This window comes from Mustela erminea, chromosome 3, assembly GCF_009829155.1.
Source record: "Mustela erminea isolate mMusErm1 chromosome 3, mMusErm1.Pri, whole genome shotgun sequence".
Classification (NCBI taxonomy): domain Eukaryota; kingdom Metazoa; phylum Chordata; class Mammalia; order Carnivora; family Mustelidae; genus Mustela; species Mustela erminea.
In genome coordinates this window covers 45225225-45369403 of record NC_045616.1, presented here as the reverse complement: position 1 = coordinate 45369403, position 144179 = coordinate 45225225, and the positions used below count along the sequence as shown (strand labels likewise).

The following is a 144179-nucleotide window of genomic DNA, read 5'->3' as shown; positions in this document are numbered from 1 at the left end:
ATATAGTGGTATCTCATTGTCTTTCAAGTTTTAATAGTTAAGTTTACAAGATCATTTATGAAAGACATGCCAAATGGTTGAAGGCATGTAAGATATCAGAAAGACTGTTTCTGTTGCTCTGTTAGGTTTGGACATTGGCTCTTCGCCATGTTCTCCTACTGATGCTAAATCACTGGGCTATCACTGATCATAAATTATGACTATTCAGTACTCAATCATACATAGATCTAGCAGGCACAATCTTTGCTTCCCAGCCAGACTGAAATCTTGCTGACACAGGATTTGTAATAGAATCACGAAAAGCTTTTTGGTCCTTTTCTTCACACAATATGGCAGGGTAATACCTACCTGAGAAATGTTTCTACTCATCATCTCTAGAATTGAAAAGTAACCAATTACTTTCTGAAACCCTCCAAACCAGCCTTACATGGAAAATTGCCTTTTGCCACAGTGAAATGGGAATAAAATTTGTTAGAGCCACAGCAGCAATTTACTTTTATCTTTACAAAAGTTAGGCATCTCTCCTTTTACCTTTGTTATTTGCTGGGCCCTGTGATCACTTGCTTTTATTACTCTTCTCTTGCTGTCACTGAGTTTTGACTTGGACTGAGACCATCCTCATCTCTCCTGTGTAGTAGTAGTGTAAGTGAGACTGAGTGAGTGGGACCTTTCTTCCTCTTCTGAGTTTTGACTAGACCAGTACCTTCTCTGCCTCACAAGCATGGCACCTGCTTCATGACTGGTGTTTTGTTTTGTTTTTTAATTCCTGCTGGGAATCCCTTTGCTCTCCTTCTCTGCCTGGAAGTTCTTACCGGTCCTTCAGGAGCAGATCAAATGTAACCTCCTCTAAGATCCCAACTCCTTGGGTCCTGTTCATCACACCCACTGAACCGTGCTTTTGTTTTGTTTGAAGACCTATCACTTGGCCTTGTGATGATCGGTTGGTATCTCTGTATGTTTCCTCGATTCTGAACTCTTGCCAGGCACGAACCATATGTTAATCGTAGTTAACACCTAGTACACACTCAGTAAACATTTTTGACTGACTGTACATTTGCTATGTAACTATATTTAAATGTAACATTTTCTTCAGCTTAGAAAAGGAATGATTAAAGCATCTGCTAGACAGAAATTTTTGTTTAATAAAAGCTGTTCATACATAGTTTGGCAAAGTGGTGGTTGTAAGCTTTGTTTGATCTCAGATAGAATTGGATTCCTCTCAGCCTCACTCTCCCAATGAGATTATAAATCTCTTGTAATGGAAAAGAAAATCAAAGAATTAAAAGAATTCTGTGACTTTTGTCTTCACTATTGCACTTTGATATGTATATAAGTAATAGATTTAACCATGGCACCAAAATATAAAGGCTGTGAGACCACACAAACAGCTGTTTGGTATGAGTATATCCCATGAAATGTTTGAGAAATACTTATACTAAAAAAAGTTTAAGTTCAAATTTAACTGGGTGTCCTCTATTTTGTCTGGCAACCCTAGTAGCTAAAGCAAAACCTCTTCATCTTGTATACTAGAATGACTGATAGGGAATAGTCAATGTTCTTGGAAGTCATTTCAGAAACATATAATGGACAATGTGGGGCTATTATTCTCTCAGACTGTCCAGTATGGGTCAGTTCAGCTGGATGATCATCTTAGTCAGTCTAGGGTTCAAAATCAGGAAAAGAACTGACACCAGAAAGGGAAGGAGAAGCAGTAAAGTCACTGATGCTTGTGGCCATTTGGGTCATGTAGAAGTGTGTAGCTATGCTAGATTAAAGAAGGCTTCATATCGTATACTACTCCTCTCATGACAGATCTATTTTTTCCTTTGAATGTGGGAAGATTCTGTCACTGCTCTAACCAAAAAAATAATAGTAGAAGTACTACTGTGCCAATTTCTGAGCCAAGACCCTGAGAGTCTCTCAGTTTCTACTTCCTGTCCCTTGGTACACTCTTTTTGGAAACCGTGAGTCTTCATACAAGAGTTCCAAGTTCCCTGACACTGGCATATGGGAACTTGTGTTGGCAGATCCCGCTAAGCCCACCTTTCTGCCATTCACATCAAGCCATAAGACAGTGAATTTGTTGTGTACATCCCCTGCCCCCAGGACCCACCTAAGAGTTGAATATCACCAGGTGATATCCCCTCAATACCACAGGGAACAAAAGAAACCCCCTGCTAAGCCCAGCCTGAATTTCTGACCCATAACATCTAGATATACAATAAAATGGTTGTCTCTGTAAGCTGCCAAGTTACAAATGGTTTTATAAAACAGCAACGGATTAAGAGGACAATTAATACAAACAAGTTCCCTGACTCTGTGGCGACTTTGTCAAGAAAAGGTTGTCTCAATCACGGAGTAGTCAAACTTCTCCATTTGTTTGTTTGATTGTTTGTTTTTAATTTTTATTAACATATAATGTATTATTAGCCCCAGGGGTACAGGCCTGTGAATCGCCAGGTTTACATACTTCACAACACTCACCATAGCACATACCCTCCCCGATGTCCATAACCCCACCCCCCTCTCCACATCCCCCTCCCCCCAGCAACCCTCAATTTGTTTTGTGAGATTAAGAGTCTCTTATGGTTTGTCTCCCTCCAGATCTCATCTTGTTTGTTTTCTTGCAAGGAGATCTTGTTTGGAATGAAATCGTGACAGAACACTGCAAGTAAGAGAACTCAAACCTGAACTGCTTTAGCTGAAGCATAGATAGGAATCCAGAGTGATAGCTTCTCTGCCCATCTCTTGTCCCCAAGTCCCCAGAAGCCAGGTAAGCTGAGAAAAATTGTGAGATATAGCTGAGACCTAAGCTAGGAGGCAGGTTAACAATGAGAAAATGTGCAGATCTGGGACTAGCTGCAGAGAGGAGCACCACAGGGGAGCAACATGATCAGTATGAGATAAAGCCATGTACAAATGTGCAGGCAGTGGCAAGAAATCTGGGCTGAAATTACCCACAGAAGCATTTGCTGTAATAAGGAAACTTCCTGCAGGTAGAGGGGAAGGCTGAGAGAATGCAGACAGAATCTGAGAAGTCCCAGAGGGGAATGTCACTGGGAATCCCAGAGGTGGATGATGCAAGAAAGGGACTGACACTCCAACCCAAGCCACCCAGGGCTGAAGACTTCACTAATTTCTCTGTGAGGAAAGATTAAATAAGACCACACCTGGGTTACATATGCTGTAAGTGATATTTATCTAACTTAATTGTCAAGTAAATCTGTTTCCAGTTTTACTTTGGTTCTTCTCAATTGAGGCTGTTTTCTGAAATATTACCCATCAGATCTCTTTTTAGATATTGCTGGGTGAAAGGTGCCCAAACGTGGGTGGTCTCAAAAGACTTTCTAGTTATCTTCGTGGTGCCTAAGGAGGGACCAGATACGAATCAACAAGGCCTCTGAATAACAGATGCTAGTAAGAGATCAGATATCCAAGGAGAGACTCACCCAGCTTGGACACTGCCAAAAAAAAACCCTTTCACACACATTTAACTGATTAGAAAATCACTGGTTTATTTAAAGTGAGGCACACCCGCATTAGAAAGGTGTTGTCCAATTTCAGAATCAAAGTCTAGTATATTTTATTCTGTATACACTCGAAAAATAATTTGATTTAATGAATATGTATGATGAGTATAATAATTTAGTCACATTACATGAACCCTTCTTCGAAGGAAGTGGAAAGCTTTTAAATAAGCCACTTCTAAAAACCATCACATCCTACAGCATGAAGCAACAATCAGAGAAGCCCTGACTTTGCACGTTACTGTATTAACTTAATAAGCTGAGTGAATTCCGAGGTTAGCTGAGACAGGCCCCTTGGAGGACCTTACACGAGTTTTATTAGGAAACAAAGACACCTTTAAAGGTTTGGTAATATTTGTACCCTGGTATTACTAATAATATACATTCATAGTCTACAAAGCTAACGCTTCCTTCAGAGCCAATAATGCTGCGTGCTGGAAAGCAGATCAGCAGTGGCTCAAATTTACTCAGAATCTGTGATGCTGACTGCATGACAGCAGAAAAAACAGTCATGAAATGCTATCATGGAGTGGTCAGTTATTATAATAATAACTCAGTGGCTTGACATTTTCAAGCCGTAAAATATCTAGGCATCTGAACTTTAAAAAAAAAAAAAAATCAAAGCAGTTTTTAGTCATGGCAGCAGAAACATTTGTAACCATGAGACAATTCATTTTCTTGCCTGTTAACCTTCCTGTTGGAGCAATTGCTCCTCTGGCTGGCTCGTTTGATGATGAAGTGATCAATTTCTGGACACCTAGCAAACTCTCCAGGGCAGAGTGGGCGATTATTTGGACTTGAAGCACGACTTAGTATGTTTGGCTAAATGCAAAGAACTCCCTGTGCTTTGCTAATGTGTCAAAACACACCTTTCAGGTGGCTCAGTGGGTTAAGCCTCTGCCTTCCGTTCAGGTCATGATGTCAGGGTCCTGGGATCGAGCCCCACATCGGGCTCCCTGCTCAGCAGGGAGCTTGCTTCCCGCCCCCCCCCACCCCCGCACCGCCTGCCTCTCTGCCTACTTGTGATTTCTCTCTGTCAAATAAGTAAATAAAATCTTAAAAAAAAAAAAAACCTGTCAAAAATAATTTGGTGGCACTAGCTCAGTGAATTTTTAGGAACGTGTTTTTAGACAGATGGACTCTATTCTGCCTCCTACTGGTCTTGGCTCCAGAGGGCCATAATCTTCTCAAAGAGACATTCATGATTCTGGTCAAAGTCGGGACTGACTGCTGTGTTGTGGACCCCTCTTTACCTTTGTCACTTGTTCACTCATGCCTGTTAAGGGCCACAGAGTGAGGTGGCAAGACACGAGATCTGGAGTCAAGAGACCCAGATTTGAAATCAGTTCCCCCCTTGCATGATGGATGGCTGACATATCCCTCAGCGCTTGGTCTGTTGGTTTGTAGCAAGAGTAAAATCATCACAAGCCTGCACCCTTTAAGGAGACTGTCTGGGTTCTCTGTGTTTAGTTTCTGTTAGGTCCGTGATCAAAGGAGCGAGACTGATACAAAGCGAAGGTCAAGCAAAGTTTCATTTCACGCCAGCACCGAGAATCAAACCGACCGGTCGGGGCTGCCTCTTACAGAGAGGGCGACCCCTCCCAGCCTTACAGACTAACTTTTAAAGGGCAAAGGCCATGTGGTTGGGCCTGGCCACACACAGGTGACCAATGAGATTGTAACACACAGAGAAAGTTGCATAGTCATGCTAGGTCTCACACAGGTGGCCAATTGAATTACAATTTACCCTATTTGAACTAGCCTATCACCTTGGTCAGAATTGGTGCCCCCACCCAAAAGGCAGGGCCCACATTCTTTAGGGAGATAGTGATTAGATGTCTCCACCTGGCCTGACCCACCCTTGTATTTGGGCTCTGTTACCTGAGACTGGTGGACCATATTTCACTGGTTTCCCAGACTTGCTTTTAAATAAGTCCCCGGCGGGGGTGGGGGGTGGGGGATGGGGGGGTGCAGGGTCCGTTTAAGTTTTACTGCATAAACAATAAAATGGCTGCTCAACCGAGATGGAGCTGCTCTGGCTAAATAGGCCCTTACAGTTTCCCTACCTGGAAAATGACGGTATTGATGGCTACCTCTATAGTGCTTACTTTGTGCCAGGCCATTTCCCAAGTGCTTTCCATATGTATTAACTCATTTAATTCTACTTTTAGAATTTACATCACCACTCAAAGCATAGGTGCTTTCCCTGCTTGGGAAAGAAGGATGCAAGGGGGACCTCAGGCCTGGAAATTATGCTTCTTCTGTACTATCTTAGGAGGTCCCTGATTGGCCCTGAGGGTGTTACAGAGGCTGGTGGGCTATGCAGTTAAGTCAAGGGGGAGGAGGTATTCTTGCCAGACGGGACTTGAAGCTGCTGTGATCACTTGCAGAGGTACCAACAAAGCAGCCTTCCCTCCTCACAGCTTGTCTTTCACCCCTCTCAGCCCCAAACAGAGCCCTTCTCTACTTACACATGCTAAACAAGCTGCCTATTGCCAAGGAACTCCTTATTCCTTTTGAAAACTCACCTTGATCGTCATTCTTGCCCAGTTCCACTGGTGCCTGGATGCTTTTGGGGGAAAGCAAACAAGACATCAGAGGCCCCTTGGAAGAGTTCAGGACTGAGACATTTCAGGTCTTCTTATCTACCCAAATGTGCAACAACAGCTTTTGGTCCAGAGACAGTGAGGGCTGGAGCCATGCTTTTGGTTTGCAGTAGGCAGCAACCTTGAAGAAGTGTCTGCAGTTTGACTCCCTTACTTGTTTGTCTCAGTAGCTTGTTCCTATGCTGGTACCTCTGATTTCTTTATATGCTTTTACCTCATGTTACCTCAAAATGCCAAAAATCACCAAATTGGGAAGATTGTATAGCTTTCCCCAGCTCTGCAACTAAAGAGATGACATCAGACCCCAGAGTTGACTCCTTTCAACTGCTAATGATGGGTTTACAAGGAGAAAGAGGCCATCAGTTTACTTCTGCTATTTTTTTCGTATATCATTTTGTGTGAGGGCTTTAATCCCCTCCGAGCCTGACACCCTCCTCCATGGAAGTCTCGCTTCCTGGTTTGAGGAAAACTGACTTTTATAGTTGGTCTCCTCTCCCAGTCCCTCCATTGACCCTTCAGTGCAAGATGAGGGGCAAACTTCAGTCTAGAAACGTCCACGGATTTTCAGTTTGGAACATTTTGGAGAATTGGGAAGTAAACTGAGGTCGGGACAGGCAGCTGTTTGTTTTCTCACTCGCCTCTGCATACATAAGACACTTGATGCCTATCTTTAAAGAAATGTTCACCAATCACAGAGTGTTGGGTTAGCAAAGACACTTTCTAGTTGAATTCCCGTAATTTTTAAGCTTTGGCTCCCCGAGTACATTGTCACTGAGAGGATTGAACTTTAAGGTCAATGCTTCCTGTGGTTTATTATACCAAGTGGTATTTTGTTGATAATTGTAGGTTATAACAGTAAATTATCAGAACACCTGGGTGGCTCAATGGGTTAAGCATCTGCCTTCTGCTCAGTTCATGATCCCTTGTCCTGGAATCAAGCCTTGCATTAGGTCCCCAGCTCAGTGGGGAGTCAGCTTCTTCCTCTCCCTTTGCCCCTCCCTTGCTCATGCTTGCTCTCTCTCTCTCTCTCTCAAATAAATAAATAAAATCTTTTTTTAAAACCCAGTAAATTATCTGGTCACAAGCACCAGGAGCTCCAAAGAGAAATAAACCATAGTCTCACACTTCATTTTTCATTTTTGTTTTTCAGATAGATGTAGGACTGGAGAGAATGGGATGATTTCTTTTATATTTTTCTTTATAATTTTTTTTCTTTAAAATCTGGGCCTTCATTGCCTGTTGGTACCTATTCAACACTAATAGCCAACAATTTCCACTCTTTTTTTTTGGCCCATGGAGTTATTGTTTTAGCTTTTTTTTTTTGGTTGTCATTAAGGAACCGTGTTTATAATTCAAATTTTAGAGTTGCGAGGAACCGTAGAGGTCATAGAGTTCAATCATCCCATTTGACTAATGAAGAAATTGAAGTTCAGCAGTGAAGTGCTTCCTTCTAGTTTATACAGCTCATCTCTCTCTCTTTTTAAGATTTTATTTATTTGAGAGGGAAAGAGAGAAGGAAGAGGGGAAGGGGCACAGGGAGAGAGAGAAGCTGGCACCCCAGTGATCAGGAAACCTGAGGTGGGGCTTGATCCTAGGATCCTGAGATCATGACCTGAGCCAAAGGCAGATGCTTAACCAGCTGAGGCACCCAGGCACCCTATAGAATTCATCTCTTGCAAAGATGAGAACAGAACCAGGATCCTCGCTCCAGACTAGGTGCTCTTTTCTGTGCATGATGTTTCTCCCCTTTCCCTTGTTCCTGCCTATTGATAGCCCCTTTCTCTAGGCCCTTAAGAGCATGAGTTTATAGGATATATAATTCCAAGAAACTCCATTTAAGTTTTATTTGTTAGCAGATGGTCTTTGTATACTAACCTTTGGTTGCCTTAAAGAATAACCCATATCTTATTGATAGGAATTCTTCAAGCTGATCTTTATTTAATTCACTGTTTCCCAGGATCCTCATCCTTTCCAGCTGGCTACTATTAATTATCAGGCAATATCCTCTTGAGCTGTCTCTATTTCTTAATTACATTATTAATTGTATTCACATAAATTGATCTCTCTGACATTCTAAGTCTGACTCACTGAGGAAATAAGTCTAATATTCACAAGAGACTTCAACAGTCTCACTACCTTAACTTATTATTTCCATTAAACATACTGATATCACTAGAAGCCAGATGTGACTGCTTAGCTGAATGGGCCTCTATCCTAATCATAATTACAATGTCCTTTAACAATGCTCTCTTGCTCACTTTTCTTGCTTACTCAGACACCCTTGATAGTTATCAGTTCATTTCTACCTTACCTGCACTCTTTAATCTTTAACATAGAAGGAATTTCCTCCCTCATATTATCTTGGGGTAACCTTCTATCTGCAATTCAAGGCAATTATGGTGAGAAAACATGAATGTATTTTAGTTCTAGAGTTTTTACTGGAACCTGCACCCTAAGGGCCTGATGCCCAATTAAACATGTCAGGTTTTTACATACAAAGATAGTTTCTTAATGTGTGCTATTTAAGAACTCTCTTTACCCCTTCATGACAAGGTATGCTTCTGTTAACCCCATCTTTTCAGCCAGGTTCCCTTTAAGTTTTATGAAGTGACAAGAGTAAACAGGTTCTTACATATAAGTTGTCCACTATTCCATACAATCCTTTCTATATTTGCATTAGAAATGGTTGACCAGTAGGAAATGAGAGCTGAAGACTAGAATCTCTGTGAAAAAAAAAAAAAAATCTTAAAAAGAGAATTTCTGTGCATTTTTTTTGTGGTTGACAGCAAGTCAGCTCCCATCTCTTAGGGGGAAAAAAAAAAAAAAGAATAAGAGAAATTAAAAATACCAGTGTTTTTCATCATGTGAAAAAATGATCACCCAGATGCCACCAATGGGCAGATTTTGTTTTTGCTGTGGGTACAAGCACCCAATTTGATGATGGACATGACTGAGTCTCTTCATGCTATCTCCACACCTATGGAATATTCACCAGGGTTCTGTAGATACCACCATCCCGGTCTACTCACAACTAAACTCATGTTTTCACTGCCTTGTGGTGAAAACCCATGCATTTCAACAACCTGGATGTCATCTTCTAGACTCTTTCTCTCTCCCTCTCACCTGCCAAGATGCTTTGTCTAACCAGGAAAGTTCACTTCCACTGATTTGGCCTTCTTATTCTCTTCAACACATTTCTTGTGGTGCTGCTGCTTCAGCTCCACACCTCAGCCTTTCTTTCTCAATCTATTGCGTCTGACTGAGAAGACATCCCCTCTTCCACTGAATGACTCAAGGCCCTTCCTGAACAGCCTCACTAGTCTTCCACCTATATTGCCCTTCCTCTCATTCTGCACTTTTATCCACAGGTCCCAAACCTCCCGTATGATTTTGTATCCCATCCCTCTACAGGTTCTTTTTTTTTTTTTTTGTGGAGTGTTATTCCCACCTAATTTTATGTCAAACTCTAAGATTCAGCTCAAGCATCTTTTCCTGAAAAGCTATGATGGTATCCCAAAAGAGCTGAGCATTCTCTTCTTTGTGCATCTTTTTAATTTGTTTTAATTTGTACAGACCACACCATTATATACTTATTAACTGTACTTCAGTCATTTGTGTGCCTATATTTCCTTTTAGAATGTAGCTTTCTCAAAGGCAAGAAGTATGGTTTCTAATTTTTTTTTATTTTCGGTATCTGGCTCATTAGGTCACACAGTATACATTCCCAGTGAGTATTATTCAAATGAATGAAGGAATCTATGATCTGTTGAAATTCCTTCAAGTTACATTCTTGTAAAAGTTATGATTTTATACTTATGTTTGGTTTGATCCAAATGTCAAGGGCCAATTTGTTGCCCAGCCAGTGTTTTTGTCAACCTGCCTACAAGCCTGCTCTTTCTCTGTAATGCCTAAGGAGAAGGTAGAGAAGATGCAGTCACCCCGTGCAATAATAATATGCCACCCACCGAGGTTAAGTGTCATGGAGAAGGGAATAGCTTTGGAGTGAAACTGACCTCAGTTTAAATTTCATTTTGCCCATTATGCCATGTGTGACTTTGAGCAAGTTTCACTGACTTTCCTGAGTCTCAAAGCTGTCCTCTATAAATGGCAATACTAATAACAGCTGCCTTCCAAAGTCACGGTGAAGATTAAATCGGTTAAAATGTGTAAAGCATTTAACCACAGTCCTTGTTGTGTAGTAAATTCTCAGTAAATGACAGTTGTTATCATTATCAGCACCTTTATTATATAATCTTCTGTAGAGGTTAGGCAGGGAGAAGTGTGGTAGTTTCTTGTCATCAAGGGACTCCTTTTTCAAAGATAAGTGTGCTACCAGGGTGCTTATCCAAACCATAGAACACAGGAAATTATTTCACTAACTGTTTTCACAATTGTCCAAGGACGGGAGCTAACTGGTGCCATTCTTTGCCTAGGAGAGATATTAATTCATTATACAAAGTATGCCTTAGGGCATTAATTCTCTCCCGTTGAGAATGGCACAGCGACCCCCACATTCTGGCCTAAACTCAGTAGGCTAGGGGGATGGAAATGTATTTTTAGAATCAGTAATGAAGTTTATAAGACACTTAGGAACATATAAAATAGAAGTTTTCTTTATATAGACCCTTTTACCTGTTTCGTATCTGTAAGGGACAGGGGAAAATGTTGTGGTCAAAAGACTGAGGGGCTAGAAGTTAGAAGACTGATTCAACAGCTTACTCCAGGAACAACTGGGTGGTTGTTGTTAAGGGTGGTTTAACCTTTAACCTAAGGGTGGTTACCCACATCGGTGCTGAGAGCTTCTAACATCTCTGTAATGAGGGTAAGACCCATTCTGTTGACAGTATTAATTTTTGAGTGTTTTAATTCACATCATATATTTGAAAGCGTTACACAATTTTTAAAGTACTGTAGGGTTCTGAGTTATTATGAAGATGATTATTCTGCTTTACTGCCATCCTGCTTCCTTTACCAGATAACACTAATCACCCCAGATGTCTAAGAGCAACTTGACTCTTTCAGAAATGAGGAAATGAGTGGCTTTAGTTAAAACTGCCCAACTTTTATCTGTTCATTTGCTGTCTTTCCCTCTTGTACTGCTGGGCTTCCCTTGGCCTTTTCATTGACTATGAAAGATGTATTCATGTGATACCAGTTGCTATTTCGCGCTGCTTTTCTGAAATTGTTAAAAATTCAAAGCATCTGTCCTTTCTGTGAGGTCACTTAACCAAGCTCTCGGAATACAGGGAATAGCCCAGAGAGCCCAAATGAGTCTTTAATGTGCTGAATGGAGTTATCTTTTGATTCATCTTTGCAGGTTGGAAGCATGAGTGAATTTAGCTATTATTACCTTTCTTTGGATGTCAGCCAGCTACTTCAAAAAATTGAGTCTGTATTTTCTACCAGATTTCCCTTCTAGACAGTTGTGTACTTTCTCTATTCAGAATATCAGACACCAAGGTAGATTCCAGGCCAGCTATCTTTTTTTTTTTTCTTTCTTTCTTTTAAATTTCTTTTCAGCATAATAGTATTCATTGTTTTTGCACCACACCCAGTGCTCCATGCAATCCGTGCCCTAATACCCACCACCTGGTTCCCCCAACCTCCCAACCCCGCCCCTTCAAACCCCTCAGATTGTTTTTCAGAGTCCATAGTCTCTCATGGTTCACCTCCCCTTCCAATTTCCCTCAACTCCCTTCTCCTCTCCATCTCCCCTTGTCCTCCATGCTATTTGTTATGCTCCACAAATAAGTGAAACCATATGATAGTTGACTCTCTCTGCTTGACTTAGTTCACTCAGCATAATCTCTTCCAGTCCCGTCCATGTTGCTACAAAAGTTGGGTATTCATCCTTTCTGATGGAGGCATAATACTCCATAGTGTATATGGACCACATCTTCCTTGGTTCTTTCTACAGTTTGGCAATGAAGAAGCCATGCCAGCTATCTTAATGGAGAGCAAGTTAACAAATCATCAATCTTTCTCACTAACCCACTGCTGGGGGAAAAGTTACATTACCTCCAATAGCATTTCAAACCCTCTGACTTAAGACTAGAGTTAGATGTTACCTACATCCAGAAGTAATCTGGTTCTTTATTTCCAGCCAAACTATTCTATACTCACTAATTGTCAAACATGCCATGTTCTGCCCCTTCATTTTTGGTCAACTTGACTCTCCTCTTGGTGCCCTCTACCTTTTCTCTCTCACTGTGCTAAGATGCAACAAAATAGAAATCATCAATTAAAACTCTGCCTCCTTAATGCTTCCTTGTCCTCTCCTGACCCCATTTGAGATCCTTTTTCTCTTTCCCCTGATGCTATTTAACATGTTACACATTTTAGGAATCATTGCTGAAAGTCTATCTGTATTTTATTTAGCCACTTTTAAAATAGCTTCATGAGTTCTTTTTCTCCAACCCAAATTGCAAGGACAACATCTTAAATATTCTTTATTGGTACAGAATTTTACCTGGATTCATAATTATTATACAAGTTTATTATTATTACCATTTACTATGTATTATTAATATTATGATTAATAATACCTGTGGATTCACTGGTAATAACTGAGGGTCCAGTGGAAATTGTGGGTTGTCCCTGAACCCAGTTATATGAGAGGGTGCAACTGGCCTTACTCTTACACTTAATGAAGAAATGCTCAGAAAACCATGTGATAGCATGGGTGTGTTTAAATGTGTGAAAGCTGTGAATTTTAAAATTGTATGCATGTCAGCATATTATGTCTTCATATTTTTACTCACCCACAAAGGCTTCTCTGAGTAGGGACTTCGGCTTATGAAACTGAAGCAGTCCCTTACTGGCTCCCTCAGGAAAAAGCTGAACAAACAGATGGGCCTTCTTTGGAATGTCAACCAACAAGAGCCCTGCTTCTGCTGATAGAGGTTGTAAATTTTACTGGTGACCCCACTTAGAACATAGGCTCCACTGCCCAGTTCCCCTGGGGAGCTGCAGCTAAAAATAACAAAGGCAGAGCCTATCTTTATTACACTGTTGTCTTTCTTTAAGAGGCCCAATAACCAGCAAGGCTAACACTATAAGTAGAGGTCTATTCTTCATGCCCCTAAAACTTTTTGCTCCCAACACAGCTGCAATGGTTACTGTCAAGATTTAATCATTTCAACTACATCAAACTAAAAAGCCTCTGCATAGCAAAGGAAGCTATCACAAAATGAAAAGTCAACCTCTAGAATGGGAGAAAATGTTTGCAAATCATGTATCTGAGAAGGGACTCACATCCCTAATATAGAAATATATCAAGAACTCATAGAACTTATACAACTCAATAGCAAAAAAACAAAACAACAACAAAACAATTAAAAATGGGCAGAAGAACTGAATAGACATTCTCTCAAAGAAGACATATAAGTGACCAAGAGGTGTTATGATAAGGTCCTCACTGTCATTAATCAAATGCAAATGCAAATCAAAACCGAAATGAAATATCTCCTTATACCTGTTAGAGGGGCTATCATCAGAAAGACAAGAGACAACTGCTGGGAAGGATGCGGAGCAAAGCAAACTCTTGTGCACTATTGCTGGGCATATACATTGATGCAGCCACTATAGAAAACGGTATGGAGTTTCCTCAAAAAATTAAAAATAGAACTACTATAAGATCCAGCAATCCCACTTCTGGGTATTTATCCAAAGGAAATAAAATCACTGTCTCAAGAAGATACATGTATCCAATGTTTGCTGCAGCATTATTTATAATAGCCAAGACATGGAAACAACCTAAATGCCCATCAACAGATAAATGTACAAATAAGATTTATATGGGGCGCCTGGGTGGCTCAGAGGGTTAAAGCTTCTGCCTTCGGCTCAAGTCATGATCCCAGCGTCCTGGGATCGAGCCCCGCATCGGGCTCTCTCCCGAGAGGGAGCTTGCTTCCTCCTCTCTCTCTCTCTGCCTGCCTCTCTGCCTACTTGTGATCTCTGTCGAATAAATAAATAAAATCATTTTAAAAAAAGATTTATATGTCTACATATACATACATACACACACAAATATATAGTGGTATGTTATTTGATATATATATATATATATGTAAAATTGTATATTATTCAGTCGTTAAAAAAAGCAAATCCTGCCATTTGCAAAAATAAAAACAAGGATGGATCTTGAGAGCATTATGCTAAGTGAACTAAGTCAGGAAAAGACATTTATATCTCATTTATATGTGGGGTCTAAAAAAACCCAAAACTCATAGATAGAAAAGGTTGGTTGTTGGCAGAAGTAGCTGGGGGTGGGGGAAGAATGGGTAGAGGAGGTCCAAAGGTACAAACTTATAAAGTAAATAAGCCCTGGGATGTAATATACAGCATGCTGACCAGAGTTAAGCATGGGGCACTGGGTGTGGTGCATAAACAATGAATCTTGGAACACTGGGGAAAAAAATAGAATATTGTATTGTGTGTTTGCAAGTTGCTAAGAGGGTAAATCTTAAAAGTTTTTATCACAAGAGAAAAACATCAAAGCTACATGAGGTGATGGATATTAACTGAACTTACAGTGGTAGTCATTTTATAGTATATACATATATCAGATCATTGGACTAGTACAATGTTCTGTGTTAGTTATAGCTGCATGAAACTGGGGCAGGGGAATCTACCCAATACTTTAAATTTCGCTATTTGAAAAATGATCTTTTTAACTGATAAATTCTCTAAGGAAAACCTAGGAATTTTGAGCTGCAAAATAATTTTTTTTAAAAAAATATGATTTACAGACCTGTACTTCTGAAACAAATAATACATTATGTGTTAATTTAAAAAAATAAAAATAAGCTTGAATAAAAAGTTTATAAAGCAAGTGATTCAGATTTTCCCTTGGGTTTGTAGGAGATAAAGACCTTCTCGAGTCTCACCTCTTAGATGATACTTATTAGAGAGGAACCAATAAACCCCATGCTCGGGAGAGGATGAGCAGCCTGGCCAAATGCTTCTTTCATTCGTTCCTAAACTTACAGGAAATTAAAATAACTTTTAAACTTGAATAAGTGTCAGACCTCCTTTGCATAGAATAATCTTATGCCATACCCTACTGTTTTTAGTACTGAATATTATTTATAGAAAAATGGATAATATAAAAGGATTAGAAATAACCTACATACCCCAAAATTGGGGAAATTGGGAATTAGTTATGGTATATCCAGACTGAAAAGAAAAAAAAAATCTAACAATATCAGAGATGATGCTGATGAATCCAGAAACCTTTCTTTGTTAACAAAGGATTCCGGAGGTATTAGCTATTCCTTATGTATTGTTTCTCTTTTCCTTTAAAATGAATCCGAAGAAACCCTGCAAATGTCCCTACAGCAGCAACCTCTGCTTTGCACAAGAGATTTGGACTCTGGACAGTGGTTTGTTAAAATGAATTCTGTAAAAAGCATTACTCTAATTCCTGAGTTGGTTTAAGAGATATCTTGGAATTTAAACATTTCTTTCTTTTTAAAAGATGATTATAATCATTAAGAATAAGCCAACTTGATTTCATAGTGAATTATCCATCTCCTGTCTTGTCTTTTTCTCCAGAGTCTTAATCATTTCTGTAAAAGAGGAATGAGCCAGGAACACCTTGTTAATGCCAAAATGGTTAGAATGTCCTGGCTTTGGGGGTATTCTGTATACTAGGATGCATCATATGACATTGCCCATATTTGACCATTTTTTTAATTTTCAAAGATGGTAGTTTTATATGGTTCACACTATGACATCTTTTCTCCCCATGTCCGGTGAGCATTATCTGGGCTTTCAGATATCAACAGAAGAGCAGCTCTTCCTCTGGCTTCTCCCCATTACTGTGCCAACAAGGAAGTCTAGAGGGTTAGTACTGGTTTGTCTCTCTCACTTAGCTTAGTGAATACAGAGTAAATATGGTAGTGTCTCCAGGGGGCTTTAGTTTATGGGAAATGTGCCAATTTAGGATTTTTTAATTGTCATATCTTTTCACTAGTTCATCATTTTGTTATTCTTTCTTCTCACCCCTGCCCTTGCCAGTTAGTTCCCTTTCAGTTTATTGGCCTCTGTACTTTGAAAAGGCAATCAAAACCATGCTTTTAGAAGACTCTAACAATCAGCATGTGGCTTCAGTCATTCCCAAGTTTCACTTGATAGAGTAGTGAAGGATTTTCCTGTCAGACAAAGCTAATGGAAATAAGATGTGGCAGGAGTTGTGCCAATCTAGTTTGTGAATGTCCAAAAATTCTTTTATTATTTAGTAACAAATGTGGTACACCTTGAATTCTGCACATCGGGTTCACTTCTCCTGGGGAAGTAGCCTATTATTTATGGGTGTGTAGACCCTGGAGGGATTTGGGGAGTAAGTGAAAATACCCAGAGGTTCTCAGCATTGGTGGAAGACTAGGGACAGTAATAACCTCCATGTCTGTCTTCTGTCACTCTGATCCATGCCTGTTCATTGCTTCCTGTGATTCTCTGCCTCTTGCAATAATAAAATACGAGATCAGGAAGTGTCCTTAAAAGTCACCTAAGAGGGGCGCCTGGGTGGCTCAGTGGATTAAGCCGCTGCCTTCGGCTCAGGTCATGATCTCAGTGTCCTGGGATCGAGCCCCGCATCGGGCTCTTTGCTCAGCGGGAGCCTGCTTCTCTCTCTCTCTCTGCCTGACTCTCCGCCTACTTGTGATTTCTCTCTCTGTCAAATAAATAAATAAAATCTTTAAAAAAAAAAAAATAAAAATAAATAAATAAAAAAAAAAAAAGTCACCTAAGACCACAGTTGTTTACACTTGCAAATCACATGAAAATAATGTGATTTTGGATTCTCTATAATAATGTGATATTGATTCTCTAAATAATGGGATAATGGATTCTCTATCCAGGAAACTGAAATTATATAACCACTACATTTTGAGCTCTATCTTAGAAGTTTTAGGCAGCTCTTCTAGAACCTGGGGAGTCTGGTGAAGTTTCCATGACTTGGGAGTCCTACCATCGTTTTTACATATAGGGAAACTGAGGACCAAGATGACATAGTTAGTGACTTGCCCCAGAATATAAAACTTTCAGTCACAAATTGGAGAGTGACTAAAACTATGTTCTAGTATTTCCATTTCTAGTTCTCTTCTCTTTCTTTGAGATTATTTGCCTCATTGCCATTTGCTTTCCTACACGTGGAACCCCCTAAAACCAGATTGTAGATGGGGGTAGGAGAATTTGACAGAGGGGAGTTTTGTAGGATCCCCACTTCTAAACCATGCAACCAGGAAAGGCAGGAAGAGACTATACCAAAGGCATTAATAAAATTGGTCAGTTTGTTGAAAAAAATACTCCAATTTTTTTAGACAAAATACCAAATCATTCATGTTTTTACTTTTTGGTTGGATCAGTTCATGCCCTACTATAGTTTATTCTCTTTATTTCTGCATGTTCACCAGCCCTGAAATAGGTCTAATTCTTCCTGCCTTATTTTCTTCTGAAAGAAACGACCTAAAAGAAAGGCTGTGCTTTAAGGAAATTATTGCATTGACAATGTCATTTTCTGAATGTCAGCTTTATCCCAGCACTGAACTAAGTTACCAGATCTGCCTGGTTGGGTTTATAGACAGAAATGTCACAGATTTGGAATGCTTTTTCAATGCATAGATCACTATGCATTAAATCCTCCTCTAACTGGTTTTGCTTTTCTGGTAATAAATGCTAAAGAAATGAAGAGGAAAGATCCAGGTATAACCATTTTTGGGCCAAAGTTTATCTTTTATAACATGCAAATTATTGTGGCCTTCCTATTTGGCCTTCAACATGTCATTGGAAGAAGGTAAAAACGGTCACTTCTTATACTTTGCCATTATTTTGTAGGAGGCCTTTGTTAGGAACCAGAAGCCTTTCATGGCTCTCCTAATTTTACAGTCACTTAGACTGCAAAATGGGGGGGGGGGGTGTACTCCTGTCTGCAGAGTTTGAACAGAGATCACCAAAGAGCCCCCTAAAGACAAACAAAACAAAAGAAAAACAAACCTCCAGGATATCCACACGGGGTAGGAGGATTCACACTGTTGATTATAACATGATGCTTCAAACCTTGTGTTTTTGCTTCATGCTTACAGTGAGAAGCAGCTGACCACCACTGACATTACTCCTTGCTTGGGAAGCCCCTGGGCAGCATTTCCCAGATTTCAGGCTGTTATATATCACCTTCATTGTTTTTGTCAGAATAATTTTCTCTAAATTGACTCGGAATTTCCTTTTTTTAACTGGAGTAAATTTTTTTTTTTTTTTTTTTGGTCATAAAGGGAAAATTAGGGGTGCCTGGGTGGCTCACTCAGTTAAGCGTGTGCCTTTGCCTTTGGTTCAGGTCATGATTTCAGGGTCCTGGGATCAGCCCAGTCCAGTCAGGCCCTCTGCTCAGGGGCAGTCTGCTTCTCCCTCTGCCTCTTTCCCCTTCCACCACTCCGCCCTCATCCTCATTCTCCCTCAATCTCTCTCTCTCTCTCAAATAAATAAGTAAATAAAATCTTTAAAATAAATAAGGAAAAGAAAAAAAATTAAAGAGGGAAACTCTTAAGTGATTAAAAAAAATATACACGTAACTATGAAAATAAAAATTATCGTGTGCCTTTAAAAATCGTTTTGCATTCAGAATATGTTTACCCTCCTTGGAGATGCCCCAGTCTTGGCGATTTTAGAAACTGAATTCCAGCTTACAGGTCCTGGCTTGGGGTTGGAGTAAGGACACCAAACTCTAAGAATTTGCAAAGCAATGGAGTGGTTTTATTTCCAGATGCAAATCAGGGACAGGATGACCAACAAATTTAGCCGCTCACACAGCGAACTGATGCGGGCCTTGGCTGGCTCCACCCAGCATGTTCTCTCCTTCCCCACCTCTCCTGGTGTCCTGGCTAGGACCCCATCTGTGCCTTCGGCTTCAGCTGCGTGGTTTCCTTTTGGCCACCAGCACTCACAGTGTGGATTTCTGCTTTGGTCCCTGTTGTTTGCCCTTATTCGCCGAAGGACCTGGGGCTTGGGCTGCCAATTTTATAGGGGAAGCCCTCCTCTTTTTATAGCTTCTCGCCTTGCAGGGCCTTGATTCCATTAAAGTCCCAGGGGCTAAGTGCTGAGTGTTGCTTTCCCTCCTCCTTCCTCAGCAGGAAGTGGGCGTGGCCTGGTCACTGGCCACAGGAACGCAGGGTTCCTTTACCTCTGTCACCAGTGCCAGGATTCAGTGTGGGCCCGAGTTAGACTGACCTGCACAGGGGATTCTGATACCAAGAGGCGTTTGCTGTTTCCTGCACAGTCAGATTCGAGGAGCTGTATATGTTTGGAAGAGGAGCTTGGAAAAACAAAACCCAGAATGATCAGACTTTTCCTATGGATTTAGACTCCCCAGGTCTGTGAGCACGACTCTGGGCTTCTCATAAGCCTCAGTTCCCCTCCTGGAAGGGAACTGGGGGAGAAGAATGGAAACCGCAAGGCCTTGCTCTCCGATTCTTCAGTCCCCCCCTTCCCCTCTGCCCAGTGCGCTGCTGAGACCTGCATCTGCCTGGTTCTGGCAAGGGAGACCTCCTGGTGTCAGGTTGGGCCTGGGACAGGTCCAAAGCCTTTGTCCTGCTGCCTGAGGTCCTCTCTGAGAAGGAAGCTGGACTGACCGAGAGCTGGTCTTACCTCTTGTGGTGAGACCTGAAGTCAGGGCAGCCTCTGGCGTGCAAGGCCTGGGTAAGAGGGTGTGTACAGCTCAGGGGTCACCCTACATGCCTGCTGAAAAGGGTGACTCCTTTAACTGAGGAGAGAATGAAGGGAAACAGGCTGAAGTTCTGCTATGCTGTGTGGCCTTAGATACAACCCTTAGTGTCTCTGAGCTTTCTCAGCTATAAAATCTATGTGCGGAAGAGACACAGCAAAGTCTAGACTAGGGAGTTCAGTAGGTCTCTTCCAGTATCAACATTCTTTGCTTCTAAAGAGCAAAGAATCTGAGTCTAAAGACTACGCATGTAAAAAATGATTTTATGTGTCACAAACCCTCAATTCAACACTCATTCCATAGTCTCCCTACTATTAGCAAAGTCTCTGTTTTATCGAGAAAATAGATATGTGTTGGAATGAAGTTTCTCCATGATATTCTGATGCAAGAAATGTCATACTGCGTGTATTTTTATTTTTTTATTTTATTTTAGAGAAAATTAAATTCAGAATTCTCTCTCAAGAGTGGCAGTGCTTAGTAGCATTCATTACTGGAGCCCATTCTCTCCAGGGGGCTGTCAGGCATCCCAGGAGGACTGCTAAGTCCAAAAAAATTTGAGGAGAGACATTCTTTCTCCAGTCTATCATGGTCATGGCCTAGTTGTTTATTATCTGGGCCAGAATGGTCCATTCTATGGCGGGAGTCTCTAATCCCCAAACTCACCCACCCCAATTCACCCCTGGCCCAACTCAGCTCCAGTGGCGCAGGTCTCATGACTGAGGAGCTCAGGAGACCTTACAACCAAATGTTACCTCTTCAGAGACACTGCCGTGCTTCAGGGAAGGGCCTGAACTTCAGCCACTTGCACAACTTGCTGCCCCCCAGCCCCTTCCTCTATTCCAAAAAAGTCACCTCCACGGTCTTGTCACTCACCCTCTTCAACCTCAGGGCCACCTCTACTTCCACTCCCTTCAGTATGAACATAGTCACATGGAAGTTTAATGACCATTTGTAGAATCCCAATTAAATAACGACTTCAAAGGAAAGCCTGTGAAGGAGCTGCCATCCTGGTATCCCAGAAACTTGCTTTCTGCCCCAGAAGCACAATTCATTCTGGCCCTTCCAGGCAAGACCAGGAAAACACAACACAAAGGCTGACTTGTTCATTCATTGGAGACTACTAGAGTAATAGGAGTAATGTAAAAAAAATTCTCGATAAGTTATACTGCTGCAGGGGCAACTGAGCATAAGCTCCTTTGATTCCTTGCTTTCTCCATACCTACAAATTGAACTGCACCCGCACCCCTCATTATTCTTCTCCAGTCTGAGAAGATGTGGTACCCCTCTTTGGCTCTGGGTCCACCCATCCTCCTTGCCAAAATCAGGCTGCACAATCATCTTTCCTCTTGAAACTTCATTCTTTCCTCTTGCAAGAGTGTGCTCCTTTCAGAATATAAGCTTATTTGGCTCCCTCCTATTCATTGGAAAAGAACTCTACCTTTGGCCTCCTGTCCCCTGGCAAATGCCCCATATCCTCTTTCCTGTTATCTAAACTTCTTAAAGGAGTAACGTGTTCATAACATGACCACTTTATGGGCCCACACGTTCCCTCTGCACCTCCTGCTGCTTCTCCTGTTAAGGCTGCCAATATTTTTGTAACCACAAAATCCAATGGCCAATTTTTTTTCTTTGTGTTTCTTTACCTTTGGGGGGCATTTGGCAATGTTGATTATAGGCACCATTGTCCCTGAAAGTAATACACTTTCTCAGTTTGTCTCATTTGTGTCTTTCCCTTCTCAACCATGGGCTCCTCTCTCTGTCCACAATTTCCACACTAGTGTTCCCAGGTGTCTTCAGCTCACAGCTCTTCTCACTATTGACTCCCTTGTTGGATGAATTTATCCACTCTCAGGAGTTCAACTACCATGTGTATGCTAATGACTTAATCTCCAACTCAATTCCCACCCCCCCACCCAAGCTGGACTCACCAACTCCATTATCTTTCAGGCACCTTCACTTGGGTACTCTTTGGATATTTCAGATTTGATTTCACAAAAACTAAGTAGCACTTCCCTCTAACTTCAGCCTTTATTTACTGTTTCACCTCTCTTTACCCTCTTTACAATACGGGCCTTGGGGCATCAGGGTGGCTCAGTCAGTTAAGCATCTGCCTTCAGTTCAGGTCATGATCTCAGGGTCTGGGATCCAGCCCCGTGTCAGGTTCCCCATTCATCGGGGAATCTGCTTGTCCCTCTACTCCCCCTCCCTGCTCCTTTGCATGCGCTCTCTCTCTCTCAAATAAATAAATAAATACTTAAAAAAAAAATGTGAGCCCTCACCTTTCTCTCTTTCTCACCCTCTTCATCCAACTGAGCATTACATGCTCATGGTTTCCTCTCCTCTGGATTTCTCAGATCCAGCCTCTCCCTGCCGCTCTTACTAACACTGCTATCCTATGTCAAATGTACTTTCTCTTGTGTGGACAGTACAATAGCCTCCTAACTCGTCTCCTGGTTTCTAGCCTTGTGGTCCTCCATTATGCTCTTTACACAGCTACCCAAATGATCCATTTAAAACATAAATCTGACCTGCCTCTCACTGTTAAGCCATTCCATGGCTTCCTGGATTCTGTATGAGGAAGTACAACTTCCTTTCCTGGCATGCACCACCCTCTGTGGCCCTCTCTTGCCTACTTTTCAGGCCTTGGCTCCTACCACTCAGAATCCAGCAATATTCAACTAACAGTAATTCTCTGCACCCATCTAATTCTATTCCCCTCCCCCTTTTTTCTGCTTCTGCTTTAAAAAATTAAATGTTTTACTTTAGAGTGTTAGGTTGATCTTACAAAGGAAGTTTCGAGTTCATTTTATACTCTATATTAGAGCTTTTGAACTTCGGGAAGGAGGAAAGAAGAGAAAAGGCCAAAGCTACATACCTATTTCAGTGTCTTTCTCTCCTACAAGGCCAAAAAGGGTACTGGACCTGAGATATTTGTGTGCCCTGTTTGATTTAAAGCTCTTAATAAGTATGTCAAACATTTGAGGTTTTCACTCCAGGGAGTTCTTCTAAACCCCAGAGAATCTATCTGTTATGAAGAGTGCACTGCCCTCTAGAGGTGGCTTCCAGGGAAGGAACATAACAAATCCAAACTATGAAAGCATTCTGCAGTTTCTCATGTAAAGCAGATTTTTGTAATAAGACCTTCACTATTACTGCCATTTGTCCGAAATGTGATTTTTCAGATGACTAATTCTGAATGGCACATTTTCAGTCAACTTCAATATAGTGTCTGGGGAGAAAATACACGATGCACCTCAAAGAGCACTTGATTTGGAATTAAGGGACTCAAGTTTTAGTCCTGCTTTCCCACTAACGTTTGCGAACTTAGATCTCTCGTCCGTTAATCAAGGTGTGCAAGATCCCATCCACAGATGGGAATTATCAGAAAGTATATTTTAGGAATAATTAGAGCAGAAGTATCAGGAAGTATTAATCATAGACTAAGTCTACACAAGGCACTAGGCTCAGAGCTGTTTTGCAGAAGTTTTCTGTTTAGATCTTTAGAAAGTTAAATGAAAGGTATTTGAAAAGAAATTTGGAAAGAATTTGGGGTTTCAATTTAAATGGAAGAGATTAACACTGATACCATAAAAGCCTGAAAATGAAACTGAGCTAAAAGTAAAACTTACTCTGGGGTTTCCAAGAGTCTATTCCAGTATGAAAACAGAAATGAATCATATACACACTTTAATTTTCCATAAAGCTCTGGTATAAACCCCTTTTAGCCTGATTTCCCCTCCCCTATTTTCAACAAAGAGAAGAAAAACAAAGTCTTTAATTTAATGATAACAGCCAGCTATGATCTGTGTATATCTATATAATAATGACTGACAATAGGTAAATTGTATTTATTATCTTAGAATGGCAGATGGTTGCTTAGAATTTCTTAGTACGTTAAAGAAAGGGAAAAATAATTAGGACACCATTTGTGTTCATAGCGACCCTGGAAGGAAGATGCCACAGAGCCTGAAACACACTAGCTGAGAGACAAGAGGTCTGCATTCCTGTGAGTCTTTCCATACTTGGAGGAACCTGGGGACACCAGGTGATCTCCTGTTGTGCAGGAAACCACATCTGTATCCTACGCTTATAGGGCTGCTTCCATGAAGTAGATTGTTAATGCCTTCTTTGGCATCCATCTCCTTAGATGAAAGATCCTGCCAAAGTCAGAGCTGTCCTGCTGTGTTAGGACAGCAAAACCTGAATAGACAGAATCTTTTTCAGTCACTGATCTATCTTGGACCTAATTTATGACATCAAGTCAATCACTTTATCTCTCTCTTCATCAGGTTACTGTCTCTAACTTTATGAAGTCCTGTGGGCATTATCAGAGGGACATACCGAAGAGACTATCCCAAACATTTTGAACACATACAAGACATTATTACCTGAAATTCTTTCTTATGATTACATAGCTAAGGAACCCTTTAAAAATGTATGTGGGTGGGTCGGTGGGTGGAGGTTGGTCTCAGCCTAGTCTTCTCGTAATTCCTTGCTGGAGGCACAGTCTTAAAATGAGGAATGAAGGGAGTGAACAGACTTTACTAATAATGTCTACTAGTGTTCATATTTTTATTCCTGGGAATTGTGGTCCAACAGTTGTTAGACCATAATCATTAAGAAATTCTCATCAGGACACCTGAGTGACGGAGTCGATTGAGTGACCCTCTCTTGATTTTGGCTCAGGTCATGGTCTCAGGGTCCTGGGATCAAGCCCTGCAATGGACTTTGTGCTCAGCAGGATGTTTGCGTGAAGAGTTTCTCTCTTCCTCTCCCTTTACTGAACCCCCCCCCCAAATAAATAAATAAATATTAGAAAATAAATACATTAGTTCTCAGCATCACCTTCCAAGTGTTAGGCTGAAAACACCAAGAAAGTAATGAATGAATGAATAAATAAATATCAATAGAAAACAAGGACCTGGTTATATCCTGCTCTCATAATATCTCAAAAGCATCTCATATTTGCTTTCAACTATTGCTAAGGCCAGAATCTTTGCTTGCTGCTATGGGATACTCTGATTTGTGACTTAATGCCATATGCCACCTCATGCTTCTTTGTCTGCCCTCTTTAGGGTTTGCTTCACATATTATTCTTTATTCCTCTTTATCCCTCTTCCCCCTTCCTTTATGATCTTATAATCTTATAATAATCGGTTATATATAACCAATATATATATATATAACCTATAATAATAGGTTATATATAATCTATATAACCCTATAACTTATAACCTATATAACCCTATAACCCTATAACTAACTGCATAGTTAATAGAACTTTAAATTCCACTGCGTGTGGTCACAATGCAAGTAACTCACAAGACTTAACGGTGTATTTGGATAATGAAAAGTACTGAATGCCGAGTGGGGGCGGGGGGGGGGGGCAAAGCTGTACATATCGCTTCTCCCTCAAAGAAAATTGCTCTGAGATTCGGTCAAAAGAGACTGAATTCTCAGTCTGTAGAAATGTGATTTGCTCAATGGTCTTGCCTGCTCTTTCCGTGGTATATCCTGTTGCTCTTACTAGAGGAGAGCCCTGGGGAGGAGGGTGCATTAGGAGCAGCAGCTGCCCTGCCCAGAGGCCAGGGTAATTGGAAATGCGGCAGAACATCCTGTTCCTGGGAGACCTTCTGCCTACTTGTTTGTGCCCTAGAGATTTGGCTCCCGCCATCCTCGCCCAGACCTTTGGACTTTGGCAAGGCCAGTTCTTTGTTTCTGTCTTCATCTCTGTGCTCTTCTGGTTCTTCACGAGGTTTCGTTTTGTGTGTGTTGTGGCGGTGAAGGCTGCTCGGGGGGCCTCGCCAACGTGCTTGCCCGTGGACACTCGGTAAATGGCATAAGCAGCAGCGGAAGATTAGCAAGCACTTAACTTGGAAACACAAACTATGACTTGAGCAAGAATATTACAAAACGTCTTTCCTAATTCTTGCCAAAACAATGAGTGAGGACCAGGTCTCTGGCTTGCACGGTGATTATTAATGTATTTGACTCCTGCCAGATACCACGGCTAAATACTTAGAGCCTTACATCTTGGTTGGAATAGTATATGTGAGAACAGCACGAGCAGAAGCTTTTGGACACAGACCACCAAGTGAATATGGGAATACATTATCCTAGGGAAGTCCTTCAAGCATCTTGGTGGTGCCTCGGTCTCTGTGTCTATAAAATGGAACCAAAATGTGAAAACTGCATAACAAACCTTCCTCATTGGGGTTTTGGGAAGGATACCAGCTAGTCCTCATGAAGTATCTCACGTCTCCTTAGGGGACGGTTGTAACATTGCGTACTACAGATGGGAAAGGGAAGAGTGGAATGACAAAATAAAAATCACACAGTGACCTGGGAAAAATCCCAAAGTAGAAAGTAATCCAGATTTCAGGAAACATAGTCCCATCTGGGCAAAGCCCCAGAATTTAAGTGACGAGAGCACTTGAAATAGAACCTGAAGCCACAGGCACGTAGACAAGTTGTACAGCTATCCTTGTTAAACAATGCAGATGGAGTCACACTACTCGCTGTCTTTGGAGGAGAGCAGAGGTGGGTCCTGTGATTGACTTGCAGGCGCAGTGAGCACAGGACCCACTTGGGAAGTCTCCCCAGGTTCTTGATGGAGACAGGTAAGGAGGCCGTAGGCAGAAAGGAACAAAACGCCTCCAGTTCTGTGCAGTGGGATCCTATCATCAACCCCTCTAGCCACTAACAGTGTTGTCCAAATGCATAGCCTTTTAACTGGGAAAGTATCACAGAGAGGCTTTATGGCCATTTTTATGGAACAGGAAAAGATGACTGGGCAAGACTTTTAAGCAGTGCAAAGAAAAAGAAGGAAATTCAGGCAAGGTACAGTCTTGGCTATTTGCCTCAAGGTTTTATTTCGCAACACATAATGGCAACAATTAAATGAGGACACAATATTATCTCATTTGTGCTGTTTACTTCCAGGATGTGGAACATTTTCTGCACAAGCCCACCTTTATCTCTAGGAGGTTCTGGCAAACAGTTCCGTTTCAGCTCAGTTCTTTTTGTAGAAGGAACTTGATGCTAAAAGCGGCTGGCTCCGGCCCTCAGCCCCCTCTGGTGGTTAACACGTTTTTCATCTTTGCCCTGAGTTTGCTCTAGTCTGGTTCAGTTTTTCTTTCTGTTAATTTTTAATGAGTTCATAACTCAATGATGCTGGCTCTGAGTCTGTGGGAGCATGGATTGTTAGTAAGGATTGAATCAGCTTGTTGGCTCGTCATAGGCTCTGAAATCCAGTAACATTCGCGGTGTATTTATTTACCTGGGTAGTTACTGGATCCCAGTAGGAGAAAGAACTGGAGAGACGAATCCAGTCAAAGCCTCTCTGGTTGCCCAGAGAGCTCTAATCACACCACCTCTGTCCTCACTGAAGCATCACCCCTCCAGGGAGGATGTTTCTACCCCCTACTATTACTGCTTACCCCAGTTTATGAGAACTTCCACATCTTCCAAACCAGTAAGCATTTAAGATTTGCTTCCAACCGTATTAAATATGTTGCTATGATGATCTCCTAATTAGAAATCAAATTACATTGTAGCTGTAACTGTAGATGCTAAACCTATGCAGAACGATAATGGAACTTAACTGAGTAGTGAGTAATTTGTCCCCGAAAGCTACCATTGTCACATATGCCAAGGGAAGTATTAGTGAGTATATTTAAGATACATTTAAATGAGGGGCGCCTGGGTGGCTCAGTGGGTTGAGCCTCTGCTTTCGGCTTAGGACATGATCTCAGGGTTCTGGGATCGAGTCCCGCATCGGGCTCTCTGCTCAGCAGGGAGCCTGCTTCCCTCTCTCTCTCTCTCTGCCTGCCTCTCCATCTACTTGTGATTTCTCTCTGTCAAATAAATAAATTTTTTAAAAAGATACATTTAAATGAAAAACGAGGGGTGCCTGGGTGGCTCAGTCAGTCAGGCATTGGACTCTTGGTTTCCACTCAGATCGTGATCTCAGGGTCATGAGATCGAGCCCCCTGTTGTGGGCTCTATGCTCATCGGGGATCTGCTTGAGATGCTTTCCTCCTGGTTCTCCCTCCTCCCTGCCCCTCCCCTGACTCAGCACGGACATGCGTGTGCTCCTTCTCTCTCTCTAATAAATAAAATCTATTTTAAAAATAAAAACACAAAACAAAAACAGAAATAGTGCACTAGAGAAATCCTGACTGTAGGATTAATAAAGCCATATTTTCGACTCAGATGCTTACAAGATTATATACAGAAGGATAATTTGTGCACAGCATGTAAATAATCATGATTCTCAGTGGGGATTATTTGTATTTTAATTGCTACTGGTAATGGAGAAAGTTGTGTCTTCTTATTTATCCTCTTGTCATTAGAAAGAGTAGTTTACCATAAATTTAATTCAAGTTTTTAATCTTAAAAATGGTATTCTAAAATCTTGGTCACACTCTCCTATTCTCCCTCTAGCTCTGTTTTATTTTTATTTTGTTGTCGTTTTAAATCAACTGTTCTAATTCACTGAGTAGAGCACAAAATTGTATGTATGTGGTTTCTTGAAAGCCATCCTGAAGGTTGATTAGGAATAGAAATCATCTCTCTGAAGAGAGGAGCTGAATTTGAAGTCTCATTAGTTTAAGTGCGAGAGTAACAACCCACAGCCGTCCTTAATATAGTAGTTCCTTTTTGCACACTATATCCTCAAATCATCTCTACTATAATTTTCTTAGTGTTTTTTTTTTTAATGAACACTTTTCACTGAAATAAACTTTCTTTTTTTTTTTTTTTAAAGATTTTATCCATTTATTTGACAGAGAGAGATCACAAGTAGGCAGAGAGAGAGGAGGAAGCAGGCTCCCCGCTGAGCAGAGAGCCCGATGCGGGACTCGATCCCAGGATCCCGAGATCATGACCTGAGCCGAAGGCAGCGGCTTAACCCACTGAGCCACCCAGGCGCCCCTGAAATAAACTTTCTTGAAATGAAACTTTTAGATGATGGTTTCAGATAGGAAACCAGTATCCCCTGCCACAATAGGTGATAACCACAAAAGGAATTAATAATGAAAATAAGAAAGCATTATTGAAATCTAGCTAAAAGCTGGAGTTCACCAAGGCACTGAGCCTAAGGCTGTCTCTCTTTTGTTTTCATTCTCTCTCTCTCTCTCTTTCTTTTTTGGTCAAGTGTTAAAGGTGTATTGAAGACACCAAACGGACACTTTCTCTAGACACAGTGAGGAGTGAAGGGAAATTGAAAAGGGAGGAACTTTCTCACAACATGATTTAGTGAGACTAAAACCGTACCCAAACTCCACGTTATCTTCACCTTAGTAAAGAGGAAACAGGTGCCTCAGGAAAACCACCTCACCTCTCCTAAGTTTAACAGCTGCGGGTGATAGTGGATGACCCTCCAAGTGAAGCCATGTTGGACCCGGGGCTCTTTTTCTCCAAGATTCTTCTTCCTCTTGGGAATTCTCACAGACTGCTACTGCTGCCCCCCACCATGCCTCAGGTGAGCTCCCGGGGGCATTCTGCTTCAAGCATGAACACAGGCTTCCCTCCTTATTTCTTCTGAGGATATCTGGGAAAAGACTAGATATTTAAATAAGACCTTTTTTTTTTTTTTTTTTTTTTTTTTCTTGAGAGAGAGAGAGATCACAAGTAGGCAGAGAGGCAGGCAAATGGAGAGGGGGAAGTACTCCCGGCCGAGCAGAAAACCCCATGCGGGGCTCGATCCCCAGACCCTGAGATCATGTCCTGAGCCGAAGGCAGAGGCTTAAGCCACTGAGCGACCCAGGCGCCCCTAAGTAAGACTTTTTAAACAAATGAACTAGCAAAAAGGAAAGACAGAGAGTGACTTAATCTTCCTTTTTATCGTTGGTTTGGAGTTTCCCAGAGGCAGTGGTTCTCAGACTTCAGCTTACACGGAAATCACCTGGAAGGCTTATTAAAACGCCATGTGCTAGACCCCTTCCCAGAATTCAACAGGCCCGGGTTGGGGCTGAGAAGCTACATTTCAAATAAGCGCCCAGAAGAGGTTGGGGCTGCTGGTCTGGGAATCACACTGGGAGAACCACTGTCCTGAGGAGACCTGTTGCTGCCTGGCATCTCCTGCCTGGCTCCTTCGAAGCAGGCCCATATCTGAGGTATGTGGAGAGACTCTTTAAGGGCTGGATCCTAATTCTAAAATGGAAAGGCAGAGGGCATCATAAATAAGAGTTTGAATTCACTCTCTCAAGTAAGCAGAGATCAGTTCTTTCCTCATACTACCCCCATGTCTCGCTCTCACTGGAGTCACCCAAACACATTTTCTCAATTCTAAGGAATTTTACATCACTGCAATTGGCATATGTTCCACAGTTATTGTTGGTCCCGTCACAGGTGCCTGAGTGTGCAGGAACCCAGTCCTGGTTATTCAAGTTATTGTTGCTTCATGAGTTAGGTGCATTTTTGGTACCACATGAATGGACTTCAGTGTCCTCTAAATTGTCTTTAAAATTATAATATTGTGTTTAAGCATTGAAACAAAAAGTTATTGTGGATGAAGAAAGGCGTGGGAGTAGGACAATGAGGCTTCCATTTGGTATTGAAGCAAATATTTTCTGCCTAGAATGATTGCAATTCCATATTTTTAAGATAAGCTATGATAAAAGTTTTATTTTTAAATAGCAACACTTACAATACACGCATACAGAGTTTATAGTTATTTAAATGGTGTAATGGTGAAAAACATTAATCTCACCTTAAAAATAAGGCATGTTAGATTTTAAAAATTCCTTTAGGGGATACATGAGCAAAAAACTGTGAAAACTTCAGCTCTAGACTGCAGTTTTCCAAATGACCCTCACAGTACTGGCACCTGGCCAAAATAAATTCTTTAGCTGTCCATGGAAAAATGAGAAAGTAAGGACAACTTATTCATTTTTTAAAAATGGAGCTAAATGTTTTCAGTTTAAAGTTCTGCCTTGTATTCTGAAATAAGTTCTTTTCTACATTTTTGGAGGCGAGGAAGTTAAAATATCCTTTCATTTCAAAATTATGGTGTTAATACTCAACAGGCTTTTTTTTTTTTTTTTTTTTTTTTCCTTTTCCACACTTCCTTTTAAAGCAACACCTGCATGCATTATGCATCTACACAGGGAAGCTGCCCATAAATAGATGAAGCCGGGTTTCTTCTTGTTCCTGAGATACACACAGAAGTGTGGCCTATAACTTGTTAAGCATTGCAGGGGTTTTTTTTTGTTTGTTTTGTTTTTTTAAAGGGTGAAAAGATACTTGTAAAGGTCACAGTCCAGGGATACTGGTCTACCAAAAGATGAGGGGTTTTTTTTGTTTGTTTGTTCTGTTTTTATATACTTTATTTATTTATTTGACAGAGAAAGAAAGCCCAAGCAGAGGGAGAAGCAGACTCCCCACTGAGCGAGGGAGCCCAATATGGGGCCCGATTCCAGGACCCTGGGACCATGACTTGAGCTGAAGACAGACCTTACCAACTGTGCCACCCAGGTGCCCCTAAGCATTGCAGTTGAAAGCAGAAGAATTTCCTAAATCCCTGAGAATATACAAAATAAATTCCAAAGGCACAGGACTATCATTTTAGGCAATGCAGTAGTTTAACTGGCATTCTTTTTTCCTTAGCGGTTCAGAAAACAGTAGTGTGAAGTACAAAAGATGTTGCTTTAGGTATGATTCAACATTCATCTGAGCACCTAGATGCACCAGTCTTCAATACATCTGTGCTGAGGGTGTTGGACTGAAACTCCTACTTGTCTGTGATTTTGAACATTTATCTTTGTGGCCTTAATGGAACAAATAGCCCTGTGTGGTCAGGGGGATAACTGTAAGGCAGACTCACATTTTAGGAGTATTGGGAGATGGGGCAAGGGACAATATTAAGGAAGAGGACCACAAGCTCTAAAGCAGCAGGAGGGTTTATATCCCCAGTTTCCGAGGGCAGGCAGTTACTCAGGAGGGCAGCAGGTGTTGGGATGAGGAAGGAACAAGAGATATTCTTGTAGAGCCTGGCATGTAGTCAGCACTTCACTGTTTTGACGACTGGATAAGCAAATGAGGCACTTGAAAATTTTTCCCATGATGATTTTTTTTTTCCTCACAAACCAGTTTTTTTTTTTTTAAATATTAATCTCCTCACTCCTCCAAGGCTAAATAAGGTATCGGTCAAACAGTGTGAGAAATAAATCATGTATTACCCATGAAAGTGAACAGTGGCCGATATGTCACAAAAAGAATTCAGATTTGAATGAGCAAAAACCTGGTAGAGGGCAGGGTAAATATTCTAACAACTGGAGTGTGACTTACTGAGAAATGCAACATAGTCTACATTTCCTTTATGTCCTCATTTATTTTTGTTTGGTTTTGTGGGGAGATGCTGGATTAGTTTGCTTCTGCTGACTGTGTCCTTCCTGGAAGAAAGAGAACAAGTGACTAGTACCTAGCATTGCCTCTCTGCGGATGGCAGATGGGCTGACGTGATTGGAGGGCAACTAGTGTATGTTTTCTGTGGCAAGCACGACTTCCCAGGCTGAATTATATTTGAAATTTGTTTGTCTTGGTTCCCTCATTATTATACAAAGCAAGTTTAAAAAATGGATCAAGTGTTCAAGCACTGAATCACATGATTTAATGTCTTACAGACACAAGAGGTCAGCATTTCAACACAGACGAGTCTGTGGAAGCCTTGCCTTTCTTGTTCAATTCTGCGGCTCTATGGTTGGCTTGATGTGCTTGTGTGTATGAAGGTGGATAGGGAAATGAAACTCATTTGGTATTTTGCACATTGCTTTTTTTTCCAGTGGAGAATGTTGATGAGTCTCTCGTAGATGCAATTGATCTGCTATTGCCTTGGGAATGATACCTAACAGTGAATCTTCCCAGCCTCACTGGTCCCTGGGGTTTCAGTAAGCTTCAGTGAATTACTGATGGGCATAAATTTTCCTCTCCCCTAAAGAAATTCTTAGCCCAAAGAGTCCTTAATCTATGCTTGCTTGATAATTATACATTTATTCCTAAGCTGTACTAATTTACTGATGCCAGTTTTCCAGGAAAAGGGACCCTGGAAAGGGCCAGTGAGATTATGAGTTGATTCTGGGCTTATTGAATAGGCCTTCTGACTTAGTATTGGGTTCCATGATCTTGCTTTGTCTTTGATCAAACATTTCACTTGCCATTCGTAACTCAGTGCAAGTGCATGGTACAATATCTCTTGCAATATGTTATATTTTTTCTCACAATTAAAAAAAATGCACAGGAAAACTCACTCCTTTTGGTGAAAAGTTCTATGAGTTTTGACAAATGAAGGGAGTTATACAAAACCACCATAATGAGGGTAAAATTCTATCACCCCAAAGTATTCTTTGCCGCTGCACCTTTGTAGTTTCCCATCCAAACCCTAGGCAATTACTGATCTGTTGACTGTCCTCATAGTTTTGCCTCTTCTAGAACATTATATAAATGGCATTGAATTGTCTGTAATCTTTGAGTCTAGATTCTTTCACTTAGCATAATGCATTTGAAATTTATCCCTGCTGTTTGGTTGTTTTCATAGCTGGCTAGTATTCCATCATGAGAAGATACCAGTCTGTTGATCCACTCACCAGTTAATGGACATTTGGGTTGTTTCTAGGTTTGCATGATGATGAATAAAGCTACTATTAATATTTACATGCAGATTTTTCTGTGAGCCTAAGTTTTCATTTCTCTTGGGTGGAAAGGTGATTTAAAATATTCTTTATTTTCAGAAGTATGATGTTAATACATAACAAGATTTTCTCCCCCTGCCTTTCCTTTTAAAGTAACAGCTATGTGCTTTACAGGCCAGCACAAGGAAGCTTCCCATAAGTGGATAAAGCTGAATTTCATTTTGTTGCTAAGATAGTCACAAAGTATGGCCCATAACTTGCAAGACAGCTGAAAGCACCTAGGAGTGGAGTTGCTAGGTCAAGGGTACTCTATATTTGCAATTGCTTTATCATTTTCTTTAAAACCCTCCAAACTCTCGTGAAACTTGAATACATGTATAGAATCTAGATTACTGCACTCAGAATGTTCGTGCTCTGATAGCGCTCAGGCCAAAACAGTAATAACGTTTTAAAGCCAGAAGAGATCTTCTATGACATTTTGACCTTATTTTATAAATAAGCAACTTGAGGCAAAAAGAAAGGAAGGGTTTTGCTCAAGGCAAACGGCCACAAGTCGATCTCGGGTTTTTCTGCAATTGTTTTCAGGACTGTCCACTCTAATTTTCTTGCCATTTTGGTAAAGAGTGATATTGGCTTCTAAATAGTGGTAACAAGAATAATTATTAATCAAAAGTGTGTGCTTTTATAATGTTTGTAATGTATTAAAAGTATTTTTATTTTGCCGTAAGCCGCCCCTCCCTCGTCTTTTCCATCTGTGTTAAGAGCACCACCGTCCAACCCAGTTATCACTGATGCTCAGAACTTAGAAAGTTCCCTGTCACAGAGCAGACTTTACATAAATAATTATTCAGAGGAGGAGTATGTGAACAAATCTATGCACTTGAATGTCTAAAACCTGGTGTAATTCATACTTCTTTCATATCGTAGGTTGCAAGGCATTCACATGAAGGTTTGGTCTCAAACATTTGGCATGAAAAACATTAGATGCCTTTTGGTGTGCTTATTTTTAAAGTGCTTTGAAGTAATTGACTATGTTTCATAATGCAACATGAAATATTATCTATTTTTTTTTATTTTGTAAACATTCGTTTATTTCTGAAACTTGGAATTAGTCTTATTGGTGGCTGGTAAGACTCAGAATTCTGTTTACTACTATGCATTTTGTTAGGCTATATCATATGTCTGTCTACATTTTATTTAGGTTTTTTTTTTAAGATTTTATTTATTTATTTGACAGACAGAGATCACAAGTAGGCAGAGAGGCAGGCAGAGACAGAGAGGAGGAAGCAGGCTCCCCGCTGAGCAGAAAGCCCAATGCAGGACTTGATCACAGGACCCTGGGATCATGACCTGAGCCGAAGGCGAAGGCAGAGGCTTTAACCTACTGAGCCACCCAGGCACCCCTGTCTGTCCACCTTTTAAATAACAGTTTGAGACAAAATGGTTTTAACATACAATTACTTTTTATAAGGAACACCTACCAAACAAGTATTAAGTTTTCGCATGACTGTGATATTTCTGTTAATTGATGTATAATTAACATAGTGTTGTATTAGTTTCAGGTGTGCAATATAATGATAATGATTCAATCATTCTATACATGACTCAGCGCTCACCATGATAAGTGTAGTCACCATCTGCCACTCAACCTTATTACCTTATATCACCATTATGTGCTTATTGACTATATTCCCTATTCTCTACTTTTGATCTCTGTGACTTATTTATCTTGTAACCAGAATTTTGTACTTATTAAGGGCTTTCATCTGTTTCTTTAGCATATTTTTATCATTCATTTTACCATTTATTCCCTTTCTTCAGGAACTATTTACAAAGTTCTTATCACATGGCAGACACTGTGCTAACACTGAGGTTAATGATCTGAACAGGAGAGTTATCTTTTCTGCCCTCAGGGAGTTGACAGTTCGGCAAGATAGTCTGACAGAACAGTGACACCTGGCCCTTGTCATGTTGGTATGATATGTAAGGAGAGTGTGTAGCAGGGGGCTCAACTTAGTCTGGGATGGAATCAGTGAAGCCTGCTGAGGAGGGTCACATCTGAGGAAGATCTAAGAGAAGGATAGCAATGAGCAGAGCAAGAGTAAGGGGATGCACAGTCCAGGCAGAGGGAACAGTGTATATGAGGTAGGAAAGAATGTGGTACACTAAAAACAAACAACCAAAAAGAAACAAAACAAAACAGCCCTTAGACAAAGTTCTCTGCGGTTGGATCAGAGTGAGTGAGGGAAAGAAAACTGTGATATGAATCCAGAAAAGCAGGTGGGGCCAGCCAGATCATGTGGGTGCTTCCGAAGGTCAGGGTAAGGATTTTTTTACTTAATTCCAATAGCAATCGGAAGCAAGTGAAGGGTTTAAATAGGAAAGTGACGCAAATTATATTTTTACTTTTAAAATAAAACTTTGGCTTTTGTGAAAAGATTGATTGGAAGAGGTAAGGAATGTACAAGTGGAGACCAGTTGGGAGGTTTATGCAGAATCTATTACAGCATCACAAATTTCTCCAAAATTAGCTTCCAAGAAACACTGTCTCTTAGTTCGTGTCAGTCAGGAGTCCATGCCCAGCTAATTTGGGTGCCCCTACCTCACAAGCCAGCTCTCAAGGTGTCAGCCAGGGCTGCTGTCACATTTGAAACTCAGTGTGGGAGTTGACACACCTGTGCTCATTAATGTGGCTATTGGTAGGCTTCATTTCCTCATGGACTACTAGGACTGATGACTTCAGTTCCTTGCTGGTGGTTTCCCTCAGTCCCTTGTCTTTTGGATCTCTCCATAGGGCAGCTCACAACATGGCACCTGGCTTCCTTCAGAGCAAAGGAGAGAGTGTTAGAGAACAAGATGAAAGAGTTCTCTGTAACCATTTGAGAAGGGACATCCCAATCATTAGCCCATGTATTCTATTTTTTTTAAAGATTTTTATTTATTTATTTGAAAGAGAGAAAGTGAGAGAGAGCATGAGAGGGGAGAAGGTCAGAGGGGAAAGCCAACTCCTTGGGGAGCTGGAAGCCCAATGTGGGACTTGATCCGGGGACTCCGGGATTATGACCTGAGCCAAAGGCAGTTGCTTAACCAACTGAGCCACCCAGGTAACCCCCATGTATTCTATTTTTATTAGAAGTGAAAGGGGAAAGGATGACATAAGGGTGTGAATACCAGAAAGTGAGGATCATTGGGAATGATTTTGGAGGCTGCTGCCCCACAGGGTGTTGTAGGGGTCCCATTGTTAAGAGTTAATGAGTTAGAGAAAGTAAGAGGTTTAAGAATGATGGACAGTGTCTGGAAGAAAGTTCAGTTCGTGTACAGAAGGTGGGTGAATGACAACAGCCATGAGAGGGATAGAGAGTGGCAAGGCTAGGTATTAAACATGGGGTTCAGCAGGTCCAGGGTCTGCAGAGGGTAGGAAATACTTGTCTGGAACATGGACCTGTTTCCCAGCTAAGGTACTTGGTAAATTAGGAAATGTGCAAATTCTGTTAGAAAGGGCTATAAAGGAATTTAAGTTCAGCTATGAGCAAAAAGTAGAGCAAAGACAAAATTGAGAATGTAGAGTTGTTTATCAAAGAAATAGGGTTTCTGGAGAGTAAAATGAGGAGCTTGGGAGCACACATTGAAACAGGGATTAGGTCAGAGAGGAGAAAATCCAGAGCATTACTCAAACAAACAAAAATACTGTTCTGATTTCTTTTTCTGGTCTTCTTTATCTCTCTCTTTTTTAAAACCAATAAAGACACCATTCCTTTCTATTCATTATTACAAACTGTTCCTTACCCAAGGCAAGCCAATTGGGGTGGATTGCAAAATTGAATTAAAATAAAGCCTAACTGGAATTGACATTTATTGGCTACACAGGTCTTAAACTGAGGTGTTGTTTTTAAAGATACATTTATGTTTGAGAATTAATACAGCTCACCATTTTGCTGTGATTTTTACTAAATATAATCATCTCCTTTCTCTCGCTCTTCAACCTCACCCTGACATGGTTGAATTTTTTCCTGTAATTTTTGAGTGATCTACATTTATTTGTAAATGCAGCATATATAACTGTTCATCAAAACAGCTAAAGATATTTTTGCCTTCCATTTCTATTAGAAGGCCTACTGCTATGATGAGTCTTTCAAAAATCACTTGGGTCTGAGAGACACAGAAACTTAAAGAGAAGAGTAGATATGCCTGTATCTTTCAAGATAAGGACATATGTGCAGGTGAGAAATCTCATCATTATTGATTGCATACTTCATTAAACCTGAGAGGGTGGATTGAACAATAAAGACAGTAGGTTGGCTTTAAGGAGCTGAAGGAAGACAGTGACTGTCACCATCGGACTGGAATGAGACAACTCACACTTCTGCCTGAAAGGTGGAGTAGAAAGGGACCGACTAGAGGTGAAGGGAAAGTAGGAAGCTGCTGTAATAGTCTAGGTGAACAGTAGCACGAGTCTAATCTATGCATGTGACCAGGAATACAAAAATGGTAAAAGAAAAAATTCCTGTTTCTCCTCTAGTTTCAACACTTCTGACACCAAATATATGGGGCTTTTCCCCCCACACCAACCAATTTTTCAATTCTCTGGACACGAGTTAAATGTCCTATAATTCACTTATGACACTAATGACCTGGAGTTAGCACAGATCCCACAGTTTAAGAGCTCAGTCCCATAAGACTGTCCCTTGCTCAACCTTAGATGTGAGTCTCAAGTCCAGATTGTCACCTGTGCTTCTGACTGACCAGTTGTAATTAGAGGTTCCTGTAACTCTCCAACTCAGGTTTGATAATTTGCAAGGACAGCTCACAGAACTCATGAAAATGATTTATTTACTTAGATTATCGGTTTATTATAAAAGGATACAACTCGAGAACAGTTAGGTGGAAGAGATGCACCGGGCAAGGTATGAAAGAAGGAGTGTGGAGCATCCCTGCCTTCCCAAAACATCCAAGCATTCACCAACCCAGAAGCTCTCCAAATCCCTTTAGTTAGGTTTTTATTGAAGCTTCATTCCATAGACATGATTGATTAAATTATTGGCCATTGGAGATAAAATTTTTCACCCTTCTTATTCAAGAAATTCCAAGGGTTTCAGAAGCTTTATGCTAGAAACTGGGGACAGAGATCAAAATATATATTTATTATATCATAGTTTCAGTGATAGGGATGGATAAACTAAGGATATACAACCTACACTAGATTGGCAGCTGACTAAACTGCCTGACTGGCCATATGATGCTGGAAAGGTCGTGATTCCTGACCTTATATTTTTTCACTACTCCTATTTGAACTTCATCCTCCCCATCTGCCCCCAGATAGCTTTCTGAGCCATGTAGAATTTGTGTGAAGAAGGAACCCCATGTCTCCTGACATCCATATCATTAGAGAGGAGGGATGGGAAACAGTTGTGTAATTACTATTGCACAATCATGATGGGAACTGATTCTTCCAGCCTGAAATTGGCTCTTGGTTTCCCCGGGTGACATTTTCAGACCTTCATTATAAGTGAAGAACCTTGGTAACCATGTCACACGTTTTCCTGTGATCTGAAACACATTCATTTAATGAGCTGATGACCTTTATTTATCTCCAAAATGTGACTCCATTAGGCTGTTAACCAAACATATAGAGTGAAGTTGAGACAATGACTTGGAACTCTGAATCTTAGGATAGTGATGTTTTTCTAAACAGCCTCTGACTAGAATGTTAGAGAAATTGCCTCCATTACTAGGGATTTTGATATAAGAATGGATGTATTAGAACCCCTTAATTGAGCGTGTACAATAGACCGTATGACTGTTTACTGATAGTCTGTGCCCCATTTGCAAAATTTATCCTTCTCTGAGCCTTTGAAGCAAGGTTTGGTCATAGGACAGGACTTGCTTTGGTCAAAGCCATGTACGGCAGTGACTGACCTATGCTTTCCAGGTGGAAGTTTAAGAACCTGTGCATTTTTGCATCGTTCCCTTTAGCCTGCCCTTGGCAACTGACAATGCAGCCAGTGACTGCTTTCTCTTGTTGGGTCCCTGGATGAGGACAAAGTGATGCAGAGCTCTCAGCTGCCATGTGAGGGAAATGTATTGCAGGCAAGATATAAACCTTTGTTGCTTTAAGCCACTGAGGTTGGGAGTTGTTACTACAACATAATGAACCTATCTTGACTGATAAAGGGTATATATTTCTACTGCACATCTGTATTATATATCTGGAGTCATTTTTAAAAGAAACACTGGGGGGGAAGGTAGTGTGGGTGTAACAAGAAAAAATTGGTAGAAAATAGTCTTTAAATTGTCACTAGAAATAGGTGAAGATAACCCACTTGTTCTTTTATGTTTAACTACATCCTGCTATAAAAATGATCAAATATTTTGTTTTAAGTGCTTAGGGGTAGAGAAGGGGGAGGAGGAACTGAGACTTCAAAATAATAAATGTACAAAGAAATGGCAAGTTCTCCAGATTTTATAAAAGGATCAAAGCAGAGTGAATGAACGGAAATGCCTCTAACCACAGAGACCAAAACAACTGCTGGTTGAGTGTTTTGCTGACTCATCATTTCAGATTGGCCTTTGCCTGTGTTGCCCACTCTGTTACTCAGATCTTAGAGGATCATTTCCCCTCAGCTGGAATAGCGGAGGAGTCTATCAGACCCACCTATTGCCCATGAGGTGGGCAAACTGTGATACTTGAAGACTGGTTAGAAATCAAAGAAGTCCCCAAAGAGCTTTTCTCTAAGGAGTTTAAGACTTTATTAGGTTGATACATGTTTTCTTGGTTAGAAAAGTTTCTTTTGTATCCTCAGAGTGTTGTTCTTCAAAGAGAACTGTGTCAATGTGGATTAAAAAGTCTGATAAGATACATGTATAGATTGCAATAGGATCACCACCATAGAGTTAGCTAACTTCTCTCATGTCACATAATTATCAATTCATTTTTGTGTATGGAGTGAGAACAATGAAGATCCCGTTCTCTTAACAATTTTGAACTTTATAATGCAGTACTGTTCATTATAATCTATAAATGTCACACGTCAACCCCTTGTATTAAGCTTAAGCTTACACAATGTCATATGTCAATTATCTCATTTTTTAGCCTTTCATTTTTCTCTTTTGAATATGTAAAAATACACATAATTCAAAAGTCAAAATCATATAAGCAGATAGACTGAGAGAAGTCTTCTTCCTATCCATACACCCCCACCTGCTTCCTACAAGTCCCACCTATAATTGTTGTCAATGGGTTACAGATTTATCCCTTCTGCTTTTCTTTCTGCAAAAAAAGCAAATATATATACATATATATTTTATAAATATGCATATATATTTAAATTATTCCTTCTTTCTTTTTTTTAAAGTTTTTATTTAAATTCCAGTCAATTAACATACAGTGTACTATCAGTTTCAGATGTAGAATTTAGTTCTGTCTCACTTTTTAAAAAAGTCTGAGGGAGAGGTTAAAATCAGGGCCTGATTTTAGTGTTACTTTGAAGAAAGTAAGTATGAGTTGCTTTGTCTAACTCAAATGTATTTTTCTTTGTTTTTGGGTGTATTTATGTGTGTGCATGTAGAGGAGCTCCAAGGAGTTATGCATAATGTCATTGACTAACAATGTCCCAGTCAACTGTTTCCAGGGGTTGGTGAGGCTTCTTTAACCATATTACATGAGAAATATGGCCTCAAAGTTCATTGCAACAGCCTATCTGGTGCTTTTTCTCTAAGTAGGAAATAACTGTTTTCCCCATCAAGGTTATAACATCCCTTTTTAGGCAATACCTAAAATTGAATTAATTCTGCCTGCAATTAATTCTGCCTCCAAAATCTCTAGATTTTGGTTCTTCCAGTCTTTACAGTCTTGCCTGGCTATGGCCAGCATGTGCTGAAATACCAGAAAGATGCAACCACTTGAGAATACTGATTAATTAAAAACCTGAATACATAACACTTCTCTTGGAGTGAGTGCATAAACGAAAACCAAGACTTAGTTCATCACTACCTGTAAAAGCAAGTAAAATGACTACCGTATTTAAAGGGATAGGTAGGGAACTAAAGAAACCCATATTTTATCTGCAGCCTAGGTAGAACAGTCCTCTGGATGTGTGTGTGTAATCTGCCTACTAAGCAACTCCACACAGGTGTCTAGCAGACATCCAAACTTACATGGCCCGCCCACACTCTTGGTCTGCCCCTCCCTTCATCTGCCTTCCTGTAGTCTTCTCCATTCCCAGGAAACAGAGACTTCATTCTTCCAGCTCCTCCGGCCAAAGATTTGCTGTCAGGTTTGACTCTCCTTTTTATCTCCACATTCTATATTCAACGCATGGGTACCTTTGGTCATCTTTATTTTAAATACATATCCAGATTCTGACCGTTTATACCATCTCCTAGTTCTCAGCCTGGTCAAAGCCATGAAGCCATCCCCAGTCCTTTTCTGGACAAAGCAAGAGCCCCCACTCCTCTCCTTCTAATCTTGTCCTTTTAGAGATACTTCTCCACAAAGCAGCCAGTAGGATTTTTTTGATGTTTATTTTTTTTTTAAATGAAGTATACATAATTTAAAGAGTCGAACAGTAGTCCCTTAATGCCACCACCCGCCATTTACCTCCTCCCAGAGGCAGCCACTTTGAACTCTTCTGTCTGATTCTTTTAATAATAACCACATTTCACTAAATTAACGATGGCTATGTTTATATGAGGCAACAAATGCTGCCAGTTACACTGTGACCACTGTGGGTTAGACATACTCTAATTATGGGGATGTTGAAATGTGAAAAGATAATGTCTCTCAGAATTGAAGAAGAAATATGGCAATTTCATTTCTCTGAATAACCTATTCCTATGTAAATTCATATTTGTGTGTATGTGTATACACATAGTATATATATATATATATATATACACACACTATATTTCATATATATAATATATACACACTACATATACACTATTATAAAATACACTATATTTCATATATATATATATGTTTTTGTTTTTGTTTTTTTTAAAGATTTTATTTATTTATTTGACAGAGAGAGATGACAAGTAGGCAGAGAGGCAGGCAGAGAGAGAGAGGAGGAAGCAGGCTCCCTGCTGAGCAGAGAGCCCGATGCGGGACTCGATCCCAGGACCTTGAGATCATGACCTGAGCTGAAGGCAGCGGCTTAACCCACTGAGCCACCCAGGCACCCCTTGTTTTTGTTTTTGTTTTTTGTTTTGTTTTGTTTTTTGCTATGTTCCTGGAACTCTGAGTCCCTCTCTCAACAATCCCTGTTTTTGGATCCTACATGTTTGTTCCTAATTTTCTTCCTTGTGTAGAATGCTCATTGTATTACTTTTCTGGGAAAGTTTCAAAGTAATGTTTTGAAAGCTTGCATGTCTAAAAATAATTTTATTCTCCGCTATATTTAATTACCTGGGTATGAAATTTCAAGCTAGAAAGAATTTCTCCTACTATTATAAACTATTGCTCCATTTTTTCCCCCTAATATTCAGTATTGCTGTTAGGTGAATTCTGATTTCTCCCTTTTTTGAAAGTGCTCCTTTCTTTGTGGCCAGGGTTCTGAAACTTCATGGTGACTTGTCTGTAATTCCTTGAGTTACTTAATGATTTCATCTCCCTTCAATATCCTCTTCTCTTTCTTTTTAGATTTTTGTTATTTATTATTTAGAATATTGATCTTGTAGATTATTGTCTTTTTTTTACATATATATTTTATATATTTTTTTCTGTTTCTGATTTCTTTTTTTTTATTATAAATATTTTTTTTTAAGATTTTATTTATTTATTTGACAGAGAGAAATCACAAGTAGATGGAGAGGCAGGCAGAGAGAGAGAGAGGGAAGCAGGCTCTCTGCTGAGCAGAGAGCCCGATGCGGGACTCGATCCCAGGACTCTGAGATCATGACCTGAGCCAAAGGCAGCGGCTTAACCCACTGAGCCACCCAGGCGCCCTGTTTCTGATTTCTCATCTTTGCTTACTTTTCTGGATTCTCTCTATCTTCTAATTTCCTAGAAGATTATCATTAACCTTCTTGCTGGATTATTTCCTTTTTTATAGCATATATTTTATTTCTTAGAATTGTCTTATCCAGTTGTGTTTTTAAACAGTTACATATCTATTTCTTTAATCTCTGAGAACACTGAAATTTGTTGACTTTTTTTTTCTCCTTGTGAAGATTTTGTTTCCTCTAAGTACTATTTCTGCTGGTTGGTTTTCTCTTCTAAACTTGAGATTAGTGGCTCCCCTCAAATATCTATCAGTCCCAGGTATCTGCTCATATTTAAGTGCTGGACACTGAAAAGCTCTTTTGGAAGCTGTGGGACTGTGCCTCATTCTACTATAACCTGGCTGAGCCATTTCAATGAACACACAACATAGATCTTTTCTTGTGGGGTAATCATATTCTTCATAGAAAGATTCCCTTTGAATCTCCTTTCTGAGGTCTAATTACAGCACTGCCCAAAATCTGGGAGTAAGGGAAGATAGCTGAGAATCTCAACTACTTAACACTCAGGGGGTCAATTTCCCTCAATTCCCCCTTTTTGCAGTTTGGTGCTCCTTCCCTCAAGTGACTCTGTCTCTTTGTCCTGCTTTATTTTCCTTTTTAGCACTCTACTGTAGGTCTACTGTAGGACCCACCTTATTTTCAGCTGTTAATTTGTTTATTCTTTGTCTTCTCCAGTTGGAATGTAGGCTTAATGAAAACATGGCTTTATCTCTTTTTGTTCACTCCCATATCCCCAATGTCTGAAAATACCTTGTACACTGAAGATGCTCCATAAGAAATTATGTGATAAGTTAGGTTAAATCATAGGAAATGTCTGCTATCCAACTGTTTTTGACCTTTAAAATGCAAATTCATGTAGTTCAAACTTTTTTTTTTTTTAAAGATTTTATTGATTTATTTGACAGGCAGAGATCACAAGTAAGGAGAGAGACAAGCAGAGAGAGGCGGGGGTGGGAAGCAAGCTCCCTGCTGAACAGAAAGTCCTATGTGGGGCTCGATCCCAGGACCCTGAGATCATGACCTGAGCCGAAGGCAGAGGCCTAACCCACTGAGCCACCCAGGCGCCCCCATATAGTACAAATTTAATAAAAAAGGAGCCAAACAGCTACAGATTATCAACATTTTCCTAATGATATGGAAGTGATTATAGGAGGTAGTAAATATCTTTTATAGTTTGTTGTATAAAAGTAATCTAATAGTGAGAAAACTCAAGACCAGAGAACTTAAATGACTTGCCCCAAAACACACAGTGTGAGGCTATAATAGAACCAGGACCAGAATCTTATGGATACCAGCACTATTCAAGGCTCTGAGGTTAAAGCTGTGACTAAGATAGACCTGGTCTCTGCTGGGTATTTCTGGAACAAGAGAGGATGGAAACAAGAAAGGATGGATAATAGGGCATTGAATGGAATTGTTTTTATTACCTTTCAGTTTTAGCGAAAGGCTCCAAACTGGAGACAATAGGCAATATGAACCTCCATAAACTAAAGAGAACAATGTGGAACTACCAAACCCCTCCAGGGCCAGACTGGTTCTTCATCTCTCACCCCTATAGCTGCCTCTAGCCTATGTATGCACAATACTGAAATTCACAGGGAGAGGGGTTCTGGTTCACTGTAAGGTGTAGACCCAGGAATGGAGAGTACCATTGCTTTGTCTGTGCCATCTCCGTATTTGTGCTGGGGTATAGTAGGGAGTTTGGATTGTAAGTGCCCACCCAGGCTGCTTCTACTACATGGTGCAACTCTTACTCCAGACAGGATTGTTGTGCTAAAATTATTAGCATATGAATGATCAACCTTCCAGCAAAATGACGAAAGGAAGCCTATATTCCTGTTTCTCCCTTAGAAGAGTGAGAAAGCTTGAAGCGTTAAACTACAGATTTACCTTCATGATGTAAATCAAATTGGAGGGCTCTCCACCCATGTAGGCCTAAAAGAAACAAAGTTGATGTCCATAATACACTGACTTACTCTTCCAATTCCTGGTATTTATCTTCGTATTTAAAGGAAATGTAAAACATTTATTGAGCAGATGGCAGTCTACCTAAAGGTCCATGAAATACACCTGTGTCTCCCAGGTTGCAGTTACAATGGAAACAGCTGTTGACCTGGACCGTCATGTGTTAGTTTTCCATTAGCTCACTGTGTTCACCAGGCCATCTGTAGTTCAGAGCTAAGTAAATGGAGTCGTTTTCCATGGTTGGCTCATTTCCATAGGTTGTTATGTAGAAAAGCGGATAAAGCATGATTGCTTCAAAAGGTAGAGGGGGGGAAACCCTCAGACATTCTGGCGAAGTTTCCAGGAAGGTCATCATTAACAAGGCTGTTCGATAAAATCCCCACTGCCTGCAGATACTTGACTGATTCTTTGGGAGAGGGTAGGTCTACTTAGATTGCTGTCAAATGTCAATGAGGTATGGGTCAGAGACTTAGCGTGTTCTCGTTTATTTTATTTCCTCATGGTACACTGTATCTTCTCTATCTTTTCTTTTTTTCTTCCAGAAACATTTTTGCCAGTGACATCCTGATGAAATATTTTATAAGGTGACCAGATTCTCAAGTTCTTGGGGTGTGAAATAGCATGTTACCTCATCTTGAGGTCAGGAGGCTCTGTGTCTCTTTCATCTGTTGAACTATACTTTTCAGGAAGGAAGGAACCAGTTTGAGTAGTGGGTCTCTATTGCCTACCATAGCATCTATCTAGCATGTAGTAGGTGCTCAATAAATACCCTCTGGCTGAAATTATGAATAAATTTTATATATGTATTGTGAGGAATTTTGGTCATAAGTCTAAATGGTCAATATATATTAGTCTTTTTTAATTTCCGTTTCAGAGGTAGAATTTAGTGATTCATCAGTTGCATATAACACTCAGTGTTCATTACATCAAGTGCTCTCCTTAATGCCCATCACCCAACTACCCCATCCCCCCACCCTCTAGCAACCTGCAGTTTGTTCCCTAGGGTTCATCATCTCTTATGGTTTGCCTCCCTCTCATCCATATTTGTCTTTTAATAACACACTAGTTATATAGGTTAAAAATACAATTAAAATGAAGACAAGCAGAAACAAAATCCTTAAACACAACAGGATTTATAATTTAGATAGAGGTAAAAGGTACTTTATATTCTAATACTAAGGCATTATACCTAGCTGCCTTTGTTATCATGTATATAAATTCCTCTAACTCGCTTTCTGATTTTTCTTTCAAGAAATTGCCCTTGATTAGTTTCTTTTTTTCATTTTAGTTTCAATGCATACTAAAGAAAGCACTTTCTGCATCATCCTCTTAGAAGATTAGCTCTTGGATGTCTGACAGATTGTGTACTCAACCCAGTGAAATAGAACTTCACTGGTTTTCTGGCAGTCTATGTCTCTACCCAGCTTTTGGGTAACAAGAATGGAGTCACTATATGATGCTTCCTGTAAATTCACAGTTACTCTCCGTTCCCCACATCTCTGAAAGCCCACTTTCAGCCCATCCTTCTCTTTGTTCTTTCTGATCTGTCTCTTAAACTGAACGCAGCAGTTCTTCGCTTACTGGCTTTGGTGTTCCATTTTGAATTTATTTAGTGAAATGTCCAGGCTTAGCTAGAAAGGAAATAGTTTGCTAATTGGGGCATGAACCACTCCCCCCGGCCACCGCCTCTTTTGAGCTAGTCCTCTATTCTCTTTGCTTTCTGTCTCCTAAAAAAATCCTTAACATCTGCTTGAATTCAGGCATGTGTATCTTTCCACTGTAATACTTTGTATTTGACAGGCAGGATTGTCTTACAAGGAAAAGCTGAGCACTCTGACAGTTGATTACGTTACATGCCTTTTAAAATTTTGCTCCTAAAAGAGGACTGGATGACAGTGATGATGACCTATGAAAAGCAATTAAAGCTTCAGGATCATTTCTACTTGTGAGCTGGAAATGAGATGGCAGAGAACACTGAGGAACTGTTTATAATGGGTAATATGCTCTTTAAGTAAGGCAGAGGATAGGACAGGAAATATCTCAGGTTCTGTAACAATGAGTTGTTTTTCTCTGCCAAAACAGGTAGACAAAGCAATAGAACTCTTTCACTTAATACTTTCTTTTTGTCCAAAAATATTCCACAGAGAGTATAGCTATTTGTCTTTTTCAGGAACAGCAGGTTTTTCTCTTAGTAAGGTAGAGGGCTTTTAGAAAATTGTTTAATATACTTGAAGATTTGCAACCCTGTGGACATTTCCAAAGGGAATAAGAACAGCTACTTTTTTTGAAGACAGACTTGTGAGTAACTTCACATTTGAGAAAGGAATTGTAATATTTGAAAGCACAACAGGAGAAAGTTTGTCATTTATGAGGCTGATTATATTGGACATGGAACATGTGATTTCAGATCGGTGGAATCTGAATTGTTGGAGTCTTGTCATTCTTTGACTCACTGGAGGAAGTACCTTGAGAGATTATTTTCCTATTTTTGTGGTGGGAAGAAGCCTGAATATGAAATTTCAATCTGTCAGGATACCAGAAACCATTGGTCTTGCCCACTATATTATTAAATTGGTTGTTTTTGCTGAAAAGCATGGATATTTTGCCTATTCTGAGTATGCATAGTAGGATGTGCTGTTCAATTTAGCAAATGAAGTTGAAATGAAACCTCAGTAAAACTTAAGTAAAAACACTAAGATGGGGCACCTCATGTAGAGAACCCATTATGTTCCACAAAATTGGATGCTTGCCAGCTATTCAAATATACTTGGTGGAAAAAAAGATGAGTTTCCATGGCACCAAAGCAATGTCTGCCTGAACCATATGTTTTCCAATCCAAATGCAGGATTTTTTGGATTCAGAATGTTCTCCCCCTATATTTATCTGATTTTTGCTGATATTACAAGTGAGAAAACAGAGGGAAATATTTAGTACCATGTAACACAGATCTATTTTCAGAAAACAAGCCAGTCCTTTAGAAAAGGGTGTTGTAGAAAAACTTCTATATGCCTATGGATATGGACATTGAATCTATTCTGGAACTTTTGACATAGAGAAGATATAATGGGGAAGCATTGTGGACTGAAAGAATTTCTGATTTGCCCTTTCCAAGTGAGGAGAAGTGGAAATGCTACACAATGAGAACACTGTCCCAAGCCTTCTTTGTGACTCACCATATTATCTACTTCAATCTGAGTAATCCCTGTGTTAGTGAATACAATAGGCCCCTATGGCTGCTCAACATCTTTTGAAAACACTCTTAGGTCTTGATAGCTTTCACATTTTGAGTCTTACCTTGTTATGATGTAAAAGACTACAATAAAATCCCTTGTTCCTTAAGGTACAAAGGCATATGACCTAGATTACCCCTACTTAGATGCAACCCAGACCAAGATATGGATGAGGAAGGGAGCAGTGTTAAGATATGGTCACACAGAGATCCATCTCCTGGTAGAGGGCAAGAGCTTCTGGGTCTTCTGGGTTTAAGTGGTGGTGTGTCCAGCACCCAGTACCACATGTGCTCAGTGCCTGGTGTTTTCACTTGGACAATTCCCCTACAGGTAATGTGCATGGCTCTTGTGTATTTTATCACTAGCTAATTAGCATTTTAAATATAGCTCTCTGGTGGTCCTTGAGATTCTGATGATCAATTCCTAATGTACATTGATATATCCTCTTTTGCTTAGATTAGTTAGAAATTATCCTGTGATTTGCAGTTAAAAACTCCTGACCAGAACAATGGAAACAAAACATGGTAATAGAGAAGTAATTTAACTTCAGCTGCGATAGATGGGCATTGGATATGGAAGATTTCCAGGGTCCACAGAATAAAAGAATCTGATAGATTTCAGAGGTCTTCAAATTTGGAAGGTTTGTTTTGTTTTGTTTTGTTCTTGATAAAACATGGGATTCTCCCTCCTTCACTTTCTCCATTGTTATAAAAAGAAAGGCAATGGGGAGAAATTCTTGAGTATCTTTAAGAGCTTGTAAAATAGCAAGAAGAAATTAAAAATTGTTCTCATATCATCATCTGGGGTAACTTATTATTGGCTCCTTCTGCCCCCCCCTGAAATATAATAGTCATATAAAACTGTTTACATTTAAGGTATACAATGTGATGGTTTGATAGATGTATACATTGTGAAACAATTATCGTGATAGAGCTATTCAACACATCCATTGACTCACATAGTTATCTTTGTGTGTGTGCACGTGTGCATGTTCATGTGTTGAGAACTTCTAATACCTACTCTTAGCAGTTTTTAAGTATAAAATATAGTTATTATTTACTATAATCACCATGTTAGATTCCTTGAACTTATGGTCTTATAACTGGAAGTTTATACCTCTAAGACCACTTTAACCACCTCTTCTTACTGACTCCCTGCTCTAACTTACTTTACTTAACACAATGCCTCAAAGTTCATCCATATCCTCTCAACTGGCAGAATTTTCTGCTTGTTTCTTGCCTTGACATGTTTCTCATTTTCACTGAAAATTTCACGAGAATGACCTTTGTCATCCATATTACTACCAACATTCTCTAGAGGATTATCTATGTATCTGGAAAGATAATAGCTTTTCTTTCAGGTCTTCTCTTTCTGATATCTCACCAGGATCACACTTAATGTCCATATTTCCACATGCACCTCAAAACTCTTCCAGGTTCTACCCAATACCCAGTTCCACAGCTACTTCTAGATTTTTAGGTCTTTGTTACAGTAGCACCCCCCCACCCCCCACTTAATGGTAGCAATTCCTATCCTAGTCAGTTAGAGTTGCTATAGCAAAGAACCATAGACTGGGTGGCTCATGACCTGAAAATTTATTTTTCACAATTCTTGAGAATGAAAGACTGAGTTGAGGGTGTCAATATGGTTGGGTTTAGTGAGAGCCCTCTTCTGGACTGCAGAATGCTCCGTGTATCCTTACATGGTGGGTTAGGGAGCTATCTGGGGGTCCTTTTATAAGGACACTAATCCCATTCATAAGGGGTCCACTCTCATGACCCTAATTACCCCTGAAATCCCATGCCTCTTAATGCTATCACACTGGGGCTTAGGACTTCAGCATGTATATTTTGAGACAGAAACATTCAGTCTATTGTACCATCATTGAAATAAAATATTCAGACGATAACCGTAACCCTAAGCGTTAAGGCTTGTTTATATTGTCAGTGGTATGACATTGTTTAGATATGATGGTAATCAAAGAATGATCAAGGATCACAGTTTAGTACAGAGATGCCAGAAATCTGGTTGACATAAAATATTTGGCTACTTGGTCTTCCTAGGTATCTCAATCTGAAAGTGAAGTTGAATAATGGATTAAGGCCATATATTTGTGTAAAATGCAAACTGTGTTTGAATGCATCCACACCATTAGAAATCAAGGGATAATTAAGAGGACAGATGATTTTAATGATAAAGAATTTTCTTCAGTCTCTGTGTTTTTTAAGGAGGGAACATTTATAATATTCCATGATTTTATATTTGTCAGGTGGATCTATTAAAATGTTAATATCAAAAAAATGACAATTTCCTTCTTTTTTCCTGAATAATACTGGCTGAAAATACATATATCATCTTTTCTTTAACCATTCATCTGTTAGTGGATATTTATGTGGTTTCCATGCCTTGATTATTATAAATAATACTGCAGGGAATATGAGGGTACAGAGATATCCTCAAGACAGTGATTCCACTCTGTTCAGATATATACCCAGAAGTGGAAGTGATGGATTGTACGATAGTTCCATTTTTAATTTTTTTTTAAAGATTTTATTTATTTATTTGACAGAGAGAGATCACAAGTAGGCAGAGAGGCAGGCAGAGAGAGAGGAGGAAGCAGGCTCCCTGCTGAGCAGACAGCCCGATGCGGGACTTGATCCCAGGATCCCGAGATCATGACCTAAGCCAAAGGCAGCGGCTTAACCCACTGAGCCATGGAAACTCCATACTATTTTCCATAGTGGCTACACCAATTTACCTTCCCACTAACAGTGTACAAAGATTCTTTTCTCCACGTTTTCACTGACACTTGTCCTTTCTTGTCTTTTTGATTAACATCCATTCTATCAGGTATGGAGTGATATCTCATAGTGGTTTTAATTTCCATTTTGCAGATGATCAGTGATGTTGAGCATCTTATCTTATACCTGTTGGCCATTTATATGACTTCTTGGGGAAAATGCCTATTCAGTTCCTTTGTCCATTTTTCATTCTGATATTTTGTTCTTTGCTATTGAGTTGTATGAGTTTCTTATGTATTTTGGATATTAACTCCTTAGAAAATATGTGATTTGTAAATACTTTCTTCCATTCTTTAGGTTGCCTTTCCATTTCATTGATCATTTATTTTGCTGTGCAGAAGCTTTTTAGTTTAATGTGGTCCGACTTGTTGATTTATATTTTTGTTGCTTGTATTTTTGGTGTCCTATCCTAAAAATCATTGTCAAGACCAATGGAGGAAAACTTTTTAGTTAGTTTTTTTTTCCAGGAGTTTTATGGTTTCAGGTTTTAGATTTAAGTCTTTAATTCATTTCAAATTAATTTTTTGACTGGTATAAGAGTTCAGTTTCATCCTTTTGCATGTGAAAACCCAGTTTTCCCAAAAACGTTTATTGAAGAGACTGTGTTTTCCCTATTGAGTATTGGCCTCCAACAGGATAAGTTGACTGTATATTTGTGTGTTGATTTCTGAGCTCTAAATTCTATTCTATTGGTCTGTGTATCTGTTTTTATGCCTGTGACTTTGTAGTATAGTTTCAAACCAGGAAGTGTGATGCCTCTAGCTGTGTTTCTGCCAATATTTCAACAAAATCCTAGAAAACCAAACTCAACAATACATTAAAAATATCACACACCAAGATCAAGTGAGATTTATCCCTGGGATGAAAGGATGGTTAAACATATGCAAATCAATAAATATTGTATATCTCATTAATAGACTGAAAGATCACAAGATCAAAATTATAGGATCTCCATAAATGCAGGGAAAGCTTTTATCGAATTTCAACATCCTTTCATGAAAAATAAAAAAAAACTCAACAAATTGAGTATAGGAGGACTGTACCTCAGTATAAGAAAGACCAACTGTAAAAAGCCCATAGCCGACAACATACTCAATGGTGAAAAGTTGAAAGCTTTTCCTTTAGGATCGGGAACAAGACAAGGGTATCTGCTCTCACTACTTCTTTTCAGCATAATATTGGAAATTATAGGAGTCCTCTCAAAATATAGTCCACAGACACCAGGCAGTCCTCAAACTCTTGACACCCTTTAAGGGTATCTGCAAAGTCACAACTATTTTCTTAATAATCCTTACATTATTTGCCTTTTTCCACTTTGTTCACATTTGTGCTAATGGTCAACACAGTAGCAAGATTCAAGGCAGTGGCCCAAACTGTACTAATAGTCATTATATGTTTCACCATCACACATTCATAGTTTAAAAACAAAACAAAAATAAAAAAGACAATGGCACTCGAGAATACTCTGGTGGCTTAAATAGTGACCATTGAATTCCATGCCTTTTCAATAATTCAGTTGGCCAAATGGGAAATCTATATAAAGCGCTTTGCTGTATACCAAATTATCATGTTGTCACGAAGACAAAATTAGTGCAGTTGTTTGAGATGCAAGTTAAACTACTCGGGGCTTGTTTTATTTTCACAGCATGCTATTTTTACTCGAATAAAATGACCAACAGACAAAATGTGGTTACTCTGACCTCGATATGAGGCAGAAATTTTCTTGCAAATGATTAAAGAGAGAGCCTGTCTTTTCAAAAAGAACAATTGGTAGGATTTGTTGTTAATGATAAAATTTAAACTTTCAGAGGAAATTAAAATTTTAGAAAACTTATATCTACCATAATGTGCTTGACAAATTCTTAATGCTTAAAGACTTGTCTGAGACTGGTGATGATATTAACTAGTGCATTTTTTTAAAAGAATTTATTTATTTATTTGACAGAGAGAGACACAGCAAGAGAGGGAACACAAGCAGGGGGAGTGGGAGAGGGAAAAGTGGGGAGCCGGATGTGGGACTCCATCTCAGAACCCTGGGATCATTAGCTGAGCCGAAGGCAGACCCTTAACAACTGAGCCCCCCAGATGCCCCTAGTGCACTTTTTAAAAAAATATCATAGTGTGATGAAATGTGTCAACATTTGGAATATTTGCATTATTCATTGATTCAGTTTCCCAAATAACAATGCATCATATTATAGAATTATGCATAGGTAAAAATATTATTCGAAGTTCAAGATAGACCATTCGATTTTAGTTTAAGAGAATGTAAAGGGGCGCCTGAGTGGTTCAGTCATTAAGCGTCTGCCTTTGGCTCAAGTCAGGATCCCAGGGTCCTGGGATTGAGCCACCCATAGAGCTCCCTGCTCAGCAGGAAGCCTGCTTCTCCCTCTCCCACTCCCCCTGCTTGTGTTCCCTCTCTTGCTGTGTCTCTCTCTGTTAAATAAATAAAATAGAGAGAAAATGTAAAAGTTTATTGATATGATTTCAAAGACTTCATTATATCTCCTCTCTAGGAAACTACTTGTTGAGACATGCTGTAGTATCAAAAAGGAATATTTATGACTACACTCTCCTTTTCCAGTTGTGTATATGCGAGGTTACATTTTCTTTATATATTTCAACCAAAATATCATTTTGTAGCAGATTGAATGCTGAAGTAGATAACATAGTCTAATTTTATTTTCTTAAACCAGACATTAAGAAGATTTACAAAAATATAAAATAATCTCATTCTTATAACTTTTTGTTTTGGAAATAGTTATTTTTCATAAAAATATTATTTATATTAATTTGCAAAGTGTTTATTATTGTAACTTAAAAATTAATAGATCTTCTCACTTTAATTTTCCAATAGGTATAATGCATATCAACAAAAATTCTTTAGGGTGCTTAATGATGAATGTCCAGGGGACTTGATTTGATTTCAAAAAAACCTTAAGAATCACTACCCTAATAAATTATTCCTGGGGGGGGCGCCTGGGTGGCTCAGTGGGTTAAGCCGCTGCCTTCGGCTCAGGTCATGATCTCAGAGTCCTGCGATCGAGTCCCACATCGGGCTCCCTGCTCAGCGGAGAGCCTGCTTCCCTCTCTCTCTCTCTGCCTGCCTCTCCATCTACTTGTGATTTCTCTCTGTCAAATAAATAAATAAAATCTTTAAAAAAAAAAAATAAATAAATAAATTATTCCTGGGGAATTTTGCATGTGAATACCATGAAGCTATACCAAGCAAGTTAATATATTCAGCCGTGGATTAGGATGACCAGATTTCAATGTAAAATTGGGCATAATGACCAATAACAGTCACATAAATAATTAGGAGAAATCAAAAAGAAAATCAAAGCTTTAAAAGTTTACTTAATACTTTGTTCATGTGCACAGACGACTCCAGGATTTAGTTACTGACCTGTGGCAGTGAATGGGCCTTGGTCTCCTAGGGAGGCTGTTTGCTTTGCCATGTCACACGCACACTTTTTTGATCTCAGATACTCATCGTCTGTCTGACTTGCTTGTGTTTATTGCCTCTGACATATTACTTGTTTCTTTGTCTACTTTTTATCACGTGATTGCATCAGAATTCTTTGAAATCAGTATGGGGAGTGATCAGCAAACTATAATTTGGATTTAAGTGCATTTCCTTATCAAAATAAGTAGAATTAAAAAAAAAATAAGTAGAATTATCTGGCGTTCTTATGTCATCAGTTGAAGCACTGAATCTTAGACTATGTTTTATCCAACTTTACACTATAACATAGTTAAGTATTATTACCTAATATAGAACATAAAAACAAAAGAAGTAAAAAGTTGTAAAAGATCTTGATAAGTAAACCACTGGATGAAAATAGAGAAACGAAAGAAAGATATCTTCCTGCTGCTTTTCTGATGTCAGTGTTTGGCTTTGTGAGCTTTAAATTTCTCTTCTCATTTCCTTTTTCCCTGGGACTCTCTTTTCTCAGCTAGAGTTTAATATAACTGAAGGGCGCTATCAATAGAGTAAAGTTACCTGTGCTCACATTCATCTTCACCATTTACTTGGCCTTGATCAAGTAACTTTAGCTGTTTGTGCTCTATTTCCCTTTCTATAAAATGAGGATAATAAGTGGATCTATTTCATTGAATGAAGATTAAGTGAAACAACGCATGGACCATGCCCAGTGTTCTGCCTGTTACCTATTGAATCCTCCATGAATATCAGCTATGATTCTTCTCTGTTTTTACTCCTTGCAGTTTCATTTCAACTGTGCATTAAATGGATGGGAAAATAAAGAACTCAATCACATCATTCAACAATTGCATATTGAACTATTATATACCAGGCATTGTGCTAGTAATGCTCGGAATACAAAGATGGATAAAAACATGACCATGAGGGTGGAGGCTATGTCCTTGTAGTACATTAATCTATTTCTAGTCTTTCTCAGAGTGCCTGACATATGGTAGATGTTTAACAAGTATGTGCCAATAAGCAAACAACCAACCGTATGAAGTAAGTGTAATCACTCTCACCATTTTATGGATGAATAAGCTGAGACTTGGAAAGGAAGAATCATCCAGTGTCACCCAGGTAGTAAGTTACAGAGTCAGAACTGAAACCACCTCTGTTTGATTCACCTTGGAGCTAGTACCTATGCATCTCCAGGAAGGGAATGCTAGCACTAGCTACCCATGCTGCTCAAGAAGTGTGGATTTGGTTCCTTTGTTCCTAATTTTCAAGGCATACCATTGCCTGCAGATAAACCCAATGCTTAATAAAATATTCCCTAAGTATTTGAATATCCATCTTCTTAAGGAGTTTGGAGCAGTTAACATGAGAGATATTAGTGGAACTTACATTTCAACCAGAGGGACAGACACGAAAATAATGAGATACGAGATCACCCTTGAGATGAATACTCTATAGGAGCGTATGTCAGAGGTTTTGACTTAACCTGGCACACTGGTCAGGAAGGCTTCCCTAATGAAGGGATTTTTAAATTGATCTCTGAGGGGTGCCTGGGTGGCTCAGTGGGTTAAAGCCTCTGCCTTCAGCTCAGGTCATGATCCCAGGGTCCTGGGATCAAGACCTACATCAGGCTCTCTGCTCAGTGGGGAGCCTGCTTCCTCCTCTCTCTCTCTGCCTGCCTCTCCGCCTACTTGTGATCTCTGTCAAATAAATAAAAATAAAAAATAAAATAAAATAAATTGAGCTCTGAAAGGCAAGTAGAACAGAATTAACTAGAAAGGAAGTGGAGAAGGTACATTTCTTGCAGAATAGTGTGTCCCCAAGACTTCTTTGGGGCATTACAGTAGAAGGAAAATGGCCAGTGTGCTATACCCAGAGAGTGAGTTAGGCAGTATGATGACATGAAGCCATAGAGACAGGTTAGGGCTACAACCTAGAGGGCTTCAAAACCAAGTCAATGTTGGCCTTTTCCGGCCTTTTCCTAAGTGCAGTGGGTTTTAGAGAAGAGAGTAATGTGGTAAGATACACAATTTAGAAATAGCACAGTAAGAAAGGAGATCAATGAGAACTTTGTTGAAAGAAGATGGTAGTATGGACCAGGATAGTGGCATTGGAGATGGAGACAAGTGGGTCAAAACTGATTTTATAGACTTGGTGACTTAGATCTGAAAGATGAACAGTAGGCAGGTCCAGATTTGATGAGACCCCAAAGCTTATGGAATTAGGGAGCTCTTCTAGAAATGGACTTACTATATAAGGAAAAGTCTCTAGATAGCTGGGGAGATCCAGGACAACGTATGAAGATGCAAATGAGGTCTGGATGAAGAAAGAGAGGCTTCTTTGTCTGCGTTCCTTTTTACAAAGGGAAAATACTTTGTCCAGAATCCTTCCCAGCATTCACTCTGAAATGTAGGAAAGTAGGTAGAAAAAATAGATAACTGCTTTCTAATTTGGAGACTCTCTGATTATGGCGGGTAGAAAACAATTTAGGTAAATTCATTATCTGCAAGTTAAGAAGAGCATCCATACCATGCATTATTATAAGATACAGTTATTGTCTAACAAGATACTTTTGAAATACTAATTTATGCTCTGTCGCAGAGATAAACTGAGTTGTCCTCAACAAAATTGGGGCCGTGGCCACTCTGTATTATGGACACAAATGACTGGTAGTTTCCCTCTTTTCCCCACATGTCTATAGTCGCCCCTCAAAGAAGATGAGTTCCAGCTGTCCTTCGGTTACCAGTTGATGGGCTCTGACTCATTTCTTGCCAACAGTTGGCACCTGTTTTCTGTCAGCTGACTGGCACTGCAGCATTTTGCACTAAGAGGAGGAGAAGGCACGAGCTATGAGTTTTATTACAGAAATGATCAGGCACATGGGGATCATAAGCCTTACTTCTGAAAGAACCCAGAATCCAACTGGGAAATTATTAACTAAGCTAGAAGATAATGTCTACCCAAGTGAACTAACACTGGTCCTGGAAGATGGTCTAGGAAAAAAATGAATCTGTCTGGAGAAATGCATCCACATCTTGGAGAGTTACAGTGGACTCTAGTAATTAAAAAGACTTCTGAAAAATACAATGAAGAAATATGAAAACCTCAGTTTTTAATTCAGCATTTTACAAATGTACATGACCAGGAAATCCTTTTTCTACACACACACACACACACACACACAAACACACATACACTCTCTCTCTCTCTCTGTCTCTCTCACTCCCATATACCTGCGCACAGACCCCACTGATCAATATGTTGCAGAACACACTAACACACTTCAGGGAAACAAAGGACAAATTAACATCAATGTAGGAAGGCCAAGGAATTGGAAGGCAAATAAAATGTCCCAACATAGTAGAAAACTCTGAGAGTTTGTGCTTACACTGTAATATCCTAATTCTCAATATGGTTTAGCAGCTCTGGGTCTACACTACACATAAATTCATGAGGATGATTTTTGATTTAAAGGATGCTTGAGCTGTCGGGCTGGCCTGTTGTCCCACTAAGAGAAGAAATTTGATTTATTCCAAAATAGGTCAAGGAGTGAAGACTGACAAGGACAACTCCCTGTGCCACTTTCAGATTTATTGGGATTTCTAAAATTGGAGGTAAGGAAGCAATATCAAATCTATCTAGCTGTTTCTGGAAGCATGAAATTACCCATTAAGACATCAATTCAGGGGCGCCTGGGTGGCTCAGTGGGTTAAGCCGCTGCCTTCGGCTCAGGTCATGATCTCAGGGTCCCGGGATCGAGTCCCGCATCGGGCTCTCTGCTCAGCAGGGAGCCTGCTTCCTCCTCTCTCTCTCTGCCTCTCTGCCTATTTGTGATCTCTCTCTGTCAAATGAATAAAATAAATTCTTTAAAAAAAAAAGACATCAATTCAAACAATTTAGATATAAAGTTAAAAACACATTAGCATAGTGAAAAGATGGGGTCAGAGAGACTAGTTTTAAAATCCTGGCTTATCCATGTGATTTTGGGCAGATGATTTAACCTTCCTGGATCTCAGTTTCTGTATCTGTAAAAGCACTTTACTTGCAGAATTATACAAACATTAGAAATAGTAGGTCTTATTCTTATGAATTAACTCATCCTTGTGAAAATATATAATGTGTGTGTTTACTATATTGTAGTAATAACCTAATAAAAGTTATTTCTATTATTTAAAATAGCAGAAAAGAATTGATCATATAAGATACACAGAGCTCATTAGATTCTCATATTATAAATATCTTTTAAAATTATGCCACCTTTCTGTCTTGCTAATATAAGGTATACAACTTGGATTCTGGAATAACTGCCAAGTTAAAAATCTCAACTCAACCACTGTGTATCTGTGTGACCTTGAACAAACCACATTACCTCTCACTCCCTCAACTTCCTTGTCTACAATGCAGGGACAATAACATTATTTGTCTCCTATTTGTTGTATAATCCTTAAAAAAATTCAGTTAGAAAATGTACTGTGCTGTGCATATAGTTAAAAACTCATTGCTTTTCATTGTTTTTAATACTAATGTTAAATGCTGGATAAAATGTTTATATTTGAAAACTGGTATTACAACTCATTACACAAAAGAAGATTGGACATAAGACACAAACAAATGATTTCCTTTTCTTGATACCTCCTTGCTCTTTACTTGTCATCTCTGGCTTTCCCTGGCCTAAGGTAACTGCTCTTTTAGTGCCAGCTGTCACTCTGAACACTCCTTGTCATTGTAGTCTACTCTACATTGGCTACAATGTCAGTGTGAGAAGAAGGTTCACATCAGAATGGCAGTTCCCCAGACAACACCATCTTGGCCAGTGAAAATTTATGGTATTCCTCTCTTTTTCATTGATTCCAATATTTTCTTCTGTATTGAATTTGTAGATAAGAACTACAAATTCGAATCTGTTTGGCTCTAAAGTCCATTTTCTTTTCATGACACCACAATAATAAGAGCAGCAGTTTCACTAATAATAAAAACTAACATTTATTGAACTTTTATTAGGTCCAGGAGCTATGCTAAATTATTTATCTGCATTACCTTATTTAATCCTAAGAGCAAACCTGAAGTGGTAGACTTCTTTGTTATAAATGAGGAAATAAGACCCAGAGAGATGAAGTAACCTGCTCAAGAGCACAGAACTGGGAGACGGGAGAGCCCAGATTCAGATTCACTTGTGGCTGTCTCAAGAGCCCACACTTCTCACCACTTTGGTTGGTATTACAATTTCAGACTTTTGGGGGGCCCTTTAATGATTAGAATAACATCCTTTACAGCAACCAATTGATAAGCTTATAGGGCCCTGTGGTTTCTGTAAGTAAAAAGAACATCATTAACAAAGTGGCAACAGATTCAGGACCATTCATTCATGTTTAGTAGATGCTGGTAAGGAATGATCAGAGCCACGGAGTGGACATTCAGATAAATAGGATGAGCTCGATCTACCTGTGGGAGGGAGAAGTATCTGTTGGGAAAGATAAGATCTCAACAGTGCATTTTCTTCATTCTGATTCTCTCTGATAAGATATCTAGAAATAGCCCATACGTTTCTCTTTCACTTCTAGCCCCTTAAAAATTTTGGTTCAAAATTTGTACTATCCAAAAATCACTACAGCTTCCAAAACAAACTGGCACACTACTGTGGAACACCCAAGTGACACCTGCTGTAAACTGAAAATTGTGCATGAAGTAGGGAGAGTGCTAGACCCTCTCCAAGAACGAGTTTCAGGGTGGGTTCTGGTGGTGTCTGGAAAAAAAAATGAATATGTGGGGCATCTGGGTGGCTCAGTTGGTAAGGTATCTGCCTTTGGCTCAGATCATGATCCTAGAATCCTGAGATCAAGTCCCACACTGGGCTCCCTGCTCAGTGGAGAGCCTGCTTCTCCCTCTCCCTCTGACCCCAGCTCGTGCTCGCTTTATCTAAAATAAATAAATAAAATCTTTTTTAAAAAGTGATGATGCAACAAGTAACTGTAAAGGATTTAAGGTAAAGCCTAAAGACTACCTTGCTAACTTCAAAACATCATCTAGATTTCTAAATCCCTTGTCAACGGGGCTCCTAGGGACGGGGATGAAGGGATGGAGGGTGGAAGGGAATAATCTCAACCCTCCAGGAATAAATCCGAGAAGGTTTCCCCTATCCTCTTCAATGAACAAGAGCTCCTTTTGAGCTTGTGGCCCCCCTCTTCAGGTAAATATTCAATTAAGATACTTGCAATATGGGCTTAGATGAAGGTACAGAGTGCGTAGGTTTTGGAGGAGAGTGGAAGGGCTTTATGGAGTTTCAGGCTGCAGATTGTGTGGAAATAACACACCTGGTAGAGGCTCAGCATAGAAACCAGGAAAGTGGGAATGCCTGGCTGGCTCAGTCAGTGCATCTGCCTTCAGCTCAGGTTGTGATCCCAGGGTCCTGGAATGGAGTCCTGCATCAGTCTCGTTGCTCAGTGGGGAGTCTGTTTCTCCCTCTCCCTTTGCCCCACCCCTCTGCTTGTACTCTGTCTTAATCTCTCACAAATAAATAAAATCTTTAAAAAAAAAAAAAGAAAGAAACCAGTAAAGTGATTTCTGCTTCCCTCAGACATGCTATCTCTAGTTACTATAGTCAACTCCTTGTCATTAATTGATGATAGAGTAATGCTTTCATAATATCTATACATAGCAATATTCAGGTAAAGCAGACTGTACAAATACACAGATTGCAATCCAAAAAGTAATGCAAAAATTATTTCTTTTTTTTTTTTATGAGAGATCTTTGTTTCTATTAAGCATTGCCTTTCTAATAAGTGGTATAAACTTGATCTGAGCCAATCAAGTTTTCTTTCCTTGCCCTGGGGTTGCATCTAACTTCTGAGAGAGGTTAATGGAAGTATCAAGACATTGGGGGGCGCCCAGGTGGCTCAGTGGGTTAAGCCGCTGCGTTCGGCTCAGGTCATGATCTCAGGGTCCCGGGATCGAGTCCCGCATCGGGCTCTCTGCTCAGCAGGGAGCCTGCTTCCCTCTCTCTCTCTCTGCCTGCCTCTCCATCTACTTGTGAGTTCTCTCTGTCAAATAAATAAATAAAATCTTTAAAAAAAAAAAAAGACATTGGATGGAGTAGAAATGGGGGATTAAGGAGAGCATAGGTGTCTGCTCTGAATTATCTTCTACCAATGATATTATCAGTTGAAACATCAGTTCTAGTCTTTGGGAAGTCCTGGGCTGGATCAGTGTCACTTTATGTCACTTTATGTGACTCTCGGGTATGTGTGAGTCACTTCTGCTCTCTACTGTTACCTCCTAAATAAATTACCCATATAAAAATCATTCATTATCTTAGCTCTGGTTTCAGGATGAACTAAGCTAAGGCATAACTTTAAAAATGACAATTTTAAAATTTGGGCAAGATCTTTGTTTAGCTATGGGATCAACACTAAAAGGTGTATGATTTAATATTAGCTCTTTTTTGGGCATGTGCTCTAGACTCAGGAAGGCACAATTTGAAAGGGATGGATGGTATTGATAGTATAATGTACAAATGGAACTTTTATTGTATAGTCAGTTTTGTTGGCACAGTAAGGCTGCATGACAAACTACCTCAAGACTCAGTTGCTTACAACAAGTATTTATTCTCCTGCTCCTAAGTTGCCATGGTGATAAGTGCAACTTATTTAGGCAGCTGTGAGTTGGCTGGATTTGGTTCCATAATGTGAATCTGCTCTATATACATTTGTTCTGGAAACAGGCTGTAAGGACAGTAGTTCCCAGAGGCATTTACTCTTCTCATTGCACTAGAACACTGAAAAGCAAGAGCCAAGCCAAACTGTGCAGGCAAATTGAAGGTCTTTGCTTGCATCACATCCATTGGCTAAATTAATCACTGGGTCAAGCTCAACAGGAGATGGCCCAGGAAACTACACCCGGTCCACAAGGGTTGAGGGAGTGGAGAAAATAATAATCATCATCCTGTGTATTAGTACTGTAGCCTTGCAAAATTAGGAGGCGGTTACGAAGACATTATTCTTCTTCCTTATGGATTTGAAATTTATATTTAAGAATTAACATTTATCTTCATATGTACTTGGATTTGTACTTGCAGCCTGCATATGGCTAATCTAAAAAATTACCTCATGGGCATTCAAAGCAAAATAGAGAGCTATCTTCAGCTCTCCTAGTGGGTAGACTTTGAAGATGGCTGGATTTCAAGGACAAAAGCCAGATAGAAGTGTTCTTCTGGAATTCTTGAAAAAATTATTTTAGTTTGACTGAGTATTTATGATTCTGGAGAAAGGAATGGAGTCTGGGGAAAAACCAACCCCCTTGGGAGGAAGAGGTCAGGTTCTGAAGTAGTAGGGTGGTCATTCTAGCGATGGAGGTTTGATGCAGGAGAAGGATGTGGACCTGAGGATGGGAGATTAAAGTTGGAAGTCGGAAGTTTCTGATGAAGTGGCCTCTGGGGAGAGTCGAATGTTGAGCTACTGTAGCTGGCCTATAAAGAAATCATTTTTTACAAACTGTTGCAAGTCCTTTCACACATAGTCAGTCCCTTTAGTTTTTGTTCTTTTTTTCCTCAACACTTCAGTGAAGGCTCAGTCCTATCACTTTGGATGTTGTGAAAAAAGTAAAAGACTGAGCTATGAAGGAAAATACTTATTAAGGTAAATTCTTAAATTGCCTTTGAGAAAGCCCATTTTTCTCAAAAGAAATTAGCATCTTAATATAAACTCTCAACTTTTCTTTTTTTTACAGTTCATTTGGAAAACACAGTAAGAGAAGGGGATCTTGTTTTTGTTGGAAACATGAGCTTTTTTTCTTTTTTGACTTAGTGAGAAACCATTTATTCTTATGTATAAGCATATTTTACATATTCTGGTTAATACATCAAGTGTGTAATGTGGGAGTTCCCTTAAAAATGCTAAGACAACACATGTTAAATTCAACTACACATTGTATTAGGCTATTAGACAAATGTCACTTTTAATATCGCAACACATACATATTATACTTTTTTTTTCCACTGACAGAGGAACATGCCTTTCAAAAATATTTTATTGGATGAAACTTTCTTATTCTCAGGAAATTTTTGGTTCTTTAATATAATTTATTATGCCTTTTAAAATTCTGATAAAAGCATTGGTACATTATAAATACCTGTAAAGAAAATAGAGTTTAAAATTCCGAGGGAATTATTATATAAGTTTCCTCTTTTACATTTTCACAAAAATCCACACAGGCACTGAGAAAGACTGACAAAAATATATTATGCCTGAACAATATACTCCAGGTTGGAAACATTCAAACATGACTTTATTTAAATATTAAAGCTTCTCTAGAGTGAAACTTTGGCTACAATCCAATGCGTTGGTTGGCATCTTAACCGGGAAAAGATATGTTAGAAGGATAAAAAAGAAAGCTTCATACAGTGAGAATGAGAGTAGGAAAGTGGAAAAGAAGAGTTTTTTTCTATTACCATTCATTGGTAATAAACCAATGGGCCCTAGCTTTGTTTTTTTAGTTGACAACTTAACTAATAACTCTCTGGTTCTTTCTGGCTTTAATACTTCTTGATGTGCTGCAATTTTCAAAATTCCGTCCAACACTCTGTCTCCAACAACATGTGAAACTTCTAAGGATAGAGCAATACTGCAGTTGTTTGAGAAAAACATCCTTGAAGCATCATGAGGATTGCCCTGCAGATACTCCTCTTGTGCACAAATACAAATGGTAGACTAGGAGGTGAAGCTTGGTCTTACCCACCACACTTCAAACCATAGCAAGTGACAGACTCTAGTCTCCTCTTTCTGCTAGTTCATCTGTAGCATCCTGAAGTCGCAAAAGAATTACGAACAACAAATGCAGTGGGAGAGTGCCGGCATTGTAGGTGACAGGAGCCTTTGTGAGTGCCTAGAAATTGGGAAGCTAGGGGTTGGCAGCTCATGAATTCAGTATAAACGGTATCCAGGGGAGGCGAGATGAAACAAATATATTGAACTGGATTTCAGAGGTACTTTTAGGGGTCTCAAATGCCATTTTTCCCCACCTATAATTTAACTGGATCATGGCAAGTTCTAATAGTTATTGATTATACAGATCTTACCTGAAAGAAGTAGATGATTTTTTTTCCTGAATGCATTTACACTTTGTATGTGTTGTTTCATGCAGCAGTGGGAAAAATGAGATGCTTGTTGGGTGCTGACTGGTAGGGTTGCTACAGTGAGCAACATGGAGCAGGACACATCGGGGACCCCGTACTCAAATCTAGCTGGGCAGCTGCTATGCAGCACTAGCCAACAGTTGCCAGGAGGGAAAATGGGTCTGAGAATCAAACTTTACATGAAATTTCATATTTTCAGTCATCACTCACATTTTGAAATCATTTGACATGCCGAACAAAATCTACCTGAGGGACAAATAGGACCTGTGGACTGGAGTTTGTGGCCTCTTGAGTTAAATCCTGGAAGCAATTTGGTAAACAATTGAATATTATCAGCTGTGAGATTGGGGAAGAGCCTTCAGTGGCAAGGAATGAACACTCAGTCTTATAGAGCCAGAAAAACCTGTTCCAATGAATATAATTTAAAAGAAAAATCTCCCCTTGACTCTCCCCATTATAAATATTTTCCTGTTTACGTTGATTCTCTGTGTCGTGAGTGGTTTCCTGTTAGTATTGTTAAAAAAAAAAATATGACTAGGAATTTGCCAAGTCCCAAATGTAAGTTTTATTCTAAGAAAGTAATACGGATTAGTTCTCTCAGTATGCAGCTTGTGGCTGAGAAAGAAAATAGGTAACAAAAACCTTCATAAGGGGAAACCTCCGTAAGGGGACAGAGCACACACAGGTCCTGGACACGTTTAGAGTCACAGAGCCCTCTACATGGCTCAATAAGCAAAGAAAAATGGTCTAAAACTGCTCAAACTGGGTAACACAGATTTCGAGGACTGTTTCTGGATCTCGATGACTCTCCTTCTTCCCAAAATGGCCAAATGACCACTCTCTGAATGCATAGAACTAGGAGGTAGAAAAGCCAAGGGAATGGGTCTAATTGTGAACTCTTTTCACTTAGAAATTTTCTAAACCCTCTTGGGCATCACAGTTCAAAGAACCATGTGGCAAAGACAAGGGACAAGTTATAAGAGCAGTTTTCTTTGCTCTCATTCTTTGCATATTACGTCTTCAGATTAATCTCTAGTCCAGGGGATGCCTTTTCTTTTGAGAAATGAAATGGGAGGGCTCAAGGAGGCATTCTAGTGCAGTGTGAGGACCATAAGCGAAATGAACTGTGGCTCCAAAAAGAACACAACATTTCACTTGTGCACGCAGAGAAGATATGTTTTGAAGGAGCCATGATCAATTCAGGAAGTGGGATTTTCAACCTGAGCTCGTCCCTTTTACATGTCTAGTTTGGGAAGCAAAAGCAAAAGTACCACCAAAGGATATTATAAGCATAAGAACCAATGGCAAAAACAACCACTTCAGACACAGGCAAAAATCTAAGGGGAAGGAGGAAGCATGAATATTTCCAACTCAGGACCACACACGGATGTCAATTTTCTTCCCTCAGAATGTCCACCAAAGCCTGGAGCAGCCGGTCGTCTCTGTGCTTATAAGGTTTCGTGTTATAGAAAACATCAACGTAGTCGTTATATAGACTGTCCTCAGAGTCTTTAAGCTGGGAAGGCTGGTTCAGCTTTTCCAGGGCTTCATAGAAATTTTCATAAGGGATGTGGAGCTTTGCACTTGGAGACTTCTTTGGTGATTGCTTTGGGGGTGAGTTTTTGCTGAAAGCACTTTGTAGGAGTCTCAGCATAGCCTCCGATGGGGCTGCCTCCACCAGCTCATCCCTTCTGCCCCCAGAACTGCTGCCATTGGGGCTTTTTGATGCAAGGGGGTTCTTTTTCAGGTTCTCTTGCGTGGGCTGCTCCTGAAACACAGAATGCCACCAACAAAAGGAAAAAAAGTCCTCTTTAGAGTGAAGCAAGCCAGATTTGGCCCATGCCTACTGCCTACTCCATGGTCTCAATGGGAGACCATTGGAGAAGCAGAGAGAGCATGAGCCTTAGAAACATACTAACTCAAGGATCAGTCTTAATTTTTGTGCTTACCAATATACCTCTGACACCTGTTTCACCTCTCTGAACTTCGCATATAAAATGGGACCAAGAATACTTCAATGTCTGGTGGTTTTGAAGACTGAATGAGATGATGTATGTATTGCTCTCCTTCATTTGTAAGCCTGCTATAGTAGAATTCATTTTAGGGTATTTAATAAATTTGAATTTGTTAATTTAAATTTATAAATTTTGGATGAAAGGAAAAAAAATGTTTAAATAATATAGCCGCATCTTATGGAAAGTAAATAGTTGACCATTCCTACTCCCTTTCCTCCCTGCCCATGTTTTGGGATGATATTAAAATATTCAATAAGTCCCAGAGAAGGCACTAACAGTGCTGCATGTGGAAGAAGTTTCCTGGAGGCCCCTTGTTCTGTTAGGAACTACCGTTTCAGCCCCTGAGTTTTAAAAAGGGGTCTTGGGAGAGACTAGGGTGATGGACTGGCTGGGGCAGAACTGGATAGAGCAAAGAAGAAGCTCTTTGTCAACCATCGTGGAAGTATCTCAACGTTTTCACAACTACTATGTCTTATTAATAGCCCTTAAGGAGTCTTGAAAGGAAAATACAAAGTCCGCTTGCCTCTGGGATTGTGAAGAGAAGGTCCTTGGAAAGGGGGGGTGGGGAGTGGAGGAGGGGGAGCTACTCTGCAGAATATAAATGGAGGCAGAACATGAGTTGACGACCTCACACAGCTAGTTTATAAGTTTCTTAAATAAATATTATGTCTTTGTATCTTCCAAAATACCCATCACTGAGTCAGACGCCAGGAAAACTCATTCTGGGAATTCTGATAACCTACTTCTTACATCTGAGGCTCTGTGCTAGATGCTGGGCGATTAAGAGATAAAGAAAATGGGGTCCCTGCCCACTGTCTGATAAGGGAGAAGCCAGCAACCTCAGTGAGCCGACATTGACAGGAATGGGAATGACTGACTAGCTATCCTATGAAATTTTCTCAGAGAAATTGTGATTCAGTAGCTTCCCTTGGAGCTGCCATGAAATGTCAGCTAAGGAATTAGCAAAGAGAAGCCTACAAGACTTGGTTAGTTGAGCCTTGTTTTTCTTTTTGGAAAATGAACATACTAATCCCTACCTTCTCTAGGTTAGAGGGACCACTGATGAAATGGCACAGTGCCAAAGAAACAAACAAAACAAATCAAAAACTTAAAAATCAAGTGTAATACAGATGTTAGGCATGTGTGATCGTGCATAAAGAGAGCCATCTTTACAATTTGTTATGTCATAAACGGAGAAAAGTCATGTCCGAGGATTTCATCATTTTGAATTCAGCAATTTTAATTGCTAAATTCTGGACAAAAGAATAAACTTAAGAAATATTAGACCTTTATGGAAAATGGGTTAGCACTCCCTTCCCTTTCCTCCCCACCCATGTTTGACTGACTTCCTGCCTAAAAGTTAGATCTAGCTCCCCTCACTACATTTTGACGAGGGTTCAAAGAAGAGTGTGCCAAGAACCCTCAGGAACGGAACCACACAGACCTCCCCTCCATCCACCATCTTCTCCACTCCTCTTCTGTCGTTCTGAACAGTATTGTAGGAAGTGTACACACGAGGCTGTTTCATGTGTTCTGGCTGAGAAGAGGTCCCATGCAAAATCAGTTTCCAGTTGACAATTCTTCCTTCATTTTGCATTCTTCCAGACTAAGGAATAAGCATACACATAATTTTAGGATGTGTTCTAAGAAACGTCAAACTCGTCAAAATAACTATAAGATCTAATTTAAAAATTCAGAACATTCCATGGGTAGAGCGCTATGTACAAAGAAGCAAGTCACCGGATTCACTGTTGCCATGAAAAATGGCATTTTATAGGCTTAAGGATTTACAGCATGATTATTTGCTTCATTTGATTAAAAAAGCAGAACTCTTTACATGAATGTTCTTTTCTATTCTGTCCTTGGAAAGTTGACTTTACCTTCTATAAATAGCATTATATTTAATAATGATCAACTTGTAGAAACATTCCAGTGGGGAGGAAAAAAGCCTCTACCAAGCATTATGAATAGCCTTCAGTATTAACCAGCCCTTAAAAACTGTATATTTATGGAACAGTAATGATTTTCAGAAGCTCAACCATTATGCTAAAAATAATATGCTGAAATGTAAAATATCTAAAAAAAAAAAGTCTGCAAGTGTAATGTCAGATTTTATAAACTTGATATAAAATAGTCGCATCTTGATAAACATATTTTCTTAGTTTTCTTAAAAATTGGGTTGGGGCACCTCAGTGGCACAGTCAGTTAACCATCTGACTCTTGATTTTTTTTTTTTCCTGTGTGTATTTTGGCTTTTTTTTTTAATTTATTTTTTATTTATTTTCAGCATAACAGTATTCATTATTTTTTCACCACACCCAGTGCTCTATGCAATCCTTGCCCTCTCTAATACCCACCACCCAGTACTCCAACCTCCCACCCCTCCCCCCGCCACTTCAAACCCCTCAGATTGTTTTTCAGAGTCCATAGTCTCTCATGGTTCACCTCCCCTTCCAATTTCCCCCCAACTCCCTTCTCCTCTCTAACTCCCCATGTCCTCCATGCTATTTGTTATGCTCCACAAATAAGTGAAACCATATGATAGTTGACTCTCTCTGCTTGACTTATTTCACTCAGCATAATCTCTTCCAGTCCCGTCCATGTTGCTACAAAAGTTGGGTATTCATCCTTTCTGATGGAGGCATAATACTCCATAGTGTATATGGACCACATTCATCCGTTGAAGGGCATCTTGGTTCTTTCTACAGTTTGGCGACCGTGGCCATTGCTGCTATAAACATTGGGGTACAGATGGCCCTTCTTTTCACGACATCTGTATCTTTGGGGTAAATACCCAGGAGTGCAATGGCAGGGTCATAGGGAAGTTCTATTTTTAATTTCTTGAGGAATCTCCACACTGTTCTCCAAAGAGACTGCACTAACTTGCGTTCCCACCAACAGTGTAAGAGGGTTCCCCTTTCTCCACCTCCCCTCCAACACATGTTGTTTCCTGTCTTGTTAATTTTGGCCATTCTAACTGGTGTAAGGTGGTATCTCAATGTGGTTTTAATTTGAATCTCCCTGATTGCTAGTGATGATGAACATTTTTTCACATGTCTGATAGCCATTTGTATGTCTTCATTTTGACTCAGGTCATGATCTCGGGGTGAAGCCCCACAATGGGCTCTATGCTCAGTGAGAAGTTGACTTGAGATTCCCTCTTCCTCTCCCACTGCCCCTCCTGCTCACTCATTCTGTATAAAATAAATAAAGTAACCTTTAAAAAAACTGAGTTGAAGAACAGAGGTCAAGTTCAAGAATAGGACCACTTCCTAAGAATATTTTCTTGCTCTCTCTAAGGAAGTAGGAATTTTACAGATTCTGGTTCTAAATTACAATTTTAGCAGTCTTTAGGAGAAAGATACTCTCGAATAAATAAAGGAAGAATGACTATAGAATTTGTATTAATTAAATGGAGATCTTCAGAAATTTAAAATCAATTCTTTTTAAATAGTTATCTAGATTTTGAAATCTAGTGCTGATACTTGTAACATTTCTATCTTGGGAAAGGTCAGACCAGAGCTCTATTCATTAATGTGCTCAGGCTCTTAAAAATGCTGGAGAAATGATGCAAAGGTAGATAATTCAGATGTTTTTGGCTTTTTGTTCAGACACTCCTTACTCTATTTTTGTCACTGTGAGTTACAATTTTAGAAATATACCAAAGAGTGTTAGTAAACAGAGTGAAAGAGAAATGAGAAATGCTTTTCAGCTTGTTTCATAACTGAAACAAAACAAAACAAAGACGTCATGTTGAATAAGATATCTTGTCCAACAAGTAAATAGCACTGCAGTAAATATTGGTAAGAATTTCTTCGTGTGACCTCAGCAGAAAGTCATAGCAAAGGTTTTGCAGCATTTCACTATCGTTCTTAGTACAGGTGATTCTGGTGACTGAGCATGTCACAGGGCTGGCTGCATTCTGACTTTGGAACACTTGGATTTGTCACACTGTAGTATTACTAACCAATGTGTCTTCTTTTCTTTCTTGTCATAAATCTTATTTATTTAGTCAATCGATCCAACCAATCTATAGAGCTAAGTGGGCTGAGATTGAAACACTACACCTTTTCCTTACGTTACTAGGAAGTGACCAGAGCTCCTTACGGCCTTGATGAATGATGATACGAAACTCAAAGGACTTCAAAATGTTTGAAAGTGAGCCTGCGGTCCTCTATCTTTTCATTTATACTTACCATGTCTGTAATTCGCAAAGTCCAGGTGCCTATGGGATTCTCTCCCCACGTGTGAACAGACATGAAGTCCCAATTCTTAAAGCCATTAGGAGATGTATCCCGCTCTCTTTCAGCCAACAGAACAGTGCTGGTCCCTATTTTCATACAGCAAGCATCAGTTAATGAATGTCCTAACAACTCTGAAAATAGGATAAACTCTAGCATCTGCTAACTGAAAATGAAAAATGGGAGAGATTAGCCCCCACAACTTTCCCTTTTTGTAGAAGAGCAGGATAGAGACATTCATTAAAAAAAAAAAAAATGTTTTTATCCAAAGCAGTTCGCATATTGCCTGGCATATAATAAGTTCTCAATAAATATTGTGGTAAAATATTGAATGAATATATTGATTAAGGTTTATTTGAATAAGGAGAACCCATAGAACTACATTTATAGAGTCAAAGATCTAAAATACGTTTTAGTGTAGGCCTAAAAAAATAAAGCTATATCAACTTTGTAATTTCCTGTCTAGTATTAGTACTAATTGTTAAACCTAAGTTTTCAAATTTCAGCTCTCTCTTATATCTCAAAATGAAACGGTCAAGTTCATACTAGGGCCACCAATGAGAAAACATCCCACCCATACTTCAGGCCAACTTCAATATATCTAGAAAGCATTACTCCAAAATTAACAGAGTCCGGTCCAAACCTCTAGGAAGTTTATATCCTGGAAGGAGATGATAACGAGAGCTCATCCTTCCTCATACGTAGCCTATAGCAATCGAACTTAGTTAGGCGAATCCTACTAAAACATGAAAGAGGATTAGGAAGCATTTCCTGGTTGGATTATAGTTCATGGTTCACAAGCTCTTCCCCATCCATGATCTCATCTGAGTTAGTACTTTCTCAGGGAAGGGTAATTGCCTGTATATAATATCGTATGGCCTTTACAATATCATCATGGACTATTTGTTAGTTTTCTCAGTCCTCTTTCGTGGATCAGAATTCCTAATTTTTCAGTTGATACCTAGGATGTGTCTGATATATCTGTCAGCATTATTAACTATCAGAGTAACTTTCACTAATGTGTTACCTAAGAGAAATGAATGATATTAAATGAATGATAAAAATGAGAACATTTTTAAAATATGTAATTCCAGAAAGATTAATTGATATTATTTGAATAAACCTTATTCTCTGTTTATCGAAGGACAAGTGGGAATGAGTAGGCAGAGTTCTGATGCCAAGAAAAATTAAATGAAATGAAATGAAAAATAGGCATACTTTTTTAAGTCCTGAAAAACATCTATTGGGAAACTCAGCAATATAAATAAAAAGAAAACCATGGATTTAAATTCATTCAATATACTCTTAAAAATGGAAACAAATGCTTTAGAATAAACGAGATATTTTTAAAAGGTTTACCAGCAGCAGAAGTGAGTGTAACATGAAGGTCTCCTCTTCGGGAGTATTCAATCGTTGCTTCAAATTGCACATGTTCCAGGGACTTGATGGCATTTTCTTGTCCTTCACAAGCTCTTGTTGGAATTTCAATGATAACTTCTCCATTACCTTTCAGGGCTCTAAATACATTTTTTTTTTAAATCACTGAATAAAGTACATCATTTCTTCTTTGCATTTTAGGCAAATATATACACATTAGTCTTGTTTAGATACTCAGCTAAGCTCTCTCTGTTAATGACTAGAACCTAAATCAGAAGTAACTATAAAGTATAAATGCTAAAGGCTATTACAGAAATAAAAAAATAAAAAAGGTTATTACAGAAATTAAAAAATTAAAAATAAAAATAAAAAAGTTTATTATAGAAATTAAAAAATAAAAAATAATAAAAAATTTTAAAAATTCTATACTTTTTATGGTTCACAAAAGACTACTAATAACCAAAACAACCCTGAAAAAGAAGAACAAAACTGGAGGCATTACAATTCCTCATTTGAAAATATATTTCAAAACTACAATAATCAAAGCAGTATAGTACTGGCTTAAAGACAGACATATAGACCAATGTAACAAAATAGAGAACTTAGAGTTAAACCCATGTGTATATGGTCAACTAATCTTCAACAAAAATGCCAAGAATACTCAATGGGGAAAGAGGAGTCTCTTCAGCTCAGGGTACTGGGAAAACTGGATATCCACATGCAAATTAATGAAACTGGACACATATCTAATGCCATACAAAAATCAACTCAAAATGGAGTAAAAACTTATACACAAGACCTGAAATTGTAAGTATAGAAGAAAACGTATGGAAGAAGCTTCATGACATTTGTCCTGGCAGTGATTTCATGGTTAAGGTGCCAAAAGTACAGGCAACCAAAACAACTGGGAATACATGAAGCTAAAAATCTTCTGCATATCAAAGAAGACCATCAACCAAATGAAAAGACAACCTACAAATCAGGAGAAAATATTGCAAACCATATATCTGATAAAGGGTTAATTTATAAACTATATAAAGAACTCCTACAGCTCAATAGCAAAAAAAAAAAAAAATTAATAACCTGCCTGAAAAGTGAGCCAACTACTTAAATAGACATTTCTCTAAAAAAAGACATACCAATGGTTGACATGGAAAAAAAAATTTCAACTTCACTAATCATCAGGAAAATGCAAATCCAAACACCTATCAGGATGGCTCTTAACCAAAAAAGGCAAAAGACAGCAAGTGTTGGAGAAGATGTGGAGAAATTTGAACCCTTGCACAATCAGTGGGAAAGCAAAGTGGTACAGCCACTATGGAAAACAGTGCAGAGGCTTCTCAAAAAAATTAAAAAGAGATCCAACAATCCCACCTCTGGATATTTATCCAAAATAATTGAAAACAGGATCTTAGGATCTCGTGTTCATTGCAACACCATTCATAATAGCTAAGATGTGTCTATTAACAGAGGAAAGGATAGAGAAGATGTGGAATGGAACATTAGCTTTTAAAAAAAAAGATGTTCTGCCATGTGCAGCAATATGGATAAACCTTGAAGACATTAAGCTAAGTAAAATAAGCCACAGACAGCGATATACTGCATAGTTCCACTTACATGAGGTATCTCATAGAGTCAAATTTGTAGATTCAAAAAGTGGAATTGTAGTTTCGTGGGGGTAGGGGAAGGGAAAAATAGAGTTACTAATCAATGGACATAAAATTTTCGTTAAGCAAGATGAATAAGTTTTAGAAATCAGCTTTATAACAGCTGTACTTAGAATCAACAGTAATGTGTTGTACACTTAAAGATTAAAGAGGGTAGATCACATGTTAAGTGTTCTTACCACAGTAAGATAGAATAGAAAAGAAGGTTTTAAGGAACACAGATACAAGAATACCATACTTTTTGCTGTGGGGTCGAATGGCAGGTTTGCCTTGAACCCATCAAAAAGGGGTCCATTACTGCTCTAATCGACCCTCTTCAGAAATGATACTATGTCCATAATGAAGGTACCCCAGGGCTCCCACCCTCAGGCATTTTGTGTGAGTGGGTCTTTAGTAAAATTATGGTGACCTTGATGGAATCAACAAAACAGTCACTCTAGATTCTGCTTCTGTGGCCAGATCTGGTAGGCTGGATATAATCTCCATAAAAGCAGTATGGTAGAGGATATCTCATAGAAGAGAAATCATGAATCACATAGTACTGTGGCACGAAGTGAGGATCTTCTGGAAATAGGTTTGGGATAATGCTGGTTGGCACGTATTGCATTTAGTCAATTCTAAGATGCATTTTTTGAAAAAAATTACCTTAATATCTTTGAATTTGGGATCAATCTTCAAACTGATCATTGGTAACAGTTTAATTGGCAGTGGTTTTTCTTAGTGATATATAAAACAATGATACATCTTAACCTGAATATAGGTAGGCCAGGAAATGGAAAAGGGCAATATGCTAACATGATTTGCAGATTTCCGATCTCTCAGTGATTCCCATGGACCCACAGGGAACTATGGCAAATACTATCTCCATCCGCTTCAGAAGGGTAGGTAAGAAAAAAACATAGAGTGACAAACGTTATAATCAAATATTGCCATAGTACACATTTCTTTAAAAATCCTGGAAACACTCACCTGGGCTCAAAGTTGTTATCCTTTACCACACACTCTTTCTTCTCAGGCACACTGGTCCAGGTCCTGGGATCAGCTAAATCCACCAGAGCTTTGGCATTTAGCAACCCAAATCCAAATCGACTATTCACCATCAAGCCTGCTCCATTCTTTTTCCACCCGGGGTTATTGGCCAGTGGGTCATACTCAGAGGTCCAGACAACCAAGTGCTGCATGTCTCGCCAGGTGAGATTTGGACTGGAGGGGAAGTGACCCAGAATATTTTTCAGGGACAAAAAAATGCTTCCTTGTAAAATAAAGTATTAGAAACAAGCATCTTCTATTTACAGATTATAAAGTGCCTTTTGCAAGTGTACTTGTATAATTCTGGTATGTATTCCTTTTGGAATGTCTTTTCATTCAGAATTTAAAATATATACTGAAAACTTCTCCCATCTAAGTTAAGCTCCTACTATGAGTAAAATTTGGTCTTCAATATAGTAGAAATGTGGGATCTGGCCCCTGATTTTTAATTACTTAAATTTAAGTGAACAAAAATTTTAAATGCCAACACTTCCCTTATGTCTTCAGTCTTCTGCTAGCTGTTGACAGCCTTGGTACTTTCAACATTATGTACCCACAGATGAGGCCTTGAATTTTTCTTAGGAAGACTCAGATTTTAAAGACACAGTCTGGTCACCTATCCTTAAATCCTTTTGCCTCTTTTCCTTATATATAAAAATTAAGAGTATACTTATCTTGAGCACTGACTAATACATGGAACTGTCGAATCACTATATTTTATACCTGAAACTCATATAAGACTGTACATCAACGACATTCTAATGTAGTTCTAATGTAGACTACAACTAATTCCAGTAATTAAAAATTTAAACAAATTGTCAAGAAACTCTTAGCTACCTGAGATCACTCTTGCAAGGTACTACTCTGAATACTTTGCGGATATTGAAGGAGGTGGTTCTTTCTTGTCTTTAGGAAGCTTACAATCCAGCAAAGGAACGAAGCCTTTGTATAACTCTAATGTATCTGCTAACTGCTGTGTTCATGATGTCATATATTACAGGAATTGAGAGGAGGAAAAATTCTGGGGGTGGAAGATCTGGGAACGCTTTGCTGGGAACGCTTTGCTGGAAGGAAGTGTTCCGTCTGATCTTCGAAGACTGGGTAGAATGTCAGGGAGTGGAGAGATGGAAAAGAGATGGGGCGAGAGAACAAAACCTACAAGGGGGAAAGTGTAGACTATGGCTGGAGTACAGTGGGTAGTCAGGTTGGTGGGAGCAGGGAAAAGGTGCTAGAGTACTGAGCCCAATGGTGAGGACCTTGCACGCCAGGAAAAGGAGATTACACTGTATCCCTTGGGCAATGGGGAATCAAGGATTTTTGAACAAGAAATGGTGTAATCAGAAATCTTGGTAAGATTAATTGATCAGCAATATGAGATACATCAGAGACACTTGGGAATGTTGGATCTGATAAAATGAAGATGCACCCTTCCCAGATCACTCTATTTAAAATTTCAGTTCTCCTCACAAACTCCTGAGCTCCCTTATCCTAGTTCTTTTTTTTTTTTCTTTTATAGTATTTACCACCATTCAACTTACTGTGCAACTCATATATATGTTTCCTATATTAGTAACATCCGTCTCTCCTTCTAGAATTTGCTGTAAGAAGGGCTGGGATTTTTATCTATCCAGTTCTCCAGTGTGTACCATTCAGAAGAATGCCAGGCCCAGGGTATATGCTGAATTCAACGTTGGTTGGTTGAATGACTGAATATGCCTGAGAGTTAGGTGGCCCCAATAATTTTAAAACTTTTTACTATCTGTCATTAGATTCTTTCAAGATGACAAGTTTTTCCTTAGCTTTGAGACTTGTGTTGTTTCCATCAAGCCAATTAAGTATTATTTAATAAATAAATACCCAAGTGTGTAGTCTTGAGGTTTTCCATCTTAGCACTAAGTTGTGTAACAACCATCAGGGGAATCTGGCCTCAATTTGAGATCTTCCCCCAGAGCCCAAAATGTGCTGGTTAAGCAATCCCCTGTTGACAAAAAAGAGGCAGTGTACCTTCTTAAACATTGAGGAGTCGGGTTTCTGGTTAAAATCCCCCATGTGATTTTCAGATCTCTTCAGAAGCATGACAAAGGCTCTACCTGGGAGGCTTTCTGGGGAAACTGCTCTGCCCATGCACTGAAGTCTGTGGAAGGACTTGTCATCAAGGACTTAGGCCCCCTCCCCAGTCAAGCTCGTCCCGGTTTATATTCCCACCCCTTGTGCCTTCATTTCTAGGTCACCTTATCTAAGGTGGTGGGCAGAGGTTTTCTTTAGGTGTCTGACTGTGCCCTAAGCCTCTTTATGGGGAAAGGAAGAAGAGAACTTGAAGACACTTTTACCCACTCTGACTCAGTACCCTGTACCTCCTCTCGTTCTTCACTCTTGCCTCACCCCAGAGTAAATACAACTAGCAGGGCTTTCGGTTGGGGCTCCTTCAACAGTGACATGACCCCCATGTCTGCACTGTTTCAACCTCCCCTTCAACTGTACACTCTTCCATGGGGGAGAATGGAACGGGTGGGGGACATCAGCATTATTATTTTGACTCTTGCTTAAAACACTGCAGTTAACAAAGGCTTAATTTTTTGATTTCTGATTTATTGCTTTAATCAGCTCTTCTGATACTTGGTAGGCTAGTTCTCTCTCTCTTCCATCTCAGCCCCTGACAGACATAACAGTTAACTCTGGGGGGGTGACTGATAGAGTGCATAGAGACTATAGGTCAGACTTGAGAGTCCCAGATGGCTTGCATCATAATTACCTGTTAATCATGTAAATAGTGAAAATCCCTAAATCCCATCCTAAATCTATTGTGTCAAAACATCTGTGGATGGAGCATGATTTTTATATTTCAAAAAACTGTCTAGCCAATTCTACGTCATATCTAAAATGATAGGAGTTGGAAGAAAGCATATAGGCATATAACCAATTCAGACAATTAGAAGTGATTTCAAATCATGAGGCCAGAATAAGGAGTAATAGAAAGCACAGCAAACCATATCCTACCAAAGACCTATGTGATCTTAAGCAAATCACTTCATTTCTCTTGGCCTGAGGTGACTCCTCTGTAAGATGAGGGGGTTGAGTATGATAATCTTCAGAATTCTTCACAATCAAGATTTCTATTTGCCCAATATCATAAATACCTCATTTAGATTGTGTTTCCATGCTGGCCAGCCCACATTAAGGAATAATTAACTAGCTGAGCAGAAATGGCTATTTTCTTAATGCAGAAACTAATTCTGTTCTATGAAGCATTTTATTGAAATTCTTGCTTCCTTCCAGTTTTTTAAAGGAAGTTTTAGGTAAAAGCCTCTTAATCAATGTGGTCAATGGGAAACACATCAGTTTCCCATTTGGACCATCAGGGCGAGCAGGTGTGTATATGGAAGTTGGGAAGAGGAATTGTACTAAGGTGGTGTAAGGAAAGCAGAGTTATAATAATCAAACACAAAGCATAGACTTTCTATAGAAGAACACTTACTTTATATTCCATAATATAGAAATAGTAATACAGAAAGAAGAACACTTCTTCTTTCTATAGAAGAACACTTACTTTATATTCAGTAGCAGGTTTTATTATTTTTATTTTCTTTTACCTATTCTTTGCAAAATATTCAAGGGAGCGTCATTGTCATGCAATTAGAAAAATTAAGCTTGTTTTCGTAACAGAGTTATTCTTCATTTGTGTGATTGCATTTCAGAAATGAAAAGGAGCTACTAACAATAGTGCATCTCATTCCTGACAGCCTTCCTTTGTTAATTAGTGCTCAACAGCATCCACAATAATTAAATTTTTTAAAACTGCATTAGCTTGCTAATCAAGGATATGTTTATAGAAAATAAGGGTTATGGAATTAAACATTGAAATTAAACATTGCTTCTAATTATTGTGGGTAAAGTAATTTGGAGACAAAATTCTAATATGAAAAATCTTACAGGCTACCTGGTTCAGCCTCTAAACACCTGTAAGTAAGCCTTGATATTAAAAATTTCCTAAACTGGAGATTTGCCAACATTGCACAACTCTGAGTCAAGGATTTCTTTGATGTGCTTTATCCAAAGGTTTTATGCAGCATTGAAATTCTATTTCCCTTCCTCTAGACTTTCATGGAAACAGAAAATTGGTTCATCTGTACAATAAGACTACGGTTATTGCTATCTTTCTTAAGTATACTGACCGCTTAATAATAATGGTGCCAGAGTCGCTAGTTCAAGGAATTCCTGTCTCTCATTATATATATCTATAAATATATATAATATGCCTATTAAGTACCCTATCGAGCATCTTAACCACAGCTGGAGGAGATTATAGAAAAACCTTTTTACAGCGGTTGTTTCTTGAAATTTAGTAACAGTACTACCAGCATTAAAACTGGCTGGGATACTTGCTAAAAATGGGGATTCCTAGGCCACATACCAGATCCTTGTGAATCCGAGTGGGTGGCACTGGTTTTGGGAGTCTGTCTACTAATTAAACTCCTAAGGTGATTGATTATGCTGGTATTAAGAATCAGTCCTCCAAAAAAAAAAAAAAAAAAAGAATCAGTCCTCCAGGAAAGAAAAGTATTCCTCTCTACACATTTGAGCCAGGACCCATTCTTTCTCCTTCCTTCTCCTCTTCCCATTCCCCTGCATTCCAGCTATGTCTTCTTTAATGTAGCACAATAAGTAATCTGCTTGTGACAAAGAACCGTTCATGAGAAACTCAGGAGCACACGAGTCATGGCAGTCCTTGATCAGCGTCGATCTTCTTAAGGCCCCCTTCTCTGCGGGGATGATAGACAGCCCTTTAGCATCTCCTCCCCCTTGCAGGGCTGTGAGAGGCAAGGAGGGACAGTAGCTCATGGCTCAGGTTTGAGGTGACACAGACCTGAATTTGCATCTCTTTGTGGGATCTTGGTTACATTCTTCAACCTCTCTAGCCTCAATTTCTTCTTTTATAAAATGCAACTAATAATATCCTTTTCATGGGGGAGGGGGGTTGGGAGAAGGGTGGTGGGGTTATGGGCATTGGGGAGGGTATGTGCTACAGTGAGTGCCGTGAAGTTTGTAAACCTGGCGATTCACAGACTTGTACCCCTGGGGCTAATAACACATTATATGTTAATAAAAAAAAAATAATAATAATAATGTCCTTTTCACAGGGCTGTTGTAAGGATTTGAATTAGTGTTGTACACAAAGAGGTTAGCACAGTGTCCAGCCCATAGGAAGAACCTGACAAATCCTGAACATTGTTATTCTTGATGAATTTAGCCCACCATTGTTCTTCAGTCTCCATAGTTGTTCCTTGAGCAGCACCTGGTTAAATGATTTCTCCCAGTCTTCATTATCTAGGGGCACTTTTGGAAAAAGTGGCTTTGAGAGTTTCTGGAATAGTCATCTCCCGTATAAACAATTGAATAGTGTTCAGAAAACCCTCTATTTGAGAACAGACACTTCAAGAATTTCTCTGTGCTTTGGCATGAAGTATATGAAATGTAAGCTAGATTGTATCTATCTTACTGATGCTCAAATCAAAAAGAAAGGAATTAATTCTTATCATATGTACCGGAGATCACAGATTCTTAATCTCTCTTAAATTTAAACAGTGTGAGAATCCGATAGGCCCTATAGACCGTTCCTTCAGAAAAATGTCATGCACACAAGCATTTCTGCGTCTGGTTTCAAAGAAGCTCATGAACCGCTGGAAAATCATCCATGTTATTTCAGGGCAATCCATGAAGCTCCTGCTTTAAAAACGACCTATTAAAAATTAACCGGGTTAATGAGGCTAGATCATTCTTAGCTCATTTTCTCCCTGCACAGAAAAATGTTTGAAATTTTAGAAATCAGAGGTTAAAATTTTAAATTTTCAATTCTTTTTTTTTTTAAGATTTTGTTTATTTATTTGACAGAGATCACAAGTAGGCAGAGGCAGGCAGAGAGAGAGAGAGGGAGGGAAGCAGGCTCCCTGCTGAGCAGAGCCCGATGCGGGGCTCAATCCCAGGACCCTGGGATCATGACCTGAGCTGAAGGCAGGGGCTTTAACCCACTGAGCCACCCAGGTGCCCCCAAATTTTCAGTTCTTATACGAAATTAATATTCCATCTGTTCATGAGATGGGTGTTTCTATTATTCTGGTCACTAGACAAGGATCGCTTAGGCCTGGCTACTTATATTTACATGCGTCTGATAAGTGTTGGGTAGAGTAGACTTAAAATTTTAAGGATTTTTTTTTTTTAACAGCTCCCTGGAAGTAACAGCTTATATCCTCAAATCATAAATATTATAAGACTGTTTAACCACCTACATGAAACTGCTTGCCATCAGTGAAACTTATTTTCTTCTACTCGGGACTTTTCTCCACCAAACTCAACAATTCATGTTGGATGACCTTTATTCACTGATATCTTCAATTTCACATCAGAGAATCTTATAAAGCAACGAGGTTTGAAAAAAGTGGTTTGCTCTGACCCCTCCATTTTCTAGATGGTAAATTAAGCCCTCAGCTGGAGATTAATTTGCCTAAGGTCCCATAGCTAGTGATATGCCTAGAACTTGAAGTCATTTGTTCCTCACAGTTTTGAGTGCTTAGGTTATTTTTCCTTGAATCCAAATTCAAGGATCTGCTGAAGCCATCTTCCCTTGTGTTCATAAACTCTGCCCCTGTCCATTCCCTTCCTGTTACAAATGAACTCACGTTTTGAACACATCTCTACTGATGGGCCAGAGCTGCCAATGTCCCTGTTTCTGACTGCGTCACTGGATTTGCTCTTCTCTTACCAGACATCTTCCCAGCCCCTCCAAAGAGGTAAATTCTTGGTACAAACCTTGCTCGGTCTGTCTTTCTTAGCCATTGTGGCCATCTCCTAGCTGAGACAGCAGGACAAACTACAACTCCACAGGTGGCCCCAGGGCTCTTAGATCTATGTTGGACTCTCCTGAGCGAAGAGTTAGCAACTTCAGGGTTTTTCCACCTGTGGCAGAGGCTAAGGTGTTCTACTTTTCTGTTCTTATGAACCTCATCTACTGAATATGACAGGAGGAGAAAGAATGTTTTGTTCTCTCTCTAAAGAATATAGATATTCTTGCAGGATAACCTTCTTATTAAGAAGGATAACAGTAACTTACAAATTTGACCACTTCCTCTATCATGTAAACATAACGCCTGACTTGACGTTTAAAGTGTTCTTACCACCAGAAAGCAAAAACAAGGACAAATAGAAAGCTGTGGATACACAGTGTGCAGCAGTTAGATTTTTTTCAATAAATGGACTATTGGGTAACCAATATGAGGAACAAAATACTGTTAAACATACTGTTAAATCCCTTTTTAACATCATACACTAAAATTCCAGGGGAATTTAAACTTAAATATGGTAAAGGAAGCATAATAAAAGACATATAAATAAATGTTTATCAAATTTGAGATTATAAATATTTTCCTAAGCATGAAAGCAAAGGAAAACATCTAAAAGTATGGACAGATATAACTGTATATATACTAACTTCATTGCAATAAAAATTAGACATAAATAAAATTAAAAGTTAAATGTGGGAGATTCAAATTAAAACCGCATTGAGATATCACCTTACACCAGTTAGAATGGCCAAAATTAACAAGACAGGAAACAACATGTGTTGGAGGGGATGTGGAGAAAGGGGAACCCTCTTACACTGTTGGTGGGAATGCAGGTTGGTGCAGCCTCTTTGGAGAACAGTGTGGAGATTCCTCAAGAAATTAAAAATAGAACTTCCCTATGACCCTGCCATTGCACTCCTGGGTATTTACCCCAAAGATACAGAGTCGTGAAAAGAAGGGCCATCTGTACCCCAATGTTTATAGCAGCAATGGCCACGGTCGCCAAACTGTGGAAAGAACCAAGATGCCCTTCAACGGACGAATGGATAAGGAAGATGTGGTCCATATACACTATGGAGTATTATGCCTCCATCAGAAAGGATGAATACCCAACTTTTGTAGCAACATGGACGGGACTGGAAGAGATTATGCTGAGTGAAATAAGTCAAGCAGAGAGAGTCAATTATCATATGGTTTCACTTATTTGTGGAGCATAACAAATAGCATGGAGGACATGGGGAGTTAGAGAGGAGAAGGGAGTTGGGGTAAATTGGAAGGGGAGGTGAACCATGAGAGACTATGGACCCTGAAAAACAATCTGAGGGGTTTGAAGTGGCGGGGGGGGCGGTGGGATGTTGGGTACCAGGTGGTGGGTATTAGAGAGGGCACGGATTGCATGGAGCACTGGGTGTGGTGCAAAAATAATGAATACTGTTATGCTGAAAATAAATTAAAAATAAATTAAAAAAAAAAGTTAAATGTCAAACTAAACAAGCATTAGTAGCTTCTCCAAACTAAGGCTATTAAAAAAAAAAAAAATCAAGGTCATAAACGAGCAATCACAGATGATAAATGACCAAAGAATAAAAGATACTGAGCTTCATTGCTAATGAAATGAAGGCATATAAAGCTGAGATACCATTTCCCCTATCAATAGCAAACATTTAAAAGATGACAAAAATAACTCTGGTAAGGAAACTTGTGCTTTCACATATACGCTGTTGGGAAAAGAAAATGATACAATCTTTCTAAACAGTGACTTGTCAATGAGTACCAAAATCATTAAAAGATGTATATCCTTTGGGGCTCCTGGGTGGCTCAGTGGATTAAAGCCTCTGGGATTGGGCTCTCTACTCAGCAGGGAGCAGCTTCCCTCTCTCTGCCTACTTGTGATCTGTCTGTCAAATAATAAAATCTTTAAAAAAAACAAACAAACATGTACACCCTTTGAACCAGAAATTCTATTCAGGTGTGTTTGTCTGAGGAAATTATCAGAGATGACAACCAATGTTTATGGATAAGAGTGGGCATCTAATCATGATTTGAAGACCTTAATATAATTTGCATTTATATAATGGGATACTACAAAAAGATAAAAATTCTGTTTTTAATTTTCCTGTCCTCTGATATGTTAGATCAGCTCTAGGACTGAGTTTATATAATCTGGAAAAAAAAAGAAAAGAAAAGAAAGGAGTTCTATAAGCTTTTTGTTCCCAATACTACCCACAGGAAGTTATCTGCACAAAGTCTTCCCTGGTGGGAAGAAACAGAACTGAAAAGGCCTTGCAGCTGTGTGGGAGGGAAATTGGGAGGAAAGCGTGAATTTGTAAAGGTCAAGACACACTGATTTAGCCATGAGAGCATGCTCTTAAAAGATTATAGGATAGATATTTAAAAATGACAAAATAATGTGTATGCTGAGGTCCCTACTTTGTAAGGTATGTGTGTTAAATCTACATTGAGATTTTAACAGGAAGAGAACTTGTTTTTATGATTATTTTTTATAGTGTCCTAAGTTTTCTATTGTAAGCATAATTCAGCAAACAAGATACGCTGTTAATAAGAAGAAGGAAAGGCAGCAAAGGTGATTACAAGTTTCCTGGGCCTTACTTTGCTTCCAGAGCCAGAGCGAAGATGCCAGCAGCCAGGGGTGCCGAGGCCGAGGTGCCCGTGTGGGTCTCTGTGCAGTCATTGTGCAGATCAGCACTTGTCTAGGTAGCATCCGGAGGGAAAGAAATGCAGGAGAACACATGAGGAATGTACCCTGTCCCTGGGGGTTAACCCTACCTATGGCCGCATCTGCTACGATCAGGAAACTCAGCTGATTGTCTTCCCTACTTCCTCCTCTAAACCACAGGCGGATGTTTGCCATCTGCTGATATTTTAGTTCCCTCTCCTCTATATGCAACTTGTCTATAATTCTGGCATCAGGCTGCCTTTTCTGGGGATGAAGTACTCCCACTATGAATATTTTCTCTTCTGAGATTCCCAAACGAATTGCTGTCTGCGAAGAAGGGACAGTTTCAAAATCGCTGTGAATCATGCTGGCCCATTAATCAGCAGGTCCATTGTGTCTAGTCTGGCATATTTAGAAATTCTGCCTCATGCAAAATTCCCTTTTGCCTTGAGATTGACATTTGACTACCTCTTCGGCACAAGGATGGAAAGCCTCTGATTTGGGCCATTTGAACTACTTGCACAAAATGTGTTCTGTGTGTAGTTTGCACTCACTGTTGACATAGTGTGATGGCCCTGCGTTAGCGTCCATATTTGCACTTCGGCGAGAATGGGGTTTTTCAGCTGAAAAGTATGTTAGACTCTGATCTGGTTTCAAACCATAAAACTGCTACTCAGTAGATGTGTCCCCACGGGCACGTCCCTCGGTTTCCCCATCTGTAGAATGAGGCTGACATACCCTGACTCAGATGCTGAGGCTGAAATGAGATCCTGTCTGTGAAAGCATTCTTATACAATATTACTGCACATAAGGAATTACCCAGCTAATTTCAGCTTGATGAAGAGGTTGATGAAATCGAAGGCAAGAAACCAAAAAGACTTCCAATCAGACTGCCTTAAGGACCGCAGTAGTGCTGGCTGAGCGAGTTGTCGGGCCAAAGGATTACTAACAAGACACCCACCCCGGCTCCCGCGTTATCATTTTTAGCTAGAGATTTCGATGTGTGGGAGGGAGGTGTAAAAAAATAATTTGTTCTATTATCACCTCCTTTGGCTTCCCACTTGGAGTCGCTGAATTTCGCAAGTTATGGTGACACTGCTCCTTAGAGGGTTGCGGAAGCGAGGCCACCCTTTTTCCCTACTGACGCATGTAAGCCCCCAGAGCTGACTGAGTTGAGGACCTGATTTGCGTAAGACAAAGGCTACGTTATTGCCAGCGTCTCAAATAGAATCCACCAGCTGTCTTCTGCGCTGGCTGATTTACCTAAGGAGAGAGCTTTATCAAGATGGAAACTTCCTCTGGCTTCAACGCGCGATAGCTCGGCTGAGGGCCAGTCTGTGAAATGCTGACTGAAATGCCTACCAGGCCATTTTCAGAAAATCAACTCTAGATACCCCCAGGGACAACAAGAGCCAGGGGGCTCTGAGCACAAGGGGAGCAAATGTCTCCTTCAAAGGCTATCAAATAGGCCTGCCGTAAACAGTTCCTGGGTAGAACATCACCATCTATCATTTGAGTAACTGAGTATAAGAGTATGAGAGGGAGACCAGTGCTTCTAAGTTGAGCCTAGGGTTTTACCATCTAAACTAGAGTAAGTTACAGAAACAGAGTTCCAGAATAGTGATCCTCTGTAAAAAAGAGCACTGACAGGTGTTGGTTTTTGTTTGTTTGTTTGTTTGTTTGTTTTGAGATGCCATTCATAGGAATTTACACACATTCCAACGTCTAACTATTATGGGGTTCACTCACACTCTAATTGGACCATGACCTATTATTCCACTGAGATTACAATCTACATGCTTTAGCCAGTTGGTTCTTTCTGTATCAGGAGTTAAATTTGGGACATTTTAGAATTAAAAGTACCTTTCTCCATTCTCAGATCCCCTGAATGAATGGCCCTTCATCAATGTGCCCTTCAAGGGAAATCCAATAATTGCCCTTGGCAGTCTGACTCATGGAAGAGAAGGCAAGTGTGAGCTAGAGATGCTCTCTGGGTATATAACCTTCCTGAGCTGTTTATTCAGCAGCTAAGAAGTTAATCTTGGGGAAAAGTGAGACTGTTATTTTCCTGCAGGTCACCCATTATTAGAAGATAGAACTAGGGTGTGCTCTGTATTTTTATCATCTGCTAAAGAGCAAGACAGACCATATCCCTGCTATTAAAGATCAACAAGTCCAAGGGTGGGACAGGCCCTACAACCCTGAAATCTTCTTTAAGGCTATTCTCGGGGAGGCATCACACAAGCAGAATAGACATTTGGATTCTTGGCTGTATGTAATGACAGCTTAGTGGTTTCTCAGGGGCAAATTTAAAAACGGCAGGCAACATCGTCTTGGCAGAGATGTCATTATCCTTGAGAGAGAAAACTTGCCAATATACACCAGCCTTTCAGGGGAGTATGGTGCGAGTCTCCAGCTGACCCCTCAAGCTTAAGCAAATCAACTTTACCAAAGGTACCGACCCAAGGATCTTGTGGGACACGAGCCACGCTCTCCTACCTAAGCAGAGGAGTCAGACAAAAGCAACGTACGATTCGCTGGTCGGTGTAATCCCCACTGCTGTACGAGGTGGCCAGGGTGGAGGAGCACTTCTCAGCATACCAGGGGGACAGGCCTTGCTGTGAGGCGCTGCTGATGGAGATGGTGTAGATGCTGTCCGTGTAGCCGTCACAGTCACAGTTATCACCCTGACGCCCCCCGTTCCCAGAAGCCCACACGAAGATGGAGCCCTTTCCTTGTCTCCCCTAAAGGAAAAGTCAGACTAGATCACATCCGTCATCTCTTGGGATCGCTGCACGCCCCAGTGAAATCCCCCACAAATACATGCAAGAGAGGTTCTCCGAGATAGATATTTGGAGTCGGTTTCAATGTCGGGTCCTCCAGCCTCCCTGTGAGAAAGCCCATGAGGCTGCATATAAGAAGCCTCCAGGCTGGGACTCTATCAGGCTACCTTCCTCTGGGCCCTCTCTGACATGGGTCTGAGTGAGAGTTTTTCTTTCTTTTCCTCACTGTGCAGGCCCTTAGCACTCTGGCCCTTAGCACTTGCTCATAATTTTGCACTCCTCCCTTGGCTTATGTCACCGTGTTTGAATCTTTGAACTTCCTCTCTTTCTTGCTGCTTGCATCTTCTGGCTGACTGATAGAATGACAAAAATCAGGCATTATTCAGATCTGTTTTGCAGCTGCATTAAAAGGGACTCTTCAGCTGAATGTAGCTCGTCAAGGCTACTCTTTCTATGACTTCTCAGTCTGTGCTCTCCGAAGTTCCTACTTTTGTTTGATCCTGTGCAGAATGAAGCCTTAGAATCCTGGTAAGAATGGAGTAAACAGGGCAATACCACCAAGGCACAAGTCCGCACCTGGCATGTACAAAATGGGAATTAACACCTAGCTTTATTTAAGGATGCATTTCCAAAGATTGGAAAGATTGGAAAGAAGTCTGGGTGGTAGTTTCCCTAGTGTACAAATCCAAAAGCGGCAGGAAAATGAGAAAGGACCTATCCAGAGTACTTCTTATTTTAAATTTATTTTATTAAACTTTTTCTGATTTATTTACTTTTTTTTTTTTTTTTTTTTAGTTTTTTAAAATTTTATTTCCAGAATAGTTTTTAAAGAGTATTCTAAGAGTAAAGAATCTATGTTGCATGTCAGACCCAAATGGGTAAAACTCTCTGGACCCTTAACTTCTGTCCCTCTGAAGAATGATTTGGTTCTCTAAATGCATTTCAAATTGTAAATAATGACAAGAAATTCAAAGCCATTTCTTTCCATATAAGCTAAATGTTCGTCCCTTTCCTTGCTATTCAAATGGTCATGTTTCACTTCAGGTGGGTCTGTGTTAAGCACCTTACCTGCTTGACACCATATTCAAAAGCTTTCTGGGCCAGTCGGCCAGGCCCCTCCACAGTTTTCCCATCATCATTAGGGCCCCAGCTGGCGCTGTAAATATCCACATGTCCGGGATTGAAGCCAATTGAACTGGCTTCAATAGCATCAGTCACAATGCCATCCAGCATTCTTATGCCTGAACAGTAAACCAGACAAAAAACACGTAAGTGGATGTCAGCATGTACATGTAGATGGTGTAATGCTCTTAATTTTATTTTTCTTAATATTCATTTTACAGAAGACTCTCAAAAGAGTAAAAAACAGAGTAACCACTGGATCTCAAGTGCCTGTGATCAGGGCTGCTATGAGCACAGAAGGAAGATACAAGTCACTGCCTCCATAAGCTTTGGTATCTGCCCTTTAGAGATAACTCTATGCACTAAGCAGTGACCATGATTGGTACTGATTACAAAATGTCTCCCCTCCCTTTGTTGTCCCAACAGCGTGAAAATGACAAGACAGCTTTTGAAAAAAGGCATTGAACAACCCTCCCTTGACCTGTCTGTTCATGACTATACCACGAAAGACTGTTGCCTAGCCTGTGCCACACGAAGGATTCTGTTTGGGACACTGTGTGGGTTGAAAAGATCTATCCACAATAGGAAACTAGCAAATAGGGAAAGAACTCTTGTTTCTGAGCCCTGATTAAAAATAACCTAGAGGCCATTCTTTTATGTGTTTGTGAGACACATTTTCAAGGAACATGCTTCCTTTTCTTCTAAATAATCTCAAGGATGAAATCATTGCTGTGGATTTTTCTCCTGAGGGGGAATCATTTTTCATTAGGAGAAGGCAGACGCGGTAGCTCTTTGTACTTTCTAACAGGCTGTCACCTGTCATCAGACTCATGTATTCAAGAGCCAGGAAGGCAAAAGCAATTTAGACAAATACGGACAGCTACCCAGTTATTCCTGGCTTCAGACTGATCATGTAGTAGAGTGCACAGCCTCATATTTGCATGCTATTATTTACTATGGAGCATGGGTAAAAGAACATGTAATTAACATAATTAGTGAAACTCATATTGATTGAAACAAAACTGGTTAAAAATTTACTTTAGGAAAAAGAAAAAAATCCGAGCTCTACTTACAAGCTGTGTGATCTTGGGCAAGCCACTTAACATCTTGTGCCTCAGTTTCTTCAGTCTTTATGGGGATGGTAGCAGCTTATATGCATTGAGGATATACTATATGCAGTGACCATGCTAAGGCCTTAAACATACAGATTCCTCTATCATTAGGACAATGATTTGAGGTAGATGTCATAATTTCCCCCATTTTACAGGTGGACTATAAGTCCAGAGAGGGACAATGACTTGCTCAGGGCCACCCAGCTTGAAACTGGGGAGCTCGAACTTGAATCCCAGAAATTTGACAACCAAATCTCGCCTGTTAACTTAGAGTACACCATGTGTAATGTGTTGTAGAGTCAGTGGTGCCTAATAAGTGAAACGTATTATTAAAAAATGCATTCGGGTCTAGACCATCAAAGGGTGAAGTAATGAAAAAGATCTCAGTGGACTTGGAATCAGATGTCTTGTGTTTTACTTCTACACTGCCACAAACCAGCTGTTACCTTGAGAATTTTGTTCCTGATTACTTCTCTATAAAATGAAGGGATTAGAAGATTCTCTTGCAAACTATAGCTAGTTCATCATAACTTAAAATGTGAAGTATTTCTCTAGGTGATTACCTGATTTGTGCTTCTGCCTTCATTTTTTTTTAAATTAACATAGTGCTTTAAAAAAAAAAGGGAAAAAACACAGCATTTTGACAATGCTGGTATCAGAGAGATCAGGAATGACACAAAATGTAATAGTATGCTGTATTAGGGAGAGAGTCATTGTATGTGCTACGATGTGCTTATTTGATCTCTTAAAAGGAAATAATAACCAAACCCAGTGTATACTTGTGCAGAGTTTAAAAGGAGTTTTACTATCATTGGCATATTCTACAATTGATCTCTTTTATTGTAGTTTGGAAAACAAACTAAACTCAAAGTTGCTAGCATAACTGTAAAAGCCCAAGCTAGGGATAGTGAAAAGAGGAGAGACAATGATTATATTCTATGTGAGCCCCTGCTGGTCCACTGCCCACCCATCTTCACAGGAAGATGGACTGGGTCAGTGGGTTCTCTTGTCTTCCCGTGGGCATCAGTCAACTGAAGACCGTAGCAGGAGGGTGGGGGATGAGAGGAGAGTGAGGTAATCATTTCCTGGGATCCTCGTCGCTTAGAGGAAGCCCCGTTGTTGCACTCAAGGCCATAGCTCCTGTCCAGTGGTTCTTTCCCATGGCCCCAACTTTCTTCTGTTGCTACTGACCTCTCTTTCCTCTTGCTCCTTTAGGCCTAAAGATAATTACGTCTGTTTTCATTTGTTAGCCCTTGTTGGTTTCCCTTTACTATTTTTTTAAGGTTTTTTATTTTAATTCCAGTTTAGTTAGCATAGAGTGTTATATTAGTTTCAGGTGTATAATATTGTGATAATTTCTTTTAAGGCTTGTAAATATTTCCTCTATTTAATTGCCCCGATGGAATTTACCATATGTTTCTCCACAAAGACTCTGACTGCAATTACTAGATTTTAAATCTGTGCTGTCAAAGATAACCTTTGGCTTCTTCATGTAACCAGTATGCATTCTTTTATTTTCTTAAGACCATTATTTGCTATGAAATGAAGAATGAGAGAATTGAGAGGCAGGGAAAGTCTTTGCCTAAATTTACCTCCTCCTTCTGTTCCCTTAGCAAGCACTCAATAACAAACCCTTGTAAATTATCACACAGAGAAAATTAGCTTTGGTTCAAAAGCTTTTCAACATTTCCATTTTTCTCCCCATGAAGATGTATAGGCTAAATTCAGCTATCATTTTTTTTAGGAATCCAGAGCCATTGATTTGTTTTCAAATCACACTTAAATCCTACAGCACATATTACATGGAACTCATTTCTCCCTCTGGTTGTTGAAAACCCCTCTTTTCCCCCCTCATTTACACCAGGTGTTGCAAGACTCGAATTAAATTTCAAAACTGTAGGAGCAACCCTCTGCTTTACCTCCAACTTTGGAATTGTATGCAACTCCGACCCCACACTTGTGATTATTTGCTTGCATGGCGATTTCTCCTGCACATCTGGTCCCATGTCTGAAGATGAAAAATAGGAATTATAAAGCAGGAATGAGTGCAACTGTCATTTGCACATGAGTCCCTGGTACGTGGCCATACTAATTTTTTGTCAACCTTGTTGCTGGTCTCCTGTCTGATAGTTTTAGATGAAGTGTAGGTATCAGATGTTACAGGAACTGGAGCTGAAATATTGATTCACTTTCCAGCTTCTGCCCCTGACCAGTGGTGTGACCTTGAGTAAGTCACCTGTCCTCGGGGGTTTGTGACAACACATGCCATATTGCATGTAGAGAACATGGAGTGGTGGCTAGTGTACTGTTTCAGAGAAATGGCTTCTGCTCCATACGTTTTGGTGAAGTTGTTCCTTAAGCCCTATCTAGTGACTTCCTTGAAGTAGGCTATCCTGGACCAGTCCTAGTAGGATAAGTAGAGCAGAAATCTCCTCTCAAGCCCTCTTCCCGCCCCCTAAACATCCTCCACCAAACTAAAGCAACTGAGGGTTTTCTAGTACCGGGGGGAGTTTGAAATTTTAACAGGATGCTACCGGCTAATTGGGAAACCAGGGTCGTCCTGCAACTCTGATTGGAGCCAGAAGCCTGAACAAGACTGGTTTTGCCACCAGGCAAAGAGGATAATTGCTGGTTTCAGAGTATCTGGAGGGAAAAGTCCATCTCTAAAACAGAGCAGAGTCCACCATCAAAACATCGGTTCTGAAAATCTGAGGATAATCATCTTTTCCCACCCCCCCCCCCGACCTTAAGAGGGTCAATAAGTCAAGAGAACTTTAATGTGAATTTATTTAATGGCTTCATCCCGTGGAAGCCCCTGGGAACAGTGTAGAGGCTGTTGGTGCTTTGTAGGAGCCGCCATAGGAAAGAGGGGAAGAGTTAGCTCTCGGCAGCACTGCCAGCCACCTAGTTTTAGGCACTACTACGCTAGACATCTGTTAATTTAGCCCAGCAGGAATATACAAATTCTACATTGACTACCCAAAATAATTCTGTTTCATTTCTCTCTCTCATTTTTTTTTTCCCTAAAGTACTAAAGATGATTTCTTGGTCTCCTTTTGCTAAATGATGTGTCTATTTCTTCATGTTAATACTGGAGAGGAATCCTAAGTCAGAACAATGTAATTATTTTTAATTCAAGGTCTTTCCTAATGTAGCAGACATCTGCTTCTTCTTCTTCTTTTTTTTTTTTTTTTTCTCCTAGCATTTCCTCCTTCAGGGAAGTACTTTCTCATACTCCTTGTGATTCTGTTATGAGTCTCCTCTTCCCAGACAGCTTTCAAGGATTATTGCATATTCTGGGGAAGAGAATTCTATTCTTTCTCTAGAATGTATAGCTTTAAGTTCCATGTGACCCATGCGGATTTTGCTGCCAGGCCAAAAAAAAAAAAAAGAAAAAATTCTTTTTTTTTTTTCTTTTTAAGAATGTAGCTAATTGGAGGCAAGCAGCTAAGAGACAGACTGATTAAGGTCCTACTAGCATATTATTTGAGCTCTTGGATCTTGGAAAGCCCGAAGCTAGACCATTCTTTGGATAATTTTTTTTTTTTTAATCCCAACCTTACTTCATCTTTGAATTAGGATTCTCACTTGCAGCCTAAGATGCCCTGACCAACACACCCATTCTCTGAGAATTGTGTGCACATCGAGCTCATAAAAGGGGCCTTATTCTTTGATGGGTTAACTCTCTTTGCTTTTGTAGAAGGAGAAACTGAGTTGTCACCCTCCAGAAACTGTGTTTCTAGAAGTCACCACCACCTCTATTTCCATTTCCCTAGGGCCAGGATAGCAGAATGTCCAGCCTGAGCCAATAGAATCCTACTGTTGACAGATAGCACCTCTGTCCTAAGAATGATGCAAAGTGACAACACCTGTGATTTCTCTCTCCTTACATACTGAAAATTATGTTCTTGAAAGGTGCAGTAGGATCACGGTACAAAAAAGGATTGATACTTTTCCCTCCTCTTACCCTCACTTCCCACCTCCACACCTTGAGAAAAACGGAAGGCTTTATCAAAGTGGTACTATGTCATTCTTTGTAGACCTACAGCTTTTTTTTCTTTCCTTAACTTAGGATCTGAGATAAAAGAACCCTTTATTATTTTAGAACAATGGTAGTAACTGGCATTTAAACAAATTGATTTTTAAAAAATTATTCCACAAGATAGTTTAAAGACTACTATTATCCTAGTTAAAATACCCTTGTCACCCATGTTATTTAACTAGAAAAATAATCTGTAATTGGTATTGAAATTCTGAATATAGATTCATGCTAGCTTAATAGTAAGAGTTACCTGCACTTTTGAGATTTTATTATTTAGTGATTCCTTTTTTGATTTGCAGAGGAGAATTCAAATGCAGCTTCTATTAATCTCATTTACATAGTAATAAAGAACAGCAGCAACACAGATACTTTGGAGAGGTAATGCCCTTGGAATTGGGAGATAATAGGTCTCTAACTGCTATAAAGCCCAAGACAAAATGGAGCCATTCATTTTCTAAACCTAAGGGATTTATTTCTGACACATGCTAGAAGGGCAACTCTATTTTGTATTTTACCTTTTGTTAAATGATAGGGATGCTCCCTTTTTGGTTGATAGTCAAGAGGACCCTGAGAGATAGTTACTTATTGTGTAATTTTCAAAGAGCAGATTCTGAATTGGCTCAGAAAATGGACTTGTCTCTGTCACTGCTCCTCTCAGATGGTGTAATTCTTGTCATGTTGATTTCTTAGTGAAAGGAGGTCTGTCTTTGCTGCTAAATGAAGAGACTTGGTCGTCATCATCATAATCACCATAGCAAACAAAACTTTTTCTATGTACCAGATACTATACAAGCTAATTACATATATAAACTCATTTAACCTCCATAATAACCCAACAAAGTAGCTATTATTATTATCCCTTTTTAATAAATGATAAAACTGAGGCACTAAAGCAGTTAAATAATTTATTCAAGGTCACCCAACTTTAAAGTGGTAGAGCTAATATTTAACCCAAATCTAGCTGTATATCCTATACTCCTAGCTATTTGTCTGTGTCACACTAACTGGATGCTATGTGGGAGGTCCATGGCAGGCTTTGTTCTGGAAACTCAGTGTATTCAGGCACAAAGTAAGTACCATTATATGAGCTACTTCTCTGAAGGCTTTGGAGCTCTGTAAATTGAGGGAAATGTGGCTATTGCATTGGCTATCCAGTATTATGAATATTGGATATAAGACTCCCCTTTTGGGGGGGAACAAAAAAGGGAAATCTGAGCCCCTCCTTCTCGTGAGTAGAGAAACTCTTGAGAATATCATTTTACCAAGTATTTGGCTATCATGCAGCCACCACACAATTTATCATCCACACTGGATCCTGGGGCCAGACCTCGAGGACACGGCCTAGGAAGAAGGCTAATGGCTTTAGCTAATAGTCTCCTCTGCTGCACCCATCCAGCTGAGAGCAGATTTCTCTTTTGGTCTTGACCAAGGGGACAGAATGAGAGTTGTCATTTTTACTTTATTCTAACTTCTTAGAATAAACTGCCCCTTTCTTCTAAGAACTTATTGCCCATTTCCTTAGAAGTTCTGTTCAGGAGGGTAGAGAGCAAGTGCCTTATCACCCATTTTGGGAGACCAAATGAAAAATAGAGACAGGGAGAGAGGTCAATGAATTCCTCGAGGTCACCTTCTATACTGATAATTGGCAAAGCCATGACTACTAGCCAGGCTAACATTACAATGTCATGCTCCAAAAGAGCACGCATTCCTCCTGCCCCTGCACTGCATTGACTTAGAAATATGGCTGAAAATTTGTCTGGGGCTCCTGCTATAAGTTCTGAGATATCCCAGTTTCCTTCAAGGCACCCCCTGGTGGTTCTTATTGTACTCTTACTGGAGTATTCTAACTTCTATGTATTGTTTCTAGTTAACCCCTTTAAGAAATAAACCCTAGAAGTAAATGGTACAGAAAGAAGCAATATCTTGGAACCCTCCCCAAGCTTCCCTTTCTCCCCAAGGAGGAAAGATACATGCAGAAGTTGAGGCTAAGGGCATGAGCCTCAACTCTCTTCCTGGTGTTTGTTGGCCTTCTAGAGGGGGAAACCATCCAAAGACACAACTTCAGGTCAACATTACTCCACCAGCCACATGGGAACTCTGAGTGAGAATAAGAAAGAAAGGAAGAGGGAAGAAGGGAGAAAAAGAACAAGCAGGAGAGAATACAGTTGACCCAAGTTGGGTAATAGTCCAAGAGAGAGAAAGCCATACAGAGAAAAAATGAAACCCCTTTATGTAGAATCTTTACATCCCGATTGTAACAGCAAGCTCTAATTTTGCCTTGGTTTTGATCAATTCTGGGGCAAGTCTGGGTGGAGAAAATGAAGAAGAAATGAAAGAAGAAGAAATGAAATGAAGAAGAAAATGAAAATGAAGAAGGAAGTATGGAAGTCTTCTTGAAGTTATGGGAGATATTGTAAAAGAAGTCTCCTCACATGAGACCATGTGGCTAAAGGATGAAGTTTCTTTGCAGCTAGGAAAAAATGGTTAAAAAGTCTCTTTCCTCTGGCTCTTTATTTGGCCTCTTGCTTTATCAGCTCCGGCTCTTGGCCTCCCTCAACACTTTGTGGTTACTAGCAAGAATCAGGAGTCAGAAGATATTCTTTTTCTCTTCCCTTTAGTTTTACAGTACCCAGCAAAAATTTGGGGAGAGACTACTGACTTGTCCAATGCCCCCAGAAAATGCGTTGGATTTGAGGACCAGGCCTCAGAATACATCTCTGTTGTCTGGTATCTGGCCATACTTTTTGGAGGGAAATGGTGAGCGTGGCTGTAGCCACCAAAAGAAGTCATAGGAATTTGTTATCTTTGTCATCTATTTTTATTTCCACAACTAACATCAAATATGTTTGCTAATAGGAAAGGATTCATAGAGGAATTGCTAATAGGAAAGGATTCATAAAGGAATTGATGTTGGAGAAGATGGGATGTAGGATTTTGCTCTTTAAGACCCAAACATTCTTTCTAAAGCTATAACTATCAGCACCATTTGAGGGGAGCATTGCATAACCTAAGAAGAAAGTTTAATTGAAATGTGGTCCTGGAAGCCAAAAGAAACATAAAAATAGAAACATTGGTTTCTGTTTTAAAAGCAACAAAATATTGTGGTGTGGATGGTGTGCATGAAAACTTCTCAGCTGAAATATGGATCATATTTATAGTGTAATTTTCTCAAATAAGATAAAAGCATTTTAAAGTACATATTCCCCCCAAATCCACATTTACTCACTTGTTCTCATTTGTGGGATCATAACGGGGAAATGGATCATGGTCATTATCGTTAAAATCGTAACTAGCGTCTGGATCCTAAAGAGACAATAGAAATAACCCTGTAGCATCATTTTAAAAAAGAAAAAAAAAAGTAGCACTTCCCAAGCCTTTTGCCTCTACTCCCTCCAGCCTGGCAGATAGCTTGGAAATCTGCATTTCACAGTTTCTGGCCCAGTTGTTGATCAATTGTTATACCCATAAGCCAGGCATAAAAGATGTACACAGAAAAGTGAGCAACCATCCAATTCTCAGTGAACGTTAGCAGACCTATATAATTCTCTGAAGTTCATAGGCTATTAGAACCAGAAGGAATCACAGTTTACTTAGTTCGACCACCTCATTTTTTAAAAGAGAAAACTGAGACCCAGAGAGGTTGGATGATTTAACTAAGCTCTAGAGCTAGTTAGCAACACTTGGATACTCATCTCTCTTAACGATTATAGGTGCAAATAGATGACTGTGGGTTGGGGCTCAGGTCTGCAGCAATCTCCTTCAGCCTTTCCAGTTACATGAAATAAACATGTAATTTAATTAAAAAGAGTGTGCTTGAAATAGAAGACAAGCTTCTAGGCCCCACCTCCTTTTCCAAACAGATTGCTACACTTAAACATCTCCCACATAGGAGTTCTGTTAACCAGTATTTTTCTCTACATTTTCCACATCTTTCAATAACTCTTACTTTCTACTAATCTTTTTATCTCTTCTTTTTCTCCCCTTGTCTTTTGCTCTTTAGCTGGGGAATTTTGAAGGAATGGAAAGGATGAGAGAAAGACGAGGAACAATCATAAAGATGAAACACGGATCTAAAGGCCTAAGATATCATGTAGTACTTAACAGACAAGCAGTTATCATTTACTTATTTTCTGTTCATAATAAACATTTCTTTTCTCAGCTTGCCATTTTTACACCCCATGGTGTACATTTTGAATTTGAATGGAAGGAATCTCATTCACATAATTTCACAATGTCAGAGATATTTACCTATAAAGGATGTGAGGAAGAAGACTGTGAAAATGATCTCAGGCATTATTCTTGATTTGCTTGTTTTAATGCCCCCAAATACCAAGTGATGTAGAGTCTGAATGGCTTTTAATAATGTAGGTGGTATAGGTGCCTCCCCACTTCCTCAACACACATGTTTTTGTGAAATCCTTGGCTTCACTGAATTCTTTCAGTGCTCACGATACCAAAAAAGTTCATATTGCTGGCAGGAGGGTACAGGAAAGAGCAAAGACCTTGGCCCTAATTCCTGAGGTCAACATCAGAGCAGTCTTCCACTTGAGAAAAGGAAAGCCTTAACTATGTGTGTTTGTAGACCTCTCCCTAAGTTGTAGTCATGGGAGGGTCCAGACTCACATAATTTTCATAGATGTCTGTGTGATTCCACTCCAAGCCATCATCCAGGACTGTGATAACAACTCCTTTGCCTGTGATGCCTTTTTGCCAAACAGGTATCACATGGAGATCCAGTTTGGGCAGGGCTGCAGTCATCCTAGTATCTTGCTGGTAAAGAAAAACAAAGAATTGGTAAAACCATGATATACTTGCTGCAAAATAAGAACCGAAGCTCAAGTCTGGAGACCCATCTCCCGCCACCCCCCACCCCAGGGTCACTCTACTTTTAGAAGAAAGCAATTAGGTGAAATAAAAAACAAAGTTGATGGTAAAGCCAAGTGATTCATCAGAGTGCTGTTCTCTTCCCAGTTGTTCCAATGGAAAATCACTTGAAAGGATGAATCACTCTGTGCCCCTTCTCACTGAGTTACATAGCTTCTAAGAAGTTCATCCCTAAGTTTCATTCATTTATAATGACATGCTCAAGCTTTTTATCTACCAAAGTTTTATTTGGCGTTGCATGTTCCCATCTCTCCCCAAATCCTGAGCCACCCTTGCCACACTGAGCCTACTTTACATTGTCTGGTCCGTAGTCATTCATGGATGTTTTAAAAACTTTTCTAAAAGCAGAACCTGGAAGGCTCAGGAGGATGACTTTTCACCAGGACTTGCAATTTAATTGCCTATTTCCAAGTATGAGTGATGTATTTTTTTTTCCAAGTATGAGTGATTCAAGAGAGTAAGTATCTATGAGACGGGATTTGAAATTTTCTCAGATAAATTTTCTGACAGTTACAGTGTGTGGGACTCTAAGTGAGAAGAGCTGGTCAGCAAGGAAATAGAGAGGTGAGCACATTTCCAAGTGTTTGAGGGAGAAAAGTGCCAGTTTCTGGTGAAAGGGACAGTAAGAAATTTATTAATAATAACAGCTTAAAGTATCAATGAATGAATTTCCCCTGACTGATTCTCCTCAAAAAGTAGGGGAAAACTTTTTTTTTTTTTTTTTTAAGATGTCTTCATTCACTTTAGAGAGAGAGCACATAAAAATGAGGGAAGGTAGAGAGGGAGAGAATCTTCAAGCAGGCTCTCGACTGGACACAGAGCCCAATGTGGGGCTGATCCTACAACTCATAAGATCTTGATCTGACCTGAAACCAAAAATTGGGTGCTCAACAGACTGAGCCGCCAAGGTGCCCCAGTAGGGGAAAACTCTTAAAAGAACTTACTAGGCCAACATGAAACTAACTGATTTAGGAGGTAGGAACTACACATGGATTTCTGGCCAAAGCCAGAGAAGGCTTCTGTGTCAGTTGCAAGAACAATCACACAATGTGGTGGTTAAGAGTATGACCTCTGGAGCCATGAATTATGGCCCTACCATGGGTAACCAAATGACTTTGGCAAGTTACTAAACTTGCCCATGTCTCTGTCTCTTCATCTACCAAATGGGTCTAATCATTGTATCTACAATATGATGTGAGACTAAATGAGTTCATTCATGTCAAACACTTAGAAGAGTATTTGACATACAGTCAATACACAAATGTTAATGAGTCTCTTCTACTGCAATGAGTGAGTATTGCCTAGGTTAAGAGAATGTCAAGAGGAATTGATCCCTTTTCCCGTCCTTTAAGCAACAAAGATATCTAAGCCTTAGCTCATGGTTGTCATGAAAATTTATCTTTTATAGTACTCTCAACAAAAATACCACTTCCATCAACATGTATTACTGACATAGAAGCTTCATATTAAAATGGAAGGGAGACAGGCATGGAGCAAGGCTCTGCAGGCAAGAAAGAGCATTTAAAATTTCTCTACTCAGGGGCACCTGGGTGGCTCAGTCGGTTAAACATCTGCCTTCAGCTTAAGTCATGATCTCAAGGTCCTGGGGTAGAGCCCCACATCAGGCTCCATGCTCAGCAGGGAGTCTACTTCTCTCTATCCCTCTGACCCTCCTCCCCTCTTGTGCGCGCTCTCTCTCTCTCTCTCTCTGTGTCTCTCTCTCTCTCAAATAAATAATCTTTTTAAAAAAATTTCTCTACTCAATGTCCACATATCAATGAGGATTTGGTATCTTAAAAGTAAAGCAGTTTGCAAGTCTACAAATCTGCATGTAGATGACTTTTATCTCTCCTTGTGTTCCTTGGTTCAGAAATTCTCACTTGTTGGCATGTAAGAATTGCCACTCAGGGCTGTATATACTGAATCATGTTCACTGTGCCCTTTGGATGATTTAAAGGTTCTCAAGAGTAACTCTGACCAAATGTGATTTTTGCGATGATTACTGTTTTGGAACTCTTGCAAGACATGATTCTTCTGCCTTTGCTCCAGATAAGCTTTAGAAAAGAAAAGTCACAATCCTTCCTCTCATAGCAGTTAATAGCTGTGTTTCAGACACTTCCACCTAGTGAAACAGGAGATCCAGATCTTGGAAGTTCCCATCAGCTCTAATCTCCAGGTAAATTGGCCTTCTACCGAATTGTCTCTTTTTAAAAAAATCTATTTTGCAGATGTAACAAAATAATAGCCCAGATCCTATTCAGTCCTTCTGTAAGTACTTACCAAGTACCACTGCTGATTCCACATTGGATCGTTGAAGAGATTTAGCGCTGAGTCTCTTAAAACTGAACGTTTACTTCTCTCTTTTTCATACTGTTGTTCAGCCCATATTACCTACAAGGAGTTTTATAGCAAGAAAATCAGCAGTCAGAAAGTCACCTCTGTTTAACCGTCTTCCCTCTAACTAGCTCCAGTACCCTCCCCATCACAGTTGAGGCAGTTCAAAAATGTCTTCGTTTGACTGCAGATCAAACTGGCAGCTCAGTGAGAAGAAGGGACTACCCACTGGGGAGATAAACATTTCCTCTATTACAGTAAACTGTACCTTTAGGGGGAGGAGAAGGAGTCAGTGAAGTGATGATTCCCTCAAATTATTTATACTATGATTCCAGTGGAAGTAAAAGTTTAGTCTCCTTTCATTAGCATATGGACCATAAGACTGATTTTTTCTTGCCATCTTAGGGTTTTGTAACTGAAAATTTGTCCATTTTCATGGAATGAGTCAACAAGCTGGGATATTCCAGAGACTGCTGTTATGGTGCTCTTTTAGCTTAATTTCTCTTTCTTTACATGCAAAAGGTAGAAATTGCAAATGTTATGCCAGACAAGAGAGGGGCTGTGTCTTTGTAAGTCTAAAACTCTGACTCCCCTGTGCTTCAAGCTCCTGCTTAAGAGTATTTAATATGAGAAACAGATCCAGGGTGATGAATGAGTACTACTGACCATGCACACTTACCATTAATTTAGTCTCATGTATTATGCAGAGATCTGACAATACAAAAATTACCTTTCCCACATTGATGGCATAATCCTATTATACTTGAGACCCTGAGAGGGTGAGGGACTGCCTTGTGGTTATATTCATTATAAAACAACACTATGCTCTTATTTCACTGGGCAACATGACTCTTTCCTACCCAAAACATATTCTCTCTGTTGTACATGTGATGACAGTCCAGTGTCTGGTGGGATGTTGTTAATGTGAGAATACTCATGAGTCAGATCCAAAAATAAAAACTAAAAAATAATTTGTTACTAAAGGATAAAACCATCCACTAAGAGTGTCCTGAATTTTCAATTAGAAAATTTATGGCAAACCTATTATAAATATTGGGAGGGACTTGAAACCCTAGACATTAGTCACTATAATTTATTTTTAAAGACCATGTATGTTCAAGCTTAATTGTTTTGGCTTAAAGTACCTCAATGCTTGGAATATACTGCCTGTCCTCTGAGTTGGTCTTTGGAAGCTGGCTGCTAGGGAACAAGTACTAATCCTTGATAGAGTCACTTACAGTTGGAGATTTCATTAACATACTTGTAAAGATAGCCTATTGCTGCATTTCAGAAGGCTATTTTGAAAGAATATTATCCCCCATCAAAAAAAAAAAAAAGAAAAGAAAAGAAAAAGTGAAAATCAAAAGCAATTTTTTTAAAATGGAATATAAGAAGAGGCACTCCTCCATCTGATCAGATAAACATTCAGTTGTTGGAAACAGTGTTATGATTAATGTCATTAACTCCAAATCCCACATTAATCTCTATTAAGAGCAGACCAAATAGAATAGAGGAAATTAGGAATATCTTTCTTTTATGTATATAATAGGTATGCACTTAAATGTAAATAATTCTTTTGATTTGGGAAGAGCATTAAAGATCATCTAGCTCAACTTCCCACTGCTACCTTCTATGGGTTCTAGGATGTTTTCTAAAACAGAGTAAAAATAAAGTTTAGAAAAAATAAATTTTTCTAAAATAAATTTTTCATAAGATTATATGGACTCTTTTTTTATGAAGTTATGTTAGGGATTAAATTCTTAGTCTTTCTTCATTATCACTTGAGATATTTGCTCCCAAATCAACTATCCAAGAACTCTCTAAAGAATAGAACTGGGTCATTTGTTCACTTTAGTGAGATACTTTTAGTAATAATAACAGGTATTTCTCCACTCTGTCCAGTTTTCTTCTGAAGATGATAAGGGAGGACAGTTTGACTTCCTTGTGCATTAATGTCAGGCATGCATTTAGGCAGACAAGGAAATCTCTCTCTTGCTTTGCTCAAGGACTAAGCCTAGCCAGAGCCTTGGAAGTTGTCCTAGTTTTCACAGCCCATACAATGAGTCATCTGCTTTGGGATGGCAAAAGGAAGATTTCACTGGACAAGAAACTTTTCAAATAATGTTGAGCCTCTGATTTGGTCTCACATATCTAATCATTGACCTGAGTAAAGGTAGCCAGGGATGCCTCGGAGTTGTTGTTCTGCTGTCCATGGTCCTAATATAGTGTTCCTTGCCTAGGTGTGATTGCTGGTAACCAAGGCCCAGTCATTCCCTACTCTGATAATTTGCCTTTTTATTTTTCCTTTCAGCTTTTAAAATTCTACCAATTTACTTTAAAATTCTATCGGTTTCAGAACAAATAATATAAATAACAAATTATTTCACAGGGTTTATGAATTCCATGTACTTTCTATAGTTTTATCACCTTTCTGTCACTTAGATTTTCTTTCTAGCAAGTTGAAAGGATGTATTCTAGCTCTCACAAAGCTTCTATAATCTCTGGAGTGTCCTAGGCAACAGAAATCATGATAACAGAAAACAGGCCAGCCACAATAAATTTCAAACAGTATAGCACATTCTTGAGAAAAGCCAACATTGTGTATACAAATATCAATACTTCCAATATAGCCAACATTTCTATTAATATGTTTGCTGATCTTGAAAACAGACTTCAAAAATTAATAGGTACACTAGATATACATTCAAATTGTCCTCACACTATTTGCCTATATTCATTCAAGACATTTCCTGCTCTTGTCTCACCATTAAATATGCATACAAACAAGTATAAAAAGAGATCATATGCTTTCAAACATTACTATACTTTCAAAATAATACAATACTTATGGAAACATTTGGCTCATAAAGATGTAGATTTAAAACTCAATCATAAATACTAATTCCCCATATAACTAAACCAAACAGAAATGCAAAAAGGTGTTTTCAGTTATGTTGAAATTTATTAAAATCAATGTTCACATGTAAATTTCTTTGGCATCCTCACACTGGACATTAAAATGCTGATAAATAATAGGCGTATAAAAAAGGTTGTTAGTTGATTGTATCGGCATTTTTAATAGAGCTGCAATTTAATTTTTAATATTCGTTTTTGTGCTCTTCAGCTGGATTTGTGAGCTAGTATTTTAAACATATACTTTTATATATATTATATGTAAAATTTATTTAACTCAATCTATCCACTCCAATCCAGTTATTATTATGTGCAATTATAATCCTATAGAAATAACAAGAAATACTACAGACAGATAGTTGTGACCACAATAAAAAATAATCATATTTGCAAAGTGCTTTTTGCTCTTGCTGGAAATCATAAGGCAGATAAGTCAGGTTATTGGTTTGAAGACAAATGCACAACACTTACACGATCATCATCAGATAATCTCTTAGTAATATGAAGGGCACTCCTTCGAGACCTTCGGGGATGGTTTTTATGTTTGAATAAATAGTGATTTTCAAGTGATCCAATCTATAAAAGAAAAAATATTAAAATAAAAACCCACTTTATGCAAAATAAATTTATATGGGTTGTTAGACTGAAACCCATGTAACTTAGAGGCAGGCAATTTTTATTAAGCCCATTCTTTATAAGGAAGAGACCGATGGAAGCCCTTGCTCTCTTGTCACTATATTGAGTAAGTTGAGCTTACAATTTTATCACTTGGGCTCATTGTATACTTGGGGGCTAATGATACCTCTTTTTCAGATTTCAGAGGAACTAAGTTTGTTTCTGTGTGACAATATTGTGTAGGTAGACATTTCTTTAAAAAAATACCCACTTCATCAAATTTATCTTGTCAGAGAATAATAATTTGTGGAAAGCTGGCAAACCTTTTGGGTAGTCTCTATGGTCAACATTACATTCAGGTATAATGATTTATCATTGTTATAAAATACTGCCATTGACTCAATGGTGATAATTTTTATAAGCTACTAGTAGAGACCATTCGACTTTCCACTAGTTCAAGGCTTTCCATACGTGGAGCTGGGGAGAGGGAAAAGGTCATCAATGCTTAGCTCTTCCTCTGCTATCAATTGGTTTTGCTTCTGGTCACCTCTCTAATTCTGTCTTTACCCTGAGGCCTTCAGAAGCTCAGGGTAGTGAAGGTAAATCACTGTAAACAAAGGGAGAAATAAACAGAATCAAGAAAACACTATCAATCTTTTACTAAGAATTACTATTTTAAAATATTTGTTAGTAATGCCATTTTTCCCCCCTGGGTAAACTACAGTTTTTATTGTTTTGTAACAACTTTCTTTTTTTTTTTTTAATTTATTTTCGGCATAACAGTATTCATTATTTTTTCACCACACCCAGTGTTCCATGCAATCCGTGCCCTCTATAGTAATGCCATTTTAACTGGAAATAGCTGGAGAAAATATAGCATATGCAAATCGTATGTAAATATAGATTCCCCCCACCCCCACCCCACTATTTCTTAAAGCTTCCTGTGATCATTCCAACCCTTCTTTGAAGATCTTATCAGGAAAACTGAATTATTGTTTTTTGGTTTGGGATTTGTTATTTTTTTTAAGATTTTATTTATTTCTTTGACACACAGAGAGAAATCACAAGTAGGCAGAGCAGCAGGCGGGGGGGGGGGGGGGGGGGGGGGGGGGAAGAAGACTCCCTGCTGAGCAAAAAACCCAGTGCAGGGCTCAATCCCAGGACCCTGAGATCATGACCTATGTGGAAAGCAGAGGCTTAATCCACTGAACCATCCAGGCGCCCAAAGGGATTTGTGATTTTAAAAGCAATTCCCATAATGAATGGCCAGGTTTGGAAATATGCCTGGGGCTAACAGGTGAGAAAAAGAAAAAGGAATATTTTTGCTCTCTTACCCAATCTCTTTCCACATAGTTACCAGTGCTATTTAGCTACCCAAAGGTTATAGGATTAAGTCCCCGGTTATTCCCCCATAGGATACACAAGATTTCCATGATGCCTACAGTAGCTACCAGTACAATTCCACCTACAGCTGACACTTTGCTCAGATCCCAACAATTCCTTACAGTTTCTTCTAAATTCCTTTCTTTGTATCTTCTTTGTTTCCTACAATCTGTTTTCTGTGCCTTGAGTGCCTTCTACAATCTCACCAAGTTCTCCTGGCAACTTGACTCTTCTTCCTAAACCCTCTACAAATGTTTCCTTCACTGGGCTGTCTTTTTACACTCCTCCTCAATTCCTGTCCCTCTTCAATCCCTCAATCAACAAATATTGAGAATCCAGGTGCAACTTCTATTACACCAAATTACCTGCAATTCCAATTATTTGTTACTAAACCAATCTCCTCTAAATTCTTGATTCCCTGAAAGTTTCTTTTCCTCCTATTATTCCTCAGCCCCTAACAGGGAGCCTGGCACAGAACAACATCTGGGCAAAGCAAAAAGTCTTAGTCGGCTGCTGGGACACCGAGAAGTCAAACTGCTATTGATTTTTATGCTGGGCATTTAAAGACAATTTGGCTCATCAAGTTGGGGAATGAAGCCTCTGGCAAGGAGAGGCGTATTCCCCAGAGGATTCGATCTATGGAATCGCCAACGCCCACGCCGATTACTCATCTGTGACTTCAGCTGCATCTCTACAACCACCTCCAGAAAAAACGCGCCAAAATGTTTTACAACTCCCTCCTCCCCCGCTTTGAGGCACAGTTCCAAGGCGAGGGGCGAGGGCTTGATTCTGAGCCAAGGAAAATGAAAGCTTATATTAGAAATCACACCCCCTGGGGTTCCCCCGGGAATCGCACACCTAAGCTGTCACTCTAGTAATGCTTTAACACCCTCCTCCCAGCTATCTATGAAACCAGCTCTCCCTTGCACAGACAAGTTTTTATCACAAGCTGACACCCTCGGGGAAGCTATTAGGCATTTGGCTGGAGAACAAAAAAGAAAGAAAAGCTTTCCCCACAGTCATTCCAGCCCCTTGACCCTTCAGGGGGACTGACCCAGCAAAGTTGTGAAGCTCAGACTTTGCAAGTTCCCGATGAAGACCCGAACGTCCCGGTAGAGGCGAGGGGAGTGTTCCCGTGTGTTTCCGCTCACCTCTTCCCCGCCCGCTCCCCAGGCCACTCGCCGGGCCCCCAGCCTCTAGATCGTGAGTCCGGCCTCTGGCGCTCTTCCAATGCCCTGGGCGTGCCCGAAAGGCTGAGGGCGGACATCACCAAGCCTCTCTGACCCCTTGCATCAGGACTTAGATCTGATGCTGCCATATTGAAAAAAAAAAAAAAAAAAAAAAAAAAGGAAACAGCCGGCTCCTGACGCAGAGACCAGCTGAGTCCCAGGGGAGAGAACGCAGTGCCTCTCCCGGGGGCTCTTGGTTGGTACGATCCTGCATGCATCTCAAGTTCGGTGAACAAGCGTGGAGGGATTTTTCTCCCAAACCACGCGGGAATGGATTTAAATGCCAAAGCGGACGACAGCAAGAATAAGCTTTACCCAGCTGCAGCGGCTTCGTTCTGCCTGGCTGCTTCCAGCCCAAACAATAAATAATGCAAGCCTTCTTTCTCCAAGCGCGCCAGGAGCAAGAGCTGCAGAAGCTTCTGCTCTTTGCCACTGGGCTTAGGAGAGTGCGACCTGGGGCTCCCACTTGGGAGATCGCGCGTCAATCCCGCCAGTCCCCATGGGCCCCAGAAAGTTTCTGTAAAGTGTAAACTCTTACCTGACCCAAAAGGTCATAGCCCAGCTCCTCCGCTATGGCCGAAGCTGCCTCCGGTCCCCCGGGGATTTCTGCCGCCCATTCATTCACAAATTGCCTCTTCGCTTTTACACTGCTCAGTGCACACCAAGCGCAAAAGAGAGCGAAAGCAGTACACTGCAGAGTCCAGCCTCTTCGCTCCATGGCTCACACACTCGCTTGCACACAAGTCGGAAGGAGATGGGGGAAAGAAGCAAGAAAAGATGCAAGAAAGGAGAAAAGCCAGAAACACTAGCCCTTTTCTCCCACGGACTCTGGACCACTTCTCGCTCCCGGTGGCTCAGCTGAGATAGGAGGCGCGCGAGGAAAGGCTGGGCGGTGGCGAGCGCTCTTTGGTCTCCCGGCTGAGTGGAGCCCCAGCCCTTCCAAGCCGGAATGGAAATGAGTGTTTACACGTCAAATCGACGAAAGCCATCTCTTGACGTCAGATCTACCTGGACTAAGATCTGGATGGTATTCCCGGCGGGGTGGAGAAGCGGCTAAAATAAGCAGGGAAGGATTAAGGAAAGGAAGGAATCGATTGCTGGGATCAGTTAAGTCTGCTCCCTGACTGACTGTAAATTCTGTAGCCATGAGAAACACCTTCACTTCTCAAAGAGAAGTGCCCCTATTTGAATATTACTACCAAGAATCGAAGGCTGGGAGTTACCACACACTTTGCTGCACTCCTGTCCGCATTCTTTTCATTTACTTAGTTATCTCATGGTTTGGGGGGCGGGAAGGGGATGAATTTTTGTAAGAGCCCTGTGGAGATGAGCACCTGCTGTGAAGAACAGGAGTCTTAAGTCTGAAATCGGACAGAGGCTGAGCAGAGAGGAGAGAAACGTCTATTGCCCAGATCCTGATCTAAATTGCCTAAGAAAGTAAGCTCCTCTGGAAGACATTGTTAAAGCGATACTTTTAAAAAATGTATTCTCAACTAACATTGAAACCACCTTAAAGAAACAAGTTTAGTTCCTTGTGTCTCTCAACTTAGTAAAACAATATCTAAAATTTTATTCTAGATATTGCAAAGCCTAGTGTCACCCCCTTGCTGTGTTTATCTGAAAAATAATTAATCATTTTTAATTTTTTTAAGATTTTTAAAAATTTATTTGACAGAGAGGGAGAGAGCGCCTGAGAGGGAACACAAGCACAGGGAGTGGGAGAGGGAGAAACAGGCTTCCCACAGAGCAGGGAGCCCAACGCAGGGTTCCATCCCAGGACCCCAGGATCATGACCTGAGTCCAAGGCAGACACCTAACGACCAGCGACCCAGTTGTCCCAATCACATGATTTTTTAAAAGAAAATTACTTTCTTTAATCATCAACAAGGGAGTCTTGGAACCCAAACACTCTTGTGTTAGATCAGGGAGAGAAAGAGTGGCTTTTATTAATTTTGAACTTTACATTTTTTAATTCAGTAGAGCTCCTCTCTTGGATTTTGAGCTGAAGCTGTACCATTATTTTTCCATAAAATGCACAGTGTCACTCTGTGGAAGAATGTTTTCCCCCCGTGGGAATAGAATTAGCAAAAAGTCTAAATGCCCACCCCCGCACCTCCCACCCACCCCCACACAGACCCAAAAATGGATTCAGTCTACCTTGGCTGACTGAGGCTATCAGGATCCTCAAGAGTTGAACCTGGCTGGAAAAGCCCCAGTGTATAGTATTCAGCACCAAAGAATGGACAGCGCCACACGCGGCGGCGGCCAGAGCTGCCCTTCCATTTGAATCTCAGAAACTGCTCTCTTTTTGCAGCTAACCGAGCTGTTTCTCATTTGATCTGTGTCTTTCCCCTCTTTTAAAAAAGGTGGGGGGGGGGGGATTGACTGCTGCTGGGAGGAACTGTGGTTACGTTCTTGATCGTGACTACTGGCGTCGAGCTCCCGGGAGCGTGTTGGACTCATCCCAAAAGTGAAATTGCGGAGGCTTAAAAGTCTTGTCTGTGAAGATTTTTCTTCTCTTCTCTTTTCTTTCTTCTTTTTCCCTCTTCCTTCTTTCCTTCCTTCCTTCCTTCCTTTCTTCTTCTTTTTTTTTTTTTTTTTTTTAAGCTTCAAACCACCGGGGGGCGCAGACTATTATAGAGAAAGAAGAAGGAGGCTAAGATTGGAAAAGAAGGCATAAGAGATTGGGGAGAAAGGAAGCGAGAGATATACAGGAAGCAAGTAAGACTTGGTGGAGGATGAGACTGAGTAGTGCTAATTCTTCATTTGCTTTCATGTTTGCAGAAGTGTAGACTAGATTGATAATTTCTTTAAACATGAATCTTCTTTTTTTTAAGATTTTATTTATTTATTTGATAGAGAAAGATCACAAGTAGGCAGAGAGACAGGCAGAGAGAGAGAAAGGGAAGCAGGCTCCCTGCTGAGCAGAGAGCCTGCGGGGCTCTATCGCTGGACCCTGGGATCATGACCCAAGCCAAAGGCAGAGGCTTCAACCCACTGAGCCACCCAGGCACCCCGAAACATGAATCTTCTTAACAAAAACAAATGTCAATGTTGATAAGCCACATGATCCCTGAGATGTTGTGGAATGGGTTGAGATTAACAGCTCTTCTGTTTGCTCTGTAAATTCGCATGTAAATTCGCATGTGTGAGTGTTGATGGCTGGATGAACTTTCATTTATTCCCATTCGTGTCTCAGCCTGAGTTGTGGCCTCAAGTTCTCTAGAGTGTTTCATTCTCACAGCAGACAGATGCTAACTGTGTGCTAGCAAGACAAAAGAAGTTCCTGGCACATATTTAATAAAGGTAAGTATGGCTACAGCAAGATTATATTTTCAAGTAAATCAGTTTGCAGAGTGTTGGCAATGAGTGTCTCATTAATGAGGCGTTTGTGTTAAATGGAGCACTATACAAACCTGGAGTAAACATTTGACTGATATGCCTAATAGGTTAAACTAAATTTTGACAGTGAAAGCAGAATATTCTCATCCAAACTATATATATAATCTCAGTAATTTATTTTGAAATTGTCTCAATTTATCTTATGGACTTTATTTGCCACAATTTCTGGGATACAGAAGAAATGAATGTTTGCCAAATTTGAAGATGCAAATAGATATAGAATTCATCTTTGTCATATCAAAGGCTAGCCCTATTCTACTATGTGCATCATAGTAATAACCTCCAGGCCCATCGGTGTTGTATTTTGTACCATGAATTAAAAGAGCCAATTATCACCTTTAAGTTGGTTTGAATAGCGCTGGAGTCATCTGATTAATTTATATAGAAAACAGGATGATTCATAAACTGAAGAAAATTCTGTTTCTATTATGAATTATCAAGTGAGTGTTATGCCTTTCATGACTGCTTCCAACTGCCAAGTGATAAGGTTAATCATTTATTAAGTTTTCTTGGAGAGTAATAAAACCAAGGCTAGTATAAACAGCAAGTAAGAATATACTCAGAGATCTATAATCACCATATCTTTTTAGTATTAGAAAACAAGAATTTTGGGGCGCCTGGGTGGCTCAGTGGTTTAAGCCTCTGCCTTCAGCTCAGGTCATGATCTCAGGGCCCTGGGATGGAGCCCCGCATTGGGCTCTCTGCTCAGCAGGGAGCCTGCTTCCCCACCATCTCTCTGCCTGCCTCTCTGCCTACTTGTGATCTCTCTCTGTCAAATAAATAAATAAAAAATCTTAAAAAAAAAAAAAGAAAAAATTTTTAAACTTTTGTTACTATGAAATAAAATATGTACACTAAAGGGCACAAAATAATGTGTGCAATGATTTATCACAAAGTGAACACTATGTAAACATTCAGGTCAAGAAAAAGAACATTTCTAGCCCTCTGAACAATATCCTAATTCAGTTTCAAGCCGCATAGGAGGAGCAAGGAAATAACTTAGGTTTAACATTTATTTAGTTGTTATGTATACTTACTTGTTTCCTTTGAGTAACACTAACTATATATTATGACAAGTTTGTATTTAATTAGCCTGTAAATTAAGTAAAAGATATTTGGTAAAAGAACACGTTATAGAACTAAATCTACCTATTTCAGTGTTTCCCAATATAGAAAATAACAATATTTGTATGACAAACTGGAGTAAACTAGAGGAGATTTGGAGGCATATGTATGGGATTCTGTAGAATCATAATAATGTAATGATTCATTACATTACCTTCCAGGGATACAATTTTGTTAAGGAAATAAAATGGGATGTTTAAGGAAAGATATAAAAGTGAATGTAGATAACCTTAAATTTAGGAATATGAATATACTTCCATCAATATAGCATTTTTCTCAGTTTTTATGTTTGAAAGTTTATATATAACTTCTAATCAAAACACTTTATCAATGATCTTTTCAAATTTGTTTATGGCTGCTGTCAACAAGAAATTGTATTTGTACAAATAGGGAATAAAAATTTTGAAACAACTTTTACAACCATTAAAAATTTTTCAACATTTGATTTTAAATATAACAATTCTTTTATTTCCTCTCCAAATTTACCATTGGAATTTCATGGGGATTGTGGATGTTTAAAATTTGCCTAAATTTTATATGTCAAGTATTACAAAATAATATTGAAATTCTAAATTAGAAAATACATGTCCTTTAAAGATGCTATCATGCATCAACATTGCCACAAATGGGTAAAAGTATTTAATGTATGGGAAGATACCTAAAGATACACCTACCAAGAACTCTTGGTTTTCTTTCTCATTATCTATTCTCCTATGGCCAAATTTTGGTGGGCATGTTATGCTAATTAAGCACTTCAAACATAAACTCCTTTAGCAAATCCACAGATCCTTTTCTCGTGATGAAAAGGGACATGCTCGCAGCAAGTTGCTGAAGTAGTTATCAAGGCCATAGACACTCAGCTAGGTTGAGCTCACTGCCCTAAGGCCAGACCAATGAGTGATAATCACGATTGCCTAAATGCCAATCTAGTTGGGTCTTTTTCTCAGGAGCCCAGGATAAAGCTATTTGCCTGGACTTTCCAATGGTTGAGAAGATAAATATCTTGAGGGACATCTGTAATTCCATTTGGAAAGCTCTGATCTACAGAAATGGAGATAAGAGAAAAATAAAGCAGCCTGTACACTGAAAGACTTTGAAGTGGATGGATAATTACGAAGGACTTTTGTTGAATAAACTAGACAGAGTTTTGATTTTGATATAGAATCGAATTATTAAAATTGAAGAAATAAGCGCTATTAATTCTAATTATTAAAAAATTATCGGTTGTTTCTAGTGAAAGTTGATAATTAAACGTAGTTATATACAAGATTGTTTATCAGCAATCTTTCTTTCTTTCAAACAGTTCTTTTTTTTTTTTTAAAGATTTTTATTTTATTTATTTGACAGAGATCACAAGTAGGCAGAAAGGTAGTCAGGAGAGAGGCGGGAAAGCAGGCTCCCCGTTGAGCAGAGAGCCCGATGCGGGGCTCAATCCCAGGACCCTGGGATCATGACCTGAGCCGAAGGCAGAGGCTTTAACCCACTGAGCCACCCAGGCTCCCCTAGAATCGTTCTTTTAAAATGTGCATTTACTGTGCTCGCTTTGGCAGCACATACACTAAAATGTGCATTTACTGACTGAGTTTTGGAGCATTCCTGCTTCCATTTCCAAGCATGCTCCTACTTCCTTTATGCTCTCAAACACTGACATTTTCCTATGGAAAGTCCAAGACGTAACTGCTTTCTTGGTTCCTAAAGTGCATTTTTTTGACGAGAATTGTAAACTTTCAGTAGTGTAAAATGTTCTGAAAAATTATCTAGTTCCTCTGTTCTCAGAGTGCGGTCCACATACCAGCATGATAGGCATTGCTTTGGAGCTTGTTAGAAATTCCATCTCTCGGCCCCCATCCCAGAACTTCTGAATCAGAATTTGCATTTTTAATAAGTCCTTGGTGATTCATATGCAATTAAATTCTGAGAAGCATTGATCTAGTTGAACACCCCCCACCCCGATATATGACATTCCTTGGGAATATTCCTGTCAAGAGCGAGGTAATTCATGGTCTCCCAAAACAGTCCTTTCTTTGGTTTGATCTGGCTCAAGTGATTACAGAGTCCTTCCTTGTAACGACATAAATCGTCCCTCATTACCTACTTCCAGTCAAGCATGCTAATTTTGCCCTATAACACCACACGGATAAGTCTCAATCTCTTTTATATATGACAGCTCTTCAGACTTTGAAGACAGATTATTATGTCTTGCCTAACATTTTTCTACTCTAGGTTAAACACCCTCAGGTTTTTTTGTTTTTGTTTTTGTTTTGTTTTTTTTGTTTTTTGTTTTTTTTTTTACCGATTTTGCATCCCAGTTGGTCTTCTCTGGATAGGATCTCTTTGTATGTACTTTTTGATACATGGCATGTGAAGTGAGATGTAGTACTGTTGACTAAATCCATGCCGATTACAGCAAGAATCTCACCTCTTTTTGGAAACTATCCTTCTGCCACTAGAGCCTAAAATTGAGTGTGCTTTATTTTTTCTTACTGAACTTAGAGTCGACTAGGATCTTTATTCATAGTCACATGTGCTGCTGAGTCACATTTTCACCAGACTTGAACAATTTTTGTGTTTTTTGTTATCTGTATGTATGGGGCAGAGGTCTAAGCATAAGACTCATTTCAGCCTTTCAAGATATTTTGAATCTTCTTTTTGAAAAGATTTTATTTATTTATTTGACACAGAGCGTACACACACAAGGAGGGGGAACAGCAGGCAGAGGGAGAGGAAGAAGCGGACTCCCCACTGAGCAGGGAGCCCCATGTGCAGGACTCAGTTCCAGGACCCTGGAATCATGACCTGAGCTGAAGGCAGATGCTTAATTGACTGAGCCACCCAGGCACCCAGATATTTTGAATCTTGATTTCATCATCCAGTTATTCTCTCCTAGCTTTATGCTATATACAGATACAGTCAGTTTCCCATTGGTGTCTTCATTCAGGCTGTTAATAAAAAGATTTGCAGACAGGACAGAAGATAGAGCCACCAGAAACTTCCCTACAAGTTAACTTACTTAATAATTATTATGCATTAGAGACAGTTACTAATTTACCTAATTAAAATATCAAAAGGCTAGCAGAAAGACCTTGTCACATGATAGGCTGGTCCATATATAGCGACTGCAGGACTAATTCTCACTGGCATTAGTACAACTTGCTCTATGTGATGCTAGGTGCCAGTGATCAATATTTATGTTGTGAGTCATAGAAGCCAAAATTTTAATAATTTGCTTTGAAATTAATGGTAGTCCACTGATCGAGTTCATGGAATTTTCCTTCTTTTTATTCTTGAAACTGAGACTTTTTGAGCATCTCCACTCTTTCAGTACTGATCCTTATTCTGCTTTCTAATATTCCTCAGTGATCTCTGACACCAAGTTCAGGTGTCTCCCTATTTGAATGTATTAATTCTTGAATTGAAATTTACCCATATTACTTGCCTCCTCCTCTTGAATCAGCTGCAAGTCGTAGTAATATAACAGTATCACCTGGTACATACAATATTTTCATCTATCAAAACAAAAGTCATCTTGTTGGAATCAAAATTATTTTGGTTTTAAAAGAAAATAGGTGCATCTTAGCTGAAACTAGCATAAGCAGGAAAAAAGATATATCGGTTTGTGTAATGGAAGCTTGAAGAAAGAGCTGGCCAAGGACAGTATACCCAGAGACTTAAGTAGCATTAGCGAGTATCTCTCTCTTTCCTTCTTCCATTCTCTCTCTCTTTCTCTTCCTCATTTCTCAGTTTCTACATCTTTGTAGCTCTCATTTCTCAGGCTCTTCCGTAGGGTGAATACATGACTATTGGTGCTTCTGGGATCAGGTGCTTTCCAGTTGATAACACAAGGAGAAAAAGATCTCTTTTCTGTGCTCAATATAAAAATACCAGTAATTGTCGAAGCGATGATGGGAAGAGCCACAGTATATTAATAATATCCAAATTTATATTTTTTAGATAGAATAAAAATAATTTCACTTCCACAGCTATTTATGTTTATGACCGTAACTAGTTTTTACTCTGCACATAAGGACACTGATTTCCGGGCTTGTTGATTGTATTTCTTGCTTGTCATATCTGGAATCAAGATTGGCCCACCCTTTCAACCACAATTACAGACAATTGTTTGAGGCCTGCTTTTCTTTGTCTGTTTACAATAGCTTCCGTGCAATCCTTCAAGGTTTGCATTTATTTAAACAATAAGCAGATTAATTCCAACATTCACATTCACAGGAGGGAGATGAGAAGCAAAGGTAAAGTGTTGGGTTCAGTCCATTGTTGCATATCTTTCAGCAGCCTGGCTAGAAAGGAAACCTAAAGAAGACCAGTCGGATGGATGCTGGGGGGGGGGGGGGGACTTCAGCTGCTTCCCACCTTAGCACAGAGGACTCCATTCTCAGCTGCTCATCTCTCCTCTCCCCTCCTGGGCCTCTTTGACCACCACCTACTGGAAAGAAAACAAACCCATGAAAGCAAAATCAGTCCACAGCACATTACTTTAAAAATTCTAAATTGGTTTCTGACAAACTCAAAAGATATCTCATAAAAATCTAGAACTGTAAGTTTGGGATCCCTTACAACACCAGGAATCCCCATCATTCTCACACAAGAAGACAAAGTATCAAATTCTGCAGTTACGTTTACCCTCCACTTTTTTTTCTTCTTATGGTAGAGTTCAGGTAACCTTAACTCTATCAAAAGTGGGAAAACAAAACACAGCAGAGGGAACCAAGTGTTTGAAGACAATATTCTCTTAAGCCTGACTTACTCCATTCAGTTATGGTATCTGCCTGTCTCCTCTGAATATTGGTGTTGGCGTCCCCTTCCCCAGAGCTACCTGCAGACCTTTCCTGTACTGTTCAGACTTGGCCATGCCGTATCCCTATCATAACAGGAAAGAAGCAAAAGATCAGCTGGTCCAGTATCTTAAGCAAACATGAATTAGCCAGGTCTGGGTTGTTACATCCCAGGGAGAAACTAACAGATGGCAAGAGTTCATTCCCAGGCCCTGAATTTAGGAAAGAGATGAGCCTGTGAGGGGTGGGGTGGGGGGAGCATGAAGGAGGTTAGCAAAGCAAAGAGGTCAATTTAAGGCCATTAAGATTCTTCTGACTCTGCAGTCCAGACTAATCAGGGATCTAGGGTGGGGCCACACCGACACAGGCAGGAATGTGGTGGTTTGGCAGTGGGAAAGCTGGGGACAAAATGTTTTGTGGGGCACCCTGGCTGGCGATCCATTTTCTCTTCTCCTTGTGCTCTGTTGCTGGACACAGTAGAAGCAAGCGCTTTAATTTTATTTGCAAGGTTAGTTGAGAGTTCGCTGTAAAATTGGCATCATTTGACAAACCGGGCCCAAACTCTATCTGGATGGACATTATTTCAAAAAGCAGTAAGCACAGAAATGAGAGCAGACCTTGGAGCCAGATTGCCTGGGTTTGAATCTCAGTTCCGCCATTTAACAGCTGCGGATGTTTGCAGGTGTTTTGGAGCCTTCTTTGTTTCAGTTTCCTCATCTGTAAAGGCTACAATAGTAACTTTCTTGATGTCGTCATTATATATAACATACCTACAACGTTTTCCAGTGCAAATAAATAACAGTTATTGTTACTGAGAAAATAGCTCCCTGAAAACACCTGTTTGTTATAAATGTTTTTTAAATGGAGAGGAGGTTGTGGGGTTGCGGTGGCACATGGTATAGGGAGATGATTTCAGAACTGAAGCCTGCCCATCTCCGGCAGCCCCTTCTCCCATCTCCCGCCTCTTTTCCTGCTCACTAGTTTCCAGCATGCTCCTCTTGCTCTTTTATTTCTTTCTATCACAGTCTTGCATATTCTTGGCTGATTTTTCTCACAAGCCTGCTGAGAGAAGCAGGACAGATTTGATTAGCTCCAGTTCACTGAAATGCAGAAGAGTGAAGTCATTTCCCCACAGCTCCCACAGCCAACTTTAGGTAGCAGATCCTTCCCCTTCGAACTTTTGGCATTTGATTTCATGGTGGAAGACAAACAGTGACAGAGTTCAAGGTAATGGGAAGACCTAGAGACTTGCACCTTCTAAACACATTCTATAAAAATGGCACCTTTAAAAAAGCAGGATACTATGTCGACTCAATGTTGTCAAGTGTGCTGGAAAGGAATCGTGTGGAAGCGTGAGTCAGTGCGTTCGACGTTAAGAGTGGCCGTCAGCCCCTGCCTTCGGCTCAGGTCATGATCTCAGGGACCTGGGATCGAGTCCCGCATCGGCTCTCTGCTCAGCAGGGAGCTTCCTCCTCTCTCTGCCTGCCTCTCTGCCTACTTGTGATCTCTCTCTGTCAAATAAATAAATAAAATCTTCTTTAAAAAAAAAAAAAAAAAGAGTGGCCGTCAGACCTGGAGGCGCATAAAGTAAACAAAGGGAGCACCTTTAAAAAAATGTACCCCTTCACCTTGTCCTCCTGATATTAGAGCCAGCCTGTGATTCTATCTGTGCGATTGAACACTCTCACACAATTCTTTCATTTTAATTTCCTAACTTCGTGTGGGAACGTTTAGATCTGGCTCACACGAGCCGCGATTACCGGAATATAACAGCAGGCATTTGTATGGTTCTTGATACTTTTCACACAAAGATGTCACAGCTACCTGCTTCTCACTCCACCATTTTTCACAGACAAATGACCAAAGGAGTTGCAGACAGGGAGGCCACCAGAGTTTGCATAACTCTTCTGATAGAGCTGAAGCCACGACACAGGTCTGCCGTGCTCTGTCCGCAGACCGGGGATAGTTTGACTCGTTTATAGTCTGAGCCATGGAGGGCAGAGGGTGTGAGTCCTCCGTCCCTTTCTCACACTGTTAGCATAATTTGCTTACCCTGAGACTTCAGTGTCCTCCTCTGTGCAGTTGAGAAAATATTACCAAGACCTGTTCATGAGACCTCAAGGTGACTATCTCCTGTCAGTCACTGAGGACAGGGTTTGGCACAGGGTACGTGCTCAGTGAAGGCTGACCGTCATGATTACTGGTCTGTCTTCTCTTGTCACTTTGTTGGCTTCATATCAAAGAGTACTGCCCATGGCCTGAGATTAATCCCAGAAGCGCTGTGTCCCTGGATTTGTATTATATGAAAATATGATTGCCCTCTGTTGCTTTGGAAGGCTGGAAGCTTTAAAAAAATAAATGGGTTATATTGGATGACATCCCTGCTATTAGTACCCAGCCTATAGTCAGCCAATAATTTTCAGCTTATAATGCATAAAACTCACCTGGAGAGCTTGTTTAAAACGCACATTCCTAAGTATCCCTCTTCTTATAGTGATTTGGGGGTAGTGTGGGCCCTAGGACTCTGCAGACTTTAGCAAATACCCTGAGAGGTCATGAGAAATATGTAAAAGTCCCTTAACTGGAGTTGGCCCAGCACTCCAACCCCACTCTTCCTCCTCCTCCCCCCTCCTCCTCCTCCTTTGTTGTGGTCCTGTCATCATAACCTCTTCATCCTCCTCTTCTTTCTTTCTTTCTTTCTTTTTTTTTTTTTTAGCATTTGAAATAGACTGCCTGAGGTTATTTTCCACTATTAGGCTAGCTCTATTATTATCTCTTTAGAGAAAATGCCACTGAACCTGGGGGGAAAAATACAGAGTAATTACTCAAAGGAAAAAAATATATATATAACTTCCCTGGAAGCAATTAGAAAGACAATCATTAGATTGAAGTGATCATTTGCTCACATTTCACTGTGGGGTTCCAGCCCTCTCACAAGGAGGAAAATAGCCCATGTTTGTGTCCAGAGCTTACTAATGTTAGACCCAAATGTAATGCCTTGACAATACGTTTTAAAATCTTTCCTATAAAGAAGCATCACCAGATGTAGAATCCTTATTCATGCAATCCAACAAAAAAATCTTACATATATTAATCTTCTGCTTCAAGTCAGCCCAGCACTCCAAGAAAGACGCATCAGTCCGCACTTCCCACCCCAAGCCCCACCTGCTTGCACCTGAGTGCTGGGAAACTAGAGAAGAGGGCCCAGGGCCAAATTTGAAACCACATAAACTAACAAAGTGTGGCCACCTATTTGGGCGTTATGGCTACAGCTTCCAAAAAAGTAGACATTTGGCAATAGCCAGCTTTTAAAGAAATATAAATAGCCAATGCCAAGCACAGGCTTCCAAGTTTTTTTTTAGCCTCAATTATAGATTCTATTATCAGTGGTTGTCAATTCTTACTGCACACTGGAATCATTTGAAGAGCTTTTAAGCAGCACTGCTGGCACATCCAGAGATTAAGATTGAATTGGTGTGGCATGGAGCCTTCTAGGTGATTCCAATGAGCACCAATGCATGCCTGTGAATTACGTGAATCAGATTTACTTGAGCCTGCTCTCCACACCCCTCTGCAAGCTATAGATAATAGACATTAAGACTAGAAGTAAAATAAAGCAGAGAATTTTAAGAACATCTTAGTCCCCATTCCTGCATATTTTAGGGAAAGTGAAATATTAGGTCTAGGATTTCTCCCTAATTGTCTCAGTTCTCTCTTTTCTTTTGCTAGCATATACTTCATCTTGTCAAAATAACTCTCAGCACCTAAAAACATACAGAACCTCACAGACATTCCAAATGAATCTTGACAATATATGGAATGAAGGTTTAAAAAGTTAAGTCTGTTGGTTAATAATTTCTCTTGACTGAATCACAGTAGTCCTGGGAGAAGCCAGAGGCATTGAGAGTTGATTCACACACATACACACATACACACATGCACACAAGACGAGCTGGGAGATTTACATAAAGAGGGTATTCTTTGTATTCATCAGCATGTCTGGGTTAGACCTTTTCAGTTACCATCAAAAATAGGTACATCAAGGTCATGATTTGCCAATAAGCCTTATATAACAGATTTTTTTTCCAATTTTGTTGTTGCCAGGCACAAAATTTGTTTAATTTAGAAAGAGTGCTAATAGAGTTCTATTGCTTGCTTTTCTGTATTTTTTAAATACCATTTAGAAATTAACTTCTTTTCTGATTTTATCTCATGCTCCAAAATCTACTGGTTTATATATTAAAAATTTTTTCTTTCCAATATTTTCATCAAATCATTATAATACCTAAACATTCTCTTTTCTGTCTCACTTATAATCCTTTTCTTTTTGTTGTTGTTTTTGGGAAATTTTTCTTAATTTATATTCCATTCTTTCCACTGACTTTTTCATTTTCATTTTGCCATCATATTGTTTATTTCCAAGAGATCTTTTTTGTCTGTTTGTCCTAGGAATATTCCTTTTTATTTGTCCCTGCTTTTCTCTTATGGTTGCAATATTTTTTGCCATGTCTTTGAGAATATTCATACCAGGTTTGGGGGCTGGGAGTTTGTTGTTTTTTTGAAGTTTTCTTCCCCCCTATGCTGCCCACCAAGTTATTTTTGTTTGTTTGATTTCGGCTCCTTCTGTCATAAAAAAGTCATTTCTCTGATCTCTGGTGATCCTTGGTTCCTGGGCCTTATTTAAGTATTAGGTAAGGGGAATGCCTGATTGGCTCAGTCATTTGGGTGGCTGTCTTCGGCTTGGGTCATGATCCCAAGACCCTGGGTTCAAGTCCTTCGTTAGGCTTTCTGCTCAAGAGGGAGTCTGCTTCTCCCTCTGTCTGCCTCTCCCCCAGCTTGTGCTCTTTTTCTCTGTCTCTCTCTCTCTCTCTCCCTGACAAATAAATAGATAAAGAGATAGATAAAGTCTTTAAAAGAAAAAAAAAATTAGGTAAGGAAAGGTCAATTAGAAGTCGGCATCATTTCAACAAAGACTGACAACAGCAGGCTTTGCTATAGAATGGGCTAGCCAACTAATTGAGTTGAGGGAATTTGGAAGTCAGGTTTTTTTTTTTAATTAAATCTGTTTTTTTTTATTAAATTTTTTATTTTTTATAAACATATAATATGTTTTTATCCCCCGGGGTACAGGTATGTGGATCACCAGGTTTACACACTTCACCGCACTCACCATAGCACATACCCTCCCCAATGTCCATAACCCCACCCCCCTTCCCCCAATCCCCCTGCCCCGAAGTCAGGTCTTTAAATCATTCCTCTTAGGTCAGTCACATCCTACAGAGAAGACTTGTTAACCTTCAGTCTGTAGGCAGAGGGGCTGGCTGCCAGGGGCGAGAGAAGCCTGGAGAACTCAGGATTCATTAGAACTCACTTAGTTCCATATGAAACTTCCACCTTTAACTGTGACTGTGAATCCCTGGTGAATCCTGATTTTACTCTCTTCTTCCTCTGGGGAAGAAACCAGAAGGTTTCTTTGGCTAGGGTAGCAAATGATTCGTTTCCCGGCAGTGGAGAGTGATGGGGAACTAGAGGTCTCGCTTCTAAAACAGACTTTCAAGTAATTCTTTTCATTTTAGCATTTCTTTTTGTTCCAGCTTCCAACATAAATTAGACTGTCAGAGATACAAGTTGTTACATATAATCTATGTGATCTCAAAGCAAAAACCTATAGTAAATACACAAAAGATAAGGAGAAAGGAATATAAATACACCACTGAAGAAAGTCATCAAAGCACAAAAGAAGAGAGCTAGAGAAAAAGAAAGGAACAGAAAGGAGCAACAAAAACACAGCCAGTAAACAATGAACAAAATGGCAGTAAGTATGTATCTATCATTAATTACTTTAAATGTAAACAGGGCTCAAAAGGCATAGAGTGGCTGAATGAATTTAAAAAGATCATCTATATTGCTGCCTCTAAGAGACTTGCTTCAGGCATTAAGAACACATACAGACTGAAAGTAAAGGGATGGAAAAAAGATATTCCATGCAGATGGAAACCAAAAGAAAACCGGAGTAGCTGTACTTAGACAAAATAGACTTTAAAACAAAGACAGGAATAAGAGACCAAGATGGGTGTCACATAAAGATAAAGGGGTCAGTCCAACAAGAGGCTGTAACATTTGTAAATATTTACACATCCACCACTGGAATACCTAAATATATAAAGCAATATTAATGAATTTAGAAGGAGAAATAAATAGAAATAGAGTAATAGTGGAGGATTTTAATATCCCACTTACATCAATAGATAAATTATCCAGACAGAAAATCAACAAGGAAACACCAGCCTTAAATGACACATTAGACCAGAAAGACTTAATAGATCTATGCAGAACATTACGTCTAAAAGCAACAGAATACACATTCTTCTCAAGTGTACATGGAACATTTTCAGAGTATCACATACTGGGCCACAAAACAAGACTCAAAAAGTTTAAGAGGACTGAAATCACATCAAGCATCTTTTTTTTACCACAATTGTATGAAATCCAAAAATAATTATATGGAGGCCCCTGGGAGGCTCAGTCTCTTGGGAGATCAACTCTTCATTTCAGCTCAGGTTATGATGGCAGGATTATGGGATTGAGCCCCATGTTGGGCTTGTGAGTCTGCTTAGGATTCTTTCTCTCTGCCTCTACCTATCCCCTGCTCGCTTGCTCGCTCTATCTCTCTCTCTCTCTTGGTCTATCTCTCGCTCTCACAAAATACATAAATAAATAAAATCCTTGAAAGAAAAAATTAATTATATGAACAAAACTGGAAAATTCACAAATATGTGAAGATTAAACAATGTTACAAAAATATCTTGATAGAAATACAAAAATGAAAATATAACATATCAAAATTTGTGGAGGGGTGCCTGGGTGGCTCAGTGGGTTAAAGCCTCTGCCTTTGGCTCAGGTCATGATCCCAGGGTCCTGGGATTGAGCCCCGAATTGGGCTCTCTGCTCAGCAGGGAGCCTGCTTCCTCCTCTCTCTCTGCCTGCCTCTCTGCCTAGTTGTGATCTCTGTCAAATACATAAATAAAATCTTTTAAAAAAAAATTTGTGGAATGCAGGGAAAGGTAGTTCTAAGGGGGAAGTTTGTAGCAATAAATACCTACCTGAACAAACAACAAAAGTCCCAAATAAACAACCCAACTTTATAGCTAAAGGCACTAGGAAAAGAAAAACAAAGCAAAACAAAAAAAGCAAAGCTCAAAGTTAGTAAAAGGAAGGAAATAAAAAGATTAGAATGGAAATAAATGAAATAGACTTCAAAAAAAAAGATCAATGAAACTAAGAACTGGCTCTTTGGACAAATAAATAAAATTGATAAATCTTTAGTCAGATTCATCAAGAAGAAAAAAAAAGACCGTGATAAATGAAATCAGTAATAAAAAGTGAGACATTACAACTGATACCACAAAAAATACAAAGGATCATAATACTACTATGAAAAATTATATGCCAACAAATTGAATAACCTAGAAGAAATGGATAAATTCCTGGAAGCATACAATCTTCTAAGACTAAATTATAATGAAATACACAAAAATGAATAGACTGATTACTAGTAGGGAGATTGAATCCATAATCAAAAACCTCCTAACAAAAGAAGTCCAGGACCAGATGACTTCACTGGTAAATTCTACAAAGCTTTCAAAGAATAATTAGTACCAGTCTTTCTTATGCTCTTCCAAACAATAGAATCGAAGAGAACTCTTTCAAACTCATTTTAGGAGACCAGAATGATCTTGATATCCATACCAGATAAAGACATCATAAGAAAAGAAGATTATAGGTGAATATACATGCTGAACAAAGATTAAAAATCCTCAACAAGATAATAACAACTCAAATTTAATAATACATTAAAAAGGTTATACACCAGGGATGCCTGGGTGACTCAGTTGGTTAAGCGGCTGCCTTCGGATCAGGTCATGATCCCAGCGTCTTGAGAACGAGTCCCACACGGGGCTCCTTGCTCAGCAGGGAGTCTGCTTCTCCCTCTGCCTCTGCCTGCCACTCTGTCTGCCTGTGCTCACTCTCTCTGACAAATAAATAAATAAAATATTTTAAAAATTATTTATTTATTTAATAAATAGTGGTGCAACATTTAAAACATTTAAATCCTTAAAAAAGGTTTTTAAAAATTTATTTAAATTTTATTTATTCCAGTGATGCAACATTCACAAATCAGTCAATGTGATATGCCATATTAACAACATTCAAGATAAAAATCATACGGTCATCTCAACAGATGCAGAAAAAACATTTGATAAAAATCAGCACCCATTTATGATAAAATCTCTAAACAAAGTTGGTATAGAGGGAAACACCAATGCCTTGATGTATTGTTGAGGAAATACCTCAACATAAGAAAAAAAGTCATATATGACAAAGCCATAGCTAATATCATTCTCAATCGTGAAAAGCTGGAAAGCTTTCATCTAAGATCAGGAAAACACAAGTATACCTACTCTCACCACTTAATTTCAACATGGTATTGGAAGTTCAAGCGAGAGCCTCCCTCTCTTAGGGAAGGAACGGAGGGAGGGAGAGAGAGGAGAGGAAGGGAAGGGAAGAGAGGGGAGGAGAGGGGAAGGGAAGGAAGGAGGAAGGAAGAAAGAAAGGGAGAGAGAGAACAGGCATTATATTGGAAAGGAAGAAGTTAAATTATTATTGTTTAAAGAAATTGATTATAATAACAATAGAAAACCCTTAAGACGCCATCAAAAACCCTTAGGACTAAAAAATGAATCCAGTAAATGATACAAAATCAATACACGAAAATCTGTTGCATTTCTATACACCAATAATAAACTCTCAGAAAGAGAAATCAAGAAAACAATTCCATTTACAATTGCATCAAAAAGAATAAAATACTTGAGAATAAACTTAACTGAGGAGATGAAAGACTTGTCTATTGAAAACTACAAGACATTAATGAAAGAAACTGAAGAAGACCTAAATACATGGAAAGATGTGCCATGCCCATGGATCAAAAGAATAAAGATTGTTAAAATGTCCCTACTGCCCAAAGCAATCTGTAAATTCAATGCAATCCCTATCAAATTTCTGTTGCAATTTTTCAAGGAAATTAAATAATCCTAAAATTTGTATGGTATCATCAAAAAAGCCCAAATAGCTATAGCAATCTTGAGAAAGAAAAACAGCACTGGAGGCATCACATATCCTGACTTCACACTATATTACAAAGCTATAGTAGTTAAAACAGCATGGTATTGAAATAAAGACAGAAAAAAGGTTAATGGAACAGAAGAGAGAGACAGGAATAAACACATACACATATGGTCAATTAATTTACAACACAAGAGTCAAGAATATACAACGGAGAAAGGACAATCTCTCAATAAATGGTGTTGGAGAAGCTGAACAGTCACATGCAAAAGAATGAAACTTAACCACTGTCTTATACCATACACAAAAAATTAACTCAAAAGGAATTAAAGGCTTCTTCCTTCTGGCTGTAAAATTCTTTCATTTTGTATAGTTCCTCAGAACCCTTTTCTGTTAGATGCTTTTCATGCTCGATACATGAATCATTGAATAAAGCCAATATCATCTTTTAAAAAATAAAGGATTAAGGACTTGAATGTAAAACCTGAAACCTTAAAATTCCTGAAAAAAACATAGGTAAAAATCTCCTTGACATGAATCTTAGTCAAGTTTTTTGAATTTGACAGCAAAAGCAATATTAATAAAAATAAATAAGTGGACCATATCATACAAAAACCTTCTGCATGGCAAAGGAAACCATTAACAAAATGAAAAGGCAACTTGCAGAATGGGAAAAGATATTTGCAAATCATATATCTGATAAAGGGCTTATATCCAAAATATATAAAGAACTAATACAATTCAATAGTAAAACCAAACAACAACAAGAGCAACAACAATTAAAAGTAATCTGATTAAAAAATGGGCAGAGGATTCAAAGAGACATTTTTCCAAAGGAGACACACAGATGGCCAACAGGTATATGAAAAATTGCTCAACATAATTAATTATCAAGGAAATGCAATCAAACCCACAATGAAAGACTGCTTCATACCTGTTAGGATGGCTGTTATCAAACAAGCAACAAATAACAAGTATTGGCAAGAATGTAGAAAAAAAGGGAACCCTCATGCACTGTTCATTGGAATCTAAATTGATGCAACCACTGTGAAAATTTCCTCAAAAAATTAAATATAGAACCGTATGATCTAGCAATTCTACTTCTGGGTATTTAATCAAAGAAAATGAAAATACTAACTTGAAAAGATACACGAATCCCCATGTTTGTTGTAGCATTATTTACAATAACATTATTTATAATTATTTACAATTTACATATTGTAATAATGGGCACAATAATCTAAGTGCCCATCAATGGGTGAATGGATAAAGAAATTGTAGTATATATACTGTGGAATATTATTTAGCCATAAAGAATAATGGAATCTTGCTAGTGTGTCAACATGGATGGACCTTGAGGACACTGTGCTAAGTAAAATAAGTCTGAGAATTATAAGACCGTACAATCTCTCTCATACGTGGATTCTGAAAACAAAACAGCAACAAAAACACGCTAAAAGATACAGAGAACAGTTTGGTGGTTGGCAGAGGTACGGGCGGAGGGTAGGAGAAATAGGTGAAAGGGGTCCAAAGGTTAAAAAGGAAAAATTAATAAATAAATATGTTGCATTACTAATCAACAACAACAAAAAACAAAACACAGAGAGTCTTAAACTGACTTAAGTTGTCATGTGTAAAAGCAACAGATTTCCAGTTGTGTAGGAACACATATACAACCACCTTGAAAAAAAAAAAGTGAGGGGCACCTGGGTGGCTTAATGGGTTGGGTGTCTGCCTTCAGCTTGGGTCATGATCTCAGGGTCATGGGATCAAGCCCCACATTGGGCTCCCTGCCCAGTGGGGAGCCCGCTATTGCCTCTCTGTCTTCCCCCCATCCCGCTCATGCTTATGTTTACTCTCTCTCTCTCTCAAATAAATAAATTTTTTTTTTTTTAAGTGCAAAAAGAGCCTGGATCATCTGCTCTTGGTACCATATCAGGCAAGTATGGTCCAGTACATATGAAGTCGGTACGTTCGTAACAATTGTTCAGGGGCCTGAGGTGGATTTGGAGGTGATGAAAGTGAAACAATTAAGGCTCAGTCAAGTGTGATCCCTTGAGTCTGAGGTGATTCCACACCCATGCTGGCTGCCTATTCTCTTTACAACCTGACTCTTCCACTGGGCTCTTCATTCACACAGCTTTTCCCTCATTAGCAAAAACCAGCTCTTTTAGAGCTATTCTTTAAAATAAATTCCATTTTCTTAGGTCTGCTAAACTATCTGTTTTTCTGCTTCCACAATTTTCTTGCTATTGCTTCCACTTCTGTTTTCCCTGTGCTTGAGTTTATGTTTTTAAGAAATCCCTTCACTGTAGTTTGGGAGAGCTTTTGGGAAGGAGTAAGTATAGGCATAAAAATTTAATCCGGGGGCGCCTGGGTGTCTCAGTGAGTTGAAGCATCTGCCTTCGGCTTAGGTCATAATCCCAGAGTCCTGGGATTGAGCCCCACATCGGGCTCTCTGCTCAGCAGGGAGCCTGCTTCCCCCCCCCCTGCCTTCCTCTCTGCCTACTTGTGATCTCTGTCAAATAAATAAATAAAATCTTAAAAAAAAAATTTAATCCACTCCCTTTACTTGGAAGTATGATAGCCAAATAAGTAGGCACAATCTAAATGACCCCCAATATTTGATTGGTTAAATAAACCATAGGGCACTCAAATAATAGAAAACTTTCAATCGTTAAAAGTTATGCCAATGAATACTGTTATTGACCTGGAAACATATTGATTTCCTCGTGAAAAGTCGCAGGTTAATAACATTAATCATAGTAGCTAACAAAGCACTTTCTCCATCCTCACCATTCTGCTAAGGGCCATAATGGAGTTTTCCATGTAATTTCTCTCTCGCACACACACAAAATTCTGTGAAGAAGCTACTATTTTATCCATTTTATAGGTGAGGAAACTGAGGCTCAAAGAGATTAAGAAATTTGCTCAAGGTCACAACATCTTTGGTCCAGATTTGAGGAAACTAAAACTGGGCTCAAAAATGACAGAAATAGAACTCACAGGCACCAGTACGTTCTATCCACAAGCTACCCCATACATCAAAACAGTATGAGAACAATATTGACAAGGATCCCTCTGATCAAGCATAGCCTCTAGTGTTCCTTTTCTTCCTCCAGGGACAGAGCAGTGGTCAGCAGCTTGAGAAGGTGAGAAACCTGACAAGTCCAAGGGGCCCAGGGCAAAGAGTGGTCAGTCAGTCTTGGTTTCTTTCCTGCTCTCAGGCTGTTTCATTGCCCAAAAACATTTCATTCTATCATATAAAGTAAAAATTCTGTAATTTAGTATTCCTAACATCTGCCTTTGTCCAGGTTCTGGGTCCAGAGATGCTTTCTGTGAGACACTTATGTGATTTACTTTATTTTACACCTGAATTACGGGAATCTTCCATGTATACGCATTTAGTACACGTCACTGGCTCTCCTTGAGGGGTGCCTTGGCGTATTAGACACAGTATTACCAGTTTCTTTGTTCCTCTAGATTGTCTTCTCTAGGGGCATCTGGGTGGCTCAGTGGGTTAAAGCTTCTGCCTTCAGCTCAGGTCATGATCCCAGGGTCCTGGGATCGAGCCCCACATCAGACTCTCTGCTCAGCAGGGAGCCTGCTTCCCCCCACTCTTTCTGCCTCCCCACCTACTTGTGATCTCTGTCTGTCAAATAAATAAATAAATATATTTTTAAAAAAATAAATAAAGTTTAGGGGGACCTAGATGGTTAGCTGGTAGACTGTGCAATTCTTTATCTCGAGGTTGGAGTTTGAGCTCCACGTTGGGCATAAAGATTGCTTAAGAAGTTAAAAAAAATAATAAAATAAAATAAAATTTAAACCTCACTGCAGAAAAGGTAATCAATGAAGTCAAGGGTATTGATATTCAAGATTCAGTTTCTTTTGATCTGCAGGAGGCCAAGTTCCCTAGGAAGTAAGGCCTAAAGTTTGTACCATAAAAAGTAGAATGGAAAGAAAATAGGTGAAGAGTCCCTGTGTCCTGTTCTGGAGACTAGATGAAGTTTGCCTAGACTAGGGGAACATGTCACCCGGAAGAAAGAGCAACAGCAGTATATGGACGTGGGACTTCAACTCGGGTGACTGAGATTCCTGTCATTTGGGGGATTTGAGAGTAGAGTCAGCATTCTAATATCTAACAACCAGAAGAGCACAAATATTAGCCAATTAGAAGATATGCCCAGTCAATCCAAATGGTCATTCAGGTGCATGTTGGCTGAATAACGGACCTGAACAGAGGTCTGGACAGACCTGGGCATGACCAGGAATAATATCTGATTCCTATTTGAGAATTCAGGGTGGTGGCATCCTTGTACATGCATTTTACAGGACAGTGAGGAGAGAAGAAAAAAATAAAGTGAGCCAAGGCATAAGAAAACACGAGATACCTCGGAGTTTCTCTTGGACTTCTATTTAATATGGTGACGGCTGAACGTGCAGCCCCCAGGGTTGGAAGAAGTAGATAGCACCAGAGACTCTAAGAAACTTGAACTCCTGTAGAAGACAGTAGAAGAGGTAGTGGGCATAAGGAGAAGAGGCAATTTAAAAAACAGCTGATGCCAGCAGAAAGCAAAGAACACCTCTTGACCATATACACTCAACACACACGCACACCTACATCGGCACAAGCCTTCTCTGAAATTTGAATGGTATTTAGGAAAGAAAATGAATGGCAGAATCTTATACATTGCCTGAGTTTGAAATTTTAAAAAACTAAGCAATAATTTTACTGAGGTTACTTGGTGTAATCAAGTTTTCTGCTTTTAAAAGGATATGTGGGTTTATGATGGAACTTACATTATTTTTTTGTTAAATAAAGTGTATTTTATCTATGGAGTGCCTACTCAGGGACGTGTGCATGTGTGTGTGTGCACACATGTATATGAAACCTAGATGTCAGCTGAGGTATCTTGTCCTTTGAGATTCTAATTCAGGTGGCTCAAATGCTGACCATTGTGTGGTAAGGTCCCATAACCTTTACAATCTCTCCAAAAAACATTCAACAAGAAGTAGAACACCTGTGGAAAGAACCAAGATGCCCTTCAACGGATGAATGTGGTCCATATACACTATGGAGTATTATGCCTCCATCAGAAAGGATGAATACCCAACTTTTGTAGCAACATGGACGGGACTGGAAGAGATTATGCTGAGTGAAATAAGTCAAGCAGAGAAAGTCAATTATCATATGGTTTCACTTATTTGTGGAGCATAACAAATAGCATGGAGGACATGGGGAGTTAGAGAGGAGAAGGGAGTTGGGGGAAATTGGAAGGGGAGGTGAGCCATGAGAAACTATGGACTCTGAAAAACAATCTGAGGGGTTTGAAGTGGCGGGGGCGGGGTGGGAGATTGGAGGAACAAGGTGGTGGGTATTAGAGAGGGCACGGATTGCATGGAGCACTGGGTGTGGTGCAAAAATAATGAATACTGTTATGCTGAAAATAAATTAAAAATAAATTTAAAAAAAAAGAAGAAGTAGAACACCGCTCTACTAGAGCAGCACATTCCTACTTCAGTGGTTTTCGAACATCTTAAGCGGTAGAGATGTTATTTTGGATGGAACTCTCATATATTTTTTTAAAAAAAAGATTAAAAAAAAAAACCAAAAACACGTCTCTGACTGCAGAGATGCAGGGCCCGGAATCAGCCTAGAACAACTCTCTCGAATATTTTTGTGGAATCAGAGTGCCTTTATAAAGAAAGTCATTCTGAAAACTATTGCTCTACTTCCTGCCACATGTCTTAACTGGTGTGTGGGCTATAAATCTTAAAGGCCTAGGTTTAATTCCAAAAGGAACAGGAGAATTTGTGCACAAAATATTTCTAATTATTTCCCTTGGGCTTTTGAGTGTATCCAAGTCCCTGCCTGACTGGATTTAAAGAAGTGCAAGCAAGTAACCACATATTTACTCTTGTCTATGCAGATCTGTCAGCTGTGCAAAGAGCAACTGGCTATAATTCATTCATTCATTTGTTCATTTATTCATTCAACAAATGGTTATTATGCTTTAATCAAGGACCAAGTACTGTGCGAGCTGGTATGCAAACCTTTGCCTGTCCTGTCTTGACCCTTACATCTTTACGCGAATTCTACACACTGTGGTTGTTTCTACTTCACAGTCCCCTCCAGCAGGATCAATCCAGAAACTAACTAGCCAGTTATTGTATTCACATTAAGACATATTAATGTGAATATTATTATAACCATATTAATAATATAAGACATATTTAATATGGATAATATAATACTCATATTAAGACACAGGGACACAGAGGTCATATCACTGATCAGATAATGTGGGTCAGCAGAGACCTTCACAGACTTTCTCTTTGCTGCTGAATTGGATCATCTATCACTTAAAAAATGCAACTATTCCATAGACCTAGGCTCTTCAGATAAATCATGAAGAAAAATAGTACCTTTAAAAATATCTGATGTCTTGGGGCGCCTGAGTGGCTCCGTGGGTTAAGCTTTTGCCTTCTGCTCGGGTCATGACTCCAGGGTCCTGGGATCAAGCCCTGCATCAGGCTCCCTGCTCAGCAAGAAGCCTGCTTTTTCCCTCTCCCACTCGCCCTGCTTTTGTTCCCTCTCTGGCTGTCTCTCTCTCTGTCAAATAAATAAAGTCTTTAAAAAAAAATCTGATGTCTTATTTATAGCAAGTTGTATACATAGTTAGATCAACTACTTCTGCTAGGCTTATCCTGAACAGCCCTCCTCAGTCTATCCAACTTCTATCTCCTCCAAGACAACCCTTTCTACATCTCAGCTTTTAGTATTTTACCTTCATTTTATTTCCATATCTCTAAATAATAATTTCTTTTTTCATGATGCTTTTCAGTTTTAAGCATCATCTGGCCTAAAAACATCTATCTCTTCAACCACCACTGTACCCTAGTCATGCACAGTTACTTCTTTCTCTTCGTATAATTATGTCATGATCCTATTTGAACATATACTCATGATTACTTTGCATGATTGGACTAAGTCAAGTCTCTTCACCCCTGAGGCATGTTATCTACCATGATAATCTTTCCCGTCTTTTTTTTTAAATATTTTATTTATTTGACAGAGAGAGATCACAAGTAGGCAGAGAGAGAGAGAGAAGGAAGCAGGCTCCCTGCGGAGCAGAGAGCCCGATGTAGGACTCCATCCCAGGACCCTGGGATCATGACCTGAACCGAAGACAGAGGCCCTAACCCACTGAGCCACACAGGCGCCCCAATCTTTTCCTTCTTATGCACTTTGTAATGTGTGTTCTTTGGTTACTTTTCTATGTATTTATCATCATTTCATCTCTAAATTCTCCTCTTGTTATGTCCAAATACATCACTAATCCATCAGTCTTATCTTCCTGGATCCATTCTCCCCGAGCCTTCTGGCCTTGCCTGTCCGGACAGGATTCTGTCCTTCATGCCTGGTGCAACAGTGGGTACCTTCATCATTATCAGGGACTCTCTTCACCACCCTCTTGAATTGGAACCATTTTTCTGGATCCTGATTCTTTTGGCCTCTTGTTTTTATAGAGTGCTTCTTTCAACAGAGTCCTGAAAAAGTGCAGCTATCTGCGAATGCCTTCAATCTACCTTCATGCTGGACTGACAGTTTAGTTCCATTTAAAATTGCCTTTTGGAAAAATAATTTTTCGTGGAATATTGTCAACATGGCTTCATTGTCTTTCCGCTTTCAGAAGTTTTGTTGAGAAGTTCAAAGTTCGTATGATTCCTGTTTTCTTTATTTTCTTCCTGGAGGTCTTAAATTTCCTTTTTAAAAATTATCCCCAATGTCCTAAAATTTCACAGTGACGTACCTCAGTGTGGGTCTATTTCCATGCATTGTGCTGGACATTCAGTGTATTTCAATCTGGAAACTTAAGTCCTTCGGGAAATCTGAAGGACAGCTTAGAAACTCATTTCCCAGAATGCCTGTGTTGCTCAGTCGGTAAAATGCCTGCCTCCGGCTCAGGTCATGATTCTTGAGTCCTGGGATCGAGTCCTGCATCAGGCTCTCTGGTCAGGGGAGAGCCTGTTCTCCCTCTGCCTGCCCCTCGCCCTGTTTACACTCTCTCTCTTTCTCTGACAAATAATAAAATCTTAACAAACAAACAAAAAATAATAAACTTATTTCCATGCCATTAATATTATTCGTTCTCTTTTCCTGGGACTTCTGTTATTTAGATCTGGACCTTCTGGACTGGTCATTCTTATGGGCAGGGATTACTTCATATTCCTTTTTTTTTTCCTATGGGAGGTCATATAGAATTACCAATTTAGAACTGCTTTGTAGTAAGTTCCTTTTAAAATATTTTAATGTTTATTTTTTATTAAAGTATAGTTAATATACAGTGTTATGTTAGTTTCAGGGCACAATTTGTTTCAACAATTCTATACATTACTCGGTGCTGATCACAGTGTACTCTTAATCCCCGTGATCTATTTTACCATACCCTACCCACCTAGTATCCATATTTTTCTCTCTCTGAATCCCAGATATCTTATCCTTAGCAGTTGCTCAGTCAATAATGTTGAATCTGACTAAATTGAGTGAGTTTATGTTAAGAAAATTGTCTCCTGCTGGGATACTCTCCTTCTACACTATGTTCATTTACATGACGTTCTGCCAATTCTCTAAAATCTGACCTCTGTCCTCTCCTGTGATTCTTCCAGTCTTTCCCTGCAGCTCTAGTGCCTCTATCACTTCCCTCTTTGGTATATATTTAATTGCTTATGTGAATTCTAAATAATTTTATTTTAGTTTTATTTTAAAGCTTTTATGAATTTATTTGAGAGAGAGAGAGAGCACAGGCAGGGGGAACAGCAGGCAGAGGGAGAAACAGGGAGCCCATTGTAAGGGATCCCAGGGCCCCGGGAACATAACCTGAACCAAAGGCAAATGCTTTAACCAACTGAAACACCCAGGCATCCCTCTACATAATTTTAGGTTGTAAGCCTCTAGAATGTAGGAACTTAGTCTTTTTTTTTTTTTAAGATTTTATTTATTTATTTGACAGACAGAGATCACAAGCAGGCAGAGAGGCAGACAGAGAGAGAGAGAGGAGAAAGCAGGCTCCCCAACAAGAAGAGAGCCTGATGTGGGGCTTGGTCCCAGAACCACAGGAACATGACCCAAGCTGAAGGCAGAGGCTTAACCCACTGAGCCACCCAGTTGCCCCTAGGGACTTAGTCTTAAACATCTTTGTGTACTCCCTACCACGCACATATTACCTCCAAAAATCTAACTCAGTGCTTACTACTACCTACTTCTTAATAAATGTCTGTTGAATGAATGAATAAGTGAAAGAAACCAAGGAATGGATGTCTTCCTAGAAATCCTGTCTGAGAAACCCCAAGTAGCTAAGGAGTGACTTTAGCCAACGAATAAATGTGACCCTCAACAGTTATAAAGAAAAGAAAAAAAAAAAAAAAAGAAAGAAGAACCTGTTTATTTCAGCTAAGGAAGAATGAAGACCAAAAAAAAAAAAAAATAGGTCTACAAACTACAATGAAAAATAAACCCTCAAAGATATTGTTTCCGAATCTCAAAACACAGCAGAAAAAGCTATTTACAAATGCCAGCTGAATACTTGCTTTTCTGTTAGTTTTCACTCCAACGTGTATGCACAGATCCAAATTTGGAATCCTATTGGCATTGACTCAAGCAGAGTTATTGTACTTAAGGAAAACATATAAGCAAGCAATTGGCCAGCAAAATTATTTTCCAGATTAACTTTATTTTGCCACTATGTATGTGTGATGAAGCTTGACAGAGTACTTCTTAAAGAGGACTGTAAGCAAAGGAAACTGTGAATTGTAACTCTACTTCGGGGAATAAAATTTCTTTATGAAATCAAGAGTGGAATAATGTAAAAAGGAAAATGATCCTGGGTATATCACAATAGTATACCAATGTAGCTACGGGAGATATTTTGAACATCACCAATAAAGCACTGTTGGAAGAGACCCACATGTGGTATTTCTATTAACAATGATGGTCTGGACGTTTTAGCTGAAGTCGGCATGGGTAATTGTTTCCAGAGTGTACATGGGGTATGATTCATTGACCTTTCAGGTAACATAACTCAATCAGAAGTTTGGTATATTGACATAGTCAGAAGAAATGCTTTGGCATCAAGTAAAAACCTTAAAGCTAAAAATAAGTCTTTTTCCATACGCAAAAATATCCTTGAAATTAGGATGAGCAAAGTGGTGTGTCTGTGCTCCATGCTAGTGCTATATCCATGCTGCAAAAGAAAGAAGAATTTCAGAATTATTCAGATGAATCAAGACAAAAACAAGCCAAAGCAAACTAGCCTTGGTTAGTTCTAATGAGCAGATTTAAAAATCTGGAATGCCTGAATTATTCCCTCAATATTCTTCTTTAATCTGTATCCACAGAAATGACTTCTTGACTTTGGCTAATCCTCCAAAAGGAATTTTTTTACTTCTTGACTGTAATAAAATCTCAGGCCTTAGAACTCTTGTAGCCTATCTGTGTTATCTTCAAAAACACCTCCAAATTATTGAGACCCTACTATGTGATGGCCATATTGTATATGTTACCTCACTACTCCTGACAACATTCCTATGGGAAAGGTGTTATGAGACCCTTTTTAACAGATAAGGATACCAGACCCTTTCCCGAAAGCAAGGTTTGATGATGATTCTGGACCTATTACACGTCAGATGGGCCGTGGCACCTCCGAGTGGCACGGACAATACATAAACAACCTAGCCAAGGTCTGAAACTAGTGAGTTTACCTAAGCTTAGATTTGAACTGAGGTTTAAAGTTAATTCCCCTTTTAAAATGCTATATTGCTACTTTTAGGTAGTTATATATAACCCAGAAGAGATGTTGGTGATTCACTGTCAGTAGTCCCAGCACTATGATTTTATTGTCTCGGAGTTCAGCCATCTCACTGTGCCTGAATCTTTGTAATCAAAATAACAGATTTGCAGATGTCTGCCAAAGGGGGAAAAGCAGTTGTGGTTATCAACATCAAGCTGGCACTGATGGGCTGTCTCTCTTGCACTCAATTTGTGCTGAGCTTAATGGGACCCAGAAAACACTAGAAGATCTAGTCCCCCTCTTTAATAACCTAAACAGACATTGCTTCTTTGAAAATTTCTTCCTATCTCACACGTGTTTCACCAGTGACAGTTAAAAGGATTTGAGGTGGTTCACCAAACCCTGAATTAAGTAATGTGGGATCTTGAACCGAGATGTATTCCCTTTTCTATCCTACAGCAACCATCAAGAAGAATGGCTCAGTTTGGTGGTTGTATGCTTTTAAAAACTCCTGCCAATCTCTTTTGCCAATAAAGTGAAAACAGGCATTTGGCTCAGAGGCTTTGGCAAGCAAGAGAATATTTTTTTGCGGCGGGGGGGGGATCCTCTATTTATGACAATTGATTCTAACCTTCCATTTACCATGGTGATATAAATTGTCTAAAATGATTTTAGGCTAAAGACTGAGTCATTGAAATAAAGATAATAAAAATCTAATAATACAGGCATATGTCAATAATACATGTTAAATAATAATATAAGGATAGAGCAAGAAAGCTAACTCTGAAAATCAAAAGAGAACAGGCAGGGTCTTAGGTCATCCTGCAGCAGACCTTGGAAAAGGCTCTGCCCCAGCTCATTTGCAAGGAAAATCTTTCTCCAACTTCTTCTATAAAGAATAAACAGAAGTGGAAAATTATTTTCTGTAGAAAAGAAATTGTACATTTAAACAATTACTCATATAAGCCTCATTCTCAGTAAGAAGGAGCGATCACAGAGTGACCAATAAATGACTTTCATTGTAGACGAAGTATAAATAATCTCCGGAAATAAGATCAAGCTATTTATAAAAAGATACAGATAATAAACCTTGACATCATGGTTCTAGCCATTAAGAGTTTCCTTTGAGGAAATACAATGTAATTTATCTACTCCTTAGTAATAACAACCAAAGAGCATCTGCCTTCTGTAGAAACTTTCCTCTTAGGATGCACATCCAGGCAACTTAACAAGGGCCTTCCTGTCCAACATCAGCCAAGAATATATATCCCACATAAAGCAAACATCCCAGATACAAAGCTTAGTGATTTCATCCCATTATCTGGCTAGAAACACCTTCTATGTGCTACCACTCCTAGGTCAGCTCTGTGAGGATGGGAATTTCATCTCTGCTGGAACATGTGGTAAGCAGTCCTGCATATTTGCTGATTGAATTCATGAAGACTGCCACTTAAGCTCCTGATTTCATATAATCATTCCAGGAGGAAATCCTTCTGTAGTGTTTTTCACTCTTCCCCCACTCTCTCCATAGCGTGATTCAACATTACCTCCACATGGCAGGGCTGTCACCATGGAAATTAAATAAAATCAGAATATTTGGAAAGCACCTGATCTCCTCAGGTGCTCTTAAGTGGTAAACTCCTGCCACTGCTTTTTACATTTTCCTTTCTCTGCCATTGCTGCAAGACTGTCGGCTATCTTTGCACTGTCAAAGTACTTGATTTTTGCAACTTCCTTTAAAAATCTGGCAAGGCTTCTTCTAGATTGTCAGGCTTATTAGAATTCTGGGATATGTATATACACATACAAGTATATGTAAGATATATATATCTCTTGGTGCTCCTGTGCTTTATAGAATGAGTCCCATTGATGGAGAGTTCTGGCTCCCACATTGTCTCTTCTGCTTTATCCATAGAAAATACTGAGGTCGAGAGATGAATAAAATCATCCATCTTTCCTACGTATCAGCAGTAAATGGTTGCTTTCTGGGGCTGATTGGGATGGTCTAGTGTTGGCTATACAAACATAGCAGAATGCTCCTTAAAATTTCTTTTTATAGAATTCATTTCTCTTATGGTCTTGTGACATAGATCACAAGTTCAAGAGCCTTTTGCATATTACTCCTGTGGCACAGTCAGGTGAGGTCCATATGAAAAGGGTAACTGAGTTTAAAAGCCTATGACCATCTAGAAATAATACCAAGAGGAAACTTAATATAGTAGTTGAAATATATAATTTGCTGGCTTCAAGAAAAATGGGCCATGATGGCTCTTTAAAAAAAAAAAAAATTAGGTAATTATAGGATTCAGCTGCTTAAGCTTTGATTCGGCATAGGACCAAAGAGCCCTCAGGATTCCTGTGGAGTTTCCTCTCTGCCTCCCTGCCAGAGCTAACCCTTCAAAGTAATTAAGAAATAATTTCATAGTAGCCACACATGTAGGCAATCAGACCCAATATAGGAAACACCTGTTTTTACTTCAATTCTGGCCCGCTTACTAATAGGGCATATTTGTCTTGGGACATTGTGTTTGCTTGTGTAATTGTGCATAGCACATTTACAGATTTTACCACAGATGGATCCCGAAAGCAGTTCTGAGTGAGTGTGTCTGGGAAAACAAGACGCAGAAAGCCTTCCTCATCTTCTGTACAAACAGACGTAAGCAGAATGAGGCCCGGCCCTACCCTCTGCCCACACTGAGCTGGGCAAACAGGAAGCAGTTGGTGAACAGCTTTAGTCTTTCCAGGCTTAGCAACCAGGTTTCTTTTGTTTGGTTAACAACTCCAGGCCCATCCAACCAAGAAGAGTGGAAAATATGCAGGTCAACAGCCAGACAACGGTAAATGCTGACGAACAGGCCTATTGTCAGAGAAGTAGAAGCAGCTCAGAGCGAAGACATGCTTCAAGTGTTTGGGGTTTCAATATTGTGCGTGACGGCTGGACTTTAACGAGTGTTCTCATGACCCAGCCCGGAAGAAGGATGTTCTGAGTCGCAAAAGATTGGGAAGAGTTGTTCGAGAATGTGGAGCCAGGGAGAAGAATTGCAAGGAAAACTTGGATAGAGGAGATTCCAAAGTCCAAAGAACCAGGTCAGAATGAAAAATGGCGTTCGCTCACTTTATTTACACGAATGGAAATGAGGTGGAGAACAGGGTCAGTGGAATGAAAAAAATACATGCTTGCAAAAAGTAGATGCATATTTATGCTAAGAGTAATTGAGGCTTGAGTTAGCTCACCTTTTCCTCAAATTTATACTTTGTTTTGGGTGGATAGACATATAGGAAAATATTAATATTAATATTTGTGTCTTCTCTATAAAGTGCGTCCTTAGACATAATTGTTTAGGAAGTAGTTTTATTGACGTATAATTCATATACTGTAAAATTTATCCTTTTTAAATGTACAGTTTAGTGGGGACCCTTTTCATATATTGCCAGAGTTGTGCCCCTCGTTTTAGAATATTCCATCACCACCCCCCTCAAAACGTCTATGCCCCTTAGCATTCACCCTCCTTTCATTCCCTCCCCCAGCCTCTTCAACTCCTAATCTGCTCTCCATCTCTATGGCTTTACCCGTGGTAGACATTTCACATACAAGGAACCATACAATATGTGACATTTTGTGGGTACTCACTTTGCTCAATAGGATGTTTTCAAGGTGCGTCCGTGTGGTAGCATAAAACATTACTTCCATCCTTGTTATGCCTAAATAATATTCCACTGTGTGGGTTCCTCACATGTTGCTTATTCATTCATCAGTTGATAGACACCCACTTCCATTTTGGGCACTTATGAGTAATACTACCAGGAATACTCATGTTCAGATTTTTGTACGTATGTACATTTTTAATTATCTTGGGTACTTAGGAGTGGAGTTGCTAGACCATGGTTAACTTTATGTTTTGCTTTTTGAGAAACTACCCAGAATTATTTTCCAAAGCAACCACCCAGGGGTGCCTGGGTGGCTCATTTGGTTAAGCGTCTGCCTTTGGCTCAGGTCATGATCCCAGTGTGCCAGGATCAAGCCCCACATTGAATCCCAGGCAGTCTGTTCTCCTTCTGACCCTACCTCCTCTTGCTCTCTCTCTCTACAAAAATAAATAAAATCCAAAGCAACGGCCTGATTTTCTGTTCCCTCCAGTAATGAATGAGGATTCTAATTTCTTCGTATACTCTCCAATGCTTGTCCCTATCCCCCTTTTTGAGAAGAGCCTCCTTACTGAGTGGTCAGTTATGATTGTGAGTAGTCCTCCAACATGCTCTAACATGTTGACCATGTTAGGCCTGGGTCTTTCATTGGGTTTTACCATCTGATCCATATTATTTGGGAGTTGTGGACTGAATTAATTAAATTAAGGATGCATACGTTATCCTAATTTAGGGCTGGCTTTACCCTCTGTCAGTAGATATCACGTAATGTGGGTCATGTTTTAATAATTATCATGGACATAATATGCATGTACTTCAATTTGCAAAGTCAAGTTTTGGGTTAAGTGCTGATGATGTACCCCAAGCAATGAAACTAATACCCACCTTGAAGTTGATAAGCACTCTGTTTGCTGGGACATGATCAACATCAACTGTAACTGTGTGCTAACCAAACAGAATAGCGCAGGTAGACAACCGTAGCAATGGCTGATGAGGCCTTTTCCTAATGGAGGTACATCAAGGCAGTACATACAGTCTGGGGTATTGAAAAGAAGCCTGGCCCAATAATCAGGGCTCTGGATTTCAGTTCTGTGAATGAATTGTACCCATACAGCCTTGTTCCCTAGCACTGACTCTTTCCTACCAGGTTACATATGACTGCTCTTTGCTTATTGTGTTGTCTCCCTGTACTTCTATGGAGTGGACTTAAAATGTTTTACATTATTGCTTCCTTACTTGACTACCTTTAGCCCCTCGACTGAAGCTCTTTCATGTCTTTTTTTCTCCCCCTTCATTTTTAGTGCTTTAATCCAGTAACTGACAAAAAGTAGCTGGTTTTTAAATACTGCGAGGATCTTCTCAATGAACTGTAACTTCAGTTTGACATTAGAATAGAGTATTATTTACCTACGTAGTACCTCCCTCTCCAGTTTCTTACTTATAAAAGGTAAATTGGGAGTATTAGTAGTACCTACCTCATTGTGTTGTTATGAGGAACAAATTAAATATAAATTAAGACAATTAAACTGGTGGCACACAGTAAACAATAAATGTGCATCAGTATGATAATTTTGATCCTCACTCCCCAATATCATTTTCTCAAAAATTAAAAAGGGTTCAGTGAGCATCTCCTTAACATGCCTCCCATTGCCAATATTCTGGCAATACATTTGCTAGCATGATAAGCCAGTTGCATGGTGTGTATGAATTTCCATTTCCGGAGCAGGTGATACGGTGTTCACATGTGGATGTAGGAACTTGTTAACAATGGAAGTTCCTGATTTCATTCATGGAGACAAAATTACATTTGACAACAGCTATTTTTCTCTAAAACATCTGTGCTTTGAAAGCTTTATTTTTCTCTTGTACATTGATGATGTACAGTGAAGTATTGGGGTAGGTTTAGAAAAGTTTCAGAAAATGTCAAGTATCCTTTGTGGTGAAATAAAATTCTGTGCGTTGGTTGCTTTTTGATTTAGAGAAGGTCATCATCATGGACCATTTCAAATTTCCAAAGTAACTTTAAGGGCCCTCTGCTTCTCTGGGGAACCACATAATAGGGAAAACACTGGCCCTTTCTGGTTTTCTAAGGATGCTCTGAAACTCTACCTTGAATTCCTTATCTTATCCAGGAGGAAAATGCAGTATTAGTTCCCACCCTTCTGAAATCATTTTCTTTAAAATGACAAACCTACAGTTGGGGAAAATGGCTATTACTCAGATTCAGTCCATTTATACCAAGACTGATATATGTTGAAGGACAGTCAAATTGGTATTGTCAGTTATATTTGGATGAATGGAGCATAGATGATTGTATCCCAGTTAAACCTCTTGGGTAAATTTCATTTCCCTCAAACTGTCTTTGAGTTTCTCCTTCCTCTTCCATCTTCCCTAACCAAGACTAAACCTTCCATGTCTCCTCTCTTTTATCTTTCTTGGTTTTTCCTTCTACAATCACTTGATTTTTATTTCACCTCCATCTTACTCTTTTTCCAATCCCCAGAGTTTTCTGAGGCCTCAGAAAACTAGAAGATGAGAAGAAAAATCTGAAGGAGAATGTAGAAGCGGAGATCATTGTGATTGGGGAAGATAAAATGAAAGAGAGGGCAGGCTACCAAAACACTTTGAGAAACATATGGGATATGTTTTCCTGGGAACGAATCTGGGGGCCAAAAGGTTTAAAGAGAAAGCACCAAAGCTAGATACCAACACACTTTTACTAACATTGGAAAAAAACAAAAAACCTGCAGAAAAATGTTCTGGTAAAAGGACCATATATTTGGCTTTGCAATAAACCCACTTCCTCTTTAAAATAGACAATTATAGACAAAGTATTTTTCTAGATTGTTTTCGCTCCCATTATTACTTGGGAAATCTTTTGTTCAGCCAAAAAATGACAGTATTTACTACCTCTGACGTGTTTAAATAGGCTTTCTGATAAACAGTAGTTATTTAATTGAATTCAAGGGCCAGACCCAATCTGTATATGAAAGAGAGATTTTAGTAAAAGTCCTAGTTTTTACATAATCTATTCTTACAAGATAATGTCGCAATACTTAAGATTTCTATAGCTAATTCTACTCAGGTCAGGGAGCATTTAGCCAAAATACCACTGAGCAAATCACATATTACATGGCTTTCAGACATTTGCAGTCCAAATACTTAATACCCATGAATAAATCTTGGTTGGAATGATAGAATGCCAAAAATCTTCTTTTTTAATACCCTTGCTCAGATATCCCTTTTATTGTGAAATGTAACTCAGGAGAAAGCGTTCCAAAATCAAGTGAGTAAACCTAAATGAATAGGGTAATGTATATTTTAAGTACTCATGTAGTCATTATATATAGCTCAAGAAATGCAACATTACAAGCTATAGGTTTATAGGAATCTTGACATTTGGTATGGTTTGAATGTTTCTGTCTCCCCTCTCTTCTCCTCCCCACTGCCTCACAAATTCATATCCTAATCCCCAAAGGTGATGGTATTACTAGGCGGAGCCTTTGGGAGGTGATTAGGTCATGAGAATGGAGTCCTCATGAACAGATCAGTGTTCTTATAAAAGATCCCACAGAACACCCCAGCTCTGTTTCTTGTAGCTCTATATGAGGTTACAAGTAGTCTACAGCCTGAAGAGGGCCCCTGCCCAAATATGCTGGCATATTCATCAGCTGTCAGTCTCCAGAATTGTGAGAAATATATTTCTGTTCTTTTTTTTTTTTAAGATTTTATTTATTTATTTGACAGACAGATCACAATTAGGCAGAGAGGCAGGCAGAGAGAGAAGAAGGGGAAGCAGGATCCCTGCTGAGCAGAGAGCCTGATGTGGGGCTTGATCCCGGGATCCCAGGACCCCAGGACCCTAGAATCATGACTTGAGCTGAAGGCAGAGGCTTTAACCCACTGAGCCACCCAGCTGCCCTTACTTCTGTTCTGTATAAGCTCTCCTGTCTGTGGTGTTCTGTTAACAGCAGCGCAAAGGGACAAAGACAACA

The 144179-nt window shown here is 39.4% G+C and overlaps 1 protein-coding gene across 1 annotated transcript; it reads right to left on the bottom strand.

Moving 5' to 3' along the window:
- Positions 1-65007: 65007 nt before the first annotated feature.
- PCSK1 (proprotein convertase subtilisin/kexin type 1) lies at positions 65008-109479 on the bottom strand. Its single transcript, XM_032335704.1, has 15 exons — positions 109464-109479; positions 107845-108359; positions 104551-104655; positions 101113-101223; positions 98572-98718; positions 97175-97251; positions 91826-91914; positions 88741-88913; positions 87421-87633; positions 84823-84923; positions 75317-75550; positions 72663-72820; positions 71259-71392; positions 68507-68668; positions 65008-66815 (listed from the first exon to the last, which is right to left on the bottom strand). Exons 2-15 carry the CDS (start codon positions 108022-108024, stop codon positions 66438-66440), a joined length of 2262 nt encoding a protein of 753 aa, XP_032191595.1. The 5' UTR covers positions 108025-108359; positions 109464-109479; the 3' UTR covers positions 65008-66437.
- Positions 109480-144179: the final 34700 nt, after the last annotated feature.

Bases quoted from the DNA above. Each gene is read 5' to 3' on its own strand.
- PCSK1 (XM_032335704.1), bottom strand. From the start codon at position 108,024: ATGGAGCGAAGAGGCTGGACTCTGCAGTGTACTGCTTTCGCTCTCTTT. The intron at 97,252-98,571 runs GTGAGTCTGGAC...TTGTCTCTTTAG, and splicing joins CAGACATCTATGAAAATTAT to GATCCAGACGCTAGTTACGA. The intron at 72,821-75,316 runs GTGAGTGTTTCC...AAATGTATTTAG, and splicing joins GATAACAACTTTGAGCCCAG to AGCCCTGAAAGGTAATGGAG.